At 40.1% G+C, this 124,393-nt stretch overlaps 3 protein-coding genes and 1 long non-coding RNA gene across 9 annotated transcripts in view; 1 reads left to right on the top strand and 3 right to left on the bottom strand.

The window, feature by feature from the left end:
• Nucleotides 1-15,228: 15,228 nt before the first annotated feature.
• LOC144060326 (protein mono-ADP-ribosyltransferase PARP4-like) lies at nucleotides 15,229-69,819 on the bottom strand. 6 transcript variants are annotated; one of them, XM_077579746.1, is made up of 37 exons: nucleotides 69,757-69,819; nucleotides 68,825-68,951; nucleotides 61,329-61,554; nucleotides 58,833-58,905; nucleotides 55,045-55,117; nucleotides 54,882-54,968; nucleotides 54,649-54,804; nucleotides 53,232-53,369; nucleotides 50,290-50,457; nucleotides 45,927-46,078; nucleotides 43,674-43,805; nucleotides 39,572-39,670; nucleotides 39,244-39,427; nucleotides 37,278-37,419; nucleotides 36,571-36,716; nucleotides 36,339-36,470; nucleotides 34,663-34,749; nucleotides 34,417-34,581; nucleotides 34,246-34,292; nucleotides 32,257-32,338; nucleotides 31,885-32,022; nucleotides 31,604-31,793; nucleotides 30,110-30,237; nucleotides 28,937-29,124; nucleotides 28,525-28,624; nucleotides 28,239-28,409; nucleotides 25,754-25,834; nucleotides 25,593-25,673; nucleotides 24,304-24,399; nucleotides 24,072-24,218; nucleotides 23,947-23,994; nucleotides 23,668-23,832; nucleotides 21,223-22,265; nucleotides 20,027-20,120; nucleotides 19,791-19,890; nucleotides 16,189-16,318; nucleotides 15,229-15,972 (listed from the first exon to the last, which is right to left on the bottom strand). In XM_077579746.1, the coding sequence occupies exons 2-37, from the start codon at nucleotides 68,948-68,950 to the stop codon at nucleotides 15,753-15,755; spliced, it is 5,535 nt and encodes a 1,844-aa protein (XP_077435872.1). In that variant the 5' UTR covers nucleotide 68,951; nucleotides 69,757-69,819; the 3' UTR covers nucleotides 15,229-15,752. The 6 variants fall into 6 exon arrangements, 5 of the variants coding, with proteins under 5 accessions (XP_077435872.1, XP_077435871.1, XP_077435874.1 ...); XM_077579745.1 differs by having other exon boundaries at nucleotides 54,649-54,807; XM_077579748.1 differs by lacking the exon at nucleotides 23,668-23,832 and having other exon boundaries at nucleotides 54,649-54,807.
• A 29,119-nt stretch (nucleotides 69,820-98,938) lies between these two features.
• Nucleotides 98,939-101,180, bottom strand: LOC144060917 (uncharacterized). Its single transcript, XM_077580857.1, has 2 exons — nucleotides 100,767-101,180; nucleotides 98,939-99,822 (listed from the first exon to the last, which is right to left on the bottom strand). The coding sequence occupies exons 1-2, from the start codon at nucleotides 100,888-100,890 to the stop codon at nucleotides 99,014-99,016; spliced, it is 933 nt and encodes a 310-aa protein (XP_077436983.1). The 5' UTR covers nucleotides 100,891-101,180; the 3' UTR covers nucleotides 98,939-99,013.
• Nucleotides 101,181-113,149: 11,969 nt separating this feature from the next.
• On the bottom strand, nucleotides 113,150-115,192 carry LOC144060779 (uncharacterized). The gene is made up of 3 exons (XR_013296010.1): nucleotides 115,081-115,192; nucleotides 114,297-114,993; nucleotides 113,150-114,220 (listed from the first exon to the last, which is right to left on the bottom strand). It is a non-coding gene; the product is annotated as an uncharacterized LOC144060779 (long non-coding RNA).
• Nucleotides 115,193-122,905: 7,713 nt separating this feature from the next.
• The window catches only part of ndufa10 (NADH:ubiquinone oxidoreductase subunit A10), a 7,821-nt gene continuing 6,333 nt past the window's right edge, over nucleotides 122,906-124,393 (top strand). Inside the window, exon 1 of the mRNA XM_077580963.1 lies at nucleotides 122,906-123,074. Within this exon, the coding sequence (XP_077437089.1) occupies nucleotides 123,000-123,074 (75 nt within the window). The 5' untranslated portion in view covers nucleotides 122,906-122,999. The remainder of the gene's footprint in view (nucleotides 123,075-124,393) is intronic.

A 124,393-nucleotide genomic window follows, 5' to 3' on the forward strand; every position in this document is an offset into this window, starting at 1 on the left:
AGCGCTAGCTGCCATGTCTAAATAATGCTTGTTAAAGGGATACTTGACTCATTTAGCCATTTTCACCCATAAAAAGATATTTGGTCTATAGTTAATTTGATAACGTCATTATTTTTCATGTACAATTAATTCCTTTAAAAACACATTTTGCTACACTGCTGTCGACTGAAAATGACATCATAGGTGCTCAGGTAACGACCAATCACCAGGGAGGTGTCCAGGGGGCATCCTAACCGGATTCCCGAGCCATTATCCGGCTCCTCTCAATGTGGGGGAGCAGCAGATCTACTCTGAGCCCCTCCTGGATGACCAAACTTCTGCTAAAGAAGCGCCCGGACACCCCTCGGAGGAAACTCGTTTTGGCCACTTGAATGCGGGATGTTGTTCTTTCTGTCACAACTCACAGCTCGTAATTGTAGGTGAGGGCAGTAACGTAAATTGAACAGTAAATCCAGCAACAGACCAATAGAGAGTCCACATCACAGTAGACGCTGCATCAATCCTCCTGTCAATCTTCCACTCCATCCTGCCCTCACTTGTGAACAAGATCCCAATACTTGAAGAGCTCCACTCGGGGCAGATATCATCTCCGATTGGGTGAGAGCACAGTACTCCACCCTTTTTTGACTGAGGACCATGGTCTCAGATTAGGATCTGATTTTAATCCCAACCGCTTCACACTTGCGAACCGCTCCAGTGAGAATTGGAGGTGGCGGCTTGAAGAAGCCGACTGCACCACATCATCTGCAAAAAGCAGAGATACAATGCTGAGGCCAACAAACCAGACCCCCTGAATGCCTTGGCTGCGCCTAGTCTAGGCAGTGACGATATTTTTATTGCTATAGGCACCGCCTAGAATTTATATTTTATAATATCTTCAGAATATTTTTTAATAAAATAAATATATTTTTATGAAAAAAAAAATTTGGTTTGTGAAGTGAACATTCATGAGTGTTTCAAGTTTAACCCTGAAACAATATACGGCATTTCCATTATTTCCTCTGGGAAAAGCTGTTTGAGTTACACATGGAGAGAATGTAGCATTAGATTTATTTCAATCCTATTTCATTATCCAGGGTAAGACAAACCTATATGACTTAAAATCAGACTTTCTTAATCTTTTCAACTGTCTGCAGAACAGACAATGTATTCCACGTGGAAACATGTCTCTTGATTGACCACAAGGATTTACATCAACAGGAAATGAGACCTGCACTGAGTCACTCACTCGCTCGAATGATTCACAGAAGAGAAATCACACAACTTATGATCTCATGTGCAGCATTTAGACATGTAGAGCTAGTGAGTACTGAATAGCTACTAAAATCTGTTGTGCGGTTTTAGCATTTACGTGAACATAACATGCACTCCAGCTGCCATTTTTAATTAGATCTTATATCGAAGTATACCTGTAGTTGAGTCGTTTGTGTGTGTGTGTGTGTGTGTGTGTTTACATGAAAGATGTAATGATAAAAAGCGGAAAACCTACCCTGTACAAAATACTGAAGTTTTTTTTGTTTTGTTTTTTGTAAGCACTGTTTGCACATCTAAGTTTGGGTCCTCGTGAGTTTGCCGTTGCGGTCGAGCGAGCGAGCGAGAGGGAGAGGGACGGAGGGAAGAGAGAGAGAGAGAGAGAGAGAGAGAGAGAGAGAGAGAGAGAGAGAGAGAGAGAGAGAGAGAGAGGCCACGCAACAAGCTGTTGAGATTTATTCTGCATTGTGTTCTTCCAAGTTGTTTTTGTGCTTTCCTGACTGAGTGTTCGTCCATGTGAGGTGAGTGGAAATTACTGTTTCATGTATACATTATTTACAGTTTGAGTCCTGCTAACTACGAGTGGGCGCTAGCATAGCATTAGCTGGCGTTGCGTGGCCCTCAAGTGTGATGTTTGTCTGCTCGCCTGATTTAATGTGCCTTATAGTTGTTTGGTGTATTTGATAAGCACATTAATATCTTCAGTATAGTTTGTAATTGACTTTATTTATATCTCTTTTGTAGAGACCACACACGCACATACCGCTACACATCCGTCCACGTACAGTAACAGCAACCGTTTTCAACCACCACACATCGATTCTTGGCACACTACTTAAGGATAAACCAACACAAGTGGACTGATGAGCATATTGGACTTTATTGAATTTTTTTGAATGTTAAATGCACAAGCTGTTGGATAAAAGTGATCACATCCGCTACCTGCCTCCTCCCTATTCCGCCATCTTACCTTACGTGCCTTTCAAGCATTGAAGGAATATTAAATTACTATATTAAGTGTAATCTTTGCGTGTCCAAATAATTGTATTCAGGATCTGATGAAGAAGTTTTCTTGCAAGAATTTATTTCGAGGCCTCTAAAGACACAGTCAGGACACCACATCAGAATGCAACGTGATGATCCCAAGTGTGTGACAATTTACAGAACATCGACTCATTTATACTCAGCAGATAAAAGGTTCCTCCTCCCGGCTCTTGATTGAACAAAGGGCAGACATGTCATCTCCTAGATTGAACAAAGGTGTAAGGTTGATGGTAAACAGACATCTTTATACAGTTCCCCTTCTTGATTGGGGGAACAGAAGTAATCAAAATCTGACCCCAGACCTTCAGTCCCTAAGTGACAAGAGACTCTGACAACATCATGCACATTGCCCCTCCAACAGCATTTGAGGGTACAAAGATCAAATAAAGTTCACAAAATCACCATCCCACTGTATTATTTTAAACACTCATGATTATATCACATTGATATGCCTATAAGTAAATTCAAAAACAGTAAAACATCAAATTGAAAATGTTAAATGTCTTCAGCATCCTGGCCACAAAGTGGCGCTCTGGCCGGCGCCCCCGGCTCGGTAAAATAAAAATTTGAACCACCAGATTTACAGTCAAGGATTTAATCAGCTATCGACATAGCCTACACAACATACCCTAATTCCAAAGGAAAAAGACATCCAACTACAGAACATTTGGTTTTGCTTAGATTTACGTTTACTCGTCCACCATTGTTGTTTTATTCTTATTACTAATCTTAGTGGGTTCCCTCATGTGGGTTTGTGTTAAGTACGGAAGCGTTTTCAGTAATAAAAAGCTTCCACCTACAAATGAGTTGGTTTGCCATATTTGTAATAAAAAGTGTGAGGCAAACAAACACCTTCATGAACCCAATTAGCTGTTGTGATTTAAATAAATGTTTCAGGAGCAATGGACTCATCTCAAAGAATGGCCCAGAAAGTCACCTCCAAGTTTTGCAATTGAGAATTCAATTCAGTTCATCAAAAAACTGAAAGCAAACAACAAATTTTGAGTGTGTTTTACATATTTCATTAGTTTTTGTGGCTTTTATTTTATTTGGCAATACTTATTGCAAAACAGGAACCCCACCTTAGTAAGAGGTCTTGCTCCAGAGAAATTTACAGCAACATGATATGAAGGGCAAAAAAAACTAGCAACAGCAAGTAAGACGAGCACATTTTAGACAAGAAAAAAATATTTGAATTGAATGCAATATTCATGAAAGAGCCCAGCACCTGTGTCTCAGGTCTGTCTTTAAGGGGGTCTTTTCCGGACTGCAATTGTTTCAGCTTTAGATCTACTTCTATTTAGATCAGGCCTCATCAGAAAATTCTGATCTTTTGTACTTAGCCTTTCTTGGATATTTGTAGCTATGTGTTTTAGGTCATTACACTGTTGGGGGACCTATGACCTGTGTGACCCCAACTGTGACCAAACTGTCTGCAGCACATTTCACTCCAGAATACCTTGTTAGTTTCAATAATTTATTATCAAAAGTGATTAAGAGTGCATTAAACAATAGAAACAGCCAACATTGTAGAACAACAATCATGTCGGTCTGCTGTTATACAATCACTTTCTTCACAACATGTAAGATCATCTTCAATAATATGCAGGAAGCATGTGGTAAAGGCTTCTTCACCTTAATTCATCTGCGATACTTAATGATGAGTGCTGCTGATTTGGTTAGTAACCAAGTTCAAATGGGCTTAACAAAACATAGGTTCCTGCATTTTTGTCAGTGAAGAATAACAAATCTAAACTCTGATAACTGCAGCTCATTTCAAGTGAAGTTCAAAACGGTTCTGAAGTAACAGAGAAACAGCCAACCAACCGGTTGTTAATTATTAAGTTAAATGTTTTCTTTTTTGTGTTTACGTATTTATTTTTTAATCAAGTAAAAATATACTTTATGTGACACATTGTAAAGCGCTTTGAGCACCATGGTGTAGAAAGCCCTATAAGCGCAGTCCATTGACCATTTATCAAAAAATGTGATTATTTGATAGAATTTTCAGTTTGATACTTGAATGCTAAAATATTCAATAGTTGCATCCCTACAACTCCACTGTGATATTGTCATATTTTTATTGTTTATTTAAACATTTGATTAAGGTTACTGCTCCTCAATGTTACAACATTGCTCCTCAAATTATGCCATTGGTTAGCAAATATACTCCTCAAAACAAAAAAAATGGACATAATTTCGAGCTTTGGACTAAAACCTTGCATTGTGGTGGTCTCAATCATTTCTCGAGCAGTGTATATGATTTTGTAAAATTCAACTTTTTTTTTAAACAGACGGTGATGATTTCTCAACCCTTCATTCCATATTCCAAACAATCCCTAATTGGAACAATATTTGCAGTATAAAACTACTTTCCCCCAAATCTGTATAACAATCACACATTATATGTATTGCAGACTAAGACTACAGTGTTTGCTCAAAGTGTTAACTTAAAACATCATGTCTTCCCGACGTTCCGGCCCACTAACAGAAATGTTAGTCAATTACAGTAAAGGTCAGTCCAATAGGGTGTTAATGATCTGCTGCTCTGTCAGACACTGATGTATGCACTGCTTCTCTCTTTCCACTGCATTTTTGTAAAGCCTCCCAAAATTGGAGAAATAGCATAAAGAGGACGTGACGCATGTTCAACCCTCCAAAGCACCTCCCGCCCCTCACCGCTCCTTCCTGTTTTGTTTTGCACCTAGCAACTCCGAGAGCAGCTCTTTGGAGCATTGTGGCGATTCATCACGGCCGAGACGTGCCAGACGCCATCACGACTCACATTTGAGAAGCAGCCGGCTGTCATCAATGAGCGAGTAGCGGTCACTTCCATGCCAAATTCGCTCTCCTTAGCAGGAGTCATGTTCCTGTCCACACATCAGCGATGGACCAACATATCACTGATGTCATATCACATAACATGTGATGTCACGTTGGGAGCATTCATAGATGGACCGTGGGGATTTAAAAGTGACAAGAAAGGTCACAAAAAGGCCAAAGCCACCTTATTTTTTGTTTGTTTGCTTTTAGCTCCTAAAGCTGAATTTCACATTTTTTCACCTCTACACCATATAGGAGCCTCCTCATTTTCCCTTCAGGAGGAATAATTGTAGTAAGCGTAATCTCTTTTCAGAGACATACAGACATTAAGGCATGTAAAAAGTCCACCAGATGATTCAGCAGCAGCGTTATGGTTTTCGTCCTGGCCCTGGATGAATGGACCTGCTCTACATCATCAGCATGGTCCTGGAGGGTGCATGGTGTTTGCTCAACCAGCCTACATATGCTTTGTAGACTTGGGGAAGGTTTTAGACCATGTCCTTCGGTGAGTCCTGTGGGGTGTGCACCAATATTATGGGTTACTGGACCCACTGATACAGGCTATTTAGTCCCAGTTTAATGGCGTTAGAGTTTAGTATGCATTGCTGGCAATAAACTGGATTTGTTTCCAGTTAGGGTTGGGCTTCACAAGGGCTGCTGCCGTACATCATGGATTTTGTTCATAAACTTTATGGACTGAATATTCTTTGTGCAGCTGAGACATGGAGTTGATTGAAGTTGGAGGCCTCGGTATTGCTTTCAACAGATTATGTGGTTCTGTTGATATCATCAAGCTGCAATCTTCATTACTTGCGAGAAAGGGGTTCGCAATTGAGTGTAAAGTGGTTGAGATGAGAATCAGCCATCTCCAAGTCTGAGGCCATTGTGCTCAGCTGGAGAACGATGGAGTGCCCTCTCGTGATCGGGGATGAGGTCCTGCCCGAAGTTGAAGAGCTCAAGTATTTATTTTTCATGAGGAAAGAAGAAAGCGTGAGTGATGCGGGCTCTGCATGAGTCTGTCAAGGTAAAGAAGGAGATCAGCCATATGAAGTGGCTCAAGCATCTGGTTAGGATGCCTCCAGGAAGGTGTATCTGGCATGTTCCAGCGGGAGGAGGCACCAGAGATGACCCGGGACATGCTGGAAAAATATGTCTACTGGTTAGCCTGGGACTGCCTTAGGCCTGGTACACACATAAAGTCAGTCAGTTTTTGTTCCGTCTCTGCTTCTTCCTGACCAAGGGCGTCAAACCGCCAGCAATCTTTATTTTTAAAAGATGATCCTTGTATCTATCTGAGGTGTCTTAAGAGTGGTTTTGTCTCAAAAAGAGGGTCCAAAATGAATTGGGCTGGCAATCTTAAATATTTAACGCGTTAAATATTAGCGACCAACAATCTTTGTGTGGAGAAAGTTGAGTCTTCTTGAGCCATTTGATTCCGCTGACTGTGATATGAATGGAAAGTAGCCACTCGAAGAAGCTCTCTGACTGATGAACAAGGAAGTGGCGGTAAATAAAACAAAGTATGTCCTACCCAATGTCCTTTCATCAATTTTCTAAGACGCTTATTCCCTCTAGATGGGTGTGCTGGAGCCTATCCGAGCCATCTTTAGGCGATAGGCAGAATTCCCATTGTCCTTTTTTGTATAAACGTGGGTTCCGCAGGCTGCAGTAAGTATTTTCTGAAGTAATCTTTTTTCTTGCATTGCCACCTTACAACTTTCTCGCCTCCGGTACTCTTTGTAAACACTTGGCAACCATTGGTGCATACCGGGATGTGCTATCTGGTCTACGCATTTGTAAAATGATCATGAAGACTGGATTTGAGACCGGTGGTAGAACTGAATCTTTATGTGTGTGGTGTGCTGTGTAGAGATTATCAGAGCACCACACAAACAAAACGACCTAAACTGTTAAATGACGATTTTTTTTTTCTTTGTGTGGGGTCTGCAAAAATTTAAAACAATCTTTTAAGATTTGAAAAATCCTTAGGTGTTTAACCTTGATATTTCCCTGGAAGAGTTGGACGGAATGATAGGAATAAGGGAAGTCTATGCTTAAAGTGCTGCCCCAGCGTAATGAAAAGTAAATGGTGGATCGCTAGATGGGTTACAGTGAACCTCTGTATGCTTGCGGTCCGGCACCTGCAGATTCACCCATTTTTTTGACCGATTTTCTTTTTGTTGTTGTTTTTTTTTAGCGGGACAAGCCATCCCACATATTCAAGGTTTATCTGTGTTTTTTTAAAAATATTTTTGGCCAGGTTCAAATTATTATTATTTTTTCACAGTGCATTTTATTAGGCTTCAATTAGACAAGTGATTTTCGCCATTCGCCACAAAGTTAGTTTGTACAATTACAGACCTCCCATTGTAAAACTCACTCTCTGCACTATATGAGGTAACCTATACTGGATGAATGCAATGCCAATGACAAGATTACAATTTCAAATTAGATTACATCGTGGGTGTTATGTTGGTATTTTTCACAAAAGCAGAGCTTGTTAGAAATGGTGATAAGCTTGATTCTCCTCAGAGAAAGTGACCTCAGGAAAAGTGGCAAGCCATCCATCATATCTTTGCAGAATGTGTATAAAAATATCCTCTTTAAATGCAACGTGTGGCCATGCCATGTGTTGTCTGGAGGGCCATTGTTCCCTCCAACAGGATGCTTCCAGGTAGGGAAACTAATGACACCAGGGAATTGTGAGAAACAAGGGATTGTTTTCAGCAAATCATCAGATTATTCCAGTCTTGTCTGGTGGAGGCAGACTGGGTCGAACTAGTAAATCACGTAGCCTTCCAGTATTATAAACATTGATGCACACAAATAATTGCACAGTGACCATGAAGTTAAATGTGACTTATACAGTAGAAGGCATCTTCACATAACTGCAGATCATATTTTATACTGAAAAGATTGTTCGTTTGCAAAAGTTTCATCACAAAGTTGCAATTCATCATACACATGTTGGTGGAAATAATATAACAGAATAGTGCATGTGAAAGACAGGAAAGGGGGCTGGCTGGGCAGACGTAACTAATACTGTAATGATAAATGTTCAAGTCATCAAGTTGGCATTGTCTTTTATACTACAGGATGTAGGGATGTAGATTACAACATGCAATACATCCGCTGTAATAGAGACTGTTTATGTAACCTGGGAGAGGCTGCTGTTTTAGTTAGCAACTGAGTTCAAACATTCTAACATGAACGATCGATGTGGAAAGTGACCTCCAATACCTACTTGACAATGGTGATCTGTGATCACCTGGCCAATTTAACATCAAGTGAAGATTTTCTTGCCGTTCCTGATAAACATACTTTGCGCGCATTTTTATCCTGCATGCAGTCGGTGAGTCAATTTGTGTTTTAGCCATGTACACTATGCACCTCTCCTACACTGAATTTAAAAGGAATGAGAGTAGCCGCCTCCATTGACCAGGAACTGCTCAAATGCAGTTTTGAAAATACCAAAATAAAGAAAACTCCACCCCTGCGCATAGTGAGACTACGCTTTGCGTTACACTTGATGTTGGCACAAAAATATAGGCCCTATATTGTATATATGAGGATTAGGGCCAGCGAAGAGAAAAAAACGTTGACAGGATTCCGACTTTATTCTCAGGATTCTGACTTTAAAGTGAGAATTCTCACTTAATTTTCAGAATTCTGACTTTAACTCTTTGACTGCCATGGACGTTAAAAGACGTCAAGTAAAAACCTACGGAGGGCCGCCAATGACGTTAAAAGACGTCATCCAATTTTTTTATATATTTTTTTGAAACGGGTGGAGGAAAGCCTTGGCCAGCTGTGGTGAAAGTTTCAAGCAGATCTAGTTAGCCTAATGACTATTTTTGGCCCCTAGATGGGAGCAATGGCTCTCTTTTGACAAGATTGGGTAGGCGTCAGTAGAAGACGTGAGGCGGAGCTAGAGGGGACACTGGCTGGGGAAGGGAAGAGAACATGGCGACCGGTTGCAAGCAGCTCACGCTCGAGCAGTTTTTTTCAAAGACGAAAAGCATCCACCAACGCTAAAGAGCTCATTGATGACGACGATGATCATCATCGATGATGATGATGGTGACTCCGAGGTTGGAAGCATTGACGCGGCAGTAGAAGACGTGAGGCGGAGCTAGATGGCTGATGAAGCGAACAATGGCGACCGGTTGCAAGCAGCTCACACTTGGGAATTTTTTTCAAAGACGAAAGGCATCGACCAACGCTAAAGAGCACATTGATGACAACGATGATCATCATCGATGATGATGATGGTGACTCCGAGGTTGACGACGAAGCTGGAAGCGGTGACGCGGCGGCTATGACGACGTCATAAAGGTTCACCGGCTAGCGATGCTAACACCGGAAAACGCGGAGCACAACCGAGCACTTCTGCACAGGCGGACGTTCAATCGGACGACGAAGAGTACCCCGAGTCCAATGCATATTCATCGTTGGAATGGGTACAGTCTGCTACTTGCTATTCCGCGGAAAAAAAGGCCGACAAGAAAGTGTAACGTCTGCACGCGAAAGGGACAATCTGCAGTAAAACTACTCTGTTGTGCAAATCCTGCTCCCTCTCCTTGCACGCAGGGGGGTGTTACAAAAAGAAAAACTGTATTTGAAACATCCCCATAATTGTAAATAGTACCACAGTTGCACACATTTGTAAATAGTTTGCGAAATTGTTTTGTCAAATTGTTACACTGTTGAATGGAAATAAACGTATTTTGCAATATAAAAACACTTTCATTGTTGGTGGTAGTGTTTTACAGAAGTAAAGCACTATTTAGGTGTTTGTGGCATCATTCATGGACAAAAAGAAGTGTACAATTCACTAGAGTGCATGAAATAACATCGTTTCACAAAAAGCTCTTTTTCTCCGCTTTTTGTTTCAAAACAGAGCATTTCGGTGAAACTAACCATTTTCTATTGTTGATTACTGAAAAACGGAATAAGGTCGAAACAAACTTTTTTTTTTCTGATGAAAGATGAGAGTTCAATCTTTCATTTGGTAGTATGTGTGTTTCCATAGTCCAAACACAACATTTTCTGTGGACCTTGAAAGATCAGTCAAAATGCTTAAATCGGCTGGCACTGGCGACATCCCGTTTCTGAAAACGTCTGGCAGTCAAAGAGTTAAAGTGAGAATTCTAATGTTAATCTCAGAATTCTGACTTTATCACTTTAATTCTCACTTTAAAGTAAGAATTCTGACTTTAAAGCTAGAATTCTGACTGTGACGTAGAGCTATGAATTGTAGGGGGAAGTCAAAAAGCCAGAATTCTGACAATAAAGTCAGAATTCTCACTATAAAGTCAGAATACTGCCAACCTTTTTTTTCCACTTCACTGGCCCTAATCTTCTTCCCTAATTTTCAGTTGGAAGGACTCTACTGACTATTTTAACATACAGATTGGCACAAGGTTGCAAAATTTCATGTAACTATCACTAACTTTTCGTGGTCAAAGATGCAGCCTTTGATGAAAGACGACACTTATATAACTGTGCTGACTTGTGATTGCACTCTTCCGACTTGATTTAAACACCCACACGTTTGCATCACCGGGAAATTATATTTGTTTTCTGAAAACCCCAAATTTTTCTCAATATTTAGCCATTAGCGTCTAAACCACTTATCCTCATTACATAGCGGGTGTGCTGGGCTCTCCCCGGGGGTTGTTTGTCTAAACTGTATGTGCTCTGCGAAAGGCTTGCGACCAGTCCAGGGTGCCTTGCCCAAAGACAGCTCAAATAGGCTCCAGCTCACCCGTGACACTAGGAAGGATAATCAGTATAGAAAATGGATGGCTAGCCTGACATGCCCTTGCTGTGTGCTTTTGGGTGATGGATTACGTCCTATGTCAGAAATTGGTCACGTGATATCTCACGTCAGAGAAATTTACCTGAGTTGCCTTATTGGTTTCATATGAATTATGCTTTGCATGATGTCCTGAATGCAGCATAGCCAACCTTCTGAATCATAAAGGTCCGCTGTAGTTTTAGTCAAATGTGTTTTTCTCTGAACAGTAATATGTAGGACATGTATGTTTCAGACAACTTGTCTTAGACTTCCAAAAGGTAATATACAGAACGGGTAGGAGTCATAATTAATTATTCAGCCAATACTTTACAGAAAAATTGGCCAATGAAGTCACACAAAACAGCTTCATGTACATGATGTCAGGTCAAGCAAGTGATAGAGGTGAAATAATTTGTCCTCTTTTGCGTGTTCCAAAAAATCGGAGATACACTTCTCTGCGAGAAAGACTCCTTGCAAGGATTTTATTACAGAGAATCTCTGGTCACACATCATTGAATACCACGTAAATTGTGTCAGTCAAGGAGCGCGTGCCCCCTCCCTTGCGGAAGACAGCTCTTATAGAATCCAAATCGGTAGGAGAACACCTATTTCTCCTCCCATCATGAATAAGTAAAACAGATTGGTTCTCACACAATATGTTACATAATAGAATTTTAGTACACAGTTCGCAGCTGTGTTCATCTTTTAGACAAAATATACTCTCAGGGTACTTTTCGTACTTTTTTCCCAAAACAGAATCTCACAAACAAATTGAACTTGATTTAGAGTGGCCATGAGTGATGGTGCGAACAGAGTGTGTGTGTGAAGCAGAATCTGTTCTCACGAAGGACACTGAGAAGGAATTTAAGACAAAAACAAGGTACCAGCTAGTTTAAGGTCAAATTATACTGAGTTCAACACTATTTCACCTACTCTACACATCTATAAAACATTTCAACATGGTTAAAATATGAAATAAAGAATTCAAAATGTTAATAATGTCAACACAAGCATTACAGATTGTCTGTTGGTGGCTTGTCTTTCTTTGATTTTTTTTTTTTTTTTTTACGAGGCTTACGGAAGAATATAAATGTACACAAAGTGGTCCTACCAGGTGGCACTACAAGGTGAATCTACAATGTCACGCTAAATAGTGGCATTATGGTGTGAATGAATGCATTATTTATTTTGAATATATATGAAAGTGATAAAAAAATTTATATATGAAAAACATTGAATTACTGTATAAATATTTGATAAGGCTGCGATTGGCTGGCAACCAGTTCAGGGTGTACCCCGCCTACTGCCCGAAGCCAGCTGGGATAGGCTACAGCCCCCCGCGCAACCCTTGTGAGGACAAGAGGTTAAGAAAATTGATGTATGGATATTTGTAAAGGAGAAGGAAAAAGTAAAACGTATATACTGCAACCACTTTCTTATAAACTTAAATAACTACTGTTATTATTAAAGAAAGTACTATATAAACTCAGTCAAAACTAAACTAAACTATCGGGTGCCAAAGGAAAAAGTGGTGATCCAGGAGGGACCAAGAATACGCCATCAATTCTCAGAGTTGAGCTGGTTATCACCATTTATTAAGCACATAGAAGCACACACACAAATGTGTCATCTGGCATGGTAAGTGCTTTTTTTTCTTCTTCTTCTTCTTCTTTTTTAATCTAGTAGGCTGCATGCAAATGGCTGCCAACAAAAGCATGGTAAACCCTGAGTGCTGAGTGTAAAGACTTTTAAATCCAGGTTAAAAATACGTTGCTTTTTTTCCCCTTCTTTGCATGTTTGATTAAGTTATTAAAAATGTTTTAAAATCAATTTCACTGTACAGTCTTTAATTTACTTTAAAGTAATTTTAGAAACCTACTTTACTTATTTTTATTTGTGTAGGACATTGATGTATGGACTGTGCTATATAAATAAAGCTGCCTTTCAGCCACTCTCACCAAACCCTTCACTGTCACCGTCGACATCCTCCAGCATTTCAGAATTCAGCACAGTCAAAAGCCCTACTGTCCTTTCTTCAGTCTGCAATACCCCAATATACAGAAGTGGTACAGGCATTTGTACTTTGCTATGGAGTAATTCAAAATATATTTTGAAATTATTAATAAAACAACTGTTTTTGTTTGTTTGTTTTTAATTCCCAGAACAAACCATCAGATGTTCCAGGCCCGAAACCAAAGAGAAGGAAGAGGGTGGAAGATGCCATATTTAGGAGACTTGAGAGGATTGATCGGGAGAAAGAATCCCACAAAGAAAATGAGAATGTGCGGTTTGGCCATGAAGTTGTTGTCAGGCTGACAGAACTAGCACCTCAGGGAAGGGGGGGAAAGCAGTGAAATTTAAAATATATCAATTGCTGTATGGGGCTAGCAATAAGTCAAATGACTCTTAGTAGGGTTTTACAATACATAAATGACTGTATATAGGAATATATATACATATAATACTTGTGTTTACAAAGTGTAAAACACAACAGAAAAAACTATTGTGGGCTACCTAATTTTTGCAAAAGAAACGTGAATATTTGTTGGTTTCTTTTCTTCTTCTTTTTTTTTTTACTTGACTATGACTTCAAGTCGAAATTCAAAAACACTGTACACTGCTGGATGTCAAACTTTAATTCAAAATCCCTTTCCTTAGGACACACTCCTGCCAATTAAGGGACATGACACAAAGAATGAACTTAAGTCCTGTCTTGCTGAGATCGCAGCCCGAGTAGTTCTTCCTCTGCTGAGCCATCCAGTGTCCACAAAGTTGCTGTCCCCTGCAACTGCTCTTCTCAATTCACCATAAACCAGATCGCCTGCAGGTGTTAAGGAATCAGAGAACCTGGGTGGGATTTCGCGGTTGGCTGGGGTGTTGGCGGCATCTGTGCTGCGGAGGTAATTGTGAAGCGCAACACGTGCCTTCACAACTTTAACAGTCTTCTCTGGGTGGAATTCTATTTGTCGCCTCAGGATCTCCCATCGTGCTGCCAGGATGCCAAAGCTGTTCTCAATCACTCTCCTGGCACGTGAGTGGCGATAGTGATAAATCTTTTGCCACATCATCAAGGGCTTTGCATGAAAAGCAGTTAAGGAAGATATACGGGGCGGGGGGGGGGGGGGGGGGTCAATTAAAATATGAAGTATTCATACTCATATGCATTACATACCTGGAAAAGGGCACATTAGGTTTTGGTGGAGGGGGAATGTTGCATCACCCAGGAAGACATGGGGAACTGTGATTCTGGTACCAGGAAAAGTTGGTATGGAGTGGTATGTCCAGGGTCCCATGAAGCAGTTTCTTCCCAAATGGACACTCCTGGAAAACCCCACCATCATTCTCCCTTCCATATGCTCCAATGTCTAATAGTTGAAAAATTATTGTCGCATGCTTTCCATCGATGCAACCCAAACAATTTGGCAGTTCGTGATGCGAGCAATTGAAGAGTGACTGCAAGCCTTTCTTCCAATCTTACAGGGCAAACGTGAATACCTGCGTGATTAATGTAAGGTCGAATACGACTCAATAAGTCATCAAATCTCTCGGCAGACATCCGGAAATACAGAAAATGTACTTCTTCGTCAATTCCACGCATTGGTCTCATGCAAGCAAAATTTAAAATGACAGTCTACACTACAGTACATGTATTTGCATACAGGCAGATAATGTGGGACAATGTGCTTATTCTTCCATTCAAAACTAATGCGAGCATATCTTGAACAAAAAAGTGTTAAGAACAAAAAGCTTTTTACACCAGGTGTCACCTCAAAAAATAATTGGGTTTGAAAAAAGTTGAGGTCACTGTAACATTGGGCTCAGTTTGAACATTTAATGCAGTGATTCTTTTTGAGTATCACACTTTGACAAGCACTGTTGCAGAGGTTGCTTTTTCAGGTGTTTTGTTTTTGTTTGGGTCGTCGTCTTTGGTAAAACCCGTCCAGAGATTGAACCCATGACTTCGCAGCCTTAGCGGAGACTTTACCACGAGGTCACTGAGCTGGTGGATGTGTCCGCTAGCAGGCTAGCTTCTACTGCTCATGGATGAACATTGACGTATTATGTTACCGGAGCTATTGGCTTTTTAAAATATCTCGAATATTCATGCTATGGCCAAGACGCGGCAGCTTTCAGTAATTTCCATAACAAAATACGGACAACCCATAAGAGTTAGCACATTTGATTAAAGGATTTCTCTTAAACAGTGATAATATACAGAATGTGAAGTTTCATTTTGATCCACTGCGGAACAAAAATGCTTTTGTCCTAAGCAGGCAGAACTTCTGAAACAATTATGACAGAGAAAAGGATTGTCTATTTTTTGCTTTTATTATCTCTTGCAGCAAAAAAAAAAGAAAAACAGTGTATAAAATCAGTATGAAATCAGCTTTAACCCTCAAATGAGCCCTCAATAATTCATGCTATAATCTGTCAATTTTCTGTTTCTGAATTTCCAATATTTTTACCAAGATATTGATCCATTAAAAAAATCATTATATTCTCATAATATTTGGTGCTATATAAGGTGGAGGAAATAACAGGAAAACAAAAAACTCACATCCAACTACCCCCACCCCCCTCCCCCCGAAAAAAAAGAAATGCTAGATGAAATTATATGGCTAGTCAGTGGAATATTTTGGTGCTTAAAAATGCACCAAAATTCTTTTAATTCTCTTTGATTCTATGTATCTTTTTTAAAAAAAAATTTTTTATAATAAACTTCAACCTGCATTGACAACTTTAAGCAAGCACACTCAGCATCTTATTTGGAGAACAGCGTGAGTGAGATCATGACAACAGGTGCTAAATATTTTAAAAAGTGTCAAAGTAATAATCAGTGGACAACCATAGGGGCGAGGGTGGCGCACATGTTCCTCCTCAGCTCCAGGCCGGCAAGAGGCGAGAAGTCGGAGAGGCGGTCGTAGCCCAACAGTTGGCGGGTGGCCGACTCCCACGTGAAACCGAACTCCAGGCGGCTGCAGATGCACGGGTACTGCCGGTCCGCCCGACGGACCCAATCAACCGCCTTCTTAACCATCAGCCAGCGGGCCGGCCTGTTTTGCGCCAAACCACGACAAAAAAACACAATGGGTGTAAAAGACATACTCCATGTCGCACCGCTTTTAAATAACATTTCAAGGTGATGTTACAGAACTGGGCTGAGAGGTTCTAGCAAATGACCCGCTTGTTGATTGAGCTGAGGGAAAGCTCCAATGGGAATAGCAAGCTGTATTGTACTGTATTTGTGATGATCACAGGGTGAGCTTCACCTGACGGGAGCATCCTCCAGACAGAAGAGCGTGCGCAGCAATGCGCCTTCTGGAAGCTTCTCCAACCGCATTAGCTGCAGGACCAAAAGAGTCGCCAGGAGCCTCAGAATGTCAGCACGGGCTTTTACGCCTTTATCACAACACAAGCAGAGAAAACAACAAAACATGAGGTCATACAAAGGATGAAACATCATTTTAAAAACATGGGATAAATTATTTTTATTTTTGAAACAAATTCTCAAATTCTTTAAGAAATGCTGATTAACTCTTTCACTGCCACTGACGTTAAAAGACGTCAAGTAAAAACCTACGGAGGGCCGCCATTGACGTTAAAAGACGTCATCCAATTAGTATATATTTTTTTGAAACGGGTGGAGGGAAGCTTTGCCGAGCTGTGTTGAAAGTTTTGAGCAGGTCTAGTGAGCCTAATGACTATTTTTGGCCCCTAGAGGGCAGCAATGACTCTCTTTTGACAAGATTGGGTAGGCGTCAGCAGAAGACGTGAGGCGGGTCTAGAGTGTTGAGGGGACCATGGCTGAAGAAGCCATAATGGCGACCGCTTGGAAGCAGCTCACGGTCGAGCCGTTTTTTTCAAAGACATCGACCAATGATAAAGAGCACATTGATGACGACGATGATCATCATCGATGATGATGGTGACTCCGTGGTTGGAAGCATTGACGCGGCAGTAGAATACGTTAAGCGAGCTAGATGGCCGAGGAGGAGGCGGACAATGGCGACCGGGCAAGCAGCTCACAGTTGGGAGCATCGACCAACGCTAAAGAGCACATTGATGACGACGATGATCATCATCGATGATGATGATGGTGACTCCGAGGTTGGAAGCGCTGACGCGGCGGCTATGACGATGTTATAAAGGCTCACGGGCTAGCGATGCTGACACCGGAAAACACGGAGCACAACCGAGCTCTTCTGCACAGGCGGACGTTCAATCGGACGACGAAGAGCGCCCCGAGTCCAATGCATATTCATCGGAGTTATATTTATTATTATTATATTTATTCCCCGGAAAAAAAGGCCGTCAAGAAAGTGTAACGTCTGCACGCGAAACGGACAAAGTGAAAGTAAAATCTGTTGTGCAAGTCCTGCTCCCTCTCCTTGCACACAGGGGAGCGTTATAAAAAGAAAAACTGTATTTGAAACATCCACATAATTGTAAGTAGTACCACAGTTGCACACATTTGTAAATAGTTTGCGAAATTGTTTTGTCAAATTGTTACACTGTTGAATGGAAATAAATGTATTTTGCAAACTAAAAACACTTTTTCATTGTTGGTGAAAGCGTTTTACAGAAGTAAAGCACTATTTAGGTGTTTGTGGCATCATTCATGGACAAAAAGAAGTGTACAATTCACTAGAGTGCATGAAATAACATCGTTTCACAAAAAGCTCTTTTTCTCCGCTTTTTGTTTCAAAACAGAGAATTTCGGTGAAAGTAACCATTTTCTATTGTTGATTACTGAAGAGAATAAGGTAGAAACAAACTTTTTTTTCTGATGAAAGATGAGAGTCCAATCTTTCATTTGGTAGTATGTGTGTTTCCATAGTCCAAACACAACATTTTCTGTGGACCTTAAAAGATCAGTCAAAATGCTTAAATCGGCTGGCACTGGGGACAACCCGTTTCTGAAAATGTCTGGCAGTGAAAGAGTTAACATTCAGAAATGGAAGGAAAAAATCCAGGTAAAAAAAATAAATAAATATATATATATAAACCACACGATTCTGCAAATCTGCGGGTGCCGAACTGCAAACCTGCAGGGGTCAACTGTAGTTATAAGTTAGATTTTCACCTCTCACCAGTAGATGACAGTCTTCGTTACGCTTACACCGGGTCTTATACTGCCCATACTACAAGGCGAGTAAGTCCAATAACGGAACACCGCATGTTTCTGCTCGACCTTCAGCTGCCGCCCAGCTCATATCGCACTCAACCCTGATGGCCTGTCTCACAGGTGGTGAGCCCATGTGAAGATAATCATTATCTAACTAGACTAAGTACAATTTCTGCAGAAATTGCGTAGGAATGCTGGAAGCTGAATGATTATGAAAGAAATTGAAAGATAAATCAAGTAAAAACGACACATTTTTAATTGTAGTTAAATGACAAATGGATATAAATGAACTGCAATTTGTCTAAAGTGGGATTTCCTCATTTCAGAGAAATTATAATCCATTTCCTGATATGATTGTCAGTTGGTATCGAACCATCAAATGTACTAAAATGTGGTCCAAGTGGGGTTTGAACCCAGATTCTCCGTGGTGGGAGGCAATTGCTCTAAGCACTGAACAATCTTGACTTGTTCAAATTGATGGCTAATGCCGTATTTATTTTGAAAAGGGCCATCTGAAGCTGAAAGCTAACATGCATTTAATCATTTTAGTGAAATTATAATGTATTTCCTGATATGATAGCCAGTTGGTATTGAACCATCGACTGTACTAAAATGTGGTGCAAGGACTCAAACCCGCGACCACCTGGTTACTGGACAATGCACTTTACCAACTGCGCCACTGAACAGTATCAGACTGGTGCTTCCAGCATTCACACAAGTAAATCATATAACACTTTTACTAGAATTAATGAGAACGTTCATTAAATTTAATATAGTTTGCTACTTCAATTGTTTCTTCTCTGGGTGTCTTCAGTAGAGTTACTCTGAAGTTTGAACACTTCCAAATATCATTCTAGTATAACGAATCTTTGCCTTATTGCTAGTTAGCTTGTCTAAGCTAATAAAAGCACAGCCATGAATCTACTGTATTACTGTGTTGCATGCTAAGCTACTCAAGTGAAGTTGCACAAAGGTTGTTAAAGCTCTTCTTTTTAGTCAAATGTTTTTTAGCCTATACAAAAAAGGAAACTAATTGGTTGTTTGTTAAGTGAAATGTATGAAGTAAAAATATAGTTTAGTTCTGAATACACAGTTATTTAATATTTTCAGTAGGATGCTTGAATACTGAAATGTTTGATAACTGTCATACTGTTGTATTTTTCATTGTCTAATTTGTTAAATTGATTTTAATTATTTTTAAAACTGTATTAATCAGTTGATTTTGTTTCACTTTTAGTATTTGCCTCGTTTCAGATCCTGGGGATTTTTATTTTCATTTTTCCCTGTCTGTGCGGCCCAGTACGAAATGGACCGCAGACCGGTAGTTGGAGAGACAAAAATAAGATACAGGCACAGATTCCATAGACTTACAAGTTCATAGGATGCAAGAATCATACAGGTGTTAAGGAGCTCTCACTTGATCAACATTTTTTGGTCAAAATAGCATTTGTTTATTGAGAGAAATACCCCCCCATCCCTTCACATTCTATTTTATTTTATGTTTACTGTTGTGTGTAGCCATTTGGAACACTGCTTTTGAGTAATTTAGCAAAACCCCAAAAATATTATGTTGGTGTTGACCAATAAAATACGAGGCAAATGAACAAAATCGGAATAATAGAACACGGTGTGCACTATTCATTTTGTAATATGTACACTATTGGTAAAACATTGCAATAAATAATGTAAAGACAGTATTCTATCACGTTATTTTGAGTAAATCGTCGGGGAGGAAGTGGATCTCACCGAGGGAGCGGATGCCTTTACATTCAAGGAACATGGTAAAGATGTCAAGATCAATGTTGATGCACTTTCCCAGTTGTGCACTCAACTCCCAGGAGCCGTCCTGCAACACAAAATGAGCTAGTTCACGGGGGCGTGGCTTAAAACGTTTTTGTGCTGCAAATGATCTCAAGCCATTGTGCGCTAATGAGATGACCAATAGGTGTGCAGCATCAGACATCGTTATTATTTTGATTTACCGAAGTTTGCATCTGGAAGATCTGTGGCCATTTCAAATCGTGGGCGTCAAAGCTATCCACGTTCATGCTTTGGTAATACACTGCCTCGTCAAACCTGCAAGATGTAATTATTAAACTATGCAATTAACATACACACAATTTCAAGTTTAACTAATGTGCTTACATTTTTAACATTTAAAATATGTGAAATGCGAATGCAAATTTGCCATTCGATTAGCAGCCTGACATTATAAAACACATCTTTAATCCTTGGCATCGATCTTCCTTTAACTAATTTGCTCCAAAAACACGTATAAATACGTTCTCTTTTAAATATGACCATGCTCCCCAAAATGTATTTTTAGATATTTGTTTTTTTGTTTAGTTTTTTATGCTAGAGCATACAGAAGGCTTTGATACAGCATCTGACCTGAAGAGGTGGCTTAAAGGAATGGTAGTTATTACATAAAACGGCCAGCAGGTGGAAGCAGAGTATAAGAGATCAGCCAGGGCCATGTTGCAACAAGCTCTTTTTGCCATTGTTTTTGCCAGGAATGTGAATAATGTCAAAACTTAGCTAAATTCTAATGCTAACTGCTGCAAAACAGAAACAGATAGAAAAATCGATTAACCCTTTGTTTTGGTAGGTTTCATGTTTTTATAGCAAAAGAACACAATATTTTGTGGGCCTTGCAAAATCTGTCAAAATCCAGTAAAAAAGGGGGTTGCTTCAGTGAAAATGGCTGGGAGTGAATACGTTTTTTAACAGTATAAAGTGGGAGGAAGCCCTTTCTTAACTTTCTGCATAAATTGTTATAAATAATAATATAAATTGTTGTAAAATGTTATTTTCCCTATTTTGTAGCGCATAATGTTAACATTTACAGGATATGGGAGGAAAGAATAAGTGAATTCTTGCCATTAATAAATGGTTTTGCCTCTTAGCAGCAATAAACTCAACCAAACGTTTCTAGTAGTTGCTGGCTGCCATGCTAATAAAGCGCTGGGGGAAACACTGAGGGCGGAGGTTTACTGCATTTAAGTACAATGAGAGGATAATGAGATGTGACAAACAATGCTAACATGCTTATGTTCCTTGTCATACAAACACCCTCATGAAGGTTTTTCATGAAACTTGAGAGGTTTGATTAAAACCATTCATCAATCATTCAAAAAATCTTCGTAATCACGAGCTGCCTTTTTTTTTCTTTATATACCTTTTTTGTCCCTCTCTTGTCTCTTCTTCCTTTTCTGCCAGATCGGGCCCCCCAAAGGTCGTTGTGTGTCTTGGAGGTTCATCTTGGAATCTGGATGTTTTCTTCTTCCTTCCTTCCTTGAAAGGTGCAAATTTCAGCACTCTCTTTGTGGGTAGCAGATCACAAGTACCTCCAATAGAGTGGCCCATAGAAACAGGTGCCAGTTTTGCTGGGAGTTGCGGGCTACCATAAGTGTCGTCACTGGATGCAGCTTCACTCAGCGAACGTGTTGAACTTCCAAAAAGTGTGCCCTGCATCTGGGTTGAGGCTGAGTTGGCCATACTAATCATAGGCGGCCGGGCTGGTCTGGCACGTTGTCTGGAAGATAGATTTAAAGCCAACTCTTCATCATTATCAACCAATTCCTCTGCCTCTTCGGGTTTACTGTGTAGACGTTTAAGTAAACACGTCTGTAGTGGGCTGAACATTACTGGAGGTTCGCTTGTATTCCGATCTTCAACAAGTGGAGCAGCATGAGGAGTTATACGACGTGAGCTTGAAAACGCCCACAGAACAGGAGAAGAACGGGGAACTTTAGCTGAATCAAACTCCATTTTGCACTTATAGCGTCGTTGATGGGGTGATGAGCCATAAGCAAAGATGCTGTTTACATCTATTGGAGGAGGAGGAGCACCGTATGGTACGCTGCCAGGTGTAGGCAATGGTGGAAGAGGACGAGATTGTCGACGGCCAACAGATGCAGGTGGAGGAGGAGCAAATGATGGGCTACCAGGTGGAGGTGGTAGTGGAGGAGAAAAAGATCGAAGTGGATGGGTGTCAAATAAAAGATGACCATCAGGTGGAGGTGGAGGTGGAGGAGCATCAAGAGTTTTAGGAAGTGAGGCTGAAAACCCACGGCCAACATCAAGAGAATGGGGAACTTTAATGTCCGTCTTTCCAAGTTGTGCACCACGCTCCAATAAGGGCTGTCTTGGGGACCACAACTCACTGCTAAGAGTATGGCGCTTTACTCTCCATGTAAGGGATGACCATAGACTGGAACCCTATAAAAACAAAACAAAACAAAACAATCAAACTGTGAGGGCAGAGAGATGAGCCATGGGTCAATACTGGGACATTTCAGTGGAACCTAGTCCATAACTGAGAAACTGCACAAAACAAGCAGACACAAGGATCTTACAATATAATGATGACCGTACTGTAGAAAACAATAGGGCTGGACGATTATGGGAAAAATAATAATCACGATTATTTTTGATTGAGATTGAAATCAAGATTATTTAAACGATTATTCATTCATTTAAAAAAATTATATATTTTTCAACTAAAACTCAACTACAAAACTATGATCATAGCCTTACGCTCATTCATCCCTTCACGCTGAACACTTTATTCTTAAACACTATTCTTTTTGTCAAGTATAACATAACCAAATATCATATCAAATTCAACCTCTTGCATTTTCATTCTTAATTTTCAAAGTTAAGCATTACCTTACCCTCTAATCATATTTATTTTATCTTATGTTATTTATTTTCACGTCTGGGGACTTAGTTGGTTAACCTGAGACCTCCTCAGGGATTGTATTTTGTGCTATGTCATGTGTGTTGGTATGACCAAACAAAAAACAAAACAAAAACAAGTTTAGATAAATTTATATCCTTGAATTTTAGGAAAATAAAATTCTGTTGATCCCTAAACTCAGCTTTAAATATGACTTAAAAGGACAGCGAGAAATAAAGTAAAATTTAAATACTGTATACCAAAACAGTAATTGCAAAAGATACTGGTTATTCCTGCACATTTTGGCCTCTTAGGGGCAGTGTGGTGCAGTGGATCCATGGCGTACTGTACACACTTACTATGAGAACAGAAGTTGAGATTGAATTCTATTCCAATAACTCGTTTTTTACAAATTGGGGATAATTTGTGCGTTTGAGCAGTGTTATCTTACCTGTGAGTCTGTGTTTCCACAGCATTTGTGTGTGAATATACACTATTTGATGGACTATTACTCCCGAAGTTGATGCTAACTTTTCATTAGCATTTGAATGGGATCCGCCGTGCTCTTTAGCATTAGCGCTAGGCTAGCGATGTTTTAAAAACGAAGCATATTTTATATTTAAAAACACACTGTTTGTAATTCTACCTATCGTGTGTTAAGTTTTACCGTTAAATCCAGCTGGGTGTCATTAAATAGTTAAAGGACGTTTAGGGACACTGATTCTGATAGCTTGATACAAGCTACATGGTGCATTCAGGGTCTTTTCACAACGTAGGGAACTTGTAAACGCGCCACGACGTTCTGCACATTAATCGTTTTTCTTCAAACAATACGTTGTAATGATCGAGAGAAGTCAAAATAGAAATCACAATAAAATTTCGGCTAATCGTCCAGCCCTAGGTAAAAATAACAACCAAGATGATGTGATATACAAGACACACTTCGTCCTCAGGCATGCTGCACAAAGTGTCCCTATCCTGCTTCTCTTCTTCTGCGTCCGTCATCGGAGATGTCAAGTTGCTGTCGGTGAGAATGTCCACATCTTCATCATCCGTGAAGCCATCCTCTGCTTCAAAAATATTTAGTCCTGACATATTTGAGAAGTGCTAGACGGATTAATAGTCAGTGAAAAGAAAAACAAAACAAAACAAAGAAAAGGTATTTGGTATTTGACTACACAGATGATAAATAAAGAAGAAAATGGGGGCAGAGAGACGAACCATGTCGCAATAATCGCCACTGCGAGATAAGCCTCGTCCACAAATTGCCTGCACGAAACAACAGACAAACATACTGTCGGAAAAATCAACAACCAAAAAGATGTGTGGCGCACATGATAACATACGCCAAGAATATCAGAAATTTCGTCTATATCCTCTTTTTCTACGTCGCTCTGAGAAGATGTCCAGTTGATGTAGGGGAGCATGTCCACATCTTCTTCCGCCAACAACTTGGGGATGTCCGTGAAGTCGTCCTCTGCTTGACCCGGCTTCTGAAAGGTCAAAAAGACTTTTGTCTTGACATATTGGAGAGGTGAAAGGTGAACTGGTCAAAGTGACAGGAAAAACAAAACAAACCCTTTCTTCAATGGCCACAAAGCTGGTGAACTGAGACAGGATAGAGAACTCTTTGCTTAAGTCAATGATAAAGGACTTCAACTGGCTTTTTTTCCCCTGAGGACACAGAGATACAATTTGTTTAAAAAAAGAAGAAGTTTTTTTTTGGACAGAAATGCAAAATATAGGGTGGAGCTGCGAGTGAACGAGTTAAAAAAAAACAAGTTAAAAAAAACGAGTTTAAAAAAACGGCATCATGGTCTAAACCAGGGATGGGCAAACTTTTTGACTTGCGGGCCACAATGGGTTTGAAATTTTGACAGATGGGCCGGACCAGGAGCATTTGGACCTCATAGCACAGTAAACACACACAGATAAATGTACAACCCGATTTACTTATAGTGTGCACTCAGGACTGCGTTTTTCAAATGTGCAAAATCCACTTATTTAAAACAGCTTTTCCAATAGCTTCATTTTTATTGTTTTAGCTCAACTTTTGCTGTGTTTTTATGCTTTGTAAAGTGACCTTGGGTGTTCTGAGAGGTGCTGTTTTTAAATGAAATGTATTATTATTATTATGATTATTATAAAATAGCCCTATTGGCGCTACCTATTGGTGAAACGCAGGCAGTGCAGGGCCAAAATGAAATTAATGATTCTGAATTTTTTTCTAGCCTTATTGGATAAGTTCGGCGGGCCGGATTGAAAAGCATTACGGGCCGTATTTGGCCCGCGGGCCGGGGTTTGCCCATGTCTGATCTAAACCATAGGTGTCAAACTCCGGTTCTCGAGGGCCCTAGTCCTGCAGGTTTTGGATGTTTCCGTTTACCAACACAGCTGATATATGACCAGCTCATCAGCAACCTCTGCATATGCTTGATTGGAATCAGCTTGTGTTGGAAAAGGGAAACCTCCAAAACCTGAAGGACTACAGCCCTCGAGGACCGGAGTTTGACACCTATGGTACTCTAAACGATACTCAACTCAACTTTATTTATAAAGCACTTTAAAACAACCATTGACACGAACGGGAAAGGTGTGATGCGGTCTGATGAGTCCACATTTCCAACTGTTTAGGAATAAGAATTTGGATTCTTAGCACAAAGTTCAAAAGCCAGCATCTGTGGGCCTCTATGGGGGTTTGCCACCATAAATATTGAAAGGTATGTAAAGGTTTTAGAATCTTTATCAGGGATATCCCTGGTCATTTCAGAAAGATACAAGCCTCATTCTGCACGAGCTACAAGAGCGTGGCTTCGCAGTTAAAGAGCACTTAGACTGGCCTATTAGTTTGTAGATTTGTATGATACCTCATGCTCAGCTTCATTGGAATCCAGAGTTCCGTCTTCATAGTCTCTGATGAGCGCTCTCGCTGTCAGCTTGTGAAGAAACTGTATATAGCACATTTACCAACCACATCATCATGAAAATAACAACCTATGTTACTTTACAAAGGGTCACATCCTCTTACCGTGCCCCTCGTCTTTTGCAGTTCACTGGTGGACACCATGGTTCTTAGCTCCTGGCCGCTCAGGTTTCCGAGCAGGCTGGCCTACAACAGGCAAACAAACTCAGATCAGTAATTAAACCAAATCGACTTCTGAAAATGCCGTACTACCTCAGCTACATGAGCATCTAAACTTACTTTATGCCTTTTAATTGAATGTATGTTTTGTTTGGTGATGCCACCCTAGAAGGGTACCAGTGATAGCAAAGAGCAAAAAATGCCGGGTGAGTCTTGACTGGCAGAGACACACACAACGCAGAGAGAAGCACACTGGCGTACTGGTCAAACCTGGACAGCAATTATATCGAACACTGCTTCCATAGACTGACGTTGTATGCTCTGTGCCCAACAAAATGGACGAACTAGCAGACTCGGCTTAGTGAACGCATCCCCGAACAGATGCCAGAACTGCCCAGCTTCCAATTTCATCAAGGGGATCGAGGGAAAACAAAAGGTGGTGGAATATGCTTCTACGTAAACAAAGGTTGGTTTATGGATCGATGTCACAATAAACAATGTAGTCCAGATTCAGTGTCACTGTTTATGAACTAAAAGCAATTCTACTCATCACATGAGGTTTTCTCCTTTATCCTTTTCTGTTGTTTTCATTCCACCTCAGGCTCACAAAACTTTGATTGAATTGGATTGAAACAAAATCACCCGTCTTTATTATTCTTGGCAAGTCAACAAACCTCAACCATAAACTTCTGTCCAACAGAAAGACCACTGCTATAGCACACTAAAAAAACTTTGAGCTCATCTGAGTCAGTTTAATCCACTTAATACAAACATACAGGCAAAAACACAAAGCTGGTCTGTAAAGCCATCATCAACTACAAGTGATTACAGTGGAATATGACAATGCCCTGGATGATAACCTAGATCTGTTCCACTGAAGATTTCAAAAGGACCTTTTCACACACCACACACACCAATTCTCACCTCCAATGACCTTCATCACACTTCTGGCAGCCATCATGACATTTCTGACTTCCTGCTGGCCTTAACCATTCATGAACAGAGTGTCAGGGTGAAATATGTAAAAAAGACTCCTGGCCCTGATGGCGTCTCTCCCTCCTGCCTGAAAGTCTGCACTGATCAGCTGGCTCAAGTATTCACTCAGATCTTCTTCCTCTGGAACTGCTATTGTCAAAATCCACAAGAAACCTCCAATTTCTGAATTGAAAGACTTCGAGGCCTGTCACTCTTACATCTGTAGTCCGAAAGTCCTTTGAATGCCTCGTTTTGGGCCACCTGAAGAGTGTAACAGGACTCCTACTGGATCCCCTGCAGTTGGATGACCAATGATGCAGTAACACACATCTCCTCTGCGATGATGACCCTGTTTGTGGGTTTCAGCTCCACGTTCATCCCTTAACTTCTCTCCTACAAGCTTCCCTAACTCAGCGTTACACCCGACATCTGCCATTGGAGCAGATAGCAGGTGAGGCTGGGGGAAACCACCTCATCTACACACCGCACCATCATGCACAAAAATGTGTCATTTCTCAGATGCTCTTCTCTAAGACAAACGACTGCACATCAACGCACGCAGCTGTCAAACTTCTGAAGTTTGCAGATGACACCATAGTCATTAGTTGGGATAGATATCAAAGTCTGTACTTTTTTGGGAGCTGCGGGTGCAAGCCCGGCCACCAGGGGCGCTCTTTCAGACTTTGCTCCAGAGAGGGGCTCTGGTGACCAGGGACCAGATGAGGGAAAATGTAGTTCCAAGTTGTTGTTTTCTTATAGGGGTTCAAATGTGATTTCCATTTTGGCAACTCCCTTTTTGACGCTGTCACAAGAATTATGCTTGCAGCTTGATATGATGATTTATGTGCATTTTTGTTTCTTATATCAGATTTGTTTAACATTTCTCTTCAAAGTCCTTATGCTTCTTTTCATAATGCTGTTTCAAAATTGGGAGGGAGAATGAAATACAAAAATCTTTTAGTCCACTTTGAACTGGTGACTTTAACGGTACATTTTTCTTTTGGCAGCCAACACTCCATTTTCATATAATAAAAGCTGGCAAAGTGTCAGTGAAAGTGAAAAATTGTAGCAGTGAACTCAGTGACCCAGTAACATGCTCCTGTGTGTATCATTGGCATGGAGACAAATCTCGGTAGACATGTGCTGACCAAACCAAAACACATTTTGTAATTCGGGCCAACCTCGTGGGCCACCAGCCTTAAATGCACAGTGCATGGGTTCGTCAATGGCGCACTGTGGCTTATGGCAATACTACTACTCTGAGAATGACCAATCTAGTCTGATTTCGGAAAGAGCCAGAATAGTGAGTGGGCCACAAATAGGCAGCCGGCGGGCTTGTATGAAGTGAAAGTAGCTTGTCTGCTGTAGTACTAAAGTTTTGTCTGTTTTAAAAAAGCTTGGCCAATAAAGTTGATTGTGATTCTGAACATGTTCAAATCACTGAACTACGTCATACCTGTGTGCAGTGTGGCACAAAGCCATAGACCAACGTGTGGCAGTCGTTGAAGAGCGCATGGAGCTGCTTGGGGGCCTGCACGGGAGTGGGTGCCGACGGGTTGAACTGTTGCCACTTCACTGACACAGAACTGCAGCCGGGAGACGCCATGCGCCTCACCTGACATTCCGCCTGCGACCGAGACAGGACACGAGACATTCAAGGTTTGTTTCCATAGCAACTGCCAACAGTCCAAATGTTAAAGGCAAATCGGAAGACAAATATGTGTCACGTTTATTTTCCTCACCTTCTCTGCCCATTTGTGCTTGTTTTTAACATCAAAAAATTCATAGGCTCCGCTCCCTGCCTCGGCAAGTGCTCTCAGCATGTGCCGATTGGCTGTAGAACTGAAAATAAAAATACAATAGATAACCCACTGGAAATAGACAACCCACAATTCTAATCTCTTTAGTCTTGATAAATATAAAAGGAGCTGTTTTAATGTTTTTCTTTCATGTTCAATTACAATTGGCCACCTTTTGTCCAGTCAACTGGGATATGGTCCAGTTTTGGCAATCACATGATCACGTGATTTTGATCAAGAAGCAATAAATAGTTCAGCCCCAATCCAAAGTGCACCTGTATTTTATCCATAAACCAGTAGTAAACAAATCATGTGATTTGAGTGTAATCTGCAACCCACTTGACCCTTGTCTGACCTGATGCCACAGATGAAGAGGCGGCTGTGCTCAACATTATCCCTGAGCAGCTGCAAAGTGACATCGGCGTTCTGAAGGTGGCCGTCGGACAGTAGGAAAAGATTGCGGATGCCTTTGGATGGAGGCAGCAGAGAGAGCGCCTGCAGGGGCCGCCAAAGCTCAGTGCTGCCCCCCACTGGTGAGATGGACTGATAGGACAGATAGCAAGAGGGCATATTTTTCACATTTTTAGGGCCAGAGCAGCAACTTAATGTTTTTGTAGAAATTCTTATTATTTAATATTCTTCTCCGCAAACAATTGCATTTTTGAGGAACTAAACATGAATGAAAACTCACCAAACTGCACACACATAGCGCCTGGCGAAAACTTTTATATTTGAAAGAAAAAAAAAAGACCTGTCATGAACATCAATATTTTATAGATTCCTGTGCAATGGCTCAATAGCGTCTAAAGTTTTTTAACAAAGCATTCCCAATTGTGTTTCATGTAGATTTGTAAAAATTGGGAGGCGTAGCTATCAACCTCAGACCTACAAAAAAAAACAAACAAAAAAAAGAGTCTTGTAGCCATATTTTAAACACAACAGGAAATCAGCCGTTTTGAATTCATTTTGGGAATGGTGCACCATTTTGGGCTTTTTACAGGTCACATTTTAATGAATACTAATGAAACTTTTCTTAAATCATTTATATAAATAGTCAGGACCAGGGTTATTATAGTTTTGGAATTTTTCATTTTAGTTAGTTTTGAATTCGTTTTGAGTTTTGTTTTTAAATTTAATTAGTTTTGATTAGTTTTCAAGGTGGTACTGTTAGTTTTTATTAGTTTTAGTTATTTCATACATGCTTATTTTTAGGTTAGTTTTAGTTTAAAAAAAAAGTGTATTACTTGTGCACAATATTTAAAAAACACCAAGGGAGCAACGTCATCTATTGGCTGCTGCTAGATGACGTCACCTTTGTATGACACACTTTCAAACAAGACTACAACAAAGAACATTTTTACAAAAATTAATTATAGTTAGTTTTAGAAACATAAAATGGAGTCTCAGTTAGTTTTTGTTGTTTAAAAAGCATTTTTGTTTTTATTTTATTTCGTTACCGAAATTGTTTTTTGAATTTTAGTTTTTTCGTTAGTTTTAGTTAACTAAAATAACCTTGGTCAGGACTGACCTGCTGCGACCCTTGTGAGGATAAGCGGTTCAGATAATGGCTGGCTGGATGGATGACTTGTATGAAGCTCTCAGCAGCTGGTCGAGCGGTGTCAAGTGGCTGCGCTTTCAGGAAAGCTTGTGTATAATCTGACAATACAACACAACAAAATCTAATGAAAAAACAAACAAACCATCATTTAAAGCTACTACAAGTCATTGCTATGCCATTACATCACTTGAAGATACATGGCTGAAAAATGCACACACAGTCGTCTTAAAGCCCCCAATTATTTTATAATGTTATGATCATTCAGGTCAAATATTATTTCCATCTTATGATTATGGAAATCCACATACCATACAAACAACAATATCCCTGTTTACAAGCAATGCACTTGCATTACTGTACCGCTAATACAAATAGATACATACAACAATACAGATTTACTCTCCAACACCTAAGATTAGCCACTTACAATACTGTAGCATTATCATGTATTAAAAAATACAGTTTTGAACATGTATCCACAGACATAAACAATGACACAGACTTGAAAGGTCAACTGTACTTGTGTAAATCATACTTTAAAAGACGACATCCACCGAAACTCTACTGAACATATGAAATGGTGAGGTTCATTAGATGACAGCAAGGAATGAAGATTCGTCAATACGTAGTTTAAAAATACCATGTGCGCAGGTTTGACCAGCAGATGGAGCATTATTGCAGTGTGGCAAATGCCTCGAGGCAGTGAATCATTTCAGGGCAATTTTAGGGCAAACCACGCCCAAACGGCCAAGGTCTGTCAAACTCGTATCCGCTCCATTGAAATTCATTGAAAATTCCATTCACAAATTTTTTTGTCAGCTTCAATAAAAACCAAACCAAACAAAGTTCCAACAAGCAACAAGCAAAATAGTGAAGCGATGTACCCATAGATTGTGTAAATTGGACATGAGGAATCCACAAAATGGAGCGACGTCTTCAATGGATTACACAGTGTTGACGGCCTCACCCCAATTAGCTAAATGTCTCCAAGATAAACACGCATTCCTATGTTTGCTCCAAGGTAAGAAAGACCCTGTAAAGTATTTATCTAAAAAGTAAACAATAAAATTTTATGATGGCAATGATCTGACTAGTGTTAGGGATTCGATTGTGGTATATTCTTGTGGTTTTATCTTACATCCATGTAATCGCATCCAACTGACTTTTAGTAATGGCTCCCGATTTAAGATGTGGCCTGTAGGGCAATGCTCCAGTAGCTAATGTGTGTCACTGTTTTACAACCACATATTTTAATTGGAAGTTTTTTTTATTGGCTACTGGATTATTTGTTATATGCTATGCTAGCTTTCATCTGAATATTTGTTATATTATTTGATGTGTTTTCAAAGTTAAATTGCTTTTGTGTTAAAAGACTATGGAATGTTTTTTTTTTTCAAAAGCTTGACAGAATGACCAGCGCTAAGGGATCAGTCACAAAAAAATTAAAACAAATGCGGTACTGACCTGTGCTAAACAAGATGATGTTGATTTTAAGGTCACCCTTCAGTGTTCTGATGACATGCTGGGCAATCCTCTGGGCCGAGAGTAAAGGCTCTCCCCGCATGGACTCAGACGTGTCCAGCAAAATGACAACTTCATCGGATCCAGAAGTGGGCTTGATGTCAAAATTAGGGTAGAAAACTAGCATGCAGGCCTGTGGGATCGACAATCAGGTCATTAAAAAAATAATAATTCTTGGACTGAAGCTGCATGAAGGCTGACAGACAGACACCAAACTGTCAGACCTGGCTGTCCTTGTCAGGGTGTTCCTCCACCCACATCCGAGGCAGATGTACCTCCAACAGAGTGATTGACAGCTGGAATCCTTCTGGAGCCATGACCTGCCCTGGCAGCACACTCACTACTGCCTTGCAGTCGGTTCTCTGCGGGATAACACTCAGTGTATATTAAATGTATTAATATCGTGATCAGAGAGAGCAAAATTATCAGCACTGTCACGGCATCGTGATAATGTGTGATGTTGAAAGGCATATTACTGATCATACATTTTTATGTGAACTAAAATATGAAAACTGTCCTGAAAAGTACAAAAACTAATTTAAATAGTAGTTTGTGACGATGCAATAATAATACATGAAAGTAATAATGTAACCAACCTTCATCTTGACTTTGTGCGTAATGCATTGCACGCTGCTGATCTCACACGGCATCTCAATGGACATGTCCAGGCTGAACTCTCTGAGGGGACCGATGATTTATTATCACACACACTTAAAGATAAGTGCATATTGTATCAGCCAGATTTTTCTGATGCACCGTCACATGCCAAAACAGCTGCTATTTTATAGCTAATCAGACAGCGATTTCCTGATCACACAGCACAACGGTGAATCAAACAACATAGGAGCGAAGCAAGTTATGTGCATGTTTAAGATTTAAAAACGTCATTTTAATGCCACTTAAATCACTTACAGCATATATTATTCACAAAATATAACCACTAAAATAGGGCAATATGGCCTCTTACATTTTCTTCATTTTTTCCCTCAATTCTAAATTATGCACTTACATTTTCGCAATGTTTAAAAATAGGGATGTTCGTATTTGTCAGACAGATACCAGTACGAGTAGTCAACTCTTGAGTAATCACCGATACAAATAGAAAGTACTGACTAACACTAACACTTTTGATACATAAAATTCCCACCCTCCCCAAAAAAACAATAACAAATAATTTTAAACAAAGACCTAAACATCCCAATATAGCATTTTCCTTTAAAATTGCATGAAATTAATTGAATTTTTCTATTCTTCTAATTGTTTTTCTTTTCTTGAAATTAAGCTGGTTATCGGCCCAATACCGATACCTGGTAACAATACGTGCCCCACTATTTAAAAAGTTAGTGGGGGGTACCGTACATAATATCAGCACCTGTTTTTAGCCTATTATGAACCCGTCATTCATCAAATGCTAAGATGTAACGTAATCATTATGCATATATATATATATATATATATATATTGTTGACAGTCTTCTACCCAGATTTAGTTATAACTGTTTTGATTTAGTTATAACTGTTTAGATTTAGTCATAACTGTTTTAATTTCCTCAGTAGAGCTGGGTGAGTGTTTAAATGATGTTTGGGGGAGCTTCCTCTATTCCCACACCAATGGGCCATTTGTCTGGGTTGAAGAAAATGTGTTAATATGATTCCTTTGAAAGTCTTATCTTATGCTAGGTGATGTCCGGGCTTAGACCTACTATATTTCCACATCAAAAGGCCATCTGTCAATGTGTATTGAATGCTGTAGAAGTCTGTCTTGGCTGGGGACATATGGTGCCTGGGGGGGGAGAAAGGGGCTTGGGGGAAAAGGAGGCGTTGTAATACTTTTTCAAGATAGTATAAGAATGATATGAGTCCGCTGAGGGGACACACTAGCAAGAGGAACTGCAGCCATTTGTCTGTAAACTTGTTTGTGTCCAGAATATTCTGTAAAATAAATCCTTCGAAGGACCTGTTCACCGATCTCCAGTCTGTATCTCTCTACCCGAACAACAACGAACACGCGGAAGACAAAGAGTGTCATTCCAACAATATATATATATATATATATATATATATATATACAGTATATATATATATTGTTTTTTTAATCTATGTATATTGTTGGTCAGTCTGCAAGTGTGTGTGTGTGTGTGTGTGTGTGTGTGTGTGTGTTATTTATTTATTTATTTTCACAAATTATTGACCATTTAAAGTGCTGATGGTGTAATGTTAATTGTTGAACGTTTTTGGGGTCTTCTGAAAACTGAGTATTTTGGAGTTACAAAGTTTCAGTTTGGCGCCAGAGATGTGTATTTTTTGTACTTATTCGTATTGGCTACATTTATTGTGCTTTGTTATACCATGCTCACTGCAGCCTTAGTAACATTGCAGATGAGAATCTGTTATAAACTGCCTAACCTGGATAAATAAAGTTGAAATAAATAAATAAATAAATCAATTAAAATCACCATCACAACCGAATTAAAGCATACTTTTTTTGTTTTTAAATGTTTGGTGTGGATGGATTGAGAAAAATTAAAAACAAAAAGTGATTTCCAGTTTTGTGGTGACTTGTGGAACATTTACTTTCACGCAAACCTTGTATTTGCTGCGTCATCCGTTACACACACTTTATCCACGGTCACCTGTTGAAAGCACAAAAACATGAGCGCTTGCCTGAATGTGAATTTCTTTATACTTTATTGTTCCTAAAATTACAATAAAAATGCCTTGTAGTTTCTCTTTGAATCCTAGCCAGGTCGGTCTCACCTGCGTAGTCTGGTTGAGCGCTGCCCTTTCCTGCCACGGTGCAACACTACCAGGCAGGGCAAAGAAAACACTCCCGTCCTTGACGATGAGCTCGGACACAAAGGTCACTTTAATGAGCACGCTGGCTCCTGCTGGCAGGTTGCCCACGCTGATGGTGAAAACGTCCTGCAAGCAAGGGTTAGAGGCCGCACTGCATGTGACATCAGCTCTATTGACGACTTGTGTGCGCATGTGTGGCTTGCTTACTGGGGCGTCCTGGTCCATGAGGTAAGCTCCATGGCCCTTCTTTACAGCCTGCTTGTACTGCTTACGGGCCTCCTCTTTCTCCTTCACCTGACAAAGACATGCATGGAAAAGATCAGACAAGCGACTGAATTCTGAATTACTGCCTATTGCTGACTGTTTTGACTATCTTTTCTGTTCTGTTCATATAAAGTCTTAAACAGAGAATTTGTTCATCAAAAATATTTTAAATATGTGTGATTTTTGTGTGTTTCACTCGTTTGCCTTTTTCTCATATTTTTTCTGTAGCTAGATTGTCACGTAAAATGGCAGCATACCTCACAAAAGGTAAATGGATAAACTGCGCTGTTCTTTTTTGGGGGGGTTGGGTTCTTTAACATTTTAAAAGAAGGATCAGTCTCAATACGCAAACATGAGCAGTTTAGAAAAATAACACCAAAAGTTGGGTGAAATAAGAAAAAAGATTCCGGCTTTACCATTTGTACCTATTCCAGCATGTGTATGTATGACAATAAAGGATGCGGGCTTAAAAAAGAGCAAAAAAGTCTGAGCTGTTTTTGTTGTTCAAATAATCAATCCATTATTTATCAATTATTTATGCTGCTTGTCCTCATTTGGGTGGCGGGGAAATGCAGTCTCAGCTGATTATATTTATAAAATAAACAACCATTCACACTTCTACTTAACATGCACATTTTTGGAATATGGGAGGAAAATTCAATATCAGCAGAAAACCAACTCTTCATAGAGATATGGCCGATCTCCTGACTGTGTGACATGCTAACCACTACTCCCACGTGCAGCGTTTTATTAACATTTAAGCCATTACATTAACAAAATGCGACCAAATTACATACTATTAGCCAAATGTATATAAACATCAATGAAATGTGGTCATCATTAGGTTTATAATAAACTAGATAAGTTCTTGTACTTCTTCCTACGACTCCCTTTGAACATGTACATTCTAACTTTACTAATAATTATTTTCCTTTTTAACTTTTCCTTTCTTTTTTTCACTTTTCTTATTGCATTTATATGTTCAATAAACCAAACCAAACCAAACTTGAAAGCAATATTTGGTTTATAAAATTTTCATTCTTTTTCTTTTTGCCTATTTTCATTTTGTATTATTTTTTGGCTATTGCAACTTTTGGGCTATTGCTTTTGCTATTAAATCTTCTGTCTTAAATGTAAAGCTATTTTTGTCATTCTTATTAAGTTTTCCACTTAGACCATTTAGTGAATGAATATGAATATAAATGATCACTGTCATTAAAACGACCCCATAGTGTATTTAAGTTCACCAGCAATTAGTAACGAGTCCGAACCATCTTATAAAGATAGCTAAACTTATCTAGGTCAATTACAAAAGCCCAAGTCCATTAAATAAAGCTGCTGTAAAAATATCATGTTTAGTTTAGTGCCTTTTTTTTTTTTTTTTTTGCAATTTGGTTACTCAAATAAGGTCTTTGTCCGTAGCGCTGAACTGAATTAAGACTGGACTGTCGGTATAACATTAAGGCAGTTAGAAACCTAGATGAGTTTTTCGCAACGTCGACTTAAAGAGGCTCCTGTCCCCCTTTAACACTGCATTACTGCGGAAGAGGGCAACAAGGAGATTTAACCCTTTAAACAGAGAGACGGCTCAGGTAAGCGGATTTGACAAGATACTGTACCTGTCCCACCACATGTTTTCCATTAATGAAGGCTTCAAAGCCACACACGGCTGCGTATTCGTCCAAAGGGAAGACATACTTGGCTTCAATGGGCACATTGCTCTGATTGGTGTACTTTTGGAATATGATGACCTACAAAAAGATAACATGATAAAATAAATGACTGTCTTCCAATGATGGTGCAATGTGAAGACATATAACCAAAGTCACTTAATGTGAAAAATGCTCCTACATGAGAGAGCAAATCCATCAACTTGCACTTCACGTGTACAGCCTGCAGGGGAAGCTGTTGCCCTGAGTTGTCCAGCAGTCCTGCAGTTACGTTGTCCAACGGGTTCTTTATGCTTCCAAGGTCATCATCATCATCAGGAAGGACCGCTTAGAAGAAGATACACACACGCACACACAATATCATGATGTCATTATCTCCCCTCCTGAGTGTTATAGGCATTGCCATCATATTTAAATAATACTGTACATCTATTTTTCTCCACAAAGATCAAATTGTTTTACAAAAAGAGTGGTTCTAATCCATTGCACTTATCTATAATGATAAATACTTTTCATGCAGCTAGCTGTCATGCATACACACCGTGGGAATGGCAGGATTGTCCATTAAGTCTTGTATCAGTTTGGGAGTTGTTACTGTACTAAAAACTTAGCTCAGCTATTTTGCCAACTGATCCTGAGAGAAAACTCTTGGTGAAGGAACTTTTAGTGCCAATTAGGAGCGATGCTACAATAGGAAGCTTTGTGAACACGGCCCCTGAGCTTCAGCTACGAATGGCATCTTGTGGAGATGAGACCTTATGATACACGTTTTTAAAGAGAATACAATTAAGTCTGACCTAGCGTTGACTCCTCAAATGAAAAAATAAAATATCAACGTGACTTCTTTGTTCAGCATAACCAAGCATGCGAGTGCTGTGCAGTGCTCACATTTGTCAGTAGGGGGCAGACAAGACTCAGCCGAGATATCTACAGGTGGGCTGAACGCCTTCACTTGGTCTCCATCCACGCTGAACCGGACAACATATTTCAGTTTGACCTGGTCCGGACTGTACACCACGTACTCATCACCCTGGAGCATGGAGTGGAACAGAATTAGCTACAGCCATATTTGAACCGTAACCTTTCTTTCTAAGTGAAATTAGATCAAGGTGTCTTTGTAAAAACACAGGAAGGTGCAACCAGATCAGTTAAGCTACATTAATTATTGAGGAAACTAATATTTATCCATCCATTTTCTGGGCGAGAGGCGGGGTTCAGCCTAAGCTGATTGCCAGTCAATCAAGGGGCATATAGAGAAACAACCATTCACAAACACATTCACACTTACGGACAATTTATTGTAACCTAAGCCTAAACCCCACCTTCATAGTGTGGCATTTTATGTAAACATTTGCTTTAAAAGCCAAACTAAAACATTTGAATCATTGCTCAATCACTTCATTGAACACATTAATATTATTATCATATCGAATGCTGTAAGAATTGGGCATTTGCGCTGTTCTGGGAGTGAACAAAGTAGACATGCTTGCCAGCAAATTGAGCGGCTCCTCTCATTCCATTTACAGGAGAGGCACACTGTCTACATGGAGGAAGCATAAACTGACTTGCTAGAGTCCACGCAGGCGATCGAGATGTGCAATATGTTTTATAAGGAACTGCAAGAAGATCTCCACTTGATGATGTAAAGCTGGCCGCTGTTAAGTGTCCCGAGAGTGTCCATGTGTGAGAACATCGTCCCCCACACCTATAACTGTGCCGCAGGAGTGGTTTTAAAAAATACAGTGAAACCTCTAGTTCCAAAAGTAATTGGTTCCATTGACACGTTTATAACCTGAAACGTTCATAAAGCAAGGTAATTTTTTTTCCATTGAAATGAATAGACAAAATGGAATCAATATAAATAAAATGCAATATCGAAATAAGTGCACACACACTATTAAAAAGTAATAAAACATTTCTAAAAAAGGACTAATTTATTGCTCGTTAAATTTAAAAGTAACCTCGACTATAATGACAAGTTTGCTCCATATGATTTATTTGGTTACCAACATAACTATGAGATTCATTCTTCAAAAATCATTTCCGGTTTAATACATTTTGTACATACGCCGCTATTGTTGTTTACGAGTATAAAGAAAGTGAGGTAGCGTTCCTAAAGAAACAAAATGCGATTGGGAGAGTCACCCTCCCCCATGCTGTGCTCTTGTCACTGACTAGACATATTTAAGAGACTTTGATCGTCCCTTTAGGAGCGCAACAGAGTAGTCACGGTAGTCCGTGCCACAAAAATACTAAGTGAATAGAGGTCATTTTTCAAAGAAAATGTCGTGAATAACTGGAATTGTTTGTTAAACTAAGATTTTAAATTATTATATTAAATGCTGACTTGATATAGATATTGATATTAAATATGATAGTAATAATACTAATGTGTTAAATGAATTGATTACTATAATGATTTAGAAGGTTTGATGCATCCTTAGCTATCCAATGCTACTGGACCAAAACTGATCAACAAGAGAACAAGTCAACGTTATGATCAACAAAGACTATTGGGAAGACAAACTTTTGCATCAATCAAAAACTTGATAATCCACGCCTAGATATGTGAGGAATTACCACTTTGATTATCTGCATCCTATTGTATTCTGGGAACGGGAATTAATAAGCTTCGGCTTTATTACGTCAGCAGTTTTCTTTTTGGGTATAATTGTATGTGAAAAGTGAATGCTGTAAATTAAACTTCACCAAGCAGATGCTAATGTAAATGCAATTAAAATACAAGATCTTTAACACACAAATCTGCTTGTACATTAATAATATTGTATCAATACCATTGATTAACACCCTGAACTTAACTATTTAGTCACACGGACAAAATTGAGAGCCCTACCTCAAACTCTGAGTGAGCGGTGGCTGTGCGATGGACAGCATGCACACTGTTGTGCCCCTCAGGGGCCCGAGTCAGAGTGGGGTCACTCTGGTGAAGCTCCAGGCAACGCCCCAGGGCTACGTCACAAACCAGCAGCAGCCGAGAGCCGTCCGTGACACTGGGTCTAGAGTACTTTTGGCAGATGCTGTATGGAAGGTAGAGGGGGATATGCGCAGTGAAGATGGTTTGTGTGGGTGAAAAGGTAAAACAGTGCACAGCGGTCGAGTGCAGAAAGATAAGTGTGCGAGGATATTCAATGTTTAAAAGCGTGTTCTTAATGCATACTAACCTCATGCTATCGCTGAAGTATATGCCACTTCCAAGACTGCCAGCATCTGTACGTTCAATCCCATGATGTTCCACTCCAACACAAGGTAGCAGTAAACCACTAAGAAGAGAGTCAAATACATCGATTGTTGGGTTGAAGAATGGACGTTCCCACCACAAATTTGTTCCCTACATTTTAAGTCCAAAATGCTATTATACAATAAGTAAACGGTAGAGCTTTACACTCACAGAAATATTTAAGCCTAACTTAAGATTTATGTATTTTTTTTACATGACAAGTTCCCATTTACATATATTTTTTAGATAAATTTAACCAAATAACTCTTACATGATAGATATTCATTAGTCTAACAGTGCCTATTTATTTGAAATGCTTAATCCTCAGGTTTATGTATTTAGTATTAATAAAGTATAATTACTTTAAATTAATAATAATGAGACTATTTATTTAAAATAAATAGTATATTGTTTACATTGCATAATAATCAGGTTACCTATACACGATAAATAGCATATCATTGCTACTAAGAGAAAAACACTTATGTTCACACCGACCTCCCCCCCACCCTATTTTTATTAATTATTTTTTTATTTTACATTTTTAGGTTTTTGGGATGAAACTGAATGCAGAAATCCCCCAAAATTAAAATAAATAAATAAATAAATAAATAAAAAAGTACTGTTAATTATACTTTATAAATTCTAAATACATAAACCTGAGGATTATGCATTTCAAATAAATAGGCTATACAGACGCTCCCCTACTTACGAACATTCGAGTTACGAACAACGGTACATACGAACATGTCTGCGCGTACAGTATGTCGAAAAATGTTCGGAAAGACATGCTGTAAGTTAGATTTTGTATTGCGCGTAGTGCTTCTTTCCGCCGCTAATACCGACGCTTGGCGCTGTGAGAGCTCATTGGAGGCTCAGCAACGTGTCGAGGAGGAGGAGGAAGAAACGCCGGTCCCCATGAAGGAGGAAATAACTTTTGAAGCCGATTCCAGCGACGACGAAGAATCTCTCATGATATAAAATCCTCCTCTTCCTCCTCCTCCATCATCTCCTTAAGCATCGAGTACATCTTCCAAAAGTAAGTTAAACTTAATTTTATTTATCTTATTACGTACATGTACATACTGTGTGTGTCTCTCGCTCTCTCTCTCTAACATACGTAGTACAGTACAGTACTGTACGTATTCTCTCCATTTTATTAAAAGTTTTTTTCAGTACAAACCAATGCAGGTTACTTGTACAAGCCTTAAACATACTTATATAAACCTTCAATATACTTATATAGGCTTTAAACATAAATTATAATACAAAATATAGCACTGAAGCAACTTACGAACAAGTTCACTTTACGAACGATCGTCCGGAACGTAACTCGTTTGTAAGGTGGGGAGCGTCTGTATTAGACTAATAAATATGTATCATATAAGGTTTATATGGTAGGTTTGTGTTAAAGGATCTTTTTATAGTTTGTCACTTTTTTTAATCGCGACTGCCACCTCTAGCCCAAAGCGTAACTGCAGCATCTGTATCAGACTCGTTCATGGTGCGCGTGCGTGTACGTGCACGATCTTAAAGCGACAGCCACAGTTGACAAACGAAGACATGACTTCAAATGAGGTAAAAAAAAAAAACTCCGCCCCTCCTCTCCCCAAAGAAACTGTGGAGTGTGCAGGGTCCGCACACTCTACTATAAAGAGAAGATAAAAGCTGATAGGTGCAGTCAGAGTAAAACAGTCAGGGCTCTTTGTACTTATCTAGGGGCTCATTTATAAAGCTTATATACGATCAAAATGAGGCAAAAACTTTGCGTATGAACATTTCTGCGCCAAAGTTGGTATTTATGGAAAACTAATTTTACGCTCCGACACGTCAAGTCTGGACCTACCGTACGCAATCCGCACATTCTGAAGACATGGGAAAACAGTGACACAAACAGCTTTGTGGTGCATTTCGATTCCTCAAACGCCATGTTTGCTGGATGTTGGGTCACATTAATGTTCGTTTTGCTCCAGACTTGCTCCGATGACAACAAGTACACCGCGGAGCAGAAAGTACACAAATGAACTTAATTAAACATTTTAAACACTCGTCTTCTTTTATTGATCACCTATCTTAAAAAAGCCTCATGCAATAAATCATATTAATGACAACTAATGTTGACAAATACTGCACGCATTACATAATCGCGCACCGCACAACAATTTAAGCGCCTACAGTAATTTGCCCAATGGCACAAATGTCATTGCAGTATAAAAAGCTACATAAAACTATTATATAGACACAAGACCATACGGATAAAAATTAGCTAAAATACAGTCAGGTACAAGCAGCTATGGAACGTGACGCTTTGTCCTGCAAATAAATAAATAAAGGAAAGAAATGAGTCAATAAAGTCGAGTCAAACGCAGTCCACACAGCCGTGGTGATGTTTGATGAAGAACCATAAAAAACACATTGGGAATAATTATAAATACTAATAATAATAACAATAATGAGGCGGCTTATTGATGGCCTAATTTTTGCCTCTGCAGTGACTCAATTTCCCTATAGTGCAAGTAAAGACAATAAGATTATTATATATAATTATTTCTTTATGCTCACCGTTTATTTTTATATTATATATATATAGTAAAAATATATATATATTATTACTACTATCATTATTATATTTTTCTTTTTTTTGCTGCTGTGCGCCCTGCAGACAATAATTGTGGCCAATAATCACGGCCTTCCGTGACTCGACCTCTGCAATGAGGGTTTCATAATGTACATCTTTGCATTTTTTAAATCTTTTATTTATTTATTATTATTCACACAAAAATTCAATGTAGCCTACATCATGGTGAAGTTCGCCTTCTTTCTCGCCTTTCCCTGTCCGTCATCCTTTTTTTTTTTTAAATCAATTGATTTGATGATCGCCGTCACATGCTGCTTATGAATACGCAAATCCATTAATGAGTAGATTTGCATTGCCTAATATGGGGGGCAATAGGCAGACTTAGGGCGAGGAACAGTGTTGAATCAGCTGTGCACACTGGTTGAGACGTGTGGCATCTATAAAGGGAAATGGCGTGCAGGTGTGCATATGTGTGTCTACGCATGGTTTTATAAAATAGATATTTTTTCTGCATACGTGAAGTTTGGATTTCGTTCGTAAGTACTTTTGTACGTAGGTGCTCACGCACAGTTTTATTAATGAGGCCCCTGGGCATTGGTGGAACATGCATGATGTAGAAAAAGCTTTAACATTACCTTTTTAAACGGCACAATGCACCTTTAAAATTATCTAAGAAAAAGTAAACGGGAATGTGTTATGTAAAATGTTTTACATAAATCTTAAAAGTTAGGCTTAAATAATTCTGTGAGTGTTTATAGAGAGACAGCTTGTAACATTGTTTCTTTTTAGTAGTATAATTAACTTTGTTCGCTGTCACCAGGCTTTGCATGTTAAAGGTCCAGAGAGTAGATTGCATTTGTAATGGATTTTAAAATTGGATTAAGGAACTCAGCATATAGTGGATCATCTAGGAATCACAATTTGTGATTGTCCAGAGGTGGGCATTCCATCAATATTGACGGGAGGTCAGTCAATCCGTCAATGATGGGCACCTGTTTTGTTGACAAATAGCGAATGACAGGAGACTTTGAAAAATTGACAAACTAAGCAATGACGGAAATTGTTTTTCGTCCCTGAACGTAATTATCAATAACCGGATCATTACAGACTGCCCGACTCCTGTTTCCCTGACAGTGAAGCTTGATTTATTCTTGTCACAGCCAGGTGTGTCTGCATTGATTACATTTTCCGCACCAACCTACATGGACCGCAGATTTATATAGTGTAGAAACCTTGCATATAGTTCATAGGTTCTATAGTGTCCTATGGATTAAAAAGCAATGTTCGGTGAAATTTATTGATGGTCCTAAAATAGTGGCTGTAATTTAACGATGATGGAAGCATGGTTAAAATAATGATGACAGATTGATTGATTAACGATTACAGTTTGGGTTGCCTTGAAATTATGACCCAGCCGTTGACGAATGACGGACCGTCAAAAATATGTGTTTGTCACACTTAAACTCACCGCGACAGAATTCCAACAAAGTTGCTGGAGCTTGAGGAGTGAAGGAGTGACTTGATGTTGCCGAGCTTGCCCTTAAAGGTCTGAAGCTCTACGGCTCTGCTGACACGTAACACCTGATGGATCTGCACAGCTCTGAAAAAGGCAAATAAGGTAAGCATTTACTTCACAAGAAGCTATTATGAATGAAAAGTACGCTTTTAACCCCCTTTGGGATCAATCAAGCCTGAAGCAGACTCACAGGAGCTGTGGCTGAAAAGGCCCCTGTGGGGATGAAATCAGTGTCTCCAAATCAGTGTGCTAGTCATCTATTGAGTTTTTAAGAAAAGCTTAAAGTGTCATGTGTGAAAGAAACTTTCTACCTTAAATGGCTACGCACAATAAGGTGGCACGGACAACTGCATGCTTCAGACAACTGACCTTTTGCTGAGCTACACCAACAGACAGACTGGAAAATCACAGCACAGCACAGAACAGAACAGAGATGCGACACTTTCCTGGTGGAGCTCTATTCATTCAGTAATACTTTATTTTAATTTTATAATTTCTCAATTTTAAATATATTTTGGATTTTTTAATAGTAATTACGGTTGTGAGCGTTTCTACACTCACTGGGTGCCCCAGAAAGACCATGGAGGGTTCTCCTCAAAAACAGAACAATGAATAAGCAAAGACATCTTTGATTAAATTATTTGATGAATAGAAAATTAATAAGGAATAACTTAACAATGAAAGCAAACTTAAAATGTACTGCAAATTGCTTGAAAGAGCCTCCAAAAGGTGCATTATGGGCAGCATGGTGGCTGACTATCGTAAAACCCAGCGTGTAACATGCACCCGAGCTAATTAGCCCCCACCCCAAATCATCCTTAAAATGCCATTTTTCACTTTGTACTTGTGTATAATACGGACCCCGGATTTGCTGGGATCCTTTATTATACTGGCCAGTGCAAAAGATGTTTTAACGATTTCTGAGCAATTCTGGGCTGCTGAGCTCCAAAATGACATCCGTTTATTTGAATTGGCTCTCGTTATATATTATAATATAAAATATTGATATTTTCACCATTTAGTTGATTGATAATTCATTTGGGAATATCAAAGATGCTTGTCGTTTATTCTCTAATATAAGTGAAACAGTGAAACTGTGAAAACTGACAAAACGAAATATGAATGTAAACGAATCCTGACTTGTCATTTTAGTGTCTTCCAGTTGTATAGTTGAGATGGTAAAAAATCTGCCGTCTCTTGGGGCCCCCTCCTGGCTATCAGCCACGACAAAAGGGCCCCTTTATGGGGGATTCATTACACATTGTCACAGTGTCTAAAGCGGTGCCATTGTTTTGCAATTGTATGGGTCGATGTTAGCTGTCTCCAGAGGTGGCAAATCCAGGTCCAGAAAAGTAAAAACCCTCCCATAGTTTGGCTTTAGCCCCCTTGTGCTAGCTAGCTAGCTCCCTAGCAGGTAAACGAGCACCATGGGTTCTAGTTAGCTGGCTATCTTGCTCCCGAGCAGGTAAACAAGCACCATGGGTGCTTGCTAGCTAGCTAGCTCCCATGCAGGTAAACGCAAGTAGCACCTTAGGCTAAAGCGAAACTGTGGCAGGATTTTTACTTTCTGGACCTGTATTTGGCACCTCTGTCTGTCTCGCAAGGTCCTCTTCAGCTCAGAATTATAGTGAATCAACGTAACATGCATGACCCAAAAAGTTTGTTCCGTTTTTCAAAACTCAAAACAGATAAATGTAGGCTCTGGATCAAGTTCTGTGTTTTATTTTAGTGAGCACTCACGCAGATAGGTAATATACGGTGGTTCTTCATTTTACGACAAGTTGAAATGGCGGTAAATGAAATTACATTCTTGTGCATAATTTTATGCAGCTGTGCAAACAATTTCATTGAATGTCATACGTAATTTCTAAACGTCATACAGTATGTCGATACCATTATCTGTTGATCCTGTTGTATGTTGGTACCATGGTAAACGGAAACTCCCTGTTCTTGTACTTTTCTCTGGATTACGCTATGCGGGACTAATTTACTTTCGGTGGCAACAGCAAGCTTTGAATTTGTATAATAATGGAAGAACACAGTAACAGTGGAATGTTACTGTGTTCTTCTGTTACTGTGTTACTGTGTACAACAACATCAGGCTATGCGGTAATTAACTTTTGCTGTGCCATCTGTATGCGACTTCTGCTTCTACCTTGATTTGCTTTGCATGATTTCCTTATACTATGGATGTAACTCTCTTACCTGTTGTCAAGCAAAGATGACACAGTGCGGTATTCGGGGAAGCCGGGCTCAACAGTTTCAATGCTGCATCTCAGGGCGCGAAACTTGCCAATGCAGGAAGGGGCGGGGCTTCTCAGAGTCATCTCACTCACGTTCAGGATGTCTCGAATAAGCTAGACAAGGAGAAACAATAATCTTGTCAGTCTTGATGACAGCCGCAGTGCATTTTTTTGTTTCCTTAGGAGCAGGCATATGCGGTAGATAATTCTCTGAGTCATTTGACACAAAGAAAGAGCTTCAGTCCTGCAGCAAATGTTTGCGGCGAATGTGTACATGACTTAACTGCCAATCATATTCCAATTTGTTCTAAATACCACCACAGCAGTCATTTTAGTTGTAGTTAGAACAACAGTAGGCCTACATAGTAACTGGATCTCCACGTATGTTTTTGACGCTATACCAGCATGTAATTAAGAGAGTAGTTTCTTTTACTTTGTTCCAAGTGTTCGCTCGAAATGTGGTCACATTCTGAAATGCTCCGCCCACTCGGGACTTGACTACAGGGACCCCGTGCTCCTCTGTGATAATCTTTTCACATCTAATAAAACTGCAGAATTTATACCCTAGCTGCTATTAACCAAATTCGGCAAAAACGAACATGACTTGACACCGGGTGTAAAAAGCGTACATTCATTCATTCATTCATTTTCCGAACCGCTTATCTTCACAAAGGTTGCGGGCATGCTGGAGGTTATCCCAGTCGTCTTTGGGCCTGAACTGGTCGACAGCTAATCGCGTACAGTGCCTTGAATAATTAGTCATACCCCTTGAACCTTTTTTATATTTTGTCCTTACAATGATACACTTGAATGTAGTGTGTTGAGATTATACATTTGACTGGGGGGCTGCCGGTTGGTGGGGGTGGGAGGGTGTCTGGGGGTTTGGGGGCCTGGGGGCGGCTGGGGCTGGGTTGGGGTGGATGGCAGGGGTTGGATGGGGGTTGTGGGGGGAGCGGGGGCTGTGGGCCGGTGGGGTTCCTGGCGGGCCTGCAGTGCCTCGTCCTGCTGCGTTGGGTTGGGGGCGCGGGCCGCGTTGGGGTGGGGGGCGCTCCTGCTCCTGGGTTTGCTCTCCGGCCGGTGGCCCCTGCGGGGCCCGGGGGTCGTTCTTTGGCGCTGCCGCGGCCTGGGGGGCCCTGAGGTGTTGCGCTTGCTCTGTCCTGGCGGGGGTCGACGGCTCCCCTCTTTGGTGGAGATTTTCATGCACGCCAGATCCACCACACCAGCATCTATCGAAACTCAGACACAATCTTCCTCAGGTCATTGAATCGGTGGAGGCTGGTGTCTGTGGATCTCACTCCGCTTCGTCTGTCCTTCCTTCCTTTCCTCAGTCTCTCCTTTGGTCTCTTGAGGTCTCCCTGATTTGTTGAAATTTAGATGTCTCTGGGGTTGGTGAAGGACTCTGGTTGGTGGCCTGGTGGGTGGTGTCTGGTCGGTGCTGGATTTCACTTTCCTTTCTTTTCTTTGGTCCTTTCTCGGGTTTCCTGACGGCCTCACGACTCTGGCTGGAAGTGTTCGGTTTAGGGAAACGGTATGGGATTCTTATTTTTTTTTAATAGGTTTTAGGTGAACTAATGAATGCACGCACGTACGCATGCACGCACATACACATATTCACCCACATACAAAAAAAATAAAAATACAAAAAAAATATATATAAAAAATAAATAAATAAAAATAAATTTGACCATGACAAATTAGCACATAACATTTTTGTATTCACTCACTGACTATACAGTGATATACCTTAAAACATAATTAGTAAATAAAAGTCCTCCTACGTGGATTATGTAATTAACTCTCAGTAAAAATACACCAACTAAATATACAGTACACAGTGGTTCTTAAGGGGTTCGATCGAACCCAGGTTTAGGGTTCGGTGAGTCAGTCTCAGAGATTCGGCAGAGGTCAAGACAGATACCTGACTCAAATGTTGCGTTATGATATGCTCAGCTTGGGCATCATTGGCTACTGGTGATTATGCTACGTTGCTTGGCCTGTTGCGCTCCAGGGAATTTGGTGCGCTCAGTAGTCAACTTTTGACTGTTTTGTGATGGTACATTGTGTGATTTCATTATCATTGTAATCTCTTCTTAACTATGTCGAGCAAATAAAGAAAAAAAGAAAGTGGTCGGACGAATATGTGTAATATGAATTCACATGCATGATGGAACGTTTGGAACTCCACAAGTTCAATTTGTAGGCTGTTTTCATTGTATCTGCTGCCCCTGGGTTCCATCTTCAAGGTCCCATAGTATGAAAATGCACTTAAGTGGGGTTTTCTATCAATAAAGTGCATCCCCGGTCTGTCTACAATCCAGCCAGGTATGAAAAAAAGTCAGTCGGCGACTTCTTTAGCTTTCTCCTCCATTTTAAAATGTGTGCTTCAAACGGGCAGATTAAACTTCCGTGACTTAGTGACGTCAAAAAGACATGGAAGTGCACTCGACCCAGCCCCCTCGTGTTAGTGGCACCGCCTCTGGTAAAGGTTTGTCACGCCCACTGAAATTCGAGAAGCTAGCTGCTCCTTTCTTTTTCTCCCACTGCATGCAAATGCTCCGTGGAGAGAACAATTATCAGTGGTTGCTTCCTTCGTCCTAAGTCTTTGACAAGACAGTGTACTAATTTTATTTTTAAAGGACGTGTACCAACGTCATTTCTCAAAGGACTGTTTGGTTAGTGAAAACCTGTTCAGAGCTGGATTTGCAACATAGTCTCTGTAGTAACGTTATGCTACTTTTTCTTATGGTAAAACGTTATGCCACTTTTCCACATATCAAAATAGTTCTCAAATGTGTAAAAGACATGTCTGTATTTTTCTTTTCTTTTGCTCCCATGGTCAGTCCTGGTGCAGCTATTTACATAAAAGTGACACACCCCATAAAACAGACTGTTTTGAACAGAGCGTTTTTTAGCTGATTTAGAGACAGCAAAAATATTAGATCCAAAATCAATTTTGACGAATACACATCACATACATGTCTTTTACACATTTGAGAACCATTTTAGTATGTTGAAAAGTTGAATAACATGAGACCTTTAAGAAAATAGCGGGGGTTGTTTTAAAGTGCTTAAAGTGCTTCCATTTTCAAAGAAGAACAGCGAGAAGTACTTGGAGCATTTTTAGCTGGTAAAAGCGTTATTTTTTTTGGTGCTTTTTTTTTTTTAACCTGCGACGACGATGACAACATTTTCATCCGTTGCCGTGATTGGTCAAAACAAACGTTTGGTAGGCGTGCACAAATGGCCACATCGGCCTATCACCTCAAAGTTTTTTACTGAATGTCCCGCCTTTCCTAAGCAGATCCAGTTTAAGCAGTCATAGATTGATAATGTGGAGAAATCCCTTGAGTGATTCAAATGATCAGGCTGGCTCCTGCCAAGTTATTCGTTTGACGTATCTTAGCCAATTTGCGAAGGTTTGAAGATGCTGGAGATGGCCCCAAAACCTTCATAACTTTGGCATCTTAGAAAAGCTTGCTTAACACAGAAAGTGACAAGAAATAATGATGCCAATATTTTTTTAACAAATTCCAATGTTATATTAGAGAATTCTGCACACAACATGCATAGAAAATTTATTTAATTAATTGCTGAAAATGAACAAACACTGCACAAGGAATAAATATAGCACAACAAAGAGGCATTTCTAAGTTGATCAAATTCATGACATCAGCGCTGGAAGCAACAGAAAATGTTTAAGCCATGCCAATTGGAGTTGCAAGTAACCCCAGCAAATACGTGTGTGCCTTTGATCTTTTTGACAGTAGCTTTTCAATTATACATTTCTGGGAATTATATTTTATATTTGTAGTGTGCATGTGTACTTGATTAATTTTAAATCAATTTTAAGGTAAGCTTGCATGTTGTGTTTGTGTGAACTCTATCAATTTGACCTATAAGGATCTAATATGTGACAATTAGGGGGAAAAAAAGTAACAATTATACATGATTTGAGATGAAGGCAGCTAAATCAAAAAAATATAAGTGAGTATATTCTTTGCCGTTGAAGGCTGTCAGCGTTTCAAATCTTCAAAAGCGGAAGAAGAAAAAAAACAAGCTTGAGGGTATTTTTGTGAGTTCATCAAAGTGGTTTTGACAGGCTTCAGAAGCAGAAGAAAGCACAACCAAATTGAGGAGGCAAAACAAAACCCTCTTTGGGCTGTGGTTTGTTACAAGCCAGCAATATTAATTACAATGGACAGTTATCTGTTGCAGCAGTGTGAATTGTGGACTGGTAAACACTTACCCCTTCCTAGTCATTATTACATAATTATTGTGCACCTTTTTGTGCATATGGCATACACTAAACGTGTGTGTTGCCATACCTGACAGAGGTCCAGTTTTTGTGAGATAATCTTGGCATCGCAATCTTCACTGGGCCTTATGTGTGGCAGCAGGGTGTAAACATCAAGCAGCAGAGCGAGCGCTGCGGCATGCTCGCCCTGCTTCAGTTTTCTCTGTGCTTGAATCAACAAGCCCTCAGCTCTGCTCACCTAATAACACACACACACAGGATGGAGCACAAGAACACTGAATGTAGAGTCCCATTCCATTTGAATCAAGGTAGGTTTAGGCCTATTTGTGTAAAGTTTGCATTTTGTGGCTTCTCCCCGGGTAGTTGAATTCATTAATGACTGAATTGTCTTCAATGTTGGTTAAAAAAAAAGTATGTTGCTAGGTTACCTGAAGTCTCTATTACAAAACCTTGGGGATGTTCGATACCTCTTTTTTTTCAGATACCAGTATGAGTACTCACCAATACCAAGTACTGATACTACTAGTGCTTTTGATACATAATATTTCTCCCCAAAAACAATGACAAATATACATTTCTTAAAAAGACCTGCAAATCCCAATATAGCATTTTTTCAGAAAATTGCATGATTAAAGGGATACTTAACTAATTAAGCCATCTTCAGCAGTAAAAAGTTAATATTTTGTCCAGAATTAATTTGATACCTTCATTGTTTTTCATGTACAATTAATATTAGGCCTGTCAATAATAACGCATCAACGACCGTGATTAATCAGGAAACATTAACGCATTAAAAACAACAACACAATTTACCACTCACACTAAGTTTGGCCACAACTGCCTCCCGCAGTCCCCATACGCGTATGTTTATATTCTCCGCAGGGCAATGCAGGACATAATGCAGCCAGCCACGATGAGTGAGGATAATAACCCAGGACTGCTTCATGGAAAATTCCATTTTAAAAAGTTGTGTGCACATACTGCTGTGATGAACTGTCGTTCCATCGAAGCACAACCAGCCTAAAGTACCACCTTCGGACAAAGCATATCTTCGCAAGTGTTAGCAAAGACGCTAACAACACCGCGGGAACAAGCCGCAGTCATCAAGCTACACTGGCAGAGTGCGGACTCGGACTTGTTAACAAAAAGACAAGTAAGTTGACAATGTATCTTTTTACAGGCATGTTGTGACTAAAAAGAGAACCCCACCCATTCCACCCCCCAAAAAAAATCCTGAAGCGCAACTTCATTCAGCCCGAGAGAAATGTGTGAATAATCATGCTTAATCAGACAATAGACATATGATTAACCATTTTTATAATCACTTGACAGCACTAATTAATACCTTTAAAAACAAATGTTACCACTTACTGTCGACTGCAGAAATTTTGTCCATAAAAGTTATGAACAGAATCGGTGACAAAGGGCAACCTTGGCGGAGTCCAATCCTCACTGGAAACAAATTCGACTTACTGCCGGCAATGCGGACCAAACTCTGACATCGGTCGTACAGGGATCGAACAGCCCGTATCAGGGGGCTCTGTACCCTGTACTCCCGAAGCGCCCTCACAGGACTCCCCGAGGGACACAGTCAAATGCCTTCTCCAAGTCCACAAAGCACATGTGGACTGGTTGGGCGAACTCCCATGCACCCTCGAGGACCCTGCTGAGGGTGTAAAGCTGTTCCACTGTTCCACGGCCGGGACAAAAACCACACTGCTCCCCCTGAATCCGAGATTCGACTTCCTTCCGGACCCTCCTCTCCAGCACCCCTGAATAGACCTTACCAGGGAATCTAAGGAGTGTGATCCCTCTTTAGTTGTAACACACCCTCCTAAAAAGTCCCCAGACCCTGCTTCCTCAAAGGAAGACGTGCCGGTGGAATTGAGGAGGTCTTCGAAGTATTCTCCCCAAGATTCACGACGTCCCGAGTCAAGGTCAGCAGCACCCCATCGCCACTATACACAGTGTTAATGGCGCACTGCTTTCCTCTTCTGAAACGCCGGATAGTGGACCAGAATTTCTTCGAAGCCGTCCGGAAGTCATTTTTCATGTCCTCCCCGAACTCCTCCCATGTCCGAGTTTTTGCCTCAGCGACCGCCGAAGCTGCATTCCGCTTGGCCAGCCGGTACCTGTCAGCAGCCTCCGGAGTCCCACAGGCCAAAAAGGCAAAGTGGAACAATTTGTTTTTAAAGCTATTAACTGTACATGAAAAAATATGAAGTCATCAAATTAATTCTGGACAAAATATTACCTTTTTGCTGCTGAAAATGATCAAGAATCCCCTCTAATTTCTAATGTCAAGTTCCTGATTTTAAAACGGCCACAAGAGGTCTCGAGGTCGTATCAAGTACCGATAACAAGGTATTGGTACTCGCTCATCCCTAACACAATACATACCAGCTTTATTGCAGACAAAAGTGTCTTCAGTTTACAAAAACTTGCACATAAGGTTCAGTGAAGTAAAAAAAATCTTTAACATTTGTGAAAGCGTATGTTAGGTTCAGTGACAAATACATTGTCAACCATGTTTAAAACTGGACTAGATTATAGTCAATAATAGAAATTTTAAAAAAAAGTACAGTATGTGCGGTGTCAGAAAAGCTCCAGGACTAGTGTCACAAAATATTTTTTGCAATCCCCAAAAAATTGTCATTGGCAAATGACAATTTTTCCTCTTTCCCAAACTCAAAGAGGGTCATCAAATGAACCCATTTTGAAGATTTAGATGACATCAAAATGACCGTGACAACGGAGCTGTGGACCATCCCGGAAGAATCTTTCCAGGAGTGCTTGAAGGTGGGACAGAGAAGGTTGCAAAAGTGCATTAAAATCCAGGAGGATAACTTCAAAGGGAGAAACTTGTATTTTGTAGTTTTTATTTTAAACACATCTTTTGTGAACTCACTGCTGGAACCTTTCTGACACAGACTTCTTCTAACAGTAGTCAACATTCAACATCTTTTGTTGACAAACAGCATGCTGGATATGCTACAAAAAGGAAAGCCTTACGTCATTGAGGCTGAGTTTGTTAACAGGCACTCTGAGGATGTTGCCAAGGCAACCCAGGGCCTCAGTCCACAGCATCTCCACAAAGACAGCCACGTCTTGTGACAAAACTCCGGCGTTCAGCTTTTCTTCCAGCAGCAGCTGCCAGTTGAACAAGGTACGTATCAATCAGTGGCATAATAGTGACAGAGACGATTTGCCAGGCGGTTGAGTAACCCTGTGACATTTGCAAAACTCTTTCAGACTGTGTCGGCACATCCGCAGCACCGTGCGTGGCATCAGCCTATTGATGTGTGAATGCTACTCAAGTGTGCTATGACCATTTATTCCTGTGAGGCCTAGTCATACTTCCTAGGAAGGCACTTTTAGCACCAGTGCTCAGTAAAATATGTGAATGTGAAGCATGGTTCTACTTTACAATAAGGTTATAATGAAGGGTGACAGAGTTTGTTTAAATTGCTATGATGCATATTGATTAAAGTGTATTATATTTAAATATACCTTAAAAATACCTAACACTAAGACAACCAATATCAAACTTGTATTAAGTCACTTATAAGTGTTATAGCCAAATGAATAAAACCTTAATAATTATGTTTGGTTCAATGGTTCTGTGTTGATTAGTCATTTAATAAGCAGTGGACGACCTTTCCAACTATAAAAGGGTTTGTTAATGGCAAATTACATCATCATTTGAGAGAAAAATAACCAAATACAGGAAGACTAAAACAAGACCTGTAATTTGAGGTGTGACTGAATGTGGTTTGTTGTAAATTGATATTTGACCATATTACAAGTGAACTTTGCCCTGAAGTGAATTCCTTAACTCATTCACTCCCAACCATTGTCACTGAAGCAACCCCCATCGCTCCCAGTTGTTTTACTGGATTTTGACTGATTTTGCAAGGCCCATAGAATATTGTGTTCCATTGCTATAAAAACATGGACCCATCTACCAAAAGAAAGATTAGAGTCTCTTCTTTCATCAGGAAAAAAAGTATATTTCTATCTGTTTCCGTTTTGCAGCAATTAGCATGCATCGCTGCAAAATTCAAAACAAAAATGGTCATTGCAGACAAAATTGTTTCTCACATGTCACAATTGATTAAACTTGTAAACTTGTTGTGGGTTGTATCGCAAAACAGGAGTGACAAATTGCATCATTAGGACAACTAGGAACCCAGCTAAGTAACTGACACAGTTTTGTTTAGGGCAATGTTTGTGTCCCCCTCACAATAAATTTTATGTTGCCTCATAATGTTGCCAGTATTACCTGTGATCCACAGAGGAAGCTTGAACTGTTTTATGGTATGATAATCTTTTATGTCTCAGTGGCGCCCTCTCGAGACTAATTGACTGCTACTGCGTTCATAATGACTTGAATAATTGTGTTTTAAATTGTGAGGTGGGGGTGGAGAACCTGCTGCAGGGGGTGTGAGCCAAAGATCTGCTTCTGCGAGGGAAGGTTGGGACTTTGGCTCAGACCTGAAGCCAGCAGGCGGTCAGTCAGTCTCTGGAAGACCTCCACAGCCTCCTCTGAGGTCGAGGGGAATGCCATCATATCACTTGGTAGCAACTGCTGTTAGCATAATAACAAGTATATGTGACCAATATTTCAATAACATTTTAGAAGACTACTGTAATTTGACTTACAGGTTGCCAGTTGCGAATCACGCGGTACTGCTGCCTCTTTTTTCCTTTGGCACTCTGCAGCTCCAACACACACCAATCTCTGTCACACTACACAGACGAGTACATAATAGCACATTATTACCTCTGACAAGTAAGGCACAAAGATATGGTGCCTCTGAGTCACCTTATGAAAGAAGGAATACTTGGCCACATTGAAGTCATCCGGATATGCTGGAAGATCTCCATCTCGTTCAATCCTGGAAAAAATCCACAGCAGAAGTGCAGAGATAAGTATTTTCATTGAGGACATTCAGGAGTCCATTCTGAGGGAGCTTTAGTGTGATATGACTGGTTGTCTATAGCAGATGGCAGTAACGTGCATGCAAGCTGAGAGAAGAGAACAGTTCACATATATAGAGGCTTTATGTAACCCAACAACCATGAAATTTAAATTAATTTTGCAAAAGCATATTGTTCAGAGTACCATACATGAAGTTAAATGCTTTCGTTTGTGGAGTTTGTACATAAGTTCTTCCATTGTTTGTAGGGGTGTGAATTGCCTAGTACCTGGCGATTTGATTTGTATCACGATTCATAGGTCACAATTCGATTTGATTAATCCCGATACGAATCTATAAATTGATTATTGCGATTTTTTATTTTAATTTTTTATTTAGAAAATACTAATCAGTAAAATTTTACATGTACACTGTAAGATATGCATGAAAATGTATTTATCTGAAAATTCAGTTTGCAGTCTGTTTCATGTTTAAACAGCCCTGAAATAAAATATTAAGGCTTAATGTTCTATTAATATAACATTCTTCCATGCTTAATGTGTAAATCCTAACCATAAGTAAGATGTTTTATTGAATATAACCATAAAAAATGTATGTTAAAAAATCGATTCGGCCGCATATTGAATCGATTCGAGAATTGCGCGCTGTAATATCACGATATATTGCTGAATCTATTTTTTCTAACACCCCTAATTGTTTGCATGGTATTTCTCCTGTGTTCCAAAAATAGGCATTTTAGGTTCACTGAAGGTTGGATCTCATTTCTCTAATTGCAAAGTACTGAGCTGCCCGGACTTGGAAGTCGTTCTCATGCCGCCATATTGTGGAGCAATTCAATTGTCTTAATCGAGGCGCCAGCATCTATGACGTTATATGGACTTGCTCAAATTGAGGAACCAATGACATATCCTTTGTGGATAAGTCTTTTTGCTCCTTGACAGTGACATATAATCAGGGCATTTATCAGCTGGTGCAGGAGCAGGACTTTAGGGTCAAGGGTGTGCTGGAGCCCAGCTGACAAAGCAAGAGGCAGGTTACATCCTGGACTGCTTGCCAGTCATTCTCAGCATTCCTTGATTATGATTTTGAACTTATATATATATGTTTTCAAGAGTTTTATTTTGGACAGTATTTATGACTGAAATATAGACTAGCAATTACTATGCAATGAAAGTCTGTAAAAGTCAGGACGTAATTTTGTCAATTGCATTTGGCCTCATCGAGAGAACAAAAACCTTTTGATAATAATAACACATAATGCATTAGCAACATAACACCACTGTATAAATATTTGGTCACGACAAAACACTGGGCGAGCGAGGGGTGTGGAGAAGCCAACTCACTATTGGTGTTGTGAAGGATCGTATTTGCTATTAATTCAGCTTCAAGCACAAAGCATATATTGGACATATGTGTTGACAGTAACTTTAGACAACGAAGCAATTACAGTTTCCAAGAAATTATTTCATCAAGGAACGATCCCCTTAATTCCCCAAACATTTGTCCTTCCTCCATCATTTATTCTCCTCGATGGGATCTCTGGTAGAAGGTGCTAACGTGAATAAGGGATGGGCATCTGGCGGCCCATGGGCCAAACGTGGCCCCCAACCATACTCTGAGTGGCCCCTTGATTGATTAAAAATACATTTATATCTGAACAATGGGGTAAAATGGGGACAAATCCCTGGAAAAAAACACACCAAAGTATATTAAAAAAATAAAATAAATGGAGAAAACAAAAAAATCTGCGGGTGGCAAACCGCAAGTATGACTATAGTTTTATAATATCACTATTCGACATTAGATGACAGATACGGCTTAGTTTTGCCAGAGCCATAGATACCGTAGATAGAGTTTGGCCAACTCCTCAGAGCTACTACGCTGTGATTGGTCAACTACTGGTCACATGACGTATAGACGCCATGTTATTTTCCTGCTGTTGGGTTTTCGTAGTGTTTTGTAATGGGTGTTTCCACTTTTATTCCAATCATGCCTTGTTGCTCAGCATGGCGTTGCTCACAACGACCAAGCAGCGGCATTATGATGCATCGGGTCACTAGAGACCCACAGAGGAGGAAATTATAGGAAGTCAAATGAGAGGACTGGAAAGCAAATAACATTTCATTGTTCAATTTGAAGTAGGTGGGACTGCACAATGCAGCCTTTGACATTTTGTCAAGAATCATAATTGAAATAAAAATATAATTGTTTTTAATTATAAGCCTGTACAAAGTGAATTGACTTAAAATAAAAATTATTATCTATTTTTACTCTTGATAAAACAGGGCGCATAATATGGAAATGAGTTCTTGTGGATTTTGTGTTGTAAAATTCTAAATATTATACATGCAGAATTGAAAGCCATTAATAAAAAAATAAAAATTAAATATGACATTTGGTTGTCAGTTACACTGAAATCACGTTTAAATTTAAATTTAGGACCATACATTCATTATGACATACACATTACAGAGCAACATGTTATAATACATTCGTTGGTACCTTGAAAAATTGGCTTTATTATCAAGTATCTTGCTTGTTATATGAGAAGCCACAGAGAGGAGATAAAACAAATACATGTAATCAGATCTCTTATTGAACATATATGTTATGTATGAACACAGTGATACATTTCCAGCATTCACAACGTTGAAAATCAAAATGCATGTACAGTAAAAATATACCTTAAACTAGTAATAGCCTATATCATACATGCAGTGTATTTGTTATATTATCAGCTTGTCTAATAGATCAAATGTTAAAAAATAAACAAGGGGAAAATATAAAAGAAACTGTACACCTAGACGCCAGACTCTCTCTAAATACGGCTCTGAGTTTCGATTTGTGATTTGAAATGATATGCCGCGCAAACACATCTCAGTCCTCCAGGATAATACAATTTTAAGTTGATGTTTGTAAAAAAATAAAATTAAAAAAAAGAGGCACAAAATGAACTAATTTTTTGGTTTGCTGTTCAGCAGTTTTGCACTACTGTTTCATGGTAACTTTATTGGAAGAGTTCCCTTTGCACTGGAAAAAAAATGATAGAATGTGGTTATCTTGTGTTTGTTTTTAATAGTGGTTCTTATATACATGCATTGAGAAATGTATTGTAAAAAATACAATAGGATCCTAAACCTAACCCTAACCCTGGGTGGTATTGTGACCCGTTTTGGGCTTTTGGATGGTTCTGACCAGGCTATTTCAAAATAAAATATCACCCACAGTTTAGAGTGCATATATTGCACATATTTTGTCCATATTTAAAATGGCATTGTTGGCATGCATCTGCTTTAGAAAGTGCACGTTTCAATGTGGCCCCCCAGTAGCACTGATGAAACATTGTTGACCCCGCCAGCTTTTAAGATGCCCATTCCTGGTCTAAATGGAGGAGTCAGGTAGGTTCCAGGACTGAGGAGGTTGTAAATAAACAAAAGAGATTTGGCCACAATTGTGGTTTGGTGAGATTGGTTGTCCATTTGTGCCCTGTGATTGGTTAGCTTGGGTGAAAAAAGCAGAGATTGACTCCAGTTTACTCGCGACCTTAGCGACGACAAGCGGTTCTGAAAATGCATACATTTCTATCCAATAGTGGCGTTTTGGTGTTAAAATAAGCACATTTTCTTCATCACCGTGTAATATTTGAAACAGAAGAACATTTCATGATACACACCTGCACAGTGTCTTTTCAACCTTATGTGGAGGGGAGGCTTCATCCTTGCAAGGCTTGATAACGGCTTCGCTCACTGCAAATAGAAAAGCAGTCAGACACACACCCACATTTAGTCATATGACAGCAATGTCATCTGCTCTGTAGCAGCCTGGACAATGAGGGAATCCCCACCCACGACAATGTACTTACAAAGAAAAGTGGCAGAATGCACGACATACGCACCTGATGTGCAAACTCACATTCTTTTTGCGGCTCGAGTTTGCTGCTAGAAACCTTTGCGTGACCTCGAGCCGTCTGTGTCGAGCTGAGTGAGCCTGATGCAGACGCTTTATCAACAGGCCCATACATTAGCCAAGAGAGAGCACAACTCTTTGATTCGTGTCGGCGCCACGAGCATTTGAAGGCCGTGATCGACAAGAGCCAAGAGTCGCTTGGCTGGAACTGGGTGGGTGTTGGATCTGATTCAATCTGTCTGCACTGTGTAAACAGAGGAGAGTGTGCGTGCTGCATTGGCTGTTTTTCCATTAGTCCTCACGTCTGCACCTCATATTTATGGCACTCTATCTGCACCGCTCGTGGGCATATATCAAGGTGGGATTTGTGCAAGCAAAACCTAAATCTTTTACAGTTTCCCCCCGTCCTACACGCACATACCATATATTCAATCCTGCGGCTGCCTTTCTCCTGTTGATTCCAAACTATGGCTGGGAGATATTTGTCTCAAAAGGAAAACCCAATTTTTTTTCTTAATCCTGATTCCAAAATTTAATAGATTTTCTCCCCCGTATTCATTACGTAGATTAAATCAAAGACATTATTCAAACTTGAAGAAAGTGGCCCTTTGAACACAACCCTAACTACATTTTCATATAATATTTTAAATGTTCAAAATAAATATTTCTTCTGGTATTAATATGCAACAACAAAACAGTCACTATACATAATATGAAAAGGACCTGCTTCTTACCAAAATTCCCAGAACCTTTGATCCTGAAAATGTAATCAAAATCTTGCATACAATATACAGCACTAGGTAAAGGTTGCCTTGTTTTAATAAACAAGGAAAGCCTGTGTACAACATTGAAGCTTTAGGCATGCTCAGCTACATATTGCAAACGCTGGAAAAAAAAAAACTCTCTGATGGGGCACTTGGAAATATAGCGGTAATTTTAGTCTATATTATTTAGCCCTGTGACCCTCGTAAGGATAATCGGTTCAGATAATGGATGGATGGATGGATGTTTATTTCATGCTGCTGTAACATTTGTTGAACTTCCAGACCCTCATATCGGAAAGTTACACCACCGGAAGCAGTCATGTAAAAAGTAATATGCTGGGACTTAACTAATAAAATATACATCAGGTTATACTAAAGAGAACACCAATGAATGTATAGGTCATGGATAAGCCATTGGACAGAATGTAGGAAACAAAAAATCAATATAGCCTCCCAGAAATGTACTGTAAATACAGTGTGTCCCAAAAAATGTATAAACACACTCTAAATAATTGTCAATAAAGTGTTTAGTATAATTAGTTTCATTTTTAACATATAAAATAATTTACAAACATCCTTCTATTGGTTTGCCACCACGTGTTCTCAAACTTATGTCCGTTCTGGTCCAGACACTGCCGATAACACAAAGCGATGGAATAGCACATATCATGAAACAACCCTCCATGTTGACCAGACCTCACACCAATAGAGGAGGATAGCTAAAAGACAAAGGGTCTATTTGACAAAGCAGGTTTAGTGAGAACTCTGGGTCAAGAAACCCTGAAATGTGGGAAATGCTGCGTTTTTCCATTTCAGAAAGGGATGTCATTGAAACCAGAGAAAGAGAGGTAACTCTAGCCTGTTTCATAAAAAGCTCTCGGTCAGATACCGTAGTAATATGTTCCATGAACCAAACCTGGTCGGTTGCAGATTTTTCACAATGAACCTTGAGGTTTTCTCTGTCCCCGCCTCCTTTCATCCACATTTCCTCATTCATAAAGTCCGCTGCGGAGAGTTTTTGTGTTAATACTCCTATACTGTAATCTATAGCGTAAAGTTCACTTTTGTCACAAACATGGCATGTCCTTTTGACAATGACCCTGTTGATGAAGGTGCCGCATTATTGCGCAGGGAATTAAATATTCGTCGTGAGATTGTTATCAGGCCGCGCCTAGATATGCTGGCATTTTCGGACAATTATCTTTTTGAGCGGTACCGTTTCACATCACAGTCCATCACCTACATTCACAACTTAATCCGTCCTTACATTTGCAACATAGCCGGCGCCGTAGTCATGCGCTCACATCACAGCATATATTGTGTGTTGCGCTCAATTGCGCTTTAAATTTTTATGACACCATTGTAGTACGGCATATTGACAAAATAATTGTAGATCTGGAACACCCTCGTTTACAAGTTTGATTTGAGGTATGACTCAGTTGTGTTGCAACATTTACCACATATTTTACCTTGTTATTTTGCTGCACAATAAATGTTACCTTCATCGTTGAATGGACTTTGTTTAGTTGAGCAGTGAGGAGGAATGTGAGAGGACACTCCAAGGGAGGACGTGTCCATCTTGTAGTCCTCCACAGGCAGGAGGATGCCTCTCTGCAGACAACTGTGCACATAATCCAGTCCCACCACCGGCGTTTGGAACTTGCAGATGCTGCGCAGCCTGTTCGAGCTAAGGTGTGACACGTTGCTGACCACAACAAATGAGCACTGCAAATAAGGCAAATAGCTGCCGTTAGGAATGGTGCTTTTGCTTTACATATGGAAAATAAAGTGTTACTCTGGATTCGCTGTGTGAAGCCAGTCATTTTTCACAATGATTGCCCTAGTTTTCTATGAATTCCTGTTTGCAGTAATCACCACCTACAGTTGTGCTTGAAAGTTTACATACCCTGGGAGTAAGCAAATATTCAAGCACAACTGTAAATGTACAAAAGCTATAATGTTCCTGAATGACATAAAAATGCTATGAATTGTCACCAAAATTCACATGCACATTTCCACATGCCAACTGTTCAAAATTTTATGGGCATAAGCCTTTTTCTCACTATACTGTGTAAAGTTTACATACAGCCCAGGGTATGTAAACTCTCAAGCTGTATTTGTATGAAGATAAGAAAATATTTTTTAATTCATGTGAACAGTATCAAGAAAACAGTTAAGATAGTGACACAAAAAAATACCTTTAACATTCCATTTTCTTGTGAATTTATGTGAAAAAGATATTAAAATAATCGATTCATGGTTTTATAAATCGATATCAGGCAAAAAAAAATTTAAACCCAACCCCAATAAAAAATATGTGTCATACAATAAGTTGGGCAATAAAGAGCAAAATAAAACACAGGCCATCAAAATTGTCATGACGGGCTCCACAGGATCTCTGCTTTTGGGTATACCTGGCTGCTGCTGTCACAGTTGTCATGCCCCCCACCCCCACCCCCCTTTTTTAATGTCCAGAGCACCCAATGTTCCAACACATCTGCAAAAGAGGAAACATTTACAGAAATATGGACGTGATTGAGAAGAGGCTCATCCGTGGTTTAGGCAGCGTGAATGGAGATGACTATAAAATTAATTGAAGTGTGTCTGCGAGTGTTTTCAATCGCTCATGTTTGACATCAGGCAGCATGCAACCAGAGAACAACACTATAGACGTTCGCATAAGAAAAGAACACAGAAGAACCAAGCCTCAGCGTCACAGTGTTTGTTGACTCAATCGCCTCCTGAGGCCAGTACGGATTGATTCAATTTCCTTTTTGATTGTGCTTTACCACAATAAGATGTCAATGTGTGGACAGTGGACACAGCTTATTTTAGCAGAGTATTGTCTTGATCGTTTAGAATGAGGTTTTAAAATGGAATGAATGATCATTTACTTATTAGCAAATATTTTTTCTTATGTATTACCATTTAAAAATACATTACACAAACAGATTAACAGTTAATGAATATAGAAGAGAGAAGAGAAACAATATATTTTTTAAATATACAGTCTACAGTAGCCTATATACAGGTCCATTCCCTAGATTAAAAATGTCCAATTAAATATTAAATACCAAAAGGTTTCTAGTCTGGATGAACACAGTAGTTTCAGTGATCATTATATAAATTCTTGACTTTCATATCATAAGAGAGGCAGGTGGGATCATCTTCTCCCTCGTAGGTTTCGACAGCTGACTTGTAGCACACATTCAAACACAACCTCAACTACAATAGTGCTGACTGTGCAGATAAATTTAATCAAAAGATTCTACCAGATTCAAAAATTCTTCACAAAAAAAAGTCTATATGCAGAATAAAGGCAGAAGAAGCAGTTACAGATGTCCCAGCTCAAAAGCAGTGGGTGACGTTCTCAAGACTTTGAAATGAGATAAAACCACTCCCATCTTCCATACAGACTGATGCGTCAAATAAAGGTAACAGGAATGTTTCTCCTTTCAGTTCAAAATTCCAGCCCAAAATGTGGGGTCACAAACAAGTGTTTGATTTCACTGAGAACGCAGATGAGTCTGCTGCTTTATTATTTGATCAAATCACAGTGTTTAGTGAGGACAAATGTGAATTATGGAATTCACAGCACTGTCTTCACCTAGAAGAAGAAACAGAAAGATCTCCTCCAAACAAATTGCACGTGCACAGTGCACAACAGTGAGAGAGAGGCTCTTCCATCTCACTGTACATGTGGAAAATATCGTGCTGAACTGAAAGTCTACTATGCCTTCTTTTCCACATATGTAAGGAGAGAGAGTTTTGTAGGTAACTTGTGATGATGATAAAACATTGAAAACGTAGACAAATAAAAATGTAAGACTGCTTACGAATGCTCCATCCCAAGGGGATATATCCTCGCGATAACATGGTGGGCATCCTATTGTCATTTATGAAAAGTGGCAACCTTAGCGTCAACCTACGGAAAGCTTTTGCTTACAAACTAGCTCTCTAAAAAAACAAAAAAAACAAGTTTTTTATTCAAGTTTAAAGTTTGGAATTATAATTCCAAAGTAAAGCTGTGGGTGGTTTGTGATGGGACACTTGGCTTACATTAGGCGGGAAGGTAGCTTGAATTTTATGAAATTTCAATTCTACTTCTTGACAGCGGCTAATGCTAATCCCAATATTCTTATGGACAGTTGCCACGATTATGCAGTGAAAGAAGATTTGTCTATCAAGGTGATGGATGAAGACAAATTTGATGAGAATCCAATTACCCCAAGTAAGTCACCTCCTGTAAAAAGAGGCAAATGTAACGACATCAGCAGTGACTCCGGTAACTCCAATAATGTTCCGAGTATCATTGCCTCACTTGTACAGCTGATTAACACGAGGTCCGATAAGCTTGAGTCACTAATTCAAGAAAACAAAACTGTAATTACGGAGCTGAAGGAGAAGGTCCACTCCATCGGAGATGAAATTAACTCAATGAAAGGTAAAGTTGCTCAGGTTGAGCAGCTCTACCAAGAAAAGAAGAAACATGCTGAGAGTTTGGAAAGGAGAGTTGCTGACATGGAAAGATATTCTCGGCGCTGGAATCTGTGAATCAACGGCATACCGGAATCCATCGAGAACCTGCAGGTCCGATTGGAAGTGATCAAAATCTGCCAGGCTGTCTTGCTCGAGGATAAAAAGCGTCTGCCAGAAGTGATTGACATCGTCCATCGCCTTGGTCCCAAGAATTCATCGAGGCCCAGAAGCGTGATTATCCAGTTTTCATCTCGGGTTCATAGGGCGGCGGTGTGGAAGGCTGCTAAGAACTCACGATACCTGCGCGACAACGGCCTGCGTTTCGCTGAGGACCTTTGCAAGATCGACAGAGAAAACCGGAAGAAATTTTGGCCAATGATTGAAGGAAGGAATTGATGGAAGGAAAAGCAGCTTACTTTATTGGTGGTCATGGTTTCATTGAAAACGGAACATTTTCCCCCCCACCTTGACAATCTTTGGACATTGGGATTTTGTTTTTGATTCTATAAAACCTAATGGGGGGCATGTTCATTCTATGAATAATAGACAACTTTTTTCCAGATGGGTTGGGTTTCATTTGTTTACTGTTTTGAAGTTGTCTTCATACATTTGATAGTAGATGGGGATGAAAATATTGCAATTTTTTTCATGTTCAATTTCACACGATTTTGATTGTTTACGGTACAGTTCTTGGTGCTATTCTAATAGTGGTAAGTTACTTGCGACCTAATTGTCTATTATATAATTGTTTTATTCTAAATTTGAGTTGAATTGTCTTTATCTTTTGTTTCTTTAAATGCCAGGGTTCTCAGAGATAATGGGAAGCGTAAAGCCTTGTTCTTGTATGCTAAGCGATATAAAACTCACTCCCCTGCAAACGAGCAAAACTTTTGAAGATCACAATGGGGAAACAACATATGGCTGTCACATGGGACACTCAGCAGGTATTGGCACTCTGAAAAATAACTTCACAGGTAACATATTGCACTCTGATTTTGATGATAAGGGTCATTATATATGTCAAGTTATTGACTTAAACAAGATTATTTTAATGATTGTAAATGTTTATGGATACAATTCCAGAGAGGAAAACAAGAACTTATTTTACACAATTGAACAAAAACTTTTGGCATGGTAACATAAATTCCCGAATGCTTTACTTTTAATTGGTGGTGATTTTAATATTGATCTTGATAGCTCTTTAAAAATTCTGACTGTTATTTGAAGCTTTTTATGCAAAGATTTGACTTAATTGATATTCGGAGAGAGAAATTCCCAACTGAAAGAGTATTTACATGGTCTAACAAATCAGGCACTTTACAGTCCAGGATTGACTACTTACTGGTTGATGTCCAGTAGTCTTAGAGAGAACACTACGATACAAATTCTGGCCACTCCTTTAACTGATCACAAAGCTGTACATGTCTGCATTTCCTTATTTCCTTCTCCTTGCCATATTCTGATAACAAACTGATAACAAATATAGTGTTAAGTGGGAACTTTTGAAATCTGAAGTTGCTAAATTTGTAAGAAAATACAGCTCTGATTTAGTTAAACGTAGAAGATTAGAGGAAGAGGAGATTATTTCTATCGTAACATTGCTTTCTAAGAAATCACCTGATTGTCTATCTATTATTGAAAAAGAAACACTTACAGAAAACCAAAGTAAGCTTGACAACTTATATATGCTTAGAGCAAAAGGTGCCTTTATAAGATCGAGGCAAAAATGGATGGAAGAGGGGGAGAGAAATTCTGCATACTTTTTTAGATTAGAAAAGTCACAGTCTCAAAATAACACTATCCGACAACTTAAAATTGACAATGTTCTTTGTGATGATCCTAGACGAATTGCTACATACTGTTCTAATTTTTATAGTAAATCGTATACCTCTCAGTATTGTTATAAGAGTGCATGACTTTTTAGATTCGATTGAGGTGAATAGAATTGATATCGCAGATAGATATGTGATGCTCCTTTGACTCTTCTAGAAATTACGGATTCCATCAAAAGTCTTAAACTAAATAAATCTCCTGGGGTCGATGAAATAGTGTCAGAATTCTATTATATATTTGCCGAGCAGTTGAACCCCTTTTTGTTAAAAGTGTTCACAGAAAATATTAATAATGGATCGCTCCCTCCTACTTTAATCCAAGGTCTAATTACACTTATTCCTAAACAATTTTTTTTTTTGCTTTTTCTTGATAATTGGCGTCCGATTTGTCTTTTCAATAATGATTATAAGATATTAGCAATTGCTCTTGCCAAACGACTTAAATTAGTTTTGAATGCTTTCATCGATGAATCTCAGTCCGGGTTTATACTAATAACATTAGGCTGGTATTAGACATTTTAGATTATTCTGAATTGATTAATGACAATAGTTATATTCTATTTCTGGATTTTTATAAAGTGTTTGATTCAGTGGAACACAAGTTTATTTTTAAAATCCTTAAATAAATTTGGTTTTGGTAAAAAAATTTTCTTAAAGCTATTCGCACACTATATGCTAATAATAACAGCTCTATTAAACTGAGTACTGGTACCACTCCTCGTTTTGACATTAAACGGGGAATCCGACAAGGATGTCCGATTTCTCCTTACCTCTTCCTCATCGTTACGCAACTTCTAGCTAACCATATTAAGTCAAGCACTTTAAAAGGAATTAAAGTTGCAGAGCAAGAAATATTTATTAGTCAATTAGCCGATGATACCACTCTTTTTCTCAGAAACTCTGACCAGATAGGATATGCTCAGGATATCATAAATGTGTTCTCTCTGGCTTCTGGACTATACCTGAATGTAAATAAATGTGAGCTTATGGCAGTGAAAGACTTTGCTGTTGGCTCGATTTTGAACATTCCTGTCAAAGACACGGTTACATATTTAGAAATAGCTATCATTAAAGATGAAAAAAACAGAAGTCCTCTGAATTTTGCTCCGATTATTGAAAACAAAAAACAAAAAAAATGAATATACTGTATGGCTTCTTAGAGATTTGTCTTAAAGAGTAGAACCTTGATAAGTAAAGCAGAAGGTATTTCCAGACTTACTTATGCTGCCCTTTCATTGTATGTAGATAATGAGACCATTAAAGACATAGACCAGATGCTTTTCAATTTTTTTATGGAAGAATAAAACACATTGCATAAAAAATCTGTGGTTATGAATATGTATGAGAAAGTGGGACTTAACTTCTTAAATTTTGACTCCTTAAATAATGCATTTTAAATTAACTGGATTAGGTATTTTCTGAATAATCCTTACTCAATTTAGAACTATATTTCGAACTATGTTTTTTCCAAAATTGGTGGATTAAGATTTCTGTTGTCATGTAATTATAAAATTGAAAGAATCCCCATTCGCTTATCTAACTTCCATAAGCAGGCATTGCTTGCTTGGTCACTCATCTACAAGCATAACTTTTCACCACACCACTACTCTATTTGGAATAACCAAGACATTTGTTACAAGAACAAATCCATTTTTTTAAAGACTTGGTTTGATCATAATATCATCTGGGTGAATCAATTATTTAACAGCAGGGGAGTGTTATTTACTTATGAAGAATTTCTCCTACACTTTCTGATGCCTGTGACGCCTAAACAATTTGCTGTAATTTTTTATGCTATTCCTTCTGGTGTATTAATGCTGTATAGGGGTCACAATCGTGTTGTAGCTGATACTCCTTTTGCTGATACCACTGAATAACCAATTGGTAGATTATGTTTCAACCCTTCCTGCCATAAAAACAATCGCAAAATCCGTGCTCTTTTCCAATCTGATATTGTATCTGTGTCACCTGCAATATCATACTGGAACTGCTGTGTAAAGAATTTATGTTGGGAAAAAAAATTGGACCCTGCCTCAGAAATTATTTTTAGTGAACAAGGTAAAGGAAGTGTCTTTCAAAATTATTCAGCGTTGTTTTCCTGTGAAATAAATTTGGTTATTATATGGACCTGAACTGCTCCTTCCGTGGCTCCCAATCAGAGACTCTCGTGCATCTGTTTTGGAAATGTTCTCATGCTCGCAAGCTATGGCAAGACATTTGCAAATTTATTTTTGGACAATATCTTTTGTTATTTTGAGCTTTCCTTACCAAATGTTTTGTTTGGATTTTTGAACTATGACAATTAATTTGAAAAAAAATATTATTTGATTAATCTTTTAATTTATCTTGCTAACTTTTATATTCATAAATGTAAATGTGTAAGGTCGAAACCTAGTTTTTTTCTTTCTGTTTTTGAAAGAGATGGATGTATATTTACAGTCCATCTCTACTTCCAAAAATAAGAAGGCTATCAAGCCCTTAAATTTGTGTTCTCATTTTGGTGTTTTTAATATTTCTTAGTTTAAGACCCCTGGCATATTTTTTTATTTTACTTTATTTTTTTCCTTTACTGTTATTGTGTTATTGTTGTGTACTGTGATGATGTTTGTTTGTTTAATATTTGCCATGTTTGGCTTTTGATTTCAATTTGTTAAATAAAGCAATCACAAAAAAAAAAGTCTTACTTGTTTGGTGACCACGAAACAAAGACTTCCTCCATTATCAGTCACGGACAACTTCAGACTCCTCCTCTCCTTAAACGGCAAGGTTTTCAGGTCCAAGAGCACAGAGCACTGGTCAAATACAGCCATGCTTGCACAAAGAAGACACACAAAAGTCAGTATGACCGCTTGGATTTCGCCATTGAAATAATACAAGGTCACAGCTCACTCAGTGACTGTGATCAATAAGCCAAAAAAATATTAATTTATTCACTTTTTTTATTTTCTTATTTTATCTTTTATTTCAATTTACAATAATAATTTAAACAAAAACAGGCAGTATGAATATTGTTTCCGCATATTTGTTAAGACCACTCCTAGGGAGCACCCACCGAAGCATAATAAATTAACTCTGCACTTGACAAAAACAAGAAAAGTCAGTTTGCCTTGAATCAACCCTTGCTGATTGCCCTGACCAGGATGAGTTTGTCATGTAAACATAGTTTGACCAGTCTTAACATATAACACGGACATGCATTTCTTCTCAGAGTAAAACACTAGCTCGAGCAAAAAGAAAATTAACCATGTTTACCAGACATTTGCCCAAACATTATGACTTTAACATAAATTTGTTTGTAAACAAGTGACATGAGTAGTACGTAGTTTGAGTCGTGACACAGTACGAACAACACTGCTTTCTATGTCAGCATTTTAATGTAATATAATGTAACTTATAGATGACAAACATGGAATAAATTGGCAATGTTAAACCGAGAAAAAAAAAAAGGCTTCCGCAATAACAGATATACCGGAAGAGAGTACATGCAGGCCTACTATAAATAGGACAATGACACTGAATTTAGTTCAAATATACAATATGCCCGTGGTTCAAACACGACAATTAAACAAAGTTATTTAAAAAGAAACGTTGGAAGTTTACAGTATACTGACCTTACCTGTTTTTGTCAGGCTGACATAGACTAAAAACAAAACGTAGCTAAAACGATTATAGCTTCCGGTGTGATTTCAAAACAAAAGCTTTGGTTTCAAATTAAAACGAATCATCGCGACTATGAAGTGGATTTTGAGGTCACCATTTTCTGTCATCTCTTCATTTATACCATAATTATCTAATACACGTAGCAGGACTCACTCTCTTGCCAAAACAAAGACATATGAACTTAGGACCCCCAATTCCAATACATTTGGGACAGCTGTGTAAAAGGTAAATACAAATATAATACATTAATATGCAAATCCTTTTCAACCTATATTCATTTGAATAGACTAAAAAGACAAGATATTTAATGCTCAAACTGATGATGATGATGATGATGATGATGATGATGATGATGATGATGATTTTTGCAACTATTATGCCTGCAACACATTCCCCAAAAATCTGAGACAGGGGCAAAAACAAAAATGGGGAAGTTGAGGAATGCACAAAAACATCTGGCTCAGGCTGTTTAGTGAAGTCAGCACCACTCCGATGTCTATTAGAATAAAAATAATAATAATTAAAAAGGGAAAAAAATATATAAATATGGTCACATGAATAGAAGGCTGCTTTAAACATCTGACATTAATACTCACCAAGGAGCCTGTGCTGAGAAGACTTGTAGAATATAGGTGGACATTAAGGGTGTTTTAGTGTTACAGTTGTATGAGATGGAAACCTGCTGTCCATGCATCCAGAGCGTAAGCATCAGATGAGACAAGATATGTTCAAATTGCTCTACTAGCCAGCATCTACGAATTTGTAAGATGTAATCAGTATGTACCGCTATATGGTGTTAAGGTGGAAACGGATCATAAGCCTCTTGTGTCAATAATGTCTAAGACTCAAATGGGGATACAATGGATAACGTTATGTCTGTAAAAACGATGTAAATATGATACACACCAGGAAAATACATTATATTTGATGTTATATTTGAACTGACTGCTGTGGATGGCATCATATTCAGAGTGAACAAGTCTGTCATCATTAACTTAGCATTATTAGTTTTGCTCAGTAGCCGAGTGGTAGAGTGTCCGCCCTGAGACTGGGAGGTCGTGGGTTCAATTCCCGGCCGGGTCATACCAAAGACTATAAAAATGGAACCGATTGCCACTCTGCTTGACACTCAGCATTAAGGGTTGGAATTGGGAGGTTAGATCACCACATGATTCCCGAGCGCGGCGCTGCTGCTGCTCACCGCTCCCTCAGGGGATGGGTCAAATGCGGAGAACAAATTTCGCCCCACTAGATGGGTGTGACAATCAGTGGATCTTATCTTAAAAGCAGATTTTTTAAACTTTTTGTCAGATCTCATCAGATTGTCTACCTAATCATGTGTTAGGAGCGCCAAAGATGTTATTTAGAACAGGGATTCTGTATTCTCCGGGTGGTGCGAGACATTGAGTGTAATGGCGGTTAAACTTCATAATTATTCAAATGGTGGAAGCAGTGTGTGGCTTCAAAAGTTTGTAAAAGCAGTATCGTATCGTATTGTATTATAATGTCAGTGGATTGTAATGCATCTTAATTGGAGTGAATCCCATCCTGTTGCATCATGAGGAGAATAATTTTGTTCTCCACTGGACATTTTGAGGCCACAATAATAGTACAAAATAATCACTTTTTCCTGTATTGGGTGTTTTCAGACGACAAAAAAAGTACTTTAAAAGAACACGCCACTCATTTTACAGTATTCAATTAGGCATTGTGTATAAAGAATAAAAGTGCAAATATTTCTGGCATTTTATTCCCTTTTTTTTTTTTTAACAGATTAATGCTGCATTCGAGGATGGTCGGAAGTCGGATATATCTGAGTTATTTTTTCCCAGGTGTTCCCAGACCAGCCGAGAGACATACTCTCTCCAGTGTGTCATGGGTCGTCGCTGAGGTCTCCCGCCAGTGGGACATGCCTGGAACACCTCTCCAGGGAGGCGTCCAGGAGACATCCGAACCAAATGCCCGAGCCACCTCAACTGGCTTCTCTCAACGTGGAGGAGCAGCCGCGGAGAAAACTAATTTTGGCCGCTTGTATCCGGGATCTTGTTCTTTTGGTCATGACCCACAGCTTGTGACCATAGGTGAGGGTAGGAACGTAGATTGACCGGTAAATCGAGAGCTTTGCCTTTTGACTCAGCTCCTTCTTCACCACAATGGACCGATACAAAGTCCACACCACTGCAGACGCTGTACCGATCCGCCAGTTCATTTATTGTTTTTCTCTTATTTCTTAAGCATTCCATACAGTTCAGTAGTTCACTGTATAATTTCATGTAGGGAGATAGCAGCATACTGTATGGTATACGTTGTATTACGTGAAGTTATGTCGAATATTTTTGAATGAAGAAAGCTATCTAGTTTTACACTCGAGAAAATTGTGTTTTACCATTCACGTTTGTGTTTCCAAAGGGGTCGCCATTGTAGAGTGATGTCACATTTTAGTCCGTTGGTGAAGTCGGGGTCCTTTTTTTGCAACTTCATTCTACCCCAGACATGCTCAATGATGTTCATGTCTGGCCAGTCTTGGAGCACCTTGATCTTCTTCGCTTTGAGGAACTTTGATGTAGAGATGGAAGCATGCGATGGAGCGCCATCCTGCTGCAAAATTTGACCCCTTTTATGGTTGGGAATGTAAGAGGTAGCCAATACGTCTTGATATTTTAGGCTATTGATATTGCCTTCCACCCTGCAAATCTCTTGAAGGCCCCATACTGGATGTAACCCCAGACCATGATTTTTCCGAACTTAACTGTTTTCTGGGCAGAAGGTGGATATCTCTGATGAATCTTCGGTTGAATTACATCACAGCCACCGCAAATATTGCAGAAGACCTACTGGAGCCCGCATGGATCCGAGATACACCCATGTTGTTGAATTTTTGAAAGAAACATGACTTTCACACACATACAAAAAAAAAGGACAAAGGGGCACTTTGGGCATTAAGGCCAAAAGGGCAAGTGCTCGAGCAGACGTGACAAAACCAAGGTGAAATACTAGGTTTTGCAATAAAATACTTCTGTGGGTGCATGGATATGCTAGGTTGAAGAATTGTATTGTTTTCTATATTAATAAATTGTGGCTTTGATGGAGAAAACAGCTATTATTTGAATAAATTGGCCTAGGGAAGGGGCCCGGGTGGTTAAAAGGAGCCATTCTCTGTGTCTCAGACAGTGTGAGTCAGTACTTGCTACAGAGAGGATGACACAGTTGCATGTAGAAAACATTATTGTGACTTTGTATCCAAATAAATTGGAAAGCCCCACTTGAACCTTCGGCTATGCCGTACTTATTCATAAGGACCAACTAGTAACCCACTACAATTATATTTTATATTTACATTTAATGTTATTGTTGTTGAAGCGTTTTAATCGTGCAACTGGTCTACTTGCAGTGTCGAACCCCCAACAAACACAGGGAGAGTTTAAACTGTAAATAATGTACCTGTATACCGCACCACACACAAAAAAAAGCACCTCAAGTGCACATGCGACAGACTCTCCAGTAATTCCACTAAAAACCCAAGATAAACTTAGCTCCTCCCTGACATGGAAAATATTTCTCATCTCAGTAGAGCTTTATCACATTAATTCATGATGGTGATTATTTTAATGCTGGTCACACAATGATGGTAATGGTGTAGAAAGCTTGAGATCAGTGGTGTAGTGGTCCCTGGAAAAGTGGTTATACCCTAAATTTGACTTACTTTTGTTTTCGCTTCTAGAAAAACGCCGTTTTAGAAATGATGACATGTGAGGGAAAAGCCATCATTTGTAATCACGCACAATAATAAAAATATCATTAATGAGTTAGGAGCAATTTGTAATGTAAAATGTATTTATTGTGAGGTAAACATGAATAATGTTATCTACTATAAAATTTAACTATATCATATAAGTTAGTTGGGGCTATATAAGTATAACTTGGTTAACGTTACTTATACCTAAAAATAGGGCAAGGGGGGAGGGGCTTCATAGACACTAGATCATCTCTGGTCCTGGTATTTATTACAGTTTCATTCATCTTACATTGCAGTCTGGCATAACATTCTTTGCAAACTGGGTTAATTATACAATTACTGAAACAATTACGGGGGTTTCCTACATCAGTGGTTCTCAAATCGAGGGTACGTATACCCGTGGGTACGTGAAAACACATCAGGGGCACAAGGATTTTAGAATATATTTAAAAAGTAGCATACATGCAAGAAACCATCTTTTTTTTCAGTTTCTGCTTTTATTTAAAGTTAACTGAATTGTTTGTTTTGAAAACCAATCTGTATCATGATCCAAAAGGAGAACTTATGTTGATAATTATTGCACAATTATTTATTTCCTATTAAGACAATTACTTCTTTGCTTCACTTTTCTTTTTTTTGACCGATACATAGTGAGACTGTGGCCACGGTTAAACCCAGTTCTAAAATTAAAACCAGACACAAGATGGCACAGAATTGTTTTGTTTTGTTCATTCAAAGTTTTACCGCTTCATCTGAGCCTGTTTCAGTGCAGAAGAGAAATCTGGCTATTTGTCGGCTCATTTGCACACTAAACGGTGAAAGGATGTGTACCAGAGGGAGGCTCTCACTAAAGACTGTAGATCACAAACAGCTGAGGCGCGGCACACGGCGCGGACTGGAGGAGACAAGACACACTTGAAGAATCTATGATACTGTATTCTAATGCTAATTAGGATGGTATATTTTAAGTATTTTTTTTGTAGTATTTTGGATAAAAAGGTTGAGAACCACTGGTCTAAATGATGAACACTCACCTTGCTTATATCTGTGTAATGCAAAGACAGACAGAATTTTTTTACAACGTAGTTTTAGTGCAGGGGATTCTCAAATTGTGGTACCCCGCTCACAGGTGTGCAAAAAGTGCAATGATGGTCAGGAATAATAATTATATATTCACTCTGTCTCACAGTGTTATTTCTCGTGACGTTTAATATGACAAATTCCTGTATACAATTTCACTTTTAACTATAAAATGGTTTAACAAAAAAAATATATATATATCACTTACGGTACCCACTACCCAAAAATGCACTTAAACTACTGGCGGTCAGTTTTTCAGAACATTAAGCTCTATCTGTGTGCATCTACCTCACTGTAGCTGTTTTGTTTTTAGTTTTTTTAATTGTATCAAAATTAATTTTCCACCTGACATATTTAACTGTTAATACTGTAATGGTAAAACTTAATGTTTATAATGTACATCATTTATAAATAGGGGTCCTCATATTAGCACCAACGGTTGTTGTTTGGTGCTCATCTATATCCTGACCCATCGACCTCATGGATGAATTTAGACTTACAGCGCATCTGGGAAAAGTTAGGCCCAGGGGCCACATCTGGTCAGTCCATAGATTCTGCAGCCTTCATTTAGTCAAGTATGCACTGCTTCTATTTTGATGTGAACATTCTTATTTCCAGCACAGTTGAGGGAAGAGAGGAATGTGATCTTTGCACAGTTCAACTACTTCCTTAACTTAATAGTATACCACTCCTTTGTTTCCTGTCATTGGAGTGCAGAGGCTACAGGTGGTGGAGTGGTACTGTCACTTGCCTATGATGCAGCTTAGTGTGGGTTCGCTTCCCTGCCTGGCCGTCCATGTTTGTATGTGTGTGTGTTTGTGTGAGTGAGTGCAAACCAAACCAAAGCAAAAATAGTCTTTTGTCTTTCATGAGTGCACAAATTGATTAATCCAGGTGCCAAATCTAGTACTGCATTTAAGGAAGGTGGGAAGTCGCTTCCAACCTCAAAGCACAACAAAGATTGCTGATTCCGATAAATGTTTGTTGTCCTGGATAACACAGTCATTCCAAATCACATTGTGTTACGCGTACCTATGTCAAATAACTAAATTAAAGTGATAAGATAAAGAAATATCTGTTTAAAATCTTGTAAATTACATTTTGCCATTCACGGTTTGTGTCTCCATGAGGGTTTGACATTGTCAAGTGACGTCAGATTGAAACTAGTCGGTGAAGTCTTCATTTTTTCACATTTCAATAGATGTAAACAAATGTTTTTCCTTGTTCTACTTTTTGGGTCTAAATGCCAACAGGGTTGCCACTGTCCCGATGACCCTGTGAAGAATGTTGACACTGTCAGAGAAGTGGTGGCGTTGAAGCGAGCAGCCCCCACCGACAGAGAAGGTGCTCCCCTCTGCTGTGCAGACGGCTGCAGTGTATCACCTACAGTACAGAGCATTAAGGTCTTTGACCCAGTACAGATCCAGTCCAGTCGTTCCCTGAGACGAGTGGAAGATGGTTACATTGACATTTCGAGTCATGTGACAGCACCTGAGGCCTGAGGTTTATCTCACAAACAAATATCAACAATTTGCAGATACAATATTAGATCAATACAATAAAAGTATCTCAGGCTAAATGTAGCTGAGTGTCAATGTGATGGAGTAAAAGTAGATTTTCTTCACAACTAAAATACTTAAAAATAAAATGTATACTCAATTAAAACTACTCTGACAAATATGATTTAACCACAAAGTTACTTAACCAAAAATGCAATGCTATAAATGTAGTACGTTTCTACCCACTTTGTGTGGATAATGTCAAAAGTATCTAAAAGGCTGTAGAAATATCATATAGGAGTTGACCTGGTAGCGAACCTTTTGGAATGCCAGTTATTAATATGAAAAATAAACAGTTTTTTTTTTTTTTAATATAAAGTTTATTCAGCTTCCTCCATGTGAATTTGTGACTACTTTTAATAATTTCAAGGAGAAAAAGTGCTATATGTAATTAAAAGAGTAGAAAAACAACAATTTATACAAAGCAGATTAAATTAACAGAAAATATTTTAGCCAATTCATGATCTGCTTGGTTTGTGAAATGGTTGTTTGGAAAGTTGCAGCTCATGCTTTGAAAATCAAGAGCGAGTGGCAGCGTGTCTAAGTAAATAGGACAATTAAGAGCATTCTAGTGACCACAAAGCACACACACACACATTTTGTTTTACTTTCCAAAGGGCACTTTATGTAAAAAAAAATAAAAAAATAAAATAAGAGTATCCGATAACTGAAGCCTACTAAACTTCTGCCTCTTGCAAGCCCCCCACCCCCCAAGACACCCCCACCAGAAAAGCCACAGCATTACACTGAAAAACAGCTGTCCGTAAAATGATTGCTTTTGAGAGTGCTTTGGTTGGTAAAAGCACCATTTGCAAAAACAACAACAGAAATACCCCCCCCCCCCAAAAAAAAACACCTTGAAATATTTTATTACTGTAAAACATGCAGAAAGTCAGTACTCACATCGACGGCTGACCTTACATGGAAATTCAATCAATATGAATATTAATTTCTTTACATTTAAAAAACACACCACAGGTAACTATTGGACATATTGAGAACCAACTTTATCCTGGTAATCATTTCATCATATTACCGCAATCACTAGAAATGGGAATTGTTAGGAATTTAGCAATCTTGATTATGTTATTGACATTGTTTACAGCTCTGATTCCTTGTAGAGTCTTAACAATATTGGTTTAGTAATGCATACTGTTTGTGCGTAGGCCATGTTGGAAAAGTTCACAACCAAAGATCATAACCAAAGTACAGAACAATTCAACACTTGGTGTGATGTCATCACTCGTTTGCAACATACACAGCAAAAAGCTGTGCTCAATTGACTCTCACAGAGTTAGATTTAACACTTACCGTTGGATTTCAACACTTACAGTTATATAGTTACATAGTTCCACACTTTCCAGAGTAAAATCAACACTTTTAAAATTGTGAAAATATTTCACCCTGGGAGAGAGTACATTTTTAACTCACTAGTTAACACTACAGTAGTAGACAACTCTTCTCAGACACTCCTAAAAGTTGACTCCTAAAAGAACTGTTATAACAGGGATTCAATCCACAGTACCCTGTAACCACAGGTAACCACAAAGCTATCCAGCGCCATGACAAATTATGTTATTAAATTTACGAACCCCAAAATGGACCCCCTCTGAGAAAATATGAAGCAATGCCTTAACATCTCTTTTACTTTGCGTCATTGTCATGAGCATATCACAGGCTGCTTTGACAAAATGTGATAATGTTGAGTAGCTTTACAATAAGACAAAGTCAACAGACTTTAGTATGATCACTCTTGTAAAGGAGTTCATAAAGACTCATTACACACTTGTTGCAGTCCACTGAGTAAAACCGAGCATCAAGTCACTACACAGAGCACTTATGGTGCAACAACACTACAAAAATGAACTCATCAAGTAAAACACATGGACAACTTCTGTATTATGGACAAGAACATAAAACTACTAACATGACGATTGACTTGCTTACCGCAACTACAGTATGTACAATTTGCCACAAGGCAACATGTAATTAACATATTGCAAGACATGCTTGGAAATCAGTGTCCATTTCACACCGTGCTATAGTACTTACATAAGCTACTGTAATTATGACAATTGTGATATTGCAGTGATGAAAAATATGGAAATATTTCAATTGAACGTGCCGCTAAATTTAAATATTCAGTTTGGATCCTTTGTGCTTAAGGCCCCGTCCAGACGGAAGCAAATCCGGTTTCGTTTCTCAAAAAATCTCGTAGCATTTCAAGACTTGCGTGTGTCCAAAAGAAGACGCTGAGGACGTTTCATGCCTGTAATGTAAATGCCAAGTTGCTGTAGCGCAGCCAAAGGGAGTTAACGGAAAGTGTAGAAGAAGAATCAGCGAAGAAGACAAACACTTTTTCTTTCTAACTTTATTGCAATCTACAAAACAAATATGGCTTTGAATGTATCAAAACAACATGAAAAAGACGAACACAGGAGAAGTCACAATGGCGGGTGATTCAAGTACAACGCCGCCTGTTGAACGTGGGAATAAAGAAGGAAAATACTTTGCTGCAAAAGCATAAGCAAGCTAAGGAGGCTGCGCAAAACGACTATGACACAGCTAGCCACCATTGTTGTTGACAGACTGACGGTTCGCCCGCAGTCACGCGAGAATTGGCGCATACGTCACCAATCTGCGACAACGCGTTGTTATCGAGCTGCGACCATTATGTCATCACTGGAGGAGTATCCTGCATATGGTGTCCAGACTGACGAGTACGGGGGGCATTTTTAAATCTTTCCACTCTGGAGCCCGGTTGCAAAAGTAATCGGTTTCAAGCTCCAAAACCGCACCGTCATGTGGACGAACGGCCTGAACGGCCTAAACTAGGGGTGTCAAACTCATATTAGCTCAGGGAATGCATGGAGAAAAATATATTATCAAGTGGGCCGGATCGGTCAAATAATTATATATAGGTTAAAAACAATTGCCGTCACACAGATTTTCGCTATTTGTGGGCCAGCCCTAAATTATGGAGCTCTATTGTAATCATATTGTTTCAAAAAATAAAACGAATGCAAATGGAACACGGGAACACTTTGCCTGTATGAGTTTTGGACGTGTTAAATCAATTGTGTTTACACAAATGTTCTTTTGTTATTGATGAATGTCACCCCCAGTTTCCTCTAACGTCACTTGTGTAAGCAAGAAATATGGGAGGAAAATGGAAAAGGAAATATGCGGAATATTTAGCTCAACACTCTTTGCAGCAGTACACGTTGGAACGTTTTTTTCATAAATAGCGCCGACACATGAACCACTTCTGAAGACAGTGAGGCTTCATACATCATCAATGACGTAATATCCCAAAAATTAATTGCGCCTCGATACACGCTTAAGAAATTTTGTCCTGGATTGCTTCGAACCCTTGGCACTTTTATACCCACCACTATCAAACTTCACCTTTGCCAGATCATCACACTCCATCACGAGTTTGTGAATCCAGCTGTCTCTTAGTACTTCTGCCAAGTATACTTTGCCTTGTTGCTTGCTTCCTCAATTGCTTGTGCCCTGCTCCTGGCCTGCCTTGGCTTCCTGCATGCCCGACCAGCAACTACCCGCTTTGGACAACCGCGATCGCCACCGCTTTATGTTCAATAATTCATCATCATCTTGTTGGCCAATTTGTCTCCACACACACAGAGCCTTAACAAATCAAGAAACACGACGACCAATAATGGTTAGACATCTGGTCAAAAATGGTCGTTTACCCAACTTTATGGAATAAAATTAGCAGCCTGCCAGACCAGGCATTAGGCTGATGTCAGCTTGATTTGATTACAGGCTTTTAGCTAACATTAGTAAACTTTAACACGACACAAAAACAAGCAAGCCTGCAACTGTAGCCTATTGTAATAAATATTATTTAAATACAGTGTTGCTGTACTGTTGCATATTCCTCGCTATTGCTCTTTTGTGCCCTTAAAACATTGGACTTTGAGTCTCAATAAAACAGATATACGTTCAATCTATTATTATTATTATTATTATTATTGTTTTTGTTAAAAATGTGAATACGTGATGCATAAAAGACGTATAGATTCAGCTTCATATGCAGTCTTTTTTTTTTTCTGGAGAGCTCAGTATTGTTCATTCGGTAATTTTACCAATTTTACTCCTTTTTTAAAATATTTTTTTTGTATTTTTTGTATGTGGGTGAAAATGTGTATGTGCGTGTGTGCGTGCGTGCGTGTGTGTGTGTATTCATTAGTTCACCTAAAACCTATTAAAAAAAAAATCCCATACCGTTCCCCTAAACTGAACACTTCCAGCCAGAGTCATGAGGCCGTCAGGAAACCCGAGGAAGCACCAAAGAAAAGAAAGGAAAGTGAAATCCAGCACCGACCAGACACCACCCACCAGGCCACCAACCAGAGTCCTTCACCAACCCCAGAGACATCTAAATTTCAACAAATCAGGGAGACCTCGAGAGACCAAAGGAGAGACTGAGGAAAGGAAAGGAAGGAAGGACAGACGAAGCAGAGTGAGATCCACAGACACCAGCCTCCACCGATTCAATGACCTGAGGAAGATTGTGTCTGAGTTTCGATAAATGCTAGTGTGGTGGATCTGGCATGCATGAAAATCTCCACCAAAGAGGGGTGCTCGACCCCTGCCAGGACAGAGCAAGCGCAACACCTCAGGGCCCCCCAGGCCACGGCAGCGCCAAAGGACGACCCCCGGGGCCCGCAGGGACCACCAGCCGGAGAGCCAACCCAGGAGCAGGAGCGCCCCCCACCCCAATGCGGCCCGCGCACTCAACGCAGCAGGACGGGGCACTGCAGGCCCGCCAGGAACCCCACCGATCAACACCCCCCGCTCTCCCCACGACCCCGCCGCCACCCATCCCCCGACTGGCGAACTCTACCCCTAAACCTTGAATGTGACCCCACCCAGTGTATATACAAGTGTGTGTGTGTGGTGCATTAAAATTGGGAGCAGGTGAACCGGAGCAGAGGGAAATGATATCCCCATGCTCCGATCCACCCGCCTCCCAGGCATGTCATTGAGTGTATGTGGTTTATTAAAAAATATATATATAATGACCGCGGTTGGGGGGGCGGGGACACGGACAGGGGACCGCAGCACTGCTATATACTGCGGTCTGTCCCAACCGATGGCGGGGGGTTGTAGGCCGAAGACGGTGTTTCCACCCTACCCCACCCCCCCAAAGTGTGTTATGTGCCCTATATGTCTATAAAAATGTATTGTGCAAAACTAGTGGAGTGAGTTAAGAGGAGCGACCAGCGGGGCCCCCCCCAACCAGGCGGGGGCGAGAGGCGCACCCGCCCACCAAACCCCCATCCACCCCACCGGGACCCCGGCGGGCATATGGGACCAGCCCGGCGGGGCGATAGGGCTCGCCCCCCGCACACTGGGGCCCGCCCGAGGTGCCAGGAGGTCCACCGGAGCTAATTCTGGTTACTTAACTCTTTCACTGCCACTGACGTTTAAAGACGTCAAGTAAAAACCTACGCTTCACTGCCAATGGCGTAAAAAGACGTCATCCAATGATTTTTTTTTTTTTTTGAAACGGGTAGAGGAAACCCTTCCGCATGTCTGATGAAAGTTTCAAGTCTGTCTGTTGTGCCTAATGACTATTTTTGGCCCCTAGAGGGCAGCGATGACTCTCTTTTGACAAGATCGGGTGGGCGTCAGTAGAGGCGGAGCTAGAGCGTCGAGCAGGAGATGAGAATGGAAGACAAAGGAAAAATGGCGGCCGGTCGCGAGGAGCTCACACCCGAGACGTTTTTTTCAAAGACCAAAAGCATCGCTGAAAAAGCACATTGTTGACGACATGATCATCATCGATGATGAAGATGAGGGTGACTCCGTGGTTGGAAAGCATTGACGCGGCAGTAGAAGACGTTAGATGGAGCTAGATGGAGGAGGGAACGGGCAATGGCGAGCGTTTGCAAGCAGCTCTACACTTACAAGACGAAAGGCATCGACCAACGCTAAAATAGTACATTGATGACGACGGTGATCATCCTCGATGATGATGAAGGTGAATCCGAGCTTGACGGCGAAATTGGAACCGCTAACGCGGCGGCTATGACGGTGTCGTAACGCGGAGCGCAACCGAGCACGCACAGGCGGACGTTCGATCGGACGACGGAGAGTGCCCCGAGTCCAATGCATATTCATCGGAGGAGTGTGTACAGTCTGCTACTTGCTTTTTATTTTTATTTTTATAAAGGCCGTCAAGAAAGTGTAACGTTTGCACGCAAAACGGACCAATGTGAAAGTGAAAGTAAACTGTTGTGCGCGTCCTGGCGTCTCCTTGCACGCAGGAGAGCGTTACAAAAGGAAAAACTGTATTTGAAACATCCACATAATTGTAAGTAGTACCACAGTTGCACACATTTGTAAATAGTTTGCGAAATTGTTTTGTCAAATTGTTACACTGTTGAATGGAAATAAACGTATTTTGCAATCAAAAAACACTTTTTCATTGTTGGTGAAAGCGTTTTACAGAAGTAAAGCACTATTTAGGTGTTTGTGGCATCATTCATGGACAAAAAGAAGTGTACAATTCACTAGAGTGCATGAAATAACATCGTTTCACAAAAAGCTCTTTTTCTCCGTTTTTTGTTTCAAAAGAGAGAATTTCGGTGAAAGTAGCCATTTTCTATTGTTGATTACTGAAGAACGGAATAAGGTAGAAACAAACTTTTTTTTTCTGATGAAAGCTGAGAGTCCAATTTGGTAGTATGTGTGTTTCCATAGTCCAAACACAACATTTTCTGTGGACCTTGAAAGATCACTCAAAATGCTTAAATCGGCTGGCAGTGGGGACAACCCGTTTCTGAAAACGTCTGGCAGTGAAAGAGTTAATTCTGCCTGTTAGCGAGAGCCACCACATCGTGATAACTTACATTGATGTTTCTGTATTTGGCAATTTGTAACTAATGGTTGTGTTTTTATAGTCAGGAAACCAGTTGCTGCCAACAGGATCGAGCAGATTCACCTCCAATGGGCACTAAGGCTTAATATTCGGATTCACTGCATGCCAGGGGGTTAATTCTATAGGTGCTGTCCCCCCCTGGCTGGGCGTGGGCGGGTCTGCCCCTCTGTTGGCTGCTGGGTGGCGGCTGCGTCTTGGCCGTTCCCTGGGTCTCTTGGGGGGTGCTGCGTTGCGGGGCTCTCCCTGGTGTCCGGGGCGGCGCCCCCCCGGCGTGGTCCGTCGCTCTGGGCCCGGCGACGCGGTTCGGGGCCTGTGGGCCGCCGGGGTGCCTCTCCCTCCTCGCCTCTCCCCGCCCGTCCTCTGCCTCCCTGTCCCTTCTCCCTCGTCACCCTTCCTCCTCCTCTCCCCCTCTCTCTGCGGCCCTGCCGCTGCCTCCCGCCCTTCTTGTCGTCTCCTTCCCTCGTTCCTTCCCCCGTTCCTTCCCCCTCCCCTGTCCGCCTTCCTCCCCCTCCCCTGGGCCGGGGGCTCCATCCGTGGCCCGGGTCTCGGCGGTCCGAGGGCCGGGAGGGTGGCTGGTTTGGTGTTGCGCCCGCCCCGCTCCGGTGGACCTCCTGGCACCTCGAGCGGGCCCAGTATGCGGGGAGCGAGCCCTATCGCCCCGCCGGGCTGGTCCCATATGCCCGCCGGGGTCCCGGTGGGGTGGATGGGGGTTTGGTGGGGGTTTGGTGGGCGGGTGCGCCTCCGGCCCCCGCCCGGTTGGTGGGGGGGCCCTTCTGGTCGCTCCTCTTAACTCACTGCACTAGTTTTGCACAATACACTTTTATAGACATATAGGGCACATAACACACTTAGGGTGGAAACACCGTCTTCGCCCTACAACTCCCCTCCAATTTTAATGCACCACACAACTGTGTGTGTGTGGGAGGGGGTGGGCATTGGTTGGGACAGACCGCAGTATAGAGCAGTGTTGCGGTCCCCTGTTCGTGCCCCCCCCATTTATTTTTTTTAATGCACCACATACACTCACTGACATCCCTGGGAGGCGGGTGGATCCGAGCATGGGGATACCATTTCCCTCTGCTCCGGTTCACCTGCTCCCAATTTTAATGCACCACACACACGCACTTGTATATACATTGGGTGGGGTCACATTCAAGGTTTAGGGGTAGAGTTTGCCAGTCGGCGAGCTGGCGAACTCAGTAACAGGGTTAATTCTCACTAAGAACGCTGGAGTGACGACCGGGGCCTTTCCCCGCTGGGCCTGGGGTTCGGGGGTGCCACCCGTTGGCCAGGGCCAACTCCAAAAACTTAAAAATAAAAATAAATATATCCTTTTATCAACCAACAACAAGGCATATATCTTAACTGGATGGCCTAATTCTCAAACAAATTTTCACCTCAAGTAAGACTTCACACCCTATAATAAATATTTACAAACTGAAAGGTAGTCTTATGAATTATAACAAAAAATACTTCTCAAACTATTTTTTTTTTTACAGTTTAACAGTTCGAAAATCTCCCCTTCTATCCACTCCTCATATATTTCTCTCACACTTTCATTTCCCTTGGCTCACTCCTTGTTTATTTCTATCACTTCACTCCACTCCTCTCTTTTCTCTCCACTCCACCCTACAACAACAGTCTCTCATGGGTTTTTCCCTTCACAAAAACTCTCACAAACTATCCATGTCAGACAGTCTGACCGACAGAGATATGCAATCACTGAGCGCAACACACACACACACACACACACACACACACGCGCACACACACTCACACACACACGACCGCCAACCCCACATAATGCCGCACCCCCCAAACCACGAGCCCCCACACCTCCACCAAAAATGGACTTGCCACTGAAGGTATTATTTGATTACTATATTAAGTGTAATCTTTGCGTGTTCAAAAATAATTGAAAAATGAGATCTGATGAAGAAGCCTTCTTTATAAAGAATTTATTTTAAGAGCTCTTAAAAGACACAAGACATGCTTACATTCAAAGGTGATGTTAAGCCTCGAGTGTGTCAATATGAAAACACACAGTCATTTTATAGATGAAAAAAGCATACTCCTCCTCTGAAGCTGGACAAAGGGTTAGTAATTATAATAGACAGACAAGTGATTTACTGACATGTTTACTCCAGTTCCGTCCAAAGCCGGAAATATATGATTAGACAGGTACTACCATGCGACCTAGACTCCCTCAGACCCACAGTGTTATCTTCCATGAGAACTTGAGAACTTGCCTTCCATGTGCATTCCTATCTCACCAGCTGGAAGGGAGTGAAAAGTGTTATTCATTACAATACAGTTAATATGCCCAATATATTTCACACAAACATTATCACAGTTATATGGCATCTATATACTATAAGTAAATTCATAAACAGTAAAAATATGCATAGAAAATGTTAAATATCTTCAGTCCCTCAATGAACAAAATATATTTGTTCAAAATAAGACATTAAATCCCTTAGAAATAGTCTAGAGAAAAATTCCAGCCGGATCTTCATCTGATGTCGCCAGCGCGGTCATAGCTTTAGAAGATACAGATTCTACCATTATATAAGACGACTTGTTTTGTACATCTTGCTTTTCAATGGCTGTGGCAATAAGCCGCGTGCACAACGATCTCAAACAAGGAATACAGCAACAACCGCAAGTTGTCAAAAAAGCTGAAACCAAATTTTTATATCTTCCAAAAGCATCCATCCAGTTATCCCAAATTGACGTATCGATACCGGACTGCTCTTTCATTTTTATTAAGTGTTCGGAGTCCTTCAATGGCATTGGTTAAACTTCCATCCGGTGCAGTGTTATTAAGAATAAAAGTACAACATTGTTCTGCGAACATTGAACAAACACCACCCCTTTCTGCAAGTAACATATCAAGGGCTATACGATTCTGATTTAGTCATTTTAGGTTGTTCTGTCTTACTCATAGTTTTATCAATGCAAATTAAAATTGGAAAATAGGGATCAGTTCCAGAGAACCATGCCCACAGCATTAGGCCATAACAAAAGGTGTTATTTATGGTTACATTAGGTGGCCGGATATTACCTTCAGGAAGAACAAAAGTTAATTCGAATTGATGTCCCATTCTTCTCAATGTTACTCTCTTGGCAAAAAAAACTGCCTCCCCACTGGAACCTGACGGCCAGTATCGGCCACTTTGGGTGGTAATGAAGGTGCTCCAGTCCAGTCGTAAAACACTACCTGTCAAATACCACCAGTACTTGAGCCAAAGGCCCCCCTTCGTCGGCCCCCCACTACTAAATCCCTTCAAAGATTTAATGGGGAGTTTGACAGATGTGTTTGTGTTAGGAGCAACGGTCAGGACAATTGAGTTATTATACGCCCAGTTCATTAGCCATTGGAATTTGGGTAGAAATAACATTTCTTTTACCGGTGTGTTGTATTCAAACTCACGTCAAGGGGTTTCATGAAAAACCAAAATGGCACAACAATTAACAAGAGAAAAATCGTCACAATGCAGCAATTAGTAGCAGAGTTCTTCATCGAAGCCATCTTGAGAAGAAGTTCTTTTGTCGAAGGAGAAGGATGTTTGTCAGTCGTTGGTTGATTTTTTTTTAAGAGGCGTTTTCAGCCTTTTTCCGAACCCTGGCTCACTGCCAGAGATCGCAGGAAAGGTCACGGGACTTCATTCCCAGTGTGACTCTTTCCTTGTGGATTGATGAAAAGGGGCATGTGACTCAAATCACCATTGAGTGATTTCTCCCTTTCAAACAGCAGATTGACACTTGGCCAGCTTTGCCCATGGAAAAGGCACTACAATGAATCTCCTTCCAGGACCTCCCCCACTTGCAGCTTCCCTCCTTGGACAGCTTGTCAGGTAGACACTGGAAACGGCGTGTTTTGGATCCGTCAGATGGCTCCAACTGGTGTGGGCGTAGATCATCAGATGATTGCCCTTGGAGGCAGCATTGAACTAGAAACAGCCGGCCTTGTAGATGAGAGATGATACCAAGTAGCTCCTTTCCAATACAAGCGCACCGCACAGGATGTACGCTCCTTGACCTTAAATGGACCTAGCCAACGAGGACAAGACCATTTCCGTTTAGTTACTTTCAACCACACATATTCATAATCATTTATTTTTGAAGGAACTTCTGGTTGGTTATCTGTTAGCTTAGAAAATGTAGACACTATCTCTTTAATTACTGGGGGCCTCTCAACGTGTGACTCCCCCAGCGGAACATTGGGGGTGGGAAACGGCCTGTTTTTATGACCCTCAAAAGGAGTCCAGCCTTTTTATATCTTATGAAGTTTTTGTTTTTTCAAATGGGTCCGTCTAATCCAATATTCCTAAGAAGCCCTTATGATAGTAGATAATGATTAATCAAATATTTTACCATGATATTTACTGTTGTAGATTTAGCATAAATGTACTTTTTATCATACATCAAATTTCTGTATTTTTTACGCTGGTTTTTATTATAGCAGTGTAAATCATTTAAAAACAACATCATCTTAACCCAAAACTGCTCATGTCCGGCCGGGCCATAAACAGTCTGAGAAAGAGATTTATATATATATTTATACCCTTAATAAACACTGCAGTCCTGCAGTTCATTTTTACAACTTGTCTCATAAAATAATGTCCACCAGGTGTCCCAATGTTCCTTCCACACCTAAATGGCAAATTCCATGGGCTCTAGAAATTATACTTTTCAATTGTTTCTGAAATTGAATATACTTACCTTATTTTCACCATGAGTTGTCTTCGCCAGCACTTACTTTTCCTCCCATGGTCAAAATCCGAACACTTCAATTCTCCATCTGTGAATTAATTCACTCACATACTATAGAAGTATCACCTCATTCAGACTAACCTATAGTCCTACATTTATTCAATTCAACATGAACTGTTTGTGTGCATACCTTCCTTCGTGACACACACAGACAGACCAGTAACTGACTCCCTCATCTGATAAAGATCAATTTTGATCATTTCAGACCTGAATGTGAAAACTGCAGCCGCTTACAAATTGCTGCTTCAAAAAGGGAAAAAAAACTGACACCTTGTGTCCTGTTGATAATAAAAACCAAATTGGGGCAATTTGGCCAACACCAAGACTACAGGAGCAGATCCTGCTTAGTCTTGCAACAACAATTCCTAAAAACAAAAGCCTTGGAGGCGCAAATTTGAATTCTGTCCAGGCAACACAGGGTGAGGAAAAAACAAACTAACTATAAAATAAGATAAAAGATCAGAATATCTACTTCAAATAAACCAAAGAGTAATCTTAAAATGCTAATTATCCTCCCCTCTTCTACAGAGTAGCGGGGCTTGTAAAACACAGTAGGCAACTTTGCAGATCATGACCCAATTAAAAAATCACAGTGCTGCGACCTTAATCAAAAATTTAAAATTTAACCAGCAAATTCGCCGTAAGTGTTCCACATCTGAGTCCAATCCAGAAGCTAAAATTTAAAAGGAAAATGGGCAAAAAATTAGAAGACCAAATTCAACAAGCATCAAACAACGGAAAATATAGTATTAAAGATTAGAATAAATTTTATACTACCCTAATTCACATAAGCCGTTCTCAATTTCCGAAACTGCGTTGCTATAGATCACATCTCCTTTTCCGACACAGTACAGAGTGCAAACCGTACTCAAACAGACCAAAATATGACTCAAAGGCCGATCTCAGATGACTCGAACTTTGAGTCCACACTGGAGTTCATATTCCTTCCTGTCCTTGTTGATAGCAGTTTATGCAGGGCAAAGTTCAAAGCAGGCCTTAGCTGTCACTGGAGACCCCTGACAGTTTCATCAGGACGGCTGTGATGAGAGTTTGAGATGTCTGCTCAAAGAGTTGATGGACATTTTGCTCAGATAATTCATAAGAGTCATTGAACAGTCTCATGGCGAGCGGATTTGCAGTATACCATCCTTTTCGCAGTCCGTGTGATCACTTCCCCCCCCGAAAGTGACCATTGTTCAGTTCGCCGTCCACTCTGTGCCCAACAGCCAGGTTATTCCAGCACGTTGGAGACACCCAAGAACAACACCTCTCGTCAAAGATTGAACCTGCCTGAAACACTTATACACTCGGAACAGACAGAGGGAGATGAGATCACAGCAAGAGATTTATATGCTTGTTTTTTATTAAAAATAATAATTTTCTCAAAAAATATGTATTTTGTAGTTTTATTTAAATATGTTCACTACACTATAGCAAGTAGTATTACTATATTTACGCATATGTCTACTATAGACTTCATCTTCATTACATGTTACCTTAAATTTAAGAAAATGTGACAGCTGTCAGTCACCCTGGCCACTTGGAGGAAAGTCCTCTCCAGACTTCTAGAATGGGACTCAGATAAGGACAAAGGTTTTTTCCTACATTCCTATACGAAAAACAAACGCCATTATCACACCAGTCTTTTCTACTCAAAAACAACACCAAACATACAGTTAAAGATTTTAAAGAAAAACAAATGAAATATCCATCCACACATTTCTTATTCACAATTACAGATTCAGTTAACTTCCAAACCACCCGGATAGCCCCCACTTTCCTTATCTAGGTCTCATTCGATTACTCAACAATTCTCTCAACTTTTCGAACCTTTGCGGCACATACGCACACACATACCAACTAGAAAAATCCCCATTCTAATCACACAATTGACCCTAGTCATTTTATAACAAAAAGCATACCCTCCAAATCACACAAATCACACATGCTTCAGATTAGTACGCCATCTAGAACCAATAGACTGTGGAATCTCCGCATGCTGAGCCAATTCCAATCCGAAAACTTTTGCCTTATTTAATCTATTTTCCGGGTCATGTCTCATTTCTAACAATTTTAAGCTGGCGGAGATTTTAGCCTAGCATTCGCCATGCGTTCATCAAACACGTTGTCGTTAGCCGAGCCGTGGCTAGCGGACTCGCTCAACACAGCTTTACGAGCAACTTTCACAGAGCTGCCCAAAGCAAGCATTCTAGCGTTAACCAACATTTGGTCCACGACCTTACATTGTCGTCTCACTTTTCTTCCATTTGAAGAAAATATAGATGTGTTTTTCACGGAGTCAATCAGCATCTGGCGCTGTTTTACACAAGCAAGCTCTACAGACTTCATTAATGCAATCAGACATGTCTCAGATTTTAACGGTGGGAACCAACCTTTATCACAATTAGTCCGCATCCATTCATTTAAAAGATTTTTCATCTTCCGCCGTCGCCGTGGTGACAGCGCTTCAGCCATGATGAGCGTTGCGGCCGTGACTTGTTCACTTAGCGACAAGCTTTGAGTATGGACCGGAAGTTTATGCAAATCAAACCACCCTGAGTCTCGGTCAAAAATGTCGTCCATTATACGTAGTAATTTAGTCGTTTATAATATTTATAAAGTCAGTGACGTCTCACTTATGATACTACAATACAACAGATCAAAACTATTCTCATTAATCCCCCCAAAAAATTATTATATATATATATATATATATATTTTTTTTTTTTAGAAAAATAAAAATAAAAAGAAAAAACGAAACAGAAATTAAATATCTTTTTGCGCGACTTAATAAATACTTATCCAGATCTTCGCGGGCGGCTTTTCACACAGCACCGAACCGTGAAAATATACGGACGGGCAATATCATACCACACACCGTAGCGATATACGGCGTTTAAAAGCTCTCGCTCCGTGTGATCAATACGGGCGGCTTTAAATCAACACAACAGACACACACCGAGGAATTATGTCCCACGGTCTAATAATTAGTCACAGCACACACATCGTAGAATTATATCAATACGAGCGGCTTATACACTCCCAGCACACACACTGTGTAAATGATATTACACAGGCAGCTTATCCACACAGCCTATTCCACCGCGGAACAAATCTCATATGCCGTTTCCGAACGGCGGAGCGCTCCTACTTGACGTCACTTCCGTATACCACGGGCTTCCCATGCATGGTTCAATGTCGTAGTAATTTTCAAAATCGAGGACTTTCGCGTCCCTCCGTAAAAAAAAATACGACTTTAAAACCCCCCTAACTTGTTCACAGATCTCAAATACAATTTAGCACAGACATAATGCAGCTCTGAGTAATCCCAAACAAGCAGAATTTCTCTACGTGGATAATTTGTCCACTCACCTTGTTAATATTTGCGCATTTAGAAATTCAGTTGTCCCAAGATCATCACAGCTATTGCAAAAACGTCTCAATTTGTCGCCGTCGGAGGTCACCAATTGAAGGTATTATTTGATTACTATATTAAGTGTAATCTTTGCGTGTTCAAAAATAATTGAAAAATGAGATCTGATGAAGAAGCTTCTTTTGCAAAAGATTTATTTTAGGAGCTCCTAAAAGAAACAAGACATGCTTACATTCAAAGGTGATGTTAAGCCTCGAGTGTGTCAATATGAAAACACACAGTCGCTTTATAGATGAAAAAAGCATACTCCTCCTCTGAGGCTGGACAAAGGGTTAGTAATTATAATAGACAGACAAGTGATTTACTGACATGTTTACTCCAGTTCCGTCCAAAGCCGGAAATATATGATTAGACAGGTACTATCATGCGACCTAGACTCCCTCAGACCCACAGTGTTATCACCATGAGAACTTGAGAACATGCCTCCCATGTGCATTCCTATCTCACCAGCTGGAAGGGAGTGAAAAGTGTTATTCATTACAATACAGTTAATATGTCCAATATATTTCACACAAACATTATCACAGTTATATGGCATCTATATACTATAAGTAGATTCATAAACAGTAAAAATATGCATAGAAAATGTTAAATGTCTTCACGTGTGACCAACTAATAGTATAGATTTTTTTTTAAAACAAAAATATTGAATTGACCAAATTATGATATGTGAGGTATCGGACCAAGCCAGCGATATACAGGGACAGTGCTGGTTCTGGCAGGGCCACCACAATTTGGTTTCTCGGGCCACCACCCGAAAAGGCTTAACGTGCACTATAACCTGCATTATTTTCAGTTTTGTGACAATGCGATTGAAAAAAATGACCATATTTCTTATCAAAGGGTCGAGCTACCTAGAAAATTGTCAGGCTACCTCAGTTTCCCATGTTAGGAGCCCGACTGGCTCCTTAGCCTAGCTGGCTAAATCTCAGGTATTTTACTATGGCCAAAACTTCACGTTGGATTCTGGTCTTATGACTTTACGTGCTGTATCATGGAATGTTTGGCAGGCAATGGGCAAAAGGGCAAAGATCTTGAACAATATCCACCTCTTGTAATCAATAATCAAGAAAATGCTTTGAATATCAACAAAACGAATGAACTCAAATCCTCAAAGGTACTTGTGATTGCCGTCAGCCAAGGTCAGCCGCCCTCAAGCATGAAAGCCGACATACAATATCCGCATATAGTGACGCGCCTGTCTCACTTGTCTATCTTTATATGGATGTTTCATGAAGAGCACTCACCTGCATTCTACACTGTGACGGCATGCAGCCTTGAGGCATTTAAAGAGCTGTATGACAGGCACAACAGCAGAAATACATATTCATGTGGGACACCATGTTCCTTTCGCTTGTGTCGGTCAGTCATAACAGGCGAGCACGCAGCAATTAAAGCATCGATGTGACAAAAGACAAGAGGAAACGTAACTACCTGCTGTCACTGCTAATGTTGGCTCTGAAGAATAAAGGTTTTACAAGAGGATTGGGGGTATGCTAGCAATCGTCGTGGCAACCGGCATACCTACATTTGCTAACAGAGCCTCATGTAGAAAAGCACATTTAGCACCTTGTTCGCGCACTTCTGACTTTATAGTCAGAATTCAGACTTTATTAGTGCTACTATTATTCTCACTTTAAAGCCAGAATTTTGAGAATAAAGTCAGAATTCTGACTTTACAGTGAGAATAAATAATTTATAGTCTGACTTTTGACTATATCAGTGCTACTATGATTCTCACTTTAAAGCCAGAATTCTCACTTTAAAAGTCAGAAATCTGAGATTCAAGTCAGAATTCTCACTTTAAAGTGATATTTAATGTGTTCATGATATTCAATAAGTGAGTTTTAACATAAACAGAGCCGTAAGATGCGTGAGGCTGACTTTTACGTTCTTCAAAGCAACTTTATGTGTGTTCAGTATTCCGCTGGAGTCACTGCTCCAGGCTCCAAGTTACTTACAGACAAGTGCATTACCAGAGGTTAATGATGAGCCCGGTAGCTGCACGACTACCTCCATCCATCACAAAGACCACAAAACTGGGTCTGCTTGCGCAATCTAATGCGAGCCAATACAAGGAATGAATGGAAAAATGCAGCTCAGTTTAAGATGATTTGAAGTGTTAAGGCACTACAGGATGTTTTTTTTTACGCCTTCACAGAGAGGATTCGCAAAGTGCTTCACATAGAATGTTACACATGTATAAAATACAGAAATACATTTTACAAAAATCCTTTTTTTTTTTAGATAGGTTTTAGGTGAACTAATGAATACACACACACACACGCACATACTCATACTCACCCACATACAAAAAAATAAAAAATAAATACATAAAAAAGGAGAGCAATGATGATGACATGTCAAATCGGTAAAATTACCGAATGAACAATACTGAGCTCTCCAGGAAAAGAAAACAAAAAAAGAAATAAAAAAAAAAAAGAAATACATTTTACAGTGAGTAGATGATAAATCAAATTTTAAAAAAAATGATCCTGGTACTGCAGCTTGTTCCCACATTCCAAAAACTTGGTCGGGTTCATTTCAGACTTTGCATTGTCCATTGGTGCGAATGGTTCCATAATATTCCTTGTGATTGTGGCTGCAACGAGAATAAAGTCAGAATCTGACGGCAGTTTTATTTCGCAACACCTAGAATGGCATATTTCCATGAAGCACATCATAAAAGAAGCTTTGAATGCAACATTAGCTGATCTAACGAGCTCCAATGCAAGAGTGTGCCAATCAACAAATAGCACCGGATGTTATTGAATCAAACATTCTGCGTCTCTTACTAAGTGTACGAGCAAATATTAAACAAGACGTATATCATCAATCTATTTTGTAGCCAGTAACGCTGTTTATACTAAGTCATAATTGCATTAAATACCAATTGGAGGAGATGGTGAATGTTAAATGGGATAAAAAATCCCACCAGGAAGACAGCTCGTCTCCTTCATGCATTTATTCATAGGACACAATCACTAATGAGATTGGCCTTATCTTTTAGCAGTATCCTCTCTTTCCTAATTGCTGCCTTTATGTTTGATAAGCATGTCTAGAGAAGAAGCAGAGAACCGCCTCCATCTCCTTCCGATCAAAATGTGAAAATTGGATATTTCAAAAGTATATTGAATATCGCTGGTTTGGTGTAAAACGTATGTTTACAAAGTTTCTCTACAATACAACATAGCACTTCACAATTGATAATAACATGCCAAAAACAAAAAAATTAAATGCATCATACTTACCAGAAATGCTGATTATTTATAGATAAAGCCAATCGCTAACTGTGTTGGGTAGTCAGAGCTAGCAAGTTGTTACTGCTCTGAAAGTTGAAATTAAATAGCCAGTGTTGACATTGTTAACATTTTTACTGTTTTATTTGATATTTTAACTGTTTTGAATTTAGTTATAGATGTGTAGATGTAGGTGTAATTATGTTAACCTAATATAACTTGATGAGTAATGCTTTTGTCCTTTTTGTTATCTTTTATTCTCTTTTCCCAGAAATGAGAAAGTTAATAAGTTTCTTTTATTTATCCAAGAAGTCTAGTTTCTGTTCGTCAGGAATCCGGTCTTTGAAAGTTCAAGGACAAGCTAGAATACTGCAAGAAAGTCTAATCTGATTTTTGAACCTGAAGGGAGGGGAGAGGCCTTTTCCTGTAAAACACTGCTTTTAATAAAAGTGCTGTGTGTTCGACAAGAGGACACACATATTGGATGACACTGCTTAGGTGATATGCAATTGTGTGACCAGAGATCTCTGTATTAAAAGAACCTTGCAAGGACCCTCTTCACAAGAATCTCAACTCTGATTTATTTGAACACGCAAAAGATTACAAAAATACATGTAAGCTAACACCAGCTATAATATTGGCTGACCTATTCTCACAATGTCCATTTTTTTTCTTGAAAAGTCCACTTTGAAAGTGAACTGAATTCCACATAAGTTGTAAATGTAGGTCAGTGGTTCTGTTCGTGTTTGGTCCAGCAGAAAAGGCTTTGAAGGCCCTAACAGCACGAAGCAGTGCTTGTTTCCAGTCTGACGTACAGAAACTTAAACTGACACGTTTTCTTCTGTTTTGGGAAATGACAAATGACAGTGGTATTGTTTTGGAAAGCCTTCCACTTTGAGACGTTTTAAACTGCTGTTAGACATTATTAACATTTTAATTCTTTATTTCATATATTAACCATGTTGAAATGTGAGCGTAGCATCTCGTCCCAAAGACTCAACCAGCGACAAGCTTTTGAATCAGCCCCAGTGTAAGGAGAAGACTACAAAATGATATCGGTCGTGCGATGTGACTTCCGGCTGCGATTTGATTAACTTGGTAAAAACAGTAAGGGGCTGTTTTCAAACTAGCGATCTCCAACTTAAGTAAATATCGCGCTCTATGAGTCCCGACTAAATGTGCAACTTCGACTGACAGGCGAACTTCAGTTGAAGTAATAGATTCCATGGCTCTATTGGCAATGATAACTTTTAATTAATAGATTCCATGGCTCTATTGGCAATGACAACTTTTAATTTGTAAAATAGCAGTCGCTAAGTCACTAAGTTGCTCCGGGTCACGTCCACTTCCATTCAACAATCATTTCCTTCCGCAGTCACGTGATCACGTGACGTCATAAGACTCACACTGACCAGCCGCCTCTTGCCTATCATGGTAACAATTTAAATGACTAATGGTAATGGTCTTATCCTCTCCAGCCATTTCACAGAGCGCCGATGCGACACATACAAGATCATTTGTGCTTAAAAGTCTATCAATTAAACTTTATTTATATAGCATATTTCATACATTAAAATGCAACTCAATGCGCTGAACAATGAAAACATCAATAGTACAATAAACTACTATTAACAAATGCCGCTCTTGTGTGGTCAACAGAAGGATAACATCAGCAGGAAGAAAAAAACAGCAGCGATTCCTTGATGTACTGTCGTCTCTCCACTTCTTCGATGCCTTGACAAATGCACGCAACCACACTCATAAAAAAAACAAACTATGATGAAAAACGCCAACTCCAAAACGCCGGCAACTGGTCGAGGTTCTCTGAAAAAAAAAAAAACGGCGATAATTGGCCATTACCGGAAATGCGGTGCATTACGAGATTTTCCCGAAATACGTCACAGCTCTTTGTGCATTGAGTCAATTAAAAAAAAAAGTCCAGACCACCATTCACTTATAGAAAAGTTGTTTTTTTTTTAAAGCAAACGTTTTCAGGAAGGAGACAATCTTGCCTTCAATTGACGAATTCCGTGATTTTGCACATATCCAAAATAAAAACTTGTTTCCCCATTTATTTCATGTCATTTGTTCATTTATTTAAGGCCGCAATCAACATCAACAATATATAAAATTTTCCAGACAATACTCAACTAAACCTAGCCTGAAAGGGAGTGGGAGGAAGAAAAACCTATTAAGTCCCACTCCCAATCTCATCAATATCAAGCTTTGAAAACAAATTTAGCTATTTTCCTGCAAAAAATAATAAAATCCCTTCATAAGTGGAGTAAGCACATTCACTGACACTAGATTTCAAGAATATTAAATTTGGGATTGTAAAACAAGACAGAAAAGAGGAAATGTGTCATGTTTATTTTCAGTCTTGTTTACTCCCTGTCATGTTTTCCTTGTGTTTTCCCCTTGTCTTGTCATTTCCTGTTTTATTGTGAAAAGTCTGACTCCTCTCGTTTCTGGTCACTTGCCCTTCCTCATGTGGTGTCTGTGTCAACCCTGATTGTGTCCACCTTTCCCCATTACCCTCATGTGTCATCCAATCAGTGCCCTCAGCCAGGTGTGTCTTGTCATGTCATTAGTGTTGGTGTATTTAGTCGGTTGTCTCCCCCCTGTCTGTGTCGGTTCATTTTTGCTGTTGCCACGTTCGTAAGTCTTTTGCCACGTCACGCTGACCTCTTTGCCTTATCCGGATCCATGTCATGTTGTTAGTCTAGCCTTAGTTGTTTTTTCATGTTTCGCTTCAGGTTTTGTTAGTTCCATTTGTTTTGTACTTTGAAGTTAGCCTTTTTTTGATTTGATATTAAAACCTCTTTTGGACTGCACCTCTGCCTCCTTGCTCTGCCTTCCCGCATCTGGGTCCTAAAGCCCCACCTTACTGACAAAATGATGCTTTGATAATAATGGCAAAACAGTTTATTAATAGATGTCGATTTATTAAATGCAGACCTTTGTTTTTGATTTATTGTAAGAAAATGGAATTGAAATAGAATTGAAAATTTGGAAGTCGTGAGTGTGAGCACGTCGTTGAGATAAAGGGATGCGAAGAGCAGTACTTTATTCAGGATCATAATCAGGTACACTTTTTCATCTCACCACAATGAATCAAAGTTTCTCCCGAATGGTAAACACTTGTCCATGCAATACAAATAGAGCACAAAAATGGAGATCATTTAAAATCACTGTCATTGTAATTACCTTTCATGCATATTAAACATGGAAAATGTTCATCCATCCATCCATTTTCTTGACCGCTTTTCCTCACTAGGGTCGCGGGGGTGCTGGAGCCTATCCCAGCTGGCTTCGGGCAGTAGGCGGGGTACACCCTGAACTGGTTGCCAGCCAATCGCAGGGCACACAGAGACGAACAACCATACTCACAATCACACCTATGGACAATTTGGAGTGTTCAATTAACCTGCCATGCATGTCTTTGGAATGTGGGAGGAAACCGCAGTACCCGGTGAAACCCACGCAAGCACGGGGAGAACATGCAAACTTCACCCAGGAAGGCCGAAGCCCGGACTCGATCTCACGTCCTCTGCACTGGGAGGCGGACGTGCTAACCAGTCAGCCACCGTGCTGCCCCATGGAAAATGTATTATAAAAAAATATATATATAAGGCACAGTGTAGAGCTGTCAGAATTAATCAATTAATCGACTACTGTAATAATCGACTAATTGTTTGGAGCCATTTTTTCTTCAACCCCACCTTTTTTTTCTTTTTAAATCACTATACGAATATGAAGTATGAAATAAACACCAATAATAAACAATAATCAGGGGGAAAATCCTTTTGTAATACAGTATTATGCAAAATTCCAATGAATCTGATTAATCGATTCTAAAAATATTTGATAGTGACAGCACAGCGCTAATGAACGGACATTTACAAGTAAACATGTCAGATTATAGCCGTCAGATAGTTTTCATCTGCAGCCCCTTGTTAGGTTGATGTAACATTTTAAATATGAATTTAAATGACAAAATAGGGTAAGTCAAGAGTAAGACACACAATACAAGTACACGGATCATTGGAAATTTCTGCACCATTTTAAATGTGAATTCATAAATGAGATCATATCAAGCTTCATTCATCGCTGCTATTCTCACCAGCACACGTGTGCCTCTTAGCTTCAGCCTTACTTGGGAATCTTTGATCACAAACTGAGCAGGCAAAAGGCTTCTCTCCAGTGTGGGTTCTTGTGTGTATTTTTAAGGCTCCCTTCTCAACAAAATTTTGACCACAAACTGAGCAGGTAAAAGGCTTCTCGCCAGTGTGGGTTCTTGTGTGTATTTTTAAATGTCCCTTTTGAGCAAAAATTTGACCACAAACTGAGCAGGCAAAGGGCTTCTCTCCGGTGTGGATTCTTGTGTGTATTTTTAAATATCCCTTTTGAGCAAAAGTTTGACCACAAACTGAGCAGGCAAAAGGCTTCTCTCCAGTGTGGGTTCTTATGTGTATTTTTAAGGTTTCCTTCCGAGCAAAATTTTGACCACAAACTGAGCAGGCAAAATGCTTCTTTCCAGTGTGGGTTCTTGTGTGTTTTTTTTTAAATATCCCTTTTGAGCAAAATTTTGACCACAAACTGAGCAGGCAAAAGGCTTCTCTCCAGTGTGGGTTCTTGTGTGTATTTGTAAGATTTCCTTGCGAGCAAAATTTTGACCACAAACTGAGCAGGCAAAAGGCTTCTCTCCAGTGTGGATTCTTGTATGCATTTTTAAGTGTCCCTTCTGAGCAAAATTTTGACCACAAACTGGGCAAGCAAAAGGCTTCTCTCCAGTGTGGCCAATCAAATGGGTTCTCAAACGACACTTGTAGCCAAAAGTTTTCCCACACTGAGAACATTTCCAACGTTTGCTGTCAGTGTGACATGTCACATCACCGTCAAACTGTTCATAGTCACTAGTGTGAGGAGTGTGTGACGCGTCTTCACCATCTGACATTGGAGGTAACCGATTGTCTGCTTGGTCCTCATCATCTTCTGTTGTTATTTGTTGTCTTGAGCTGCTGTTTGGAAGCTCCGCCCCTTTGTTCTCTTCATATTGACATTCATCTTCAGTCTTCAAATGGACAGTAGTCACGGGCAACTCTGTGAAATGCTCCTCCTCTTTAATGTATGGCGGCAGCCGCTCCTCTTTTTTTATGTTGGAAGACTGTGGTTGCTCCTCTTCTTTAACTTGAAGAGGCTGCAAGTCCTCCTCCTCCTCCTCCTCTTTCACACCAGGGAACTCTGGCTCCCTCCGCTCAGGACAAAGATATTTTTCACTGACGTCTGCGGGACACAAGATACACATGGTTTCGTAAAGTAAATTTATTGTGATGTTATGTATTTTATATTTAAGATTATCACATGGGCCAAACCCGTGAAAGAATAACAAATCTGGCGAACGTTACGTATCGTCTCTGTCTTCATTTTGTTCCAGAAACCACTTATCATAACTTTGTAACCCTGATTGTTCCGGATATAAAAAAAAAAAATCATATACAAACATTGAATATTAGGGATGAAAACACCAACCACTGTGTGGACGGACTCCAGTAGTCCCGGCAGAGGAGCTACAATACATAATTTACATTTAAAAAAATCGAATAAACAAAATAGCTTTAGTAGCTACTCAAACGGCTTGTATTTACGTGTAATAATAATTTTAAGCAATTACATCATTACAAGAGCTCAAGCCGTTAAAATTACGGCTCTGGGTGATCTAATTAGTAGTGATAGCAAAATGAAGCTTCATGAAGCACTTGTGATTTTTTTTAAGTCCACTAGATGGTGCTCTTGGTTGGAAGATACAGTGGAAATTTAATACATTTCCATTGCACTAGCCTTTATATTTAAACCAGGAGCACCATCTAGGGGACTTAAAAAAATCACAAGTGCTTCATGAAGCTTCATTTTGCCAACACTACTAATTAGTCGTTTTAAAATTCTGATGACATAGTATTAAAGCTAGGAGCGACTCCTGTTCTTTTTCAGTGGATTAAAGATTTAGGCTTAGAGTTTTACATCACATCAACAGTGCGCTCCGCTAAAGTCTCCCCGCACCAGAAGGTTGGGTGCACTCGTACGTCGAATGCGGAACTGATTTGTGCATATAGTCCATGGCGACTGAGGAAAAACTGTAATTGTACGTAACAAAGTGCCCGGATGAAGATTCCTTTCAAAAATAAATACGGACATATTGTTGAAAAGTATGAATTAAACAAGTGACAAACCCGCTCTGTTCAACACAACTCGAGGCTGCTTGTAAACAGCGTCCAGTAGTTGACGTTGTCGCTCGTTCTCCTCTTGTGCTCCACAAAGCTCCTCTTCGTACTTGACTTTCGTTCTTGTGAACATTTTCACACGAAGTCACAACACTTTACGCACACATCTGACGGCCGTATCCTTTTTGGCGGCTAGCAAGATAAGCTAAGCTAGGCTAACATAAACAGGACCGAGAGATTTCGACGAGCACTGTCTGATACGATTTAATCAGACATGAAATTAGCAATTATGTTTGACTTCAATAAAGAAGTGACTGAGGCACAGTGTCGATGTTTAAGTCCGTTCAGTACGAAATTCGTACTTCTCGGGTCGAATCCCTGAAGCGTGTGCCGACTAATGTAGATCTACTAGATGAGTGGATCATGAACCGCGAGTCGATGCGCGTGTTGATGACGTACGTGGTGACGTTTGTAGCCCCGCGAAGCGGATGTACCACGTGGATGTACACGTAAAAGAGTGTGACAAGGTGCCATCACAGAGACGCACATTGACACTTGAGCTGTTTGCAAACATGTTCTCTTTACGAGGACCCTCGTCTCTGCTCTCAAACCGCCATCACATGCTCCAACACAATCAGCTCTTCAATCTCACATATTTGCTGCTCGAGGCCATGCTGTGAAGTGTGCGTGCGTCAGTGTGCGTGTGCGTGCGTGTGTGTGCGTGCGTGTGTGTGACTCTCAGAGACGACTTTGGGGAAAGCTTCTTCAATTGGGACCCCAAAAAAAGGGCCATTTGGGGAAAAAGCTCATTTTAGTTGAGAAGTGACATTGTTGTCACCCCCCATACAGAAAGGCTTTGGTGCTACGTTTGTCGCGTGAGGCTCCATCTATCTCACGCTCGGTAGTTTGGAAGAAGAATGCTGAGTGTGCACCGATCTCACACAGAACTATACTGAATAAATCAAAGCAATTATGTCCAATTCTCAATAGTTATAACTAAATCAAAACATTTATAATTAAATTGAAACAGAAGATGCAGTTCACTATCCATTAGGGTGAGAATTGAGTGCTTGATATTCCTGAAAAAGAAAAAGAAATGTGTTATCAAGTACGAGTACAATTTTGTGTGCGTTTTCTTTGCGTTTCCTTCCGCTGACCTCAATGAAGCGCTTAACAGAGTCAAAGAGAGGAAGAGCACTTTATTTAGAGCTGATGGAGCCGAGACTTACCTCACCTCGGAGCATTGAGAAAAATGGGAGATGAGAGAGTCCGAGTGGGCGTGCGTGCGTGGATTTAAATCCCACTCTGTGATCCTTCAGCTTCTATTCCCGTAACCGCCAGGTGGAGGAGAAAAAAAGATCAGGCAGGGCCGCTGCGGTGGAGGTTTTGGTTTCCCCTCGCCAATTCCTCGTACCCCTGCGCCACTCCTGTTTACTCCCACCGGCCTCCTCCACCCTTGTTCATGCTCGGCATCACAGAATCAGCTTTCTTGAGCGCGTCTGGTAACCGGTAGTTATATTTATAAAGGAGGTTTTTTTTTGCATTTTTCATGGAAACAGTTAGTGAACTGACAGTAGATTCTTGACTCTGATCTTTCTCTGCTTGTTTTTTATTTATGCCCCCCACCCCTATCTGTAATGACCCATTTCACAGGTAGATGACGCTCTTTGTTTTCCTGTTCATTAAAAAAAAGTATTTCTATCCTCTAAATGTTGCTGTTAGTTTGAGTTGATGCATTTCAAATGTGTTTTGTTTCATCTGCCAAATTGTAACGTTAATTTAACTTAAATGAGATGAAGGCTTTTTACTGTTTAATTGGGGGGTTTTTTTACACTTTGAAAGAAAATGGACCAGTAGTTCAAAAAAAATGGTGGATTTGTAAGTCATGTTTGAAAACAATTTTGTATTTTTGTTACAATGGAAACTAGAATTAAAGGCGAATCCACGACTGTGTGTTTTTGTTTGCTCTGGATTGTACCAATTGGGACCAGTAGATGGCAGTGTACAATAGAGCAAAACAGCCGTATATAGAGAGTCTGGCCAACTGAAAACACGGACGCCATGTTACCCTCGGCCATAGGAGGGTGCGTGCGCGCGCGCTCAAGCGTGTAGCCCATGAGCATGCCTATCGTTTTCCACGCAAAACACTATATAACTTTCTTACACAAACTATAGCTGTACAGTTTTTTTTTATTTCCCCTTGTTTTATTTATTTTTTTGCCTTTGAGGAATTTGACAAGCCAATAATATAAGGAATACTTTACACTGCATATATAATACAGGCTAATACTAGTATAATATGGTATACAGTATTTTTTACTGTACATGGATTTTGATTTTCAACGTTGTGAATGCTGCAAATGTATCAGTGTGTTCATAAATAACACATAATACGTTCAAATAAGAGATCTGATTACATGCATTTGCTTTTATGTCCTGCTTTTGGCGCCTGATATGACAAGCAAGATACCTGAAAATAAAGCCAATTTCATGGTACCAATGAATGTGATATAACAGGTTCCTCTGTAATTTGTGAGTCATAAGGAATATATGGTCCTAAATTTAAACATGATTTCAGTGTAACTGACAACCAAATGTCATATTTTCTTATAATTTTTTATCAATGTCTTTCAATCGTACATATACCATTATTTATAACATTTATTTACGACACAAAATTCACAAATAATTTCCACATTATGGGCTCTGTTTTATCAAGAGTTAAAATTAATATTGATTTCAATTATGAGTTTGTAGAGACGAGAGAGTGAATGGACTTAAAACCAATTATAACTTCTAATAAATTTTAAGTCTTGATAAAACAGGGCTCTGGACTGCCAACACTTCATTAATCCAAAGTCTTAAAAAAATGAAAAAGGAACGGCACACTTCACTCATTTGACGAAGCAGAAGACTTCGTGACTGAAGTCCACCTACTTCAAATCGTGTTATTTTACTTACTTCACACAAGAATGATGTGTTACTGGCTTTCCAGCCCTCTAGTTTTACTTTCACTTCCCACAATTTCCTCCTTTGTGAGTTTCTATCCTTGCATTTTTGTTTCTTTCCCACTTCTTCAAGCATAAAATAAAATAAAATAAAATAAAACTTGAAATCAGCCATAAATCCTTGAAAGGAGGGTTTACAGTTTTTCCACTAAGCACAATGAATATGATATTTGCCTATCAACAAAATAATATTAATTAAATGCGAAACTGAAAAGTTCAAATCATCCATAAAGAAAATAACAAGACTTAATTCCATTTGTGGAACGTCATTCATTCTTACCGACAACCAAGTTCTTATATCAGTCCAAAATCTTTGTGAAATAGAGCAAAGGAGGAAAAAAAAACAAATGATCCAAAGTTTCTTCATCATTTTGGCAGAAGGAACAGTTATCTACCTCAAACTTAAATTTTCTCTTTAGAAATTCTGCCACAGGGTATATCTTGTTTATAAATTTAAAAGTTTGTTTCACTTTAGACAACACAGGCCATATAATATATTTTGGAAATGCCTTATTTATATGAACTGAATTTACTCAATTAAAACCCTGCCAAACAGTCCCTCTACCAAAATCATAAAATATTCTGGTTTTAAATACCTTTCCAATTATTTTTTTGTCACATTTCTTATCAAAAAGATTATATTCATCCACCATTAGACTGGGCAATGCCTTTGAAGCATTCTTATACACCCAAAAAACAACAACTCTGAATTAAGAGAATCAAGGGTAAAGGGATTACATCGCAGATTTTGCTATATTCTCTTTGAGAGCAGTTAAAGTTATATTTCACTGTAAAGTCTAAATCACTTTTTTTTTAAATCCATTACTATCCATTAAATCAGTTACAAATTTTTATTTTAAATATTGATTTTCTATTGATCATAATTACTCTATTGTTCCACAAAATTGTCTTGTGAGGAGAAAAATGATGGGCAAATATCATTACCCCCCCCCCCAAAAAAAATAAGAATGTGGTTGGAAGCATTGACGCGGCAGTAGAATACATTAGGCGGAGCTAAATGGAGGAGGAAGCGGACAATGGCGACCGTTTGCAAGCAGCTCACAGTTGGGAATTTTCAACGCTAAAGAGCACATTGATGACGACGATGATGATGATGTGAAGTTGCTTAAAACAGTAGTCTTAACATTATGTGTATTTTAAAGAATATCCTGTATATATTTTTATGTTTTTATATTATCAACTGTTGTTTAGAAGCGGCGCCTAAGGCGCGGCTCAACTTGCTCAAACTGTTCTGTGTTTTTCCATGACATATGAAAACTGAAACTTAACTGTAATAAAAGCGACTTGTGGCCGGGGGAGGAGAGGAAGTCGGACGGAGCCGAGCGTGAGTCAACGTCTCACGTCTCCCCTTCTCTCCCCAGCCGCGGTTGCATTGAAACAAAGCACAGCCTCTGCCTCGTTTTTCCTTTGTGCACGGTCGGTAACTAAGGGGATCTGTAATATCAGACCCAACATTTAACTGGTGCCGAAACCCGGGACCTGCATCTGGACGGACGACCGCCGCCGAACCGAGGACACCGAGAATCTGTCGACAGCGTCTCCCCTTGCGGGACGGGTCTCCCCGCTCCGGCCCCGGCCGTTCGCCCGGACACCGGGTCCTGCGAACCAGACCGGCACCGAGGACTAACAGGTATTATGCTGTTTAATTATCACGATTTACACAAAAGTTTGAAAAAGGAACACTAAATATACTGTAGAAGTAACATAAAATAGAAAAGTGGGGAGTAAAAGCAAAGCGCTTGGGCGTTGGCCCGTGAAGATAGAAAAACCCATGGTATATATGATCCGGGCATCAAAGGGATCACGGTTTTATTAGATGAGATCCATAATACTTTTATTGACTAGTTTTTAACTTGTTAAATAAAAGTGTAGTTTTCGGGTGCCCGGGTAGAGGAAATTAAACGTTGCCGTAAATACGTAATAATTTACACCTCCCCACTCATTGTTTACCAAAATATCTGTGTTCAATATAACTAAGATTTATCAGGTCAGAACAGAACTGACTGCGATTAAAAATAATCGCCTAAAACACAAAACATGGTTTTAAATTAGAAAATGGTGCACCACAGAAAAGAGTGAGTGTGTGTGTGTGTGTGTGTGTGTGTGTGTGTGTGTGTGTGTGTGTGTGTGTGTGTGTGTGTGTGTGTGATAAGGAAAGGGAGTAACTGCTGCCCGCTCCGGAGTAGAAACAATGGGCCAGTCATTGAGAAAAGAAATAGAACAACACCAGGATGTTAAGTTTATTGCAAGCTTTGACGCTAATGCGTGCAAATATCTGGAATCCTGGGTGACCAAGTATGATTTTAACCCGTCTTTGAGAGATGTCAGGAACAAAGAGGAAGTTAAGAAAAGTTTAGTGGAAAAAAGAGCAAAGAAGATTAAAAAGGGAAAGAATGTAGAAAAATTGGAAGCACAACTACGTGCTGTTGAAGTGTGGATAAAACAGTGTAAAATGAGGGCAGAAAGCATTTTGGAAAGTGAGAAAAGAAAAAAGGAAAAGACAGAAAGAAAAATGTACCAGATGAAGATAAGACCAACGGAGGAAACCGGCGCCAGACGAAGAGACAACGGAAATGCACCAGCTGAAGTGCAACAGCAAAATGATCCAGAAGAGGAAGTAAACGTCAACCAACAGCGGGAACCGCCTACCCCGTCTACCTCCTCCCCAAACTCCACCTCCACGAGTTTTGGGGACGGAGCCTCCCCTCCTATTGGAAGCCGTACAAGATCAAACAAACCAACAGCAGACGTCCTGGCTGCAACAACAAAATTATACCCAGACATCCAGCAGGTGGCAGCATATCCCATGGTAGCTGTAGCCAACCCAGCTTATGGAATGCCAAACCCTGGCCAACCCGCCCATCCACAGACCTTGCTGCTCTATTGCCCATGGACTGAAGAAGAAAAAGTAGCCGCATGCGCATCAGTTCCTCCCATTGAAGATAACGTTGAAAAATGGGCAGCTGCAATTAGAGAACTACATGGATCCTATCACCTCAATGGCAATGAATTACTAAGCGTCCTACGTCTGACCGCAGGACATCGAGTCGGAAGATTCCAAGGAGCCTTTGCTCCAGCCAACCAACGAGGCCAGGTCTACCAACCAGGCCAAGAACTAGACAACGCCCTAAATACTCTTTTAGAAAGAGCCATCGCAGTGTTCAAGAAACCACCTGATTTAACTAAAGTCCGCCAATGCCGCCAAGAACCTGAAGAAAGCGCACAAAAATATGTGGACCGCCTCCAAGACGTACTGAAACTACATGGTAGCATCGAAGAAAGCACTGAGGCACAAAGCACATACCAAACATTACTGTGGGCAACATTCCTGGATGGACTAGTGGACGGTACAGTCAATTTTATCAAGAAACATTACCACACCTGGAGAACTGCCCCGGTGAATGATCTCGTAGCTTGGGCCTCACACGCTGAAGACCTAAAAAGACAAAAAGCGCAATCATCAGTCTTCAATGCCATGCACACATTTTTTCAACATGCCTCTCCTCCACCTTCTGGACCAATTTACTACCAAAACCAACCCAATCGGGGTAGAGGACGTGGACGCGGAAGAGGAAGAGGCCGACCAGCCACCAGACAGGATGTGTGCTACAATTGTGGCAAGTACGGCCACTTCGCCCGAGATTGCCGCTCCAAACAAAAAATTGAGACCCCAAAATCTGACCACTGGGATCCAACCGAATGACGCGAGCAGGAAAGGTCAAGTGATGAAAACCCTGATGACACCAGAACGATCGTCGAGGTGCTTGACCTGACAGTCCTGTTTAGCCAGATGTCCTCTATTGACCCAGCAGTAAGAAAACTAGGCTTAGGGCCATTTACTACAACATTGAAATTCATTGTGGATTCAGGAGCACAATCCTCCGTGATCACTGATCTACCAACAGGTGTCAAATTGTCAAAAAGCACAATAATGGTCATAGGAGTGGGAGGTAGACCAGCCATCCATTACTTTACCGAACCACTGACCATTATTGATGAAGACGGAACAGAATACCCAGATCAAACTTTCGTTTACGTGCCTCGTTGTCCTGAAAACCTCATCGGACGAGATTTGATAAAAACCATGAGCCTTGTAATAATGGTCGAAGGCTCTAGCATGGTCGTGACAAAAAGAGGACAAGAAACACCAATGCAGATGTTAGTACTAGAAGGAAAAGACAAACCACGCCCATTCTACAGTCTGGATCCGATCCAAAAAGGTCCAACATCAGTAACAAACAATCTGCAACAGATGCCAGAACAAATCCTACCAAATTCAAATTGGGTGCCCCAAACCACGTACCCACTTCACTCCACCATCCGCTTCGCCCCGAACAAAGAGGACAGAGACTTCTTTGTTCAATGGTCCCGATTGACAACCATGCGGGCCCAAATAAAGGACCTAATTTGGGACGAACAGGCAGGATGGATGGCAGCCACAGTAATCTTTCCAGATTACATATATGCATTAACCACATATGAAGGCTTTGGCATTCCCTTCCACATTTCACTGGCAAAACCAACAGGCTGGAGATGGAAAGACATAGGATCAAAAATAAGAGATGTAACATGGTCCGAACAACGACTCCCGTGGACTCCATGTCAAGATGGAAGATTTAAACACATCATGTCATCAGGAAACGTGGTCTGGAGGAAAAAACTAAACTGGGTGACAACATTTGTCCCCAGCACCCACCTAAGTACATGACATCCGGAGGAAACCACGATCCTGGCACTAAAAGACGCCATGGATCAAATACCACCTCAGCTGTGGTCAGCGTCAAAAACCGATGTGGGCCTAATGACCACAGCCACAGAAGTAACAATTGAACCAAGAACAAACTATCGCCCACGAATCAATCAATACCCACTCAAACCTGATGCCAAAGAAGGAATCACACCAGTAATCATGAACATGGTAAAAGCTGGAGTGCTCATAGAAGCCCCCAAGGTAACTTGTAACACTCCAATCTTTCCAGTAAAGAAAGCAGACACCACGACCTGGCGAATGGTCCACGACTTAAGAGCCGTAAATCAGGCAGTAAAACAGAGAGCCCCCTGCGTCCCCGACCCCCACACTCTACTCAATGCGCTGAAGCCACAACAGAAATGGTTCACAGTAATTGATCTAAGCAACGCCTTCTTTTCCATCCCATTGCACGAGTCTGCCCGTCATTGGTTTGGTTTCACCTTTAATCAAAAGAAGTACACCTATACGAGACTACCCCAAGGCTATGCAGAGAGCCCCACCATTTTCTCTCAAGAAATCAACAACTGTCTGAGCCTCCATGAACACAGTGAAACCACTCAAATCTTGATTTACGTAGATGACATTCTCATCGCCAGTCCAACCAAAGAAGAAAATCAAGAAGAAGCAGTGAAACTTTGTCAACACCTGGCAAAGACAAGAAACAAAGCCTCACTGACCAAACTACAGTGGACTCAGACCGAAGTAGTTTTCTTAGGTCACATCATATCGGCAGAAGGGAGAAAACTAACCTCTGATCGGAAACAAGCTATCCTTGATGCCCCCAAACCAAAGACCAAAAGACAGATGATGGCCTTCCTAAGCCTAGTGAACTTTTGCCGTCTATGGGTTCTGGACTTCGCCGAAATAACGCAACCACTGGTGGATTTAATTTACCGAGAAGACATCGCCCTGGCCGATCCCATCACATGGACGAAATAAGCTAATGAGAAGTTCAATCAGATAAAACAGACCATCACAAGCACAGGCCCCTTGGGCCTGCCCGACTACAAGAAACTGTTCACCCAAACAGTGGACTGCAAAGACGGATTCATGACATCCGTCCTACTCCAACAACATGGTACACAAATGCGACCAGTGGCCTACTACTCAAAGAAACTTGATGCTGTCGCCAGAGCCCTGCCCCAGTGTGTCCAAGCAGTGTGTGCCGCAGCAATGGCTGTCCAAGCATCCGCCGAATTGGTGTTGTTCCATCCCACCACTCTACTAGTAACACACTCAGTAGATGTTCTTTTGACTCAAACAAAGATGTAATTTCTCTCACCAGCAAGACATCTTGGCCTAACAAGCTGTACTGTTGTCCCAACCCCATCTTACCATCAAGAGATGCAGCACTCTCAATCCTGCAAGTCTCCTCCCAGTGGAGACAGATGGGACACCACACAGTTGCACAGAAGCCACCGAGGAAATCTGCAAACCAAGAAGAGATTTGTTAGACACACCCTTACAAGAAGGAGAAGCAGTGTTTGTAGATGGTTCCTCAAGCAAAGATGAACTAGGCAACACCAACACAGGCTATGCTGTGGTCACACAACAAAAGACACTGAAGAGCGGACGATTAATAGGAAGGCAGCACAGCCAGTGGCGTAGCGTACAAAGCTGCACAGCCAGCTTTGTACGCTACGCCACTTACATACACAGACGGATTAGAAGCCATGGCCAAAACCTTTGCCCCCCCACCCACTTCTAATGCCAAGCGCCTTTCTGTGCTCAATCAAGCGTCTGCTACAGGAATGAAGTTATTTCTGCCACTCGCCTTATGGCCCTTCAAACTAGAATGGCAGTTGATTTGGCCTTAGCTCCCCAAGGAGGAGTGTGTGCAATGATTGGAGATCATTGCTGTACTTACATCCCTGACAATAACCAAACCATAATAGACGTCCTACACACCATGAAGAACCTTAGGGATACCATCACACGTGAAGACCAGGTTACCCCTGGCTGGTTAGACTGGTTATTCTCTGGCTCCTAGTCCCAGGTTCTCCTTAAAATTTTGGGCCCCTTCCTTGTGATCATTATAATGTTTATCTTATTATGTGTTATTTGTTCCTGCTGTATTGTCCCAATGTCTAAGAGGTTAGTCGCCCGTATGTTCGTGGCCCAGATGTATCAATATAACTTACTACGTGTAGAGGATTATGTTGACACTGTGGAGACCGACACAAAAGTGTGACCCTCATCTTATTGTGTTTTCCTAACTTCAAATTCAGTTCCATTCTCAGACCAAGAGGTTCTCGTCACCGTGCGGTGGGGGAGTTATGGAATTTTTTCCCTTTAAGTTAAGGGTTTTCGCCATTTCCTGAGAATGGTTCAAATGTTGTGAATCTATTAATGAAGTAATACTGAGAAAACTTAATTGTTTTAGTATTTACTGATGTCCTTTTAAATCCACAACAGGAGGGAATGTGAAGTTGCTTAAAACAGTAGTCTTAACATTATGTGTATTTTAAAGAATATCCTGTATATATTTTTATGTTTTTATATTATCAACTGTCGTTTAGAGGCGGCGCCTAAGGCGCGGCTCAACTTGCTCAAACTGTTCTGTGTTTTTCCATGACATATGAAAACTGAAACTTAACTGTAATAAAAGCAACTTGTGGCCGGGGGAGGAGAGGAAGTCGGACGGAGCCGAGCGTGAGTCAACGTCTCACGTCTCCCCTTCTCTCCCCAGCCGCGGTTGCATTGAAACAAAGCACAGCCTCTGCCTCGTTTTTCCTTTGTGCACGGTCGGTAACTAAGGGGATCTGTAATATCAGACCCAACAGATGATGGTGACTCCGAGGTTGACGGCGAAGTTGGAAGCGTTGACGCGGCGGCTATGACGACGTCATAAAGGTTCACGGGCTAGCGATGCTGACACCGGAAAACGCGGCGCACAACCGAGCACGCTCAGGCGGACGTTCAATCGGACGACGAAGAGTGCCCCGAGTCCAATGCATATTCATCGGAGGAGTGTGTACAGTCTGCTACTTGCTATTTATTCCCCGGAAAAAAAGGCCGTCAAGAAAGTGTAACGTCTGCACGCGAAACGCACAACGAAAGTGAAAGTAATCTGTTGTGCAAGTCCTGCTGCATCTCCTTGCACGCAGGGGAGCGTTACAAAAAGAAAAACTGTATTTGAAACATCCACATAATTGTAAGTAGTAGCACAGTTGCACACATTTGAAAACAGTTTGCAAAATTGTTTTGTCAAATTGTTACACTGTTGAATGGAAATAAACGTATTTTGCAAACTAAAAACACTTTTTCATTGTTGGTGAAAGCGTTTTACAGAAGTAAAGCACTATTTAGGTGTTTGTGGCGTCATTCATGGACAAAAAGAAGTGTACAATTTACTAGAGTCGATGAAATAACATTGTTTCACAAAAAGCTTTTTTTCCGCTTTTTGTTTCAAAACAGAGCATTTCGGTGAAACTAACCATTTTCTATTGTTGATTACTGAAGAACGGAATAAGGTAGAAACAAACGTTTTTTCTGATGAAAGATTAGAGTCCAATCTTTCATTTGGTAGTATGTGTGTTTCCATAGTCCAAACACAACATATTCTGTGGACCTTGAAAGATCAGTCAAAATGCTTAAATCGGCTGGCACTGAGGACAACCCATTTCTGAAAACGTCTGGCAGTGAAAGAGTTAAATATTGATTTTCTATTAATCATAATTACTCTATTGTTCCACAAAATTGTCTTGTGAGGAGAAAAATGATGGGCAAATATCATTACCCCCACCCCCCCCAAAAAAAAAAAATTGTTTATCAGAATTAGGCGACTTTATCGGAACTCTGCTCACATCAAAATCACATTTCAGCACAAAATCCAAACAACCAATCTTTTTAAACAAAGATCTAGGGATGTGGTACCACATAGAATTGGGCTGTGACAAACAAGACTTAATCCAATTCACTCTAAATATACCAATCATCGATTCAAATTATGGAGCTTTCACACCATCCTTGTCATATTCCTTAACTAGCTGGGATCTTTTAATATAATGCGTTTTATTCCTCCATAAAAACTGAAAAATAACGCTATTGGCTTTATTCAAATTTCATGAGGATATACAGGAACTAAATATGTTTCTTAATCGTCCAAATGGAGTTTGAAGATTTTTGTTTTACTCTCTAAATGAATATAGAATTAAACGTGTTATTTTAGATTTTTATTTTTTAATAATATATTTCGTTACGTGAGATTTGTCCAAATGTGGTTGCCGTAGAGTTCACGTGACGGTGACAGAAACTACTACTAGTATTAGTCCATTCCAGGCTGCATTCACATAGCCACACACGCTTATTTACATAATTCGTCCTGAATTCATACTGAACGGACTTAATTTAAGTCCGTTCAGTACGAAGGCAAAATGAAGCCCCATAAAGCAGCCCCATAAAGCAGTCAAGCCCTGCAGGCAATACTTCACACACACGTCGGGGCTTCAAGATGATTCATTTCCTCGACTACGCCATCATGTGGACAGAAAAATGTACAACATGCTTGGTGCATGCAATAAAATGGTGGGGTGTAAATCATGCTCTGAATACAAAAATATATATATTTGAAGAGTGTTTTAACATGAATTGTTCTGTGTTACTTTGTCTATGTTTGTGCTTATGCAACAAGTGAAAATGTGAAATAAGGAGGTAAAATAAAGTGCTTATTCATTTTTATTTAAAAACAATATTTTTTCCAAAGTTTTTGGACTCAGGCGGTTTCTTTTTTTGCAGAGAATTTCACCTGCTTTTGAAAAAACTCTTTCACATGGTACTAATGAAGCAGGGATGCATAGATATGAGATAGCAAGTTTGTATAAAATTGGAAGCGTATATTTCTGTGATTCCCAGTACTGAAGGGGACTTTCAACTCTGGGGATATTTGGTGCTCCAAGATACTTTTGCACCTCAACTGTTGCATTTGCCGTGACATGTGTGGTTCTTGCTTGATGAATTGAGGTATCAAAATGATGCCACAGTTTGCTTCCTAGAAAAGATAAACAGATATTAGTAATTATTATTAAATATTAGCACAATTAGGAAATATTAAATACCTCCAACAGACTGGGAAGGTTCTGATGATGATGATGATGATGATGATGACGGTGATGGTGATGATGATGAAGTAGATGAGGACCCTGTGCGCCTCATAATAGCTGCGCATTCCATCGTGAGCCTTTTTTCTGCCTCTGCTGCTTTATTGAGACTAAAGAAGCCTAGTTTTTTAAATCTTGGGTCAAGCAGAGTAGCCAGAAACATAATGCTCATAGACTGGAGGTTGTTCAGCTTCTCTCTTAGTTGTCTTTGCAGAAACTCAACCATGGATGTGCTCTCTGGAGTTTGAAGCAGTCGAATCTCTTCTTCTTCCAGAGAGTGATGCAACATTGACAAGAGCGGAATTACCTTTGACCTGGAAACCTTCTTCTCCTCAGAGAGCTCAATTGTAGCATAGTTAAATGGCTCTAATACTTTTAAACAGTCAGCAATAATTCTGTATTGTTTAGCAGACAAGGCTGTCAGATCAGTACAGTACGTAGAGAGGCCAAAGCTGCTCCGACAGGCTCTCTCAAAGTGTACAGACGCTGAAGCATGAGATAAGTGCTGTTCCACCTTGTATCAACCTCCTGAATAAGTTTAAGCACCGGAAAGCCCATTTGAACTTGCATCTGAGTTAGTCTCTCCTACAACAAAATCAAGTGTCAAATCAATATATAGAAAAAACTAAAATATGTTACATATGACAAGTAAGGAGCTTACCTTTGCTGTAGTGCTGCTCTTAAAATAACCAACTATCTTTCGACAGTTTGTCCGGATGTGGAATAATTCAGGACATTGGTCAAGAGCTTTTTTTTTATCAAAAGATTTAGAGTATGTGCCACACAAATAGTGTGACGCATATGAAGCTCTCTGGCACAAGCTCCCATATTTGCTGCACCATCAGTCACTAGACATGTCACTTTTTCACTGATACCCCACTCAGACATTAGCGAAGTTTTCATAGAAGCCATGTTTGCTGCAGTGTGTGCCTCAGGGAAATGTTGCACCCCCAGTACAACTGATTGGAGAGACGTGGTTTCATCAATGAAATGACATCTCACAGCTAGATAGGCATCAGTATTGATGGAAGTCCACATATCTGATGTCAAACTACATGCAGATGCTTTTGCCACAATGGCTTTTGTTTTATCCTTGGTTTCCTTGTACCTTTTTTTCCACTATGGCTTTCAAAGTCTAAAAAAAAGTATAATTTATTGAATTGAAAAGTATTGAAATGGTTAATCCGATAATATAGTGCTTCATGTTGTGACATACATACCTGCCGTGTAGGTACAACGTAGGAAGGAGCTAAAGCTTTCATAAGCTTTTTGAATCCACTGCCATCCACCAAGGAAAAACGGCTGGAAATCCTCAATTACCATATCGACCAACAGCTCAGCCAAGTCAACCTTCTCAGCTAAATTAAATTACATGTCAGAGTTATGAAACAAAACAAACAAAAAACATACAGTGTAGTGTGGGGCTATGAATATAAATAGCCTACCTGAGCCGGGTTCAACCTGGTTGGTCTCCTCGTTGCCATGCAAGACTCTTAAGTGCCTTAGCATAGTTGAGGTGTTATTATTATAATTAAGCACCTTGGAACACACCAGACACTTCACCTAAAAGTATTCAGAAAAGAAAAATGTGAATTTTATGTGTTGTCACATTTTCTTTTCTTTCATAATTGAAATCTATTAAATAGTAATTGCAGTGCATTACCTTCTGAGGTGAGAGCTGCTCAAAGTGCTCCCAAACAGGGGAAAATCTCCTCTTTCTTGCTGGTTCCATTGCAAAAAAGAAGCTCGTCAAATTAAATGCCAAAAAGCGCAATAAGGGACCCGAAAACACAAAAAGTGAAGGGGAATCCATAGCGTTTGTTTGTCGCTTAGCCGAGCGAATCATTTCCTGAATCAGTCACGTGGTACATCCACTTCGCGGGGCTTCAAACGTCACCACGTACGTCATCAACACGCGCATCGACTCGCCGTTCATGAACCACTCATCTACATTAGTCGGCACACGCTTCAGGGATTCGACCTGAGAAGCACTTCACTAGACAAAATAGAAGCTTCATGTTAGTCTGATGTTTCTTGAATTTTTAGGAGAAGGGTTTCTTTTGATGTTGATTCTTATATTTAAAAAAAAAAGTATGCATTTTTTACAGTGGTGCTACTTAAATGTCCCTTTGTATACAATAAGTATATTGAATTGCATTACATAGTCAAACTAGAAAAATTCCCGCGGAAATTTTGAATGGGACTGCTGACTCTTGTAAATGAGCTGAACAGTTTAAAATTTAAACGACTGGAATCGGTCAAGAAATGTGGAAGTTAACCATAATCAACATAAACTAAAACTATCTCACTGTCCCTGAAAATGTATTTAAAAAATGTAAATGAGCTGAACAGTTTAAAATTTAAACGACTGAAATCGGTCAAGAAATGTGGAAGTTAACCATAATCAACATCAACTAAAAGTATCTTACTGTCCCTTTAAGAAAAATGCCCATTCACGCACACACATTTGACTTGGAGACGTCACGCACCCACATTCCATTGATATTGTATGAGAGACGCACACATCGAACAAAAGCCTCTCACGACTTAACGATTCCAGATACAGATTCAAGAAATGGCTCGTTAGAACGGCAAGGGTTTGGGGAACACGAGCATGTTCTCATTTTTTTAATCGGATGAAAAATGACCAAATGAGAGCAGGTTGAAAACTTATGATTTATCAGAAATGAAGGGGTAAAGGCGCCTTAAATTAACATGGAAAAGATAGCCGAGAGAGTCCGCATTCTCCTCGCTTAAAGTGGAAATAAAGGTACTATGACACCTTTCTAATTTTTTCCCTCAGAATTTTAAAGTTGCATTTTACTGTTTATTTCCTTAGTCAACAGACAAATAATTGTAAAAATTAATTTTCATACGTGAACATAGTTTTAGCAATAAATATGTATTTCCAATGCATTTGGGGGGGGGGGGCAGAAATATTGATTTCATGTTATTTTACATTTAGTATATAAGATTACAGTCTATTTAAAAAAACCAACTGTAAAATACAATTAAAAAAAAAACAGAAATTCAGTTATTTTAGGATTTTTTAAAACAGTGTAGAGCCCTTAGTGTTACGATATTCAAGTTTTATTACAGCGAGAGAAAGTTGCAGTTTTAAGGAAAAAAGTAGTGGTCCTACCTGAGCAATATGACAAGAAGACTATGACAAAAAGCAACTGGACGGGCAGCAGTGCAGGGCATTCACACACCCCAAAATATTTATTACAAAAAGAAAAACTGGTAGCAGAATTAGAAATTATAGTCCAAAAAAATAGAGCTCAACACGGATGACAGTATCAGTAACCTTCGACATATGGCGATGAACCAATAGCACCGTAAATATATATATTTTTATTTGCAACCGTTACGGTCCGTGACAATCTATTTACATGTCATCTTTTCCCACCAGAGGAGTTGCGGAGATCGCTTGAGGAGTCAAGAGTGAAGTGTGACAAATGTTTAGAGAATGAGACGGTTACGCCTCGTCAATTATTAAAATCATAACACAGGTATAGTGTAGTTGTGCCATTCTTAAAACACAAACAAACACAAACAACTTTCTGAATAGAATACAAGGAATGCTGTCATATTACATGTAATGAGAAAATAGAGTATATAATCATCAACATTGTCTGAAGGGTGTAATAACTTCTTGAAAATACGGATAGTGGATCCCCACAAACGCAGAGACACAAAGGGTGTGGATTGACAAATTTAATTATACACAATGGAATTCTACAACACAAAGCGCTGGACGAAGCCAGGAGAAAAACAGTTAACAAAAGTCGCGTGCAAAGTATGCAAGGAAAATAAAGTAACAAAAATACACCTGAGGGCTGTAAATTCGCACAACGCGAATAAGATAAACCAAAATACAAAATGAGCTATACAAAGCGGATAAACTAAAAGCGACGAGGGAAAAACACGTGGATACCAATCACTTAAGCGTAAAGCTGAGGAAACACAAAACTACCTAGCAAAAAAAGCTCAACGCGTGGTTAACAAGTACTCAGGCAATAGGCCGAGAAAACTACAACATAAAACTATGTGTCAAAAGACTCATGTGAGAAACTGGAAACAAGAAACGAAGCTAGAGATAGGAATTTGGAACATGACGTCAGAATAAAGCTCTTGGGCGAGGACGTAGCAAGGTCACTACTCCAACGAGGACTGTCGGCAGTTCCAGTCCTTATAAAGCGTTAATTTGTGAATGAGAAACAGGGGCGGCGCAGGAGGACATGCACCTCTATTCAATCAGAGACTGAAAACAAAACAAAAACACAACGCAATGAAAGCACAACCATAACAGTATCCCCCCTTAACGGACGCTGGCGGACCAACTGGTTTTGAGGGATGAGTTGCATGGAAGTCATGGATGAAAGACGGATCCAGGAGCGGGGAACCTATTGCCGCTCCTCAGGCCCATATCCCTCCCAGTCGACGAGATACTGCACACCCCTGCCCCGCTTTCTCGAATCCAAGATGCTTTGGACGGTGTAGACAGGATCTCCGTCGACGATGCGTGGAGCCGGAGGAGGTGGGCCCGGAGTGTTCAGGGAGCTGAAAGACACTGGCTTTATGAGGGAGACGTGGAACACAGGATGTACCTTGAGTGATGGAGGGAGTCGCAGCCGCACAGAGACAGGGTTGATTATCGCCTCCACCTTGAACGGCCCCAGCTTTCTGGATCCACCCGCCAGACGGAGGTCCCTGGAGGACAGCCAGACTTTGTCCCTCGGTTGGTGGACGGGAGCGGGACGACGGCAGCTAACCGCCACCTGGCGATTTCGTTCCGCGTCCATGATAGAGCGACCCTGGCCTCACGCCACACACGATGGGCCCTATTCAGGTGGTGCTGGACCGAGGGAACTTCCACTGGGCCTTCCTCGGACGGGAATAAGGTCGGCTGGAACCCATTGGCCACGAGGAAAGGTGACTGACCGGTGGCCGAGGAGACCAGTGTGTTGTGTGCATATTCGATCCAAGGCAGGTAGGTGGCTAACGTGTTGGGATGGAATTGGCACACATAATGTAAAGCAGCTTTGAGGTCTTGGTTTGTTCCTTCAGTCTGGCCATTAGATTGCGGGTGATAACCCAAAGAAAGACTGGAGGTTGCTCCCAATGCCTTGCAGAACCTTTTCCAGACTTGCGAGATGAATTGGGGGCCACGGTCAGACACAATATCTTGCAGGATGCCGTGTAGTCGAACAACATGTCGAACCAGCAACTGAGCAGTCTTCAGGGCAGAGGGGAGCTTGGGCAGGGCAACGAAGTGTGCCGACTTGGAAAAGCGGTCCACAACAGTCAGGATGACTGAGGAGCCACGAGAAACAGGAAGACCAGTACCAAAGTCTAGTGCAATGTGGGACCAGGCACGAGCAGGGGGTGAAGTTGGCCGGCGGAAGGCCTTCCCACAGGCATAGTCAGTGCAAACGCGGACGAAGTCCGCCACGTCTTGACGCAGCTTCGGCCACCAAAATTGCTGCGCGATAAAGTCTGTAGAGCGGGAGATCACGGATGGCAGGCCACACGCGACTCGTGGCCCCACTTAAGAACCTCGGGCACAAATAACCGACTGGCGGGGCTCCAACAGAGGTGGCTCGTTAAAGCCACTTTCCGCCGGGAGCTTATGGAAAGAAATAGAATAATTGGCCACGGTACCGTTCCCTTGCACACAGTCCACCAGCCGACTCCCTGTCTCCTGTCCCTTAACAGGGGGGTGGAAAACACGGTGTTACCGGAAACAAAACCCTGACAGGACGACCGGAGATCCAGCAGGGACTTGCTAATCGCCATCGCCCACGAAGCTGCCCGGCCAGTCAGGAGACTCATAATAAAAACAACCTTAGCATTATCACTAGGGTATATCTGAGATTGTTGGTAAAAAAAAAAAAAAATAAAGCAGTGGTGTAAAAAGGGGCCACAATCACCGGGCTCACCACCGTAGCGTGCAGGAGTGAGAAGACCGGTTCCCTGAATGGAGCAGACGGGACCGGAGGTACGTGCGCTGCGGACACAGCCGGCTTTGAACCGCTCCCTAGCGGCATTCGCCTAATCTGAGCAACCAACTCCTCCAGCCGACGACCCAACATGGTGACAACTCCCTGAAGTTCGGTGATGGTTGTCTCCTGTTGGCTTACCCGGCACACCTGACCAGCCAGGGTGTGTCGGACATCTTTGTGTTCTGCAATATCCATGGTCAGAGTATTCTGTAATGATTTCCGGAATAAACGGATAGTGGATCCCACAAACGCAAAGACTCAAAGGGTGTGGATTGACAAATTTAATTGTACACAACGGAATTCTACAACACAAAGCGCTGGACGAAGCCAGGAGAAAAACTGTACAAAAGTAGCTTGCAAAGTATGCAAGGAAAATAAAGTAACAAAAATACACCCGAAAGCTGTAGAATCGCATAACACGACTAAGAAAAAACAAAATACAAAACGAGCTATTCAAAGCGGATAAACTAAAAACAACGTGGGACAAACAACACGTGGACACCAATCACTCAAGCGTAAAGCTATCTTCGGGCTAGCCAGAGAGCAAAATTACCACCTACTGGTTGCAAAGTGAAGTACAGCATGATGCAGTGCAGTGAAGACAAACATCATCAGTTATCTTTGTCAGCATCAGCAGCAGCCCTAAATAGGCCACTTGCGTTCACCTGTTCTCGCTTGTCTCGACCTGGCCCAGAAAAGGTTGTGGCAGCGGCATCCGCAGCTCAGATTTATTAATTGAGCGCCGGCATTGCTAATCCGCCTTCAGATTAATCTCAGCGCCGAGCATGTGTGGTAGATCATACAATTTTGAAGGAGGGGGGAAAAAAAACTCTGTTAACGCCGTTACAAAAAGCCACAAAACAAAATACGCACAAATGCTCAAGATCTACTTCAAAAAGTCTGGCTATTGAGCTATTGGGTGAAATTTCATGATAAACCTAAAATGTGCTGTAACAGGCAGAATTAATTTCACCTTCTCTAAACTTTTGAATGCACATGTTCAACTATTCAGCGTTTCAATAAGCCTACTTTTTGCACACTTTCTGCTCTCTACCAAGGAGCTGCATAGCAAAACGTTTGTTTGTTGCGAATGTCATTCAATATGATTCATAATTTAATTTAAAAAAACAAACATATATAAGAATATAAAATATAAATGTTCTTTTTTTTTAAGTGGGGGAAATAATATTTTATCTTCTGCTGAATTAATGAGTTTGCTCCCTTAAAAACTTAGATTCAATTTAGTTTCTAATTTTTTACATTAGTTTGATTTTGGTAATACAAGTCATGTGGATGAAGCACAGGTGTCCAAGTAATCAAACTTCTGACCTTCCCATCTCTATAGCACCATGAGCAAGACTAAAAGATCTGTCACAATATTTTATGGTTATTTAAAAACACACACACACACACACACACACACACACACACACACACACACCTCCACTACATAAAAGTGGTCTCAAGTTTGCTAGTGAACATTAAATGACTGTAAAAGCATGAGGGAAAAATGCTACGGACAGCTATTTGGCTGCATTTGGAGGATGAAAAAAATGTGACTATAACCCAAAGAAAACCATCCCTATTGTCAGACATGAAGGTGAAAATAGTTCGTTTTGGGGCTGTTTTTCTGTCCCTTGGCGCTGCCGTGGCCTGGGGGGCCCTGAGTTGTTGCGCTTGCTCTGTCCTGGCAGGGGTCGACGGCTCCCCTCTTTGGTGGAGATTTTCATGCATGCCAGATCTACCACACCAGCATCTATCGAAACTCAGACACATGCTTCTTCCTCTGGTCGTTGAATCGGTGGAGGATGGTGTCTGTGGATCTCACTCTGCTTCGTCTGTCATTCCTTCCTTTCCTCAGTCTCTCCTTTGGTCTCTTGAGGTCTCCCTGATTTGTTGGAATTTAGATGTTTCTGGGGTTGGTGAAGGACTCTGGTTGGTGGCCCGGTGGGTGGTGTCTGGATTTCACTTTCCTTTCTTTTCTTTGGTCCTTCCTCGGGTCTCTTGACGGCCTCACGACTCTGGCTGGATTCTGAAGTGTTCGGTTTAGGTGAACGGTATGGGATTTTTAAAATAGGTTTTAGGTGAACTAATGAATACACACTCACACGCACGCACACACGCACATGCACATTCACATACTCACCCACATACAAAATAAAAATTAATTAAAAATATATATATATAAAATAAAATTAAAATAAAAAAGAGAGCAATGATGATGACATGTCAAAAAAAAGAGGAAAGAATATTGAAAAAAACATTAAAATAGAGTGAAAACAAATTATTGGCTCATTTATATCTGCTGGCGTGCTAGTCAACATCAGCAATGAATTCCATCGGTTCAGCTTTTTGACCCCTCAATTAACTCAAGATGACCTTATTACTTTTAATCTGATTGTTTTAAATAGTATATTTACATCTAAACCTGGGCAGCACGGTGGCTGACTGGTTAGCATGTCCGCCTCCCAGTGCATAGGACGTGAGATCGAGTCCGGGCTTCGGCCTTCCTGGGTGGATTTTGCATGTTCTCCCCGTGCTTGCGTGGGTTTTTACCGGGTACTCCGGTTTCCTCCCACATTCCAAAGACATGCGTGGCAGGTTAATTCAACACTCCAAATTGTCCATAGGTGTGATCGTGAGTATGGTTGTTTGTCTCTGTGTGCCCTGTGATTGGCTGGCAACCAGTTCAGGGTGTACCCTGCCTACTGCCCGAAGCCAGTTGGGATAGGCTCCAGCACCCCCGCGACCCTTGTGAGGAAAAGCGGTCAAGAAAATGGATGGATGGACATCTAAACCTTTGGAGATGAGGTTGTAGACAAACATATTTTTTTCTAGTTACTGTCTGTGTCTGTTGCCAAACAATTAACAACAAAAACAAAAATAATGTCATTTACATGGTCCACGAATATTTAATACCTATTGTCTCAAACCGCACAGTGAAATAAAAAATAAATTATCCTTTTACTTCCTTTTTTTATGGATTGTTACAGAAGCATTCTGTTGGGCTGTCTTTGAGATAGATAAATAGATATATACTACCCCCTGTAGGTGAAAAGAAAGAGGCACGCATCTCATCCTGTAAAAAAAAAGTCATTTTAGAACGCTGAAAATGCCTAGGCTGCATAATTACATGCCGTTCATTTACAAATGATTAATAATAAATATACTTTAAGAAACAGTTTGTCAAATAAACGTTAAACACAGCAATATAAATCAGGCGGTGATTAGCTACCTTTTACGTATATCGACTGAGACAACACTTGTGTAAGGCCCCCGTCGTGTGACGTTTAATTCAGTGACCCGTTAGCTGTGGTGTTTTCAGGTCAGGTCGGAGGGGTTCTGGAGGACAGTTGATCATGGCCCTGAGGGCGATCCGGTTGGTCTTCCCATCTGTGGCAACCTCTGTCAAAACAGCAAATGATATTCAGAAGGTACGGACACAAAATCCACGAACAGCCGGTCGGTTTGGTGATTCGCTTCTACAAGGACATGCTAAACTTGCAGGCTAGCTGCACGACAGGCTGACGCTAACTAGTTAATGCGGCATGTTTAGTGAGATTAAAGTGGACAATTGCAACATAACATATTATTAAAATGCTACTTATGGCCTTTGATTACCTTTTGCAACGGCTCTCGTCGTGACTATAGGGTTAGATATGTCGCTAAATGTGTCGTTTTGATGAAGACATGGCAAAGTGAATTTAATCTTAACCTACTTTGTTTACATTTTGCGTCCCCAGCATATGGTTTTTAATTCACAATAATGGTTGCTTTATTTGAATATTACAGTATATTAAAATGATTAGTATTAGTTGTTTTTGTTATTCTTTTTGTCCTTTATTCTTCTTTATTCCAGACCCAGGGGGGTCCATATATAATCATAGAGTAAAATAATAATAAAAAAGAAGAGGAATAAATAATAAGAGTAAAAGAATAATAACAACAATAATGCTAATACTGTAATAAAAACAGCAACAATACATTAATTATACCAATCCATGTATAACATACAGACATGCTTGCCAATGGTTCCACTGTCAGGAATGATATCGACCAGAATTTTTGTTTGTAGTTGGTAAATTTGTCTCGTTAAGATGCATGCGCTGAGAAATATAGGTAATAGGACTTAAAAGGAAAATATCACAAACTGGAGAAATATTTCTCATGCTGCTCCCAAAAAAGAAAAAGAAAAGAAAAGATGGGTCCCAACCCTTTCTAAAATTGAGAGCTATTTTTTGGCTACTGATTAATGCACAGGGCTACCAATTTGATGCAAAATTCTGAAATAACAAATTTCCAATTACATTAAAAAAATATTATTATTGTTTAGTCATTAATAATTGTATTCATTTATGTGAAAACGTCGATCATTAATGATTTACAGAATACAGAAATTAGGAAAAAGATAAATATCATGTGCATCACTGTAGTTTTTCACATGATCACTTTGGAAAATAATGTCCCATTACTGGTGAGGTATTTTTGAACAGGCTCATGGGCTACTCTTCTGGTCTCTGCAGGCTATCATGCATTAATTGATAGTTTTCTAAAAAATTAGTAAAATTCAACAATGTAAATGTACTGAAAACAGAACCTTATTAGCATAATTATTCACGTCATACATCTGCTAGACATGGGCATCCCTTGGGGGAAAAAAAAATTAATTATTCGAACCATTAAGTGCAATAAATTGAAAATACTGTTCCAAAAATTATCACATTCCTCCCCCACTTGAAGCCATTATCTGCAT

The sequence above is a fragment of the Vanacampus margaritifer genome, chromosome 11, assembly GCF_051991255.1.
Source record: "Vanacampus margaritifer isolate UIUO_Vmar chromosome 11, RoL_Vmar_1.0, whole genome shotgun sequence".
NCBI classification, from domain to species: domain Eukaryota; kingdom Metazoa; phylum Chordata; class Actinopteri; order Syngnathiformes; family Syngnathidae; genus Vanacampus; species Vanacampus margaritifer.

What these genes read in the sequence shown, in the direction of transcription:
- LOC144060326 (XM_077579745.1), bottom strand. Translation starts at nt 68,950, where the DNA reads ATGGCTGTATTTGACCAGTGCTCTGTGCTCTTGGACCTGAAAACCTTG. An exon ending in GCTCACACCCCCTGCAGCAG is followed by an intron (nt 53,370 to 54,648) that starts GTTCTCCACCCC and finishes TTCAACTGGCAG; the next exon opens with CTGCTGCTGGAAGAAAAGCT. An exon ending in TCATGGACCAGGACGCCCCA is followed by an intron (nt 34,582 to 34,662) that starts GTAAGCAAGCCA and finishes CCTTGCTTGCAG; the next exon opens with GACGTTTTCACCATCAGCGT.
- LOC144060917 (XM_077580857.1), bottom strand. Translation starts at nt 100,890, where the DNA reads ATGTTCACAAGAACGAAAGTCAAGTACGAAGAGGAGCTTTGTGGAGCA. An exon ending in AGTTGTGTTGAACAGAGCGG is followed by an intron (nt 99,823 to 100,766) that starts GTTTGTCACTTG and finishes TGTGTCCCGCAG; the next exon opens with ACGTCAGTGAAAAATATCTT.